The 144179-nt window shown below is 34.4% G+C and overlaps 12 protein-coding genes, 1 long non-coding RNA gene and 1 pseudogene across 16 annotated transcripts; 6 read left to right on the top strand and 8 right to left on the bottom strand.

Annotated features, from left to right (window-relative positions):
* The first annotated feature begins 649 nt into the window (after positions 1-649).
* Positions 650-4506, top strand: LOC144575404 (cyclase-like protein 2). The gene is made up of 6 exons (XM_078325542.1): positions 650-1195; positions 2963-3007; positions 3267-3339; positions 3432-3529; positions 3868-3938; positions 4228-4506. Exons 1-6 carry the CDS (start codon positions 766-768, stop codon positions 4351-4353), a joined length of 843 nt encoding a protein of 280 aa, XP_078181668.1. The 5' UTR covers positions 650-765; the 3' UTR covers positions 4354-4506.
* A 2326-nt stretch (positions 4507-6832) lies between these two features.
* On the top strand, positions 6833-9610 carry LOC144575403 (cyclase-like protein 2). The gene is made up of 6 exons (XM_078325541.1): positions 6833-7450; positions 8184-8228; positions 8484-8556; positions 8649-8746; positions 8959-9029; positions 9362-9610. Exons 1-6 carry the CDS (start codon positions 7012-7014, stop codon positions 9485-9487), a joined length of 852 nt encoding a protein of 283 aa, XP_078181667.1. The 5' UTR covers positions 6833-7011; the 3' UTR covers positions 9488-9610.
* A 9055-nt stretch (positions 9611-18665) lies between these two features.
* Positions 18666-21690, bottom strand: LOC144575402 (receptor protein kinase-like protein At4g34220). The gene is made up of 2 exons (XM_078325540.1): positions 19736-21690; positions 18666-19553 (listed from the first exon to the last, which is right to left on the bottom strand). The coding sequence occupies exons 1-2, from the start codon at positions 21489-21491 to the stop codon at positions 18853-18855; spliced, it is 2457 nt and encodes an 818-aa protein (XP_078181666.1). The 5' UTR covers positions 21492-21690; the 3' UTR covers positions 18666-18852.
* An 18922-nt stretch (positions 21691-40612) lies between these two features.
* On the top strand, positions 40613-44233 carry LOC144575821 (putative glycosyltransferase At5g03795). Its single transcript, XM_078326065.1, has 6 exons — positions 40613-40879; positions 41037-41312; positions 41758-42044; positions 43242-43474; positions 43647-43804; positions 43895-44233. The coding sequence occupies exons 1-6, from the start codon at positions 40655-40657 to the stop codon at positions 43994-43996; spliced, it is 1281 nt and encodes a 426-aa protein (XP_078182191.1). The 5' UTR covers positions 40613-40654; the 3' UTR covers positions 43997-44233.
* Positions 44234-44443: 210 nt separating this feature from the next.
* LOC144575474 (glycerophosphodiester phosphodiesterase GDPDL7-like) lies at positions 44444-58866 on the bottom strand. The gene is made up of 22 exons (XM_078325627.1): positions 58537-58866; positions 58377-58437; positions 57925-58019; positions 56316-56349; positions 52991-53284; positions 52648-52757; positions 51813-52314; positions 51349-51384; positions 50960-51241; positions 50420-50559; positions 49512-49803; positions 49127-49318; positions 48760-48920; positions 46364-46662; positions 46044-46116; positions 45822-45934; positions 45655-45739; positions 45476-45548; positions 45334-45389; positions 45181-45246; positions 44876-44941; positions 44444-44719 (listed from the first exon to the last, which is right to left on the bottom strand). The coding sequence occupies exons 1-22, from the start codon at positions 58756-58758 to the stop codon at positions 44642-44644; spliced, it is 3330 nt and encodes a 1109-aa protein (XP_078181753.1). The 5' UTR covers positions 58759-58866; the 3' UTR covers positions 44444-44641.
* Positions 49652-51084, top strand: LOC144575475 (uncharacterized). Its single transcript, XR_013518449.1, has 4 exons — positions 49652-49791; positions 49913-49973; positions 50515-50739; positions 50967-51084. It is a non-coding gene; the product is annotated as an uncharacterized LOC144575475 (long non-coding RNA).
* A 337-nt stretch (positions 58867-59203) lies between the features above and the next one.
* TIC21 (translocon at inner membrane of chloroplasts 21) lies at positions 59204-61760 on the top strand. Its single transcript, XM_078325979.1, has 4 exons — positions 59204-59565; positions 59904-60161; positions 60850-61053; positions 61403-61760. Exons 1-4 carry the CDS (start codon positions 59272-59274, stop codon positions 61514-61516), a joined length of 870 nt encoding a protein of 289 aa, XP_078182105.1. The 5' UTR covers positions 59204-59271; the 3' UTR covers positions 61517-61760.
* Positions 61761-63255: 1495 nt separating this feature from the next.
* On the bottom strand, positions 63256-69343 carry LOC144575426 (uncharacterized). Its single transcript, XM_078325568.1, has 9 exons — positions 66733-69343; positions 66337-66547; positions 66080-66227; positions 65654-65738; positions 65285-65372; positions 64805-65069; positions 64477-64519; positions 64283-64386; positions 63256-63967 (listed from the first exon to the last, which is right to left on the bottom strand). The coding sequence occupies exons 1-9, from the start codon at positions 69269-69271 to the stop codon at positions 63557-63559; spliced, it is 3894 nt and encodes a 1297-aa protein (XP_078181694.1). The 5' UTR covers positions 69272-69343; the 3' UTR covers positions 63256-63556.
* An 11519-nt stretch (positions 69344-80862) lies between these two features.
* On the bottom strand, positions 80863-81771 carry LOC144575551 (transcription factor MYB77-like). Its single transcript, XM_078325739.1, has one exon. It carries the CDS (start codon positions 81668-81670, stop codon positions 81017-81019), a length of 654 nt encoding a protein of 217 aa, XP_078181865.1. The 5' UTR covers positions 81671-81771; the 3' UTR covers positions 80863-81016.
* A 12858-nt stretch (positions 81772-94629) lies between these two features.
* LOC144575534 (gallate 1-beta-glucosyltransferase-like) lies at positions 94630-96592 on the bottom strand (annotated as a pseudogene). The gene is made up of 2 exons (XR_013518465.1): positions 96186-96592; positions 94630-95790 (listed from the first exon to the last, which is right to left on the bottom strand). The product of XR_013518465.1 is annotated as a gallate 1-beta-glucosyltransferase-like (transcript).
* Positions 96593-107285: 10693 nt separating this feature from the next.
* On the top strand, positions 107286-111453 carry LOC144575890 (Mitochondrial transcription termination factor family protein). 2 transcript variants are annotated; one of them, XM_078326141.1, is made up of 7 exons: positions 107286-107887; positions 108150-108293; positions 108368-108613; positions 108778-108888; positions 109152-109334; positions 109635-109852; positions 110677-111453. In XM_078326141.1, exons 1-7 carry the CDS (start codon positions 107345-107347, stop codon positions 111056-111058), a joined length of 1827 nt encoding a protein of 608 aa, XP_078182267.1. In that variant the 5' UTR covers positions 107286-107344; the 3' UTR covers positions 111059-111453. The 2 variants fall into 2 exon arrangements, with proteins under 2 accessions (XP_078182267.1, XP_078182268.1); XM_078326142.1 differs by having other exon boundaries at positions 107311-107887; positions 108156-108293.
* A 3426-nt stretch (positions 111454-114879) lies between these two features.
* Positions 114880-116815, bottom strand: LOC144575533 (gallate 1-beta-glucosyltransferase 84A24-like). The gene is made up of 2 exons (XM_078325713.1): positions 116405-116815; positions 114880-116069 (listed from the first exon to the last, which is right to left on the bottom strand). Exons 1-2 carry the CDS (start codon positions 116753-116755, stop codon positions 115026-115028), a joined length of 1395 nt encoding a protein of 464 aa, XP_078181839.1. The 5' UTR covers positions 116756-116815; the 3' UTR covers positions 114880-115025.
* Positions 116816-130275: 13460 nt separating this feature from the next.
* On the bottom strand, positions 130276-131200 carry SLY1 (F-box family protein). The gene has a single exon (XM_078326140.1). It carries the CDS (start codon positions 131003-131005, stop codon positions 130556-130558), a length of 450 nt encoding a protein of 149 aa, XP_078182266.1. The 5' UTR covers positions 131006-131200; the 3' UTR covers positions 130276-130555.
* Positions 131201-139927: 8727 nt separating this feature from the next.
* LOC144575731 (U11/U12 small nuclear ribonucleoprotein 25 kDa protein-like) lies at positions 139928-141943 on the bottom strand. 2 transcript variants are annotated; one of them, XR_013518511.1, is made up of 5 exons: positions 141760-141943; positions 141136-141235; positions 140769-140893; positions 140593-140675; positions 139928-140317 (listed from the first exon to the last, which is right to left on the bottom strand). XR_013518511.1 is itself a non-coding variant. In XM_078325969.1 (5 exons), exons 1-5 carry the CDS (start codon positions 141920-141922, stop codon positions 140107-140109), a joined length of 657 nt encoding a protein of 218 aa, XP_078182095.1. In that variant the 5' UTR covers positions 141923-141943; the 3' UTR covers positions 139928-140106. The 2 variants fall into 2 exon arrangements, 1 of the variants encoding a protein (XP_078182095.1); XM_078325969.1 differs by having other exon boundaries at positions 140769-140868.
* Positions 141944-144179: the final 2236 nt, after the last annotated feature.

Here is a 144179-nt window from a genome sequence, read left to right as displayed (position 1 = left end):
TCAAATATAAGTGGTCCCCCAGTTAATTAGCGGTCCCCCACATTATTAATGACTAACACACGTTTTATTTTGTCTTTTTGTGCTGGAAGTTGTGGTCCCCTCGTATAATTAATGATTGAGGGATGGATGGGGGAAATAAACTGGGGAAAATAAATCTTTATTCTAAAGAGAAAATATTATTGTGGAAAATTAAATATTACCGTGACTTGAATTAAAAAAATAATTTGGATTATATCAAACAATGAAAACACCGCTGGAACATACTCTTACTTGTGTCATATATTTTTTTTATCAAGTATAGGTTGAAGATTAAATCTTCTAACTATTAATATTTATAGAGAAATGTTCTATTGAGATTTTGAACATACATCCTTCCTCTACACAGAGAGTATTGGCTTTTGCCTCCAAATTAACCATCTGTATTTTTAGCTTTTGAATTATATATATATATATATTTGATTTGTAAAGTGTATAATAGGAAGACCTAAACCGCATATATAGGTAGGTGGTTAATTAGGTGATATGGAATTTCCTTTTAACTTGGCATCACTCAATTGGGAAGATCTTGAGCCACACAGTTTGTTTCGTTGGAAAACGTTACAACTCCTGGACCTGAGAAAATTGCAGCGGTTTTAATTAATTGCTCAAGTCCTGTCCTGTCCGGCTGCCTGTGCTGCATGTGCATCCTGGAAAACAACAGATTAAATTGATCTCATCGCAAGTACTAAAGATCGATCCACTGAAACTAAAGGCACCAAATTAAACATGGCACAACTTGTCCTTTTTCTTCTTTTTAAACTCCTCTCTCTCACTCTCACTCTCACTGCCATGGCCTCGCAATTTGTACATCCAGCATATGACGATTCTCCATTATGTGCCGTCTCAACAGATGCTGAGCTAGCATCTGACATTAGCAGTTCATCAAAACCAGTCAAGCTAGAGGAGTACGGCAATGGAAGAATCATTGACATCACTCATCCATATCGACCTGATATGCCAAATTTTAACTCAACTGATACCATTGGCATGGTGGTGTCTTTGCGTCAGTCGATGGCAAATGGATCACTTGGCAATATCTCCGAGTTGAAGATCGTTGTACATACTGGGACCCATGTCGATGCACCTGGTCACGTGTACCAAGAATACTACGAGGCAGGATTTGACGTTGATACCCTGGATTTGGAGGTTCTTAATGGTAAGATCAAATTATTGATAGCCAGGATTTTACAGTCATTTACAGAAGAATATTATTAAATTTCAATTATTCCCCATTTGCAAGTGATTAAGGCTAAGTTTCTCATAATATGAATCTATAATTTGATGAAAAATATAAATACTACTAAGAGTTCTGATGTCACAATTTTTTATCTCACAAAATGTCTTATATATTACTGTTAATATCAAACTTAGTATTTAAACAATGATTTTGTACTAGCAATTTTTTTTTAGAGAAGTGATATTTAATCAAAATAGTACAATCCTATTCAATCTGGACTCAAACTGGATGAGATAATATATTTTTAAAAAGTGAAATTAATATGAATTTAAACCAACCTAAGATGATGACTCAAAATCATGTGATGTCTATCCAAAACTGTATGATCCAATCCAACTCATACATGCAGAGTGTGGCTATAATAATAGTCTATATATCTAATTTTAAAGTTTAAATAGTCAATTCAAACTATTAAATATAATTTTATATATTTTATTTCTTTTACTATTTTTAAATAAGTAGAAAGTCATTGTTTTTGAATAATCTAAAATTTTCAAATAAAGTGATATTCTATCTATTTAAAAAATAGCTAGTAAACAAATTATAAAAATTATAAAATTTGGTCTGTAATTAAGAACTTAAAATGTGATGTGACCCAAAAATCTGAATATAACTTGAAACCGGATGATCGGAACTCCATTGAAGCCGACTCAGCTACAAGCATGAAAAACTCCTTCAAGATGAACCAAATTCGAATCCTGGCCAATTTTATCACTATAACTCAATAATTCAAAATTAACTAAATGGCTCACGACATGATATATATATATGTCCGAAATTCAATAATCTAATCGAGATGATCTGACACTTGTATGGACCTTCTCTAACAACAATGACTTGATGCAATGATACAAAATTCAATAATCTAATCCGAGACGATATGACACTCGATCAGATATATCTAATAATCCACATCTGCTTAATTTAGTGATAAAAGGTAATATTTTTCAAGTCGATGTGCCAGGGCACATGTACATATATGTACCAGGAGTATTTTGAGGGAGGTTATATATGATCTTGAAGTACTCAATGGTACATATATATATAATTAATTGCTTGTTAAGCTGCTGACTAATTTTGTCTATTCATTTACACATTCCTGATTTTTGTATTTATGATTTGTATCTGTGCCATTTGCAAGAAAGTTAAGTCTCTGAATGCTTATTATTTCTTTACTGTGACATTATATATGGTTGTCTGATTTGTTATTGCTTTAATTACTAGTACTGATTCTTATTTACAGACATTGACGGTTCCAAAAATCATAATTAATTATGCCTTGGCTTCTATTTTGCTAGTCATCTAACTACTTTTGGTTTGTGCATGTCCTGTCCTTCATAATGTTTGTAGAAATTATCCATTTGCAATCCTGACATGACAGTTTGTAACACAACATTCAACAGTATAAATCAGTACCAGTACCATACTATTGCTGGAATGGTACTGACAATGTGACATGATGCCAAAAATTGTATATAACTTGGGTATTCTAAAGTTTTTCACAGCAATTTTATAGTTGGAAATGTTACCTACCCTTATATATATTATGAAAAATCCGGTATATGCGAGATATATCATGTTCGCACTATGTCCTCAAGTTTTGCTTGTGAACTATTAATTCAGTTGTACTAATTTTCTTTGATATTCTTACCCATTCATGTTTTTCTTTCTTTTCCTTTTTGATAGGTCCTGCTTTGATAGTTGATGTCCCAAGAGACAAGAATATAACAGGTACTAATTTTACATGGTATTTCTTAATTTTAATTTGTCTTTCATTTGAAAAAAGGCACTGGGGCTTGAACCTGCAACCCCCTTTATCCTTTATGTGGGAATTTTATGCCAGCCACCTGATCTAACTGTGGTTTGTGACTTTGTTCATTGTAATGTGATGTCATTAATCATATATTTGTAATAACATTAATTTTTAGTGGAAGCCATATATAAAAGACAGTTTTATTTATATTATATCTTTGTATATTTGGTGTTGCAGCTGAAGTGATGGAATCATTACACATCCCAAGAGGAGTCCGCCGGGTGATTTTCAGAACATTAAACACTGACAGGTACAAAGGCATGCATGTTACCTGGTTAGATATATATTGTCTTAGCTAGCTAGCTAATCCACAATAAAAATTAATATTGCATATCTATTCAGGAAGCTGATGTGGAAGAGAGAAGGCGACACAAGCTTTGTTGCATTCACGACCGATGGTGCACAATGGTTGGTTGATAATACCGACATTAAACTTGTTGGTGAGTTTAATTATACTTATTTAACTGCATTGATGGATCAATTTTGACAAGTTGTTAGCATATCTATCACTCTACTGTACAGTACAATAAGAATTATGTTTTTCTTTATAAATATCATAATATAAGTTCTTTTTGTGTTTAATTTGGATTAATATATATATAGTTCCATATATAATTTCTGTGTCCGATCCCTTAATTTCTACACTGGTAGATGTTTAGATGTTATATAAGAATAAGCAAATTCCTATACATTTGCAGGATTGGATATATTTTCCTAGTCCAATAAATTCCCATACAATTAATTTCTATACTTGTGTTTAACAAAGATTTATTTGCAGGAGTGGATTACCTGTCAGTTGCAACATTTGATGATTTGATCCCCGCACATTTAGTATTTCTCAAAAGCCGGGTAAGATAACTCTGTATTACAGTCATCAATAGTTAAGAATTAACATGCTCCCTCATTTCTCAAGCATTTTTTGTACTTGTTATATATAGTGCGGCTTGTCTGAATTAACTTTCGAATCTGAATATATCTATTTTGTTACAACCATTTATCAAAACCACAAGTACATGTGCAGAACCTTATAATAATTCTGTAGAGCTGTTTATTGAGTTTATGTTGGATTAAATTCTCTTGCCTTTTAGTATCTAGTCTGATAAAGTTTGTTTGTTTGTTTGTTTGTTTTGCTTGATAGGAAATAATACTTGTAGAAGCCTTAAAGCTAGATGATGTGAAACTGGGAATATACTCTCTGCACTGTTTGCCGCTTAGATTAGTTGGTGCCGAAGGTTCTCCTGTTCGATGCATCCTTATCAAATAATTACTCTATATGTATTTGCTATGTCAGAAGAAGTATATATGACCGCAATAAGTTGTACAATAAATTGAGAATTATATTTATATAGGAACAACTACACAAGATGTAGACATTTTATAATTTATAAATGATGTCGTCAGGAACTTTGACATGCAATCTTAATTTATATAACCAACACACTGAGCATTTTAATTTGGAAGCTGATAATTGTACCATAAACAAAGTATTCGTGTGTGTTCTTCAACCTTCTAGAATATCGACGACAAAAAGATCAGGTTTTATTTCATACAGCGCAATAACAGTACCAATCTTTCTTTATTATATAGAATTTCGCTGCATGAAGAGAAAAATACTCTTTTAAACAAATTTAACAAAAGCACCGCCAAATGCAGCGAAACAATCGTATAATTTAAACATATAAAGGAAAGCGTTTAATCTGCTGTGTTCAAGTGCTTAACTTTCATTGTAAATAAGTTAAATTTTCATTTTTAAAAACAAAAACAAATCCCCGAATTTGTCCCCGAGCAAAAATTTACAGATCTAAACTGGAACCAATCCCCAAGCGCGTCCTCGAGCACGAAATTTACACCTCTAAATTTGTACTAATCCCCGAGGGCGTCCCCCAACACAAATTTTCTTCATTTGTGCAGAATGTGCCAGGAATAGTACATGTGAACATGTAAAGCATGTAAACCAATATGTACTGGCAAGCAAACAACATAAACAAAGCATTGAAAATTTGTGCATATAAATCTGTGCTTACAAACACATTTTAAAGCATATAAACATGTGTTTACAAACATTGAAAAATCTGTGTTTACAAACACATTTTAAAGCTTATTCTTCAAACACATTTTAAAGCATATAAACCTGTGTGTAAAGCAAATAAACCAATATATACTAGCAAGAAAACAACATAAACAAAGCAATGAAAATTTGTGCATATAAACATGTGTTTACAAACACATTTTAAAACATATAAACCTGTGTTTACAAACATTGAAAAATTTGTTACAAACATATAAACCTGTGTTTACAAACACATTTTAAAGTATATAAACATGTGTTTACAAAAATTAAAAAATCTGTGTTACAAACATATAAACCTGTGTTTACAAACACATTTTAAAGCTTATTCTTCAAATACATTTTAAAGCATATAAACCTGTGTTTACAAATATTAAAAAATCTTCATTTAATAGATTACTTGTTCAAAATGGAGACTGTATTTTTAGTTATTAAATATCAAAAGCTGTTAATTTGCATAATTAAAATTAGAACCAATCCCCCATTGCGTCCCCGAGCTAACTGGGTTTAAATTGTACTTTAAAGTACGTTCCAGTAAATAGTTAATTAATGATTACATGACTGTTAACAATCTGGGGGACTAATTCGGGGATTGGTGATTACAACTGTTCCTAACAAACTGTCCACGAAATTAAAACACAGTACAAAAGCATGCAAAGCTAACGTTTAAAACAATCAAATTAAAACTGCAATGCGTTAAAACTGCAATTCGTTAATTAATGGCAAATTAATAAATTACTGTTATTAGTGGACAGTTAAACCCAGTTAAACCAGTTCGGGAACGGGCTCGGGTTTGGTGGCTCGGGGTACAGGAACATTTCTCTTTTAATTTATATATTTTTATTGCATTTCTATTTATTTTTATTTGCTTTTACTTGTTTTGGTCAAGAGATAGGATACTGCACATTTTATTCGTTTATTGCAGATTTCTACTTTAAAAAAAATCCAGAATTGGAGCGTATAAAAGATCCCAAAATGGAGAGCTCAATGTAGAACCAAATAAAATAGAGAGTAGTTGCATACTTGCATTCGGCTGCTCCTGAAAATTGATTGCTAAGATTTTATTCAGTTTCTGGAATCTGCCTACCCACTCTATGAGCTATTTACCTATTTTCCAATAGAAAAAAGAAGTTTGTTAGCTATTTTCCTTTGATTAATGAATTTTTCAATCCTTCCTGACGTAGGCTACCCGCTACCCACTCTATGTGCATTTTCGTGTAGAAAAAAAGAACCAGCTGGACATTTATTTTATTTTGGAAGGTAGCTAGCATTTGACCCTCTCCTCTCCTCTCCTCTTGCAATTCATGCATCATACTGATTACTGACTAGTGACTACTGTACTGAGGCTTAATTATATATGGATAAACATTTCGGAACAGTTGAGGCCTGACGCCTGAGGCCTGAGCGGATGTGAATTCAAGGCAAGGGAGACATTATTAGGCCCCACATTTTCGTTGAAAATATCTGTTAAAATGCATATCCTCTGCATTAACTCAAAAATGAATCTTTTCAGTTAATGAATTTTAACCGTCTGATTTTAAACGGAGCCAATCCGGCTCCTGCTTATGATATAGGGGTCCTTTAATATTAGTGTAGATTTAGTTTGCACGAATCTTAAAGCAGATCGGACGGTCAGTATTCATTAACTCAAAAATTCCCTTTTGAGTTAATGCAGAGGATACGAATTCGGACTTTGTGGTGAGCAATAATATTCAACGAGAAAATTGCAGCGGTTTTAATTAATTGCTCAAGTCCTGTCCTGTCCGGCTGCCTTGGCAAACTGCAAAAACAATATATAAATTGATCTCACAAGCACTACAGATCTCCACTCAAACATATATCCAGAACCAAAATATGGCACAACTTGTCCTCTTTTTCCTTCTTCAACTCCTCCCTCTCCCTCTCCCTCTCACTGCCATGGCCTCTCAATTTGCACATCCAGCATATGACGATTCTCCGTTATGCGACGTCTCAACAGACGCTGAGCTAGCATCTGACATTATCAGTTCATCAAATTCAAAACCAGTGAAGCTAGAGGAGTATGGCAATGGAAGAATCATTGACATCACTCATGCATACCGACCTGATATGCCGGCTTTTAATTCCACTGATGATACCATTGGCATGGTGGTGTCTTTGCGTGACTCCATGGCGAATGGTGATCTTTGCAATTTCTCCGAGTTGAAGATCGGTATACATACTGGGACCCATGTCGATGCACCTGGTCACGTCTACCAAGAATACTACGAGGCAGGATTTGACGTTGATACCCTTGATTTGGATGTGCTTAATGGTAAGATCAAATTATTTATCCCTTTTCTCCTTTTCAGAGTTCTTATTCGTTCAATATATAGTTAGTACCAGAAATTAGTTCAAAACTAAGTATGTTAATGATCATTGTCTTTAAATGAATCACCCCTATATATATACCAAATCTTGCCTCTCAACTCTAATATTTGCCCAAACTCTCAACACACACTCACCATGGCAAACTTATCTTCCTTCTTTCTCTTCCTTCTCTTCCATCTGGCCGTCCTATTTGTTCGAAATTATTTATGGCCGTCCCATTTTCATATCCTCTTAAGTTTTGATCGTTAATTATTCAGTTGTACTTTCCTTCTATATTCTTACCAAATGTTTTGGCCTTCAAAAAGTTTGTACAAATTATCCGCTGGCAATCCTGACATGGAAGTTAGTAACAGAACATTAAACAGTAACAATTCTGATATCAGTACCAGTACCATACTATTGCTGGAAAGGTACTGATATGATGCCAAAATTGCATATAACTTTGATATTGCTAAGTCTTTGGCAGCATTTTTATGTATGGAAAATGATATTTACCCTTATATCCTGAAAATTCTGGTATCTGCGAGATGTATCTTTTGTTTTTAGTTATTTAAAAACATTATTTCTTGAAAAAGTTCATTTTTGCACTTATGTCCTTTTAAGATTTGATCATTAATTGCTCAGTTGGAATTTCCTTTTATATTTTTCATGTTTTTCTTTCTTTTCCTTTTTGATAGGTCCTGCTTTGCTAGTTGATGTCCCAAGAGACAAGAACATAACAGGTATTAATTTTGCATGGTATTTCTTTCTCTTTTTTATCTTTTTGAAAGAAGGAACTGGAGCCAAAAAAAAAAATTTCGTCCCACACCTTAAAGAGACCAGTCAACCCTTTCTGTCTCAATTGGGGCTTGAACCTGCAACCTCCTTTATGGGAAAATTTATCCCAACCACCTGATCTAACTGTGGTTTGTTCATTGTAATGTGTTGTCATTAATCATTTGTAAAATAAACTTCTCTCTCTATTTTTGGTGTTGCAGCTGAAGTGATGGAATCATTACACATCCCAAGAGGAGTACGCCGAGTGATTTTCAGAACATTAAACACTGACAGGTACAAGGGCATATTACCTGATTGGATATTCTTAGCTAATCAACAAAAATATAATGTAATTATCAAAATAAAAATATTGCATATCTATTCAGGAAGCTGATGTGGAAGAACAAATTTGACGCAAGTTATGTTGGATTCATGAAGGATGGTGCACAATGGTTGGTTGATAATACCGACATTAAACTTGTTGGTGAGTTTATAATTATTTAAATATTGTATTATAAGTTATTTTTGTGTTTAATTTTGGATTAATGATTCCAAAATTTCTGTGTCCAATTCCTTTTTGTACTGGTAGATGTTATAAGATGTGAATTCTTTATACATTAGCAGGATTGGATTTATTTTCGTAGTCTTGTTCCCATACAATTTCTATCCTAATGTTTAACCAATATATATTTGCAGGAGTGGATTACCTGTCAGTTGCAGCATTTGATGATTTGATCCCTGCACATTTGGTATTTCTCAAAAGCCGGGTAAGCTAACTCTGTATTACAGTCATGAATAGTTAAAAATTAAGATGTTCCCTTTTTCCAAAATCTTTGTACTTGTTCTAGTGCGGCTTGTCTGAACTTTCCAATTTGAAAATATTATTTTGTTAACTTTGTTGCGACCATTTATGAAAACCATAAGTGTGCAGAAATGCAAAATATAATGGCAACAAAAACAGTTAGATCAGAAGCTTCAAGCACCAGAATTGGACCTTATGATAATGTTGTAGAGCTGTTTATTGAGTTTATATTAGATTAAATTCTATTGCCTTTTTGTATCTGGTCTGATAAAGTTTGTTTGTTTGCTTGCTTGATAGGAAATAATACTTGTAGAAGCATTGAAGCTAGATGGTGTGAAACCGGGAATATACTATTTGAACTGCTTGCCGCTTAGATTAGTCGGTGCTGAGGGTTCTCCTATCCGATGCATCCTTACCAAATAATTATTGTACATTTGCCATATCAGAAGAAGTATATATATATGAGCGCAATATGTTGTGAAATAAAATGAGAATGTTGTGAAACAAACTACACAAGGTATAGACAGTTTCATTTGATTTGGCTTATTAATTAAATGATGTCGTCAGGAACTCTGACATGCAATTGAAAAAAGAAAATCAATCTGAGTAAATATATCAATAAGAAGAACAGAGTACCAAACGTTTGAGGCTGGAGGAACACCTCTGGATCCATGGGTTGAGCACAAACGTTTGTGTATATATTATTTTGTATGGAGATCATGTTTGACAGTTCGGATCAATTGTTTGAATTTTAAAAATAGAGATATGGATTCATATATAGTACGGGTCGATCCGTATTATTTTATTTTTTTATGTTTGGATATATTTAACTGATTGGGCATATTGAGCTTTACTTTTGGCGTTCCTGAAGAGAGATTGTAATATGGTGTTCAAACAATTGACAAGCAAGAGTGATATATGTGTACAGCTTTGGTGTTGTCCTTGTAGTTCTAGAGCTTCTAAGACGAAGAAAAGAGAGAGGTCTTTCGTCTCACTTCCTCTCCGCTATGAAGGAGAAGAAAATGCACAAGCTTCTAGATGATCAAATTATATGCGAAGATGATATGGAATTAATTAATTACACAATGAAGTAGCTGAAGAACTAGCTAGGTTGAACGAATCAGCAAATCTAATAGCATCGATCCTTGGAGGCAAGAATACCATCACCAAGATAGAGAAGTCTACTTGATTTTGAGCTAGCTACTTCATTACAAATAAGATTCAACTTAATTTATTCAGGATGTAATTAATTCTACACTAATATGCTTATATGCATGTATGGAGGTCAACAGGAGATTGCTTCTTCATAGAAAAATAACTCCTCACCTTACTCGTTATTAAAATTCATTAAAGAAAAACAAAGATTAATTGAAATGAGCTGAAGCTAGCATTAGGGGTGTTCAAACGGTCGGTTCGGTTTAAACCGAACTAAAATAATCAAACCGAACTTAAAACCGAAGTTTGAAAATCCAACCGAACCGACCGAACTAAAATAGCAAACCGAATTAAAACCGAACCATTTAAACCGATTTAAACTTTGGTTTGTTCGGTTGAACCGAACTTTCTCAAAAATCAAAACTCAATACATCTATAATACTCAATTTAAACTTTGGTTTTGATTAATGAACCAATTTAAACTTCGGTTTTGATTAATGAACCAAAATAATACTAGAAGTCTTGACCCTATCAATAAAATCGGTCGGTTCGGTTTAATCGGTTTTGAGAAATCAAAACCGAACCAAACCATTTAAACCGAACTAAGTCACAAAATCAACCGAACCAAACCAATTCAACCGAACAACCGAACCATTTAAACCGAATCTTACCGGTTCGGTTCAAAACCAAATAAACCGAACCATTTGAACACCCCTAGCTAGCATGAATGAGTTTGAGCACCGGAGAAGGACAACAAATCTGTTTATTCAAAGCATTAAAAAGGAACACAGAAAAACAAAATTAAAATAAAAGGCTGCCTTCTTAATTAATTTCATGCTCTGGAAATTGCTTAGCCTACCATGACACTATAGGCTTAATTAATTGTGTGATTGGCCGCAGAAGAGCAGTTCAACATATATAATATACCAGTTTAATTAATTCTCCCGACAATTAATTAATCAATCGTTTGGATGTATACCCAGTCAGATTAATTAGCATCAACCCCTACAAATCCAAAAGAGTTATATCTCCATTTCTCCATTCTTATATTATGTACGTAGCTGTCCTGATCCGTCAACGGCTGAGATTGAAAGATGAATTTTCAGATTAAATATCAGCCCTCCAATTATATTATTTGTCTTTTTTGATTAAATATATCTATTTTATATATAGAAGTCTAAATTTAGTTAAAAACATACTCACCACACAGACTGTTAAATAATTGTCACAATTAAAATTGAATGTATCCCTAGCGGTCCATTTCCTTATTTCTCCTTACAGCTATATTTAATTCCTGCAATTCAATTATTTCCTTATTGGGTCTGGAATTTGTCCAATGGCCTTTGGACCATATTATGTCCAAAGGTTTTCTGCTTCATTGGATTGGAATAATATTGATGATTGTGAAATGGATCTTTAGTTATTTTGGAAAGAAATATACAAATATTTTGTTCTTCTCCATTAAATAACAGAATAAAACAAATGGTACCTCCATTAACTCTTTAAATTACTAATCTTTATCATTAGCTTTTTTTTAATGCGTAAACTAATACTAGTATCGTGCCCGTGCGTTGCAACGGAAACATATTACTGGATTGAATAGAATGTGAAGAGAAAATCTAGTATTGGATTATTACTACTGCATGAGTTGCTTATTTGCATTTTTTTTTTCATTAGAAGAGTTTGCTTCTTTTCCCAACTCATTTCTTGATATACTCTATTGTACCTTCTCTAATCAAAGTAGCTAGTACATTTCTTAACAATTGAGAATTTGTCTTTGGTTTAGTGGCAAAGATACATGGTTCCTTGTGGGAGATCATGGATTCAAAACCCACAATGTTGAAAAATCTTCTGTATTAATACAAATGTATTTGAAGTATATTTGATGGCTTGACCTCCAATTCATATTTTTTTTTTTTTAAAACATTTCTCAACAATTTTGTACATGACATGAGGCTTAAATCATATGATGAAGTCTCTAGGATGTATTTGTGTATTTTTACAAATTCTCCAAAGTTCTTAGACATTCATTTCATAATAATAAATGAAACAATAATAAATGAAAAAAAAAAAAAGTATCAAATAATATGAAAATAATTCTCTCCAGATCAATAAATATATGAAACCTCCGTTGTTAATTGAAAGGTAGCAAAAAGAACAAACAAAATAGTGAAAGACATGTAACAAAACGAATTGGAAAGGTCCGTAACATAAACACAAAAAGGAGAATCATGACATAAATTGAAAAGTTGAGGCATATAACAAAACTAACTGAAAAAACCCGAAACGTAAATAAAAATAAAAAGGCAAACATGACATAGATTGAGAAGATGTTAAATTATTACTTACAAGTGTATCAATTCAGGGAAATAAGTTTTTATATAGGCAGGGAATTTTGCCATGGAGGTTGTTGAAGTTCAAAATTTCAAATCTTTGTCAAATGCAACGGATTAAGAAATTGTGAAAGCATATTAGTAGCTCTAATAAAGATTATTTCTCCTCTTCACACATAGCTCTAATAACTTTTTGTTTCTTATTTGAAGACTGAGTTGAATATTGAACATCAAACAAATGGAGGTTTCCATTACTTCTCAAGATCATATTTCTTATTAAACGCTATTTATTAACAATTTTGTTCAAAAGTAAATTAAAAAAAAATATAGAGTTAGAGAAAACAAATCAAAATTTCACTTGTGTTTTTTCTTATTCTTTTAGTAGTAATCTATGTTCAATATTATATATATATATAGAGTACGGCTAACGCGCTTCCTCTAGCATATGGGCCGAAATGCTTCCAGTGGAAATTTGAAATTTCAAAATCCAAAAAGTCGATCTGAACCATTCATCTTCTTCTCCATATTAATATCTGCTTGGAGACCAAATTTTACATTTTTCTAAAAAATTTTACTATTTATTAAGCCATTTTGAAAATCGCTGATCCAACGGTGGCTTACCAAACAGTAAAAATCAGAAGCTACCGTTAGATGTTTAATCCATATTGAAATGTGCTTGGAGACCAAATTTTATATTTTTTGGAATTTTTTTACTATTTATTAAGCATTTTTGAAAATTGCTGTTTTGCTGTGAACAGTAAAAAACAGTAAAATTTTCTGGACCATCAGATCAGCGACTTTCAAAATTGCTTAATAAATAGTAAAAAAATTCCAAAAAATGTAAAATTTGGTCCCCAAGCACATATTAATATGAAAAACAAGATGAACGGTTCGGATTAGTCGTTTGGACTTTAAATCCATGATTTATAGTGCAATGCATAAGAGGGTTCATGCATTGCAATGCACCATAGCCCATCTCTCTCTCTATATATATATATATATGTTATTTTAATTCTATATCAACCAACATAAAAGCATAAATTAATTAATTTAGAAGTTCTTGCTTTATAATTAAAGTTGATTCTTAGTTGATTGTTAAAAAATTTGACCTCTCATTCTTAATTTAATTTTTTGAACAAAGCTTAATATTAATTACATTTGTAATTTCCTAGTTATTTGTTATTTTCTATATATTTGTTTTTGTCAAAAAAAAGATATCTAGAATCAATGTTAATTGAAGTGAGACTCAATTATGAATTGATGTAATTCCATTTTCTTTATTTATTTTATCTGAATATATTGAAGAAAGATCGGATAATATTATTTTTTCTTGAGATAGAATTTCTTTAGTCTGAATGAAAATATAGCTTTCAAGAAAACTAATTCAAGACATTATGAGCAAATATTGTTGCTGTTCAGATATATTTTTTCTTTATTATAATTTGGGTTTTTAATTTTTTTTGTGCTCATCTCCATTCTTATATTATGTACGTAGCTGTCTTGCACCGTTAAGAGTTAAGACTTGCATAAATAAAGTAAAGTTTGTGAAGGGTTTTTGCCAAGACAAACAACAATTACATCGTCAATTTGATATGTGTGGGTCGTTTTTCACTCTAATGCTAACTGAACCTGATCGAATCAGACATATATTGATTCTTTTTTCCCAACTGATTTTTGTAATTTCATTGACATAATTTAATCACTAGTCCTCTTGTTGCCAAATTTTGTTCAGCAAAATTGAAGATGACAACTTTGTCTTGCGCACAAATTAAACAATGCATACCACTTGCTATTACTAAGATCAGGAGCACATTCTATTAAACCCACGCAGAAATAATTACATCGGGACAAAGCAAAAAAAAAAAGAAAAATAGTACTTGGACCAAAAATTATAATAAACCAAAACAATTAAAGAAACAAGAAAACAGAATGTTTTTTTTTGTTTACAAAAAAAAAAGGTGGTTCCAAATTTGAAAAGAAAAACGCTAAAAGCTTTTATTTTTCCGATACAAAAACCAAACAAGTTGGATTTGAGGCCCTGCATGGACCCAGTTGAGCAAAAGCCCAGGCCTATCACCCACATTTTATTTCTTTCAATTTTCTTGCTTCAACTTCCGCCATTTTTATTAATATCCAACATTACAAACAAAATAACAGAATTCCTCAAATTAGCTGGTATTCATAAAAATGCCCAAACAGGTCAACAAAATAGCCGGTTGAGAATCAATTTTTTTTAGAAAATATTATGATTTATTTATTTTTATATTGAAATATTAGAAAATAATTATATTTCTTTGAAAATAGATGGAATACAATATAATTTGATTTATTAGAAGGACTGCAACACATAACTCGGTTCAATATTTTTCAGGCTGGATTTTTTGAGGCTATAAGAAAAATTAAAATATTTCTTTGTGTTTATTGGAAAAAAAATAAAAATATTTTGATCCTTCTAGTACATTTAATTTTTAAAAGTTGTATCTATTTTGAGAATTTTTTTTTAATAACAATAATTTCGTCTGCCAAAATCAAATAAATTAATATTTTTTCTATTTAGTTAGAAAATATTATGATTTATTTATTTTATGTATTAAAATATTAGAAATATTTTTTAAATAAATGAAATATTATATAATTTGACTTATTAGAAAGGCTGCAAATAACTCGAATCAATATTTTTCAGGCCGGATTTTTTGAGCCTATAAGAAAAATTAAAATATTTCTTTGTGTGTTATTGGAAAAAAAAATAAAATGTTTTGAATCTGAGTTATTGATTCCAATTCAAAAATCACTACTAGGTAAATATAGAAAATATTGTGATTCTTCTGATATATTTAATTTCTAAAAAGTTGTATCTATTTTAAAAAATTAAAAAAAATTGTCGGACGAAATGATTGTTAATAAAAAAATGTAAAATAGATACAACTTTTATAAATATTGTTATTATTCAGTTTATAAGAAGTTGTTATTACCCTGACAGAAATTTTGAATCTGTCTCTGTATATGTTATTATTCGGTTTATAAATATTGTTCTTCGATTTATTTGAATTTATTATCGAACAATTTAGTTTAATAATAACGATACTTGGAATAGTAACGAAAATAGTGTGTCGGTATTTTGTTATTTTGATATAAAAAAAAAAAGGGGCGAATATTGAAGCTACTGAGCAGAGATCTCCAGTGAGTGCAAGAGGCGTGAAAATATTCTCTGAATCTCAGAAGAAACAAGCAGGTTCAGGTTCAGGTTCAGGTTCAGGTAGGAAGGGAACAAGACATAAGCTAAAACATCCCATGTTAGTACAATGCATATGGGATACTCGTCTCATGCTTCTCTCACCATTCATTTCTTTACTAACCTCTAATTAATTAATACTAACCTCTGATTTTAAACACATGGCAGGGAGGGGTTTGTGCATTGGATCATAAATCTAAAATTCAAAATCCAAATGACCGATCCAAACCGTTCATCTTGTTCTCCATATTAATATGTGCTTGGAGACCAAATTTTACATTTTTCTGAATTTTTTTACTATTTATTAAGTATTTTACAAAATTGTTGATCCAACGGTGGCTGCTGATTTTACTGTTTTGTTAAGCCACCATTGGATCAACAATTTTGTAAAATACTTAATAAATAGTAAAAAAAATTCAGAAAAATGTAAAATTTGGTCTCCAAGCACATATTACTATGGAGAACAAGATGAACGGTTTGGATCGGCCATTTGAATTTTGAATTTTAGATTTATGGTCCAATGCACAAACCCCTCCATGCATTGCAATGCACCATATTGAGAAGTGAATGCAGGATGAAGACTTAAAAAAAAAAATAAACTCTTCTCATAATAATATGTAAAAAAAAAAAAACTATGAATAGTTGACAATATAATTGAGTGACTCCAATTTATTGTCTTTTCGGAAACCTCACTACGCCATCGACTGCATTTAACAATAGTAGTCTACTAGTCTTAGTCTATATATAAAATCACAGCCATTTCATTAAATAAGGACTATGTAAACGTAATTTCTTTTAAATGGCTTTTATGAAATCCAAGCTGCGCCTTTCCATCACATTACTCATCCATATATATAAAATACCTTGAGTGAGTCTATGCCTCTATGGTACTATGCATAAACTAAAAAACACAATTATTTTTTTATTTTTTTATTTATGTAAAATAAAAATGAAAATGCTTCACTTACCCACGAGACTAAGTCTGATGGATCTCCTAAGTATCTCATGCATGTCTAAATTTTTCTGAAATGTTTCAGTAGATTTGACAAGGCAATTTGAGATTCAAAAGAATAAGAATAAGAATTTGTGAATCAAGATTTTGACAACTTGATATCACGATGCAAGTTGGTACTAAAATTAATTACATTAATAAATGCAGAAAGCAATGAATCCCAGTGATTTTTGACTAAATGGTACATGGCATTGGCCGGCCCCTCACAAGTTGACTTTCTTTTGTTTGCTTCTGAGCCTGACAGAAAGACACCGTAACTTGTCTGGCACAGTCACAAGTCACAAGGCTGACGCAATTAATTACGTATCTTTTCTTTTCTTTTCTTTTCTTTTCTTTTCCGCAACTATAAATAAATCCAACTGGATTCTTGACCCAAAAGGACTAAAAATTAAAACAACCTGCTGCTGGTAGCTAGCTAGGTACACTGACTAAGATCGATAATACAATTCTGAAAAGTCAACTTTTTTAGATCCTAATACATGTGTGCCATGATAATGCCATCCCTTCGTAATGCACAAATAATAGATGTGTTTCGGTTAAGAATGAAATTTTTGAAAAAGGTGTATATACCATACCATACCATACCATACCATGAGACCTGACTGGATCAGTGCCAACGCCAAATACAAACAAATAAGTGGTTTGATTTTGAATGACATCCTCTTGTATTCTAGCATGAGAACCCACTTGATGCATCATGCATGTGCACTTGCTTAAATGATCATAGCAAAAGCTGAAAACATATATAGATTTGCTATTTTGGCTCCTCCCTTGCAGAACCTCAATTGGCAACAACTATATAATTGAATTCATTTTTTATATAACTAAATACTGTGATTAGATGCGCTTCTTTGTCAGAATTTAAGAGTAGATGAGGGCTTCAAAAGAAGATCAATATTTGACAATGTCATGCTTAAAGATAAATAAATTTTTATAGTTCTTTGGATTACAAATTTACAATAGCTTGATGGATATATATTATCATTTTTCTTAAAACAAAAGTGAGTGCACAGCACTAGTCTGAGTCTCTGAGAGATACATATTCCTTTCAGACAGTACAGTACAGAAAGAAAGAAAGAAAGAACAGTACAGTTGCTGGCTTGGTGCCTAATCCAAAAGTCCTGAAATACCAACCAGCTGTAACACAATATAAAAAGCATTTCAATAGATACATGTAGGTCCCAAGTTAATGTAGTTATTAAATCATGATTAGAAACACTCCAGAAAGTAGAAACTAACCTAAATTTATAGAAGAATCTCTAGTACATGATGCAGCAAGTAGACTAGCTAGCTTTATCAAGTTTGTTAAGATGGTTTGTTGAGCTAATCCTAATCATCATGTGGGCCAATTGATTAAGATCCTCTACAATCCAGCATTCTTAAATCTCCTACCTAATTAATTTGAGATGTGAACTCTTAAATTAAGTTACTGGAAAAAAATCACAACTGATGTTCACATGCACATGCAAGTATATTGAATTAATTTTCACCTTCTGAGATCTTCAATAGAAATTTCAAAAATAGAGATTTTGGAATTATCTACTTCATGATTATTCTAATGGACCACATATAAATATAGAAATTCTACGGTGGAATGCTTAGTGAATTTTAGAGTCATAATATCCACAGGCACAAATAATTTCTACAGTCATAATATCCACCCTTTGATGGGTTGTCAACTTGTCATCCATATGTAATATATGGACAAGATAGCAAAAAAGAATCTTACATGTCAGTAGAATTTATGCATAATGGAAAATCTGATGAAGGCATTTGCTGCTTTTGCATACAGAGAAATGGTTACTTCACTGCTACATTCTTACAAAAAAATCCCAAGCAAACATTTCTCTGGAAAAAAAAAAAAACCAATTTGATGAAGATGAAGAAACTCATTATACTTCAATACACTTGACTTACTATTACAAGGAAACATAAACAAAAACACTAACCACCTACAACAACAAGCAAGTCAATACAAGGGCATCACTCAATTAGTGAAAAAAAAAAAAAACCATTAATTTTTCAAACATTTTTATCAACTTGTTACCATATCATATCAATAGTTTAAATGCGAAGTAGAAGCGCTAGTAGAACAAATCCTTTCTAGCACTTGTAACACCTCTTTCATACCGGGCCTCTTTTGTGGTGTTACAGTGCAACAACTAAATCCTAATTTAAAACAAGTCAGCAACACCTCTTCTTTCCCATCAATTCCTCCGCGCAATGCAGGGTCCACCATGCGCAAAACCCTATTTTTCTCATCATCCATGAAACCTCCATTCCATTGGCAGAGCTCCACCTCTGACAAAACCCGGCCTGCTATCAGTTCCAACAAAACCACCCCAAATGAATATACATCCCATTTTGGGTTTGGTTTGAGATTCTTCAACGATTCGGGTGCGTGATAAGGTAGTGGGGCCCCAATCAAGGATGCTGAGCCTAATCCGCTAGGGCTTGCACCCGGCATTTGCGAGAGATCAGGTAAACTGCTTGTAGAATGCATCGACCGCTTGCTACCAAATAAACGAGCAGATGAACCAGGTTTGAAACCTGTAACTGGATCTCCTACCATAAGGCGCTCCAATCCAAAATCGGCAATTAACGCATCAAAATCGGAATTGAGGAGAATGTTGCTCGGTTTTATGTTGCCATGCACACATTTCTTTTCATGTAGGTATGAGAGGCCTCTTGCAGTACCTCTCGCAATTCTTAGTCGGGTTTCCCAACTCATGTGAAATGGAGAGGATCCCAGCTTCTCTGCAGTGATAACATTCAGATTATTTTAGTCTCCTTAATTAATTTATTAAAGAAAAAAAAAAAGGTGCTGCTACTGGTACCACAGACCTAAAATTTTTTGATACCAACACAGAGACATAAACAGCTGTGTGCTAAGTCCTAAGAACTTGCACAATTGAAAAAGGATATATTTGAAAACTTACTATTGAAGGAGATGTTTGCAAGACTTCCATTAACGGCATACTCATGAATGAGTAATTTTTCATCTGCACCCCAATAAAATCCCTTAATTCTCAACAGATTTGGGTGCTTAAACTTTGCCAAGACCTTAACTTGTGCATCAAAATCTTTAAATCTCGTCACACAACTACTCTCCCCAATTCTTCTTACGGCGAGTGATGTGCCGTCAGAGAGTACCGCTTTGTACACTATACTTGAACCAGTTGCACCAAGTATATACGCTGAGGCCTTCAACAAGCCCTCCATTTCAAGCTCTGTTTCACCATCTACTGTAACTAGAGTTGCACCATCGATGAGCGACTTGCCATTAATATCTTCTGTGTCCGCCTTCTTTAGCTCGGTTTCTTCTCTGTCTGACCAGGCCGAGCTGTCTGACGACTCATCGGTCTCCTCTCCATTACTATTTTTATTCCCACAACAGAATAGTCCCTTTGTTTTACTAATTGGCAACGATTTGTCCTCGTTTACCCCTCTTTCTACTTTTGCAGCCCCAAATTCTCTATCATTGCTACTGCTTATTCTCTTCTCTTGATGTTGCTCCTGTACCTGTCCCTGTCCCTTCCTCTTCTTTATTTGATACACATAAAGGAAAATTAAAAACAAAATTGCAATTCCTGCTACATCACCCACTGCAATTGCCAGAATAGCAATGGGACGTAACCCTCGCCTCCCTGTCCCTGAGGTTTCACTACGGGTCCCCGGGTTTGTGTCTTCAGGTGCATTTTTTGGCATGACTGCAATAGCCGGTGGTGACTTGGACTCGGTACTGTTTGGTGGGTTTGAAAGAGTAGATGGTATTGTGCATGGTTTTTCAAGCAATGGTTTCCCACACAAATCTCCATTTCCAGCAAATGCATTCTCCCTTTGATTTAGGAATACTGCAGTTTGCGGTATTTCTCCCGTTAAGTTGTTGAAAGAGAGGTCAATTGTAGCATTTGCTAGAAAATTGAGCCCCAATTCAGGCGGGATTTGGCCTGTTAGCCTGTTTGAAGACAAATTCAATAGCTTCAAATTTTTTGTACCGAGATCGGCTGGAATTGAACCATTCATTAAATTGGAGCTCAGATCTAAAGATTCTAAGCTAGCAAAATCGCCACTTGGTAATTTTCCAGATAAATAATTGTTAGATAGAGAGAGAGAGGTGAGATTAGGGAGTAGTGCGATACCATCCGGTACAGTACCAATGAGGCCATTTGCAGAGAGATTTAGCACCTGGAGATCGGTTAACCGGCCAGGTACTGGTGCCGGGATCTGACCAGATATTAAATTGTCAGCAACTGAGAGGATGCGGAGCTCGGTTGCATTGAAAAAGGTGATTGGTAAGGTACCGTTTAGTGCATTTCCCGACAATTCAACGTGGCGCAGGTGCTGTATGAGGCCAAGGTCAGGTACCAGCGTCCCTGTCAACTGCAGATTTGGCAATACCAGGCTTATGACTCTTGAAATTGTAGGTGATGCTACAGTAGAGGCGGCGAAAGAGGAGGCATTATTATTTGTAGAGTTGGTACCAGTATTGGTAGTAGCGAAGCCCATGCACATGACACCGTTCCATGAACAGGGGGTGTCGTCTAAGTAGTTCCAGTCGGAGAGAGAGTTGTAGGGATCAGAGAGAACCGAGTACTTGAAGGAGAGAAGGAGTGCTCCGTCTTGGTTGAGAGCGGAGAGAGGAGAAAGAAACAGTGAGAGTAAGAGGAACAGAAAGAGTGAGAGAGGGTGCATGGTGAGAAGCAGAAGCAGAAGCAGGGGGGATTATGGGGTGAGCATGGCTGGGGAAGAAGCAAGTAAGAAGGGGATGGAATATGAAGGAAGGGAAGCAGTGGGAGAAGGTGGTAATGGTGGTAGCTAGGAGAAGTAAGAGGCCTGCTTTCTTTCTTCTTCTTTTCTTTTGGGTAAAACTAAAAGAAAGGTGACTTGACCTGACCTCCTTTTTTCTCTTCTTTGTTTGGGAAGGTTGAGAGAAGGGGAGGGAGCAGGTGACTGAATCAGCGTGAAATAATTAATGGTATGGTATGGTATAATTAATGAAGATTAGGAAAGAAAAGAAAAGAAAAGAAAAGAGAGAGGGGAGGGGAGGGGAGGCTAATGCTATATTGCTATGCTGTGAGGAGGCTAAGTAATAAGTAGCCAAGGCAAGGGTCCGGGCTTGTTTGAATGACAACAAACAAACTCTTGGGTTGTGTACAGGTACACGTTGAGGATAATAAGTTAATAACTAGCAAATAAATGAGAATAGTTGTTCCTGTTCGGATTAGTTTAGGAAATGTTATCAGAATCAGACTACACAAAAAAAAAAAAAAAAAAAAAGGAAAGGCTTAATTATTTTAAACAGAAATTCTCAAGCATGTGATGTGAGGAGAGAGGGCAGAAATGAAAATTTTAATCTTGTTCATTTGTTAAGACTTAAGAATGAATATATTTAATCAAGCAATTAATTATAAATGCAGAAGCAAAGTAGCTAGGTCCATCGAATTTGATCAACTGATTAATTCAATCATTGCCCTCACCCCCTCACACCTAATTGTTGGATCCATCAGTATATTATATATATATACAAATAGAAAAATATGTTTGGATTTGGAAAGGTATGGCCTATAACTATAAGTAACTGTAATTAAATCATATCTCTAGCTTCATTCAAAAGATATTTCTTTACTTTATTGCTGATTCCATCTTCAAATATAATTCTCCCAGTTGTTTAAACTTGCGTTTTTATTTCTTCTTTGCGATTACCATTTTGAAATTTTAATGCATAAGTTGTACTTGTAGTATAGAAAATAATGCATGGTTAGGTTCTAAAATCATACTTGGCACGTCTATTTATATTTTATAATGATCAATTTCTTATTCTATGGAAGGATGTAGGTTTATTTTTTATTAAAAAAAAAATCTAAACAATAAATAAAGCTTCTTTATACAAATAAATGGACAATTCTAATGCATATCCAGTTTTTATGGTACATTCATATATGTAAAGAATGTTATTTAAATTAAAAATAAAATTTAGATGTATTTTTAATTATTCAATATAATGTGTATTAATTTTGAATCATTTTTTTAAAATTTTGATTAGTCATTTATCATAAGTTAATTAAAACTATTGTTAAAAAATTTAAATTGTTTGATGAAAGTGTAAATGTATTTAAAATTAGTATAAATTTAAGACACATAAATTACCTTAAAAATTAGATGCGCAGAGAATTACTCTTAATTAAAGAAGTCATCTTGAGTTCTCAATTTTTATAATACACAAGAAACAGTTTTTTTTTTTTTTTTTTTTCAAAATTACTTGAATGTTGTGAAATATAATGATAAAAAAAGAGCAGTTGCTATTTATCATGCATGCATATATACTCCTAACATAGAAAAATCCAACGACTAGGCTACGTAGGAATTTAAAATTAGCAGAGGGTGCACAAGACAAGAGCACATGAATAAGAGAGCTTTTAACCTCTACCTTTCCTTTGGTTCCTTTTTATTTATTTATTTATTTATATATAATAACTTCACTTGTGAGACCGAGATGGAAGGGAACGGAACGGAACGGAGAATCTCTGTGTTAAGGCTGGAACACCAAGTTCGTAGGCCCCGTACGAGTACGACTAGACTTGTATGAAATGAAGAAATTAATTAAGTTGAATGCGGAATGAGTTAGCACTTAGCAGAAATGGAAAATGAAGTTTACTCTTGTAACAACTGTTATATTTATATTTATATGGTACGTTGTGCATGTTTTGAATGTGAATGGGGTTGAAGGAGCTGTTTTGAATGCGGTTTTTTGTATGGGAATGGGACCAGGAAAGATGTGGTAGGTAGGTCGGTAACTATAGTATGGACCATTTATATTTCATCATCACATCATTACGTGGGCAGGTCAAGCATCCAGCTTATCATTTTTTTTTGGAGGAATTAATGTTTTTCGGTCAAAAAATCTGTCCCTACGTTCATATATAAGTGCTAAATTGTGTTACTTGCTTGTGTGCTTTTTTCAAGAATCCCACATATATCACATATCACTTTCATCTTTAAATCCAATAATCATCATTTATCTTCTGCTAAAATTTCAAGTTAATTCAATAAATTTTAAAATTCGTCGTTGCAAGTTAATCCAATAAATTTTGAAATTAGACTCACTAAAGATCATAGTAAACTTAATAACACCCCACTTCTACTCGGATTATATTAATTAATTACCACGTACTCTACTTCAACAATATCGATCACTTCACCTCAATATATAGGTGAAGTAAATTTATTTTTACCTCATTAATTAGGACTAAATTAAGTATCTTTCTTATTAATTAATTGATGCAACACGCACTAACATTTAATTCAATCATAACTTGGTACTAAATGAAGGAATATATAACCAAGCATGCATTAATGCATATAATAATTCTCCTGCTTTGAAATTTTTTAAATCATTTTCAAATTGATGGTCACCTCATGCGTATTGCATTCTCTTTTTGTAAAGAAATTCTAAATTTGATATTTTGGATTTATCTAGGAAGCTAGGGGAGGCACACTAGAAATCTAATATATCTTCATAATTGTAAAGATTTTTTTTTTTTTTCAAATGTTATGCTTGTGAAAATCCTCACGTAGTCACGTTATTGCAGTCTCATGCATGGACTACGTGCATGCTATATATGCTATGTAATGTACGTATGTGCTGACCAAAAATCGAAAAAGAAAATTATACATAAATCCATTAATTGGAGGTCTATTTGGATTGGCCTCGGGATACCTTAATTAATTGCCATAGAAGTCCATTGCCTTCGCATTAAATTCTTGTGACATCTAGCCATTATATATGTGCGACATGCATTCATTTATAACTGCTGCATGTGAACCCTTCCTTGTTTGCTTCAACTTCAATCATGCATATATGCTACCACTACATTATTCTTTTTAACGGTCCGGTCCGATATTCTAACCGATCGATCGAGCTAGACACTAAAGATAAAACCACAATGAGAAGAACAGGGTTCAACTTTAACAGCCAAAGATTGAGGCTTTGAGTTGCTAGCTTAATTAATTATATCTTCTTCTTAAATTGTGAAATTGTAGGGAGGTAAAAAAATTACATCTCGAGTTCTCGACTGGATACGTACGTATATCACAACATGTTACGGTTTCATCACAGCATGACAAGTGTGAAGTGTGATGGTCACATGCCATGATTTGTATGTCCCGTACTGTGATTATTCACGTGACGTAACTATTTTTCAGCTGAAAATTGATAAGGCACGATACACGAAAGATCTTGTCACAATATGTGGTCATGCGAGTCACGTGTGATTAAGTCCGTTAGATCTTGATCAAATAGTGAATCTTGAATAAAATAATTTAAATTAATGAAAAAAATTAATTAAATGTGACCTCACGCATAAATTGGACACGTCATGATCGAGATCACCGTGTAATTTACGTGTTATGACTATTCACGTGACATACCCGTTTTTTCTAATTTGATCACTACAAATATTTTTTTTTTTTACTTAATCATGGCACATGCATATATCACGTAGACAATACGGAAGCTAAGGTCAAACTTACCGTCATATGATAGGACCATATATATATAATCATACATGTAATTTCATATGTCGATTCAAAGTAAATCTATGTGTCAGATTTACTGTGCTTCTTAATTAAGGGGTGTTTTTGAGGTCCTGATCGAGCAAAATTTCAATTAGATATCTCAATTACCTGTCATTACTGAATGTCAAGTTGTGAACTTGTAAGTTACAATTAATGGAGCTCAAATAGACTTAAATTAACTGATACTGTCTACGGACAAATTAATAAAGTTAACTTAATCTCTTTTTCTTGGATTAAGACTAATGTAAAATCATGGTCTAAATTGATTTCCTGTCTAAGCCATGCCTTTTAGTTGATCAAATAATGACTTCATAATTTTAGACAAGTTCTCATGCACTCATTATCTACATATGTTGTTTGCACTCCTGTTCGGCCGACAAATGGGAATGGGCACGGGCACGGGAATTGAACTAAAAAACACTATTCTCGTGAAAAAAAAAAATTCAGTTCAACTGAATTTTTTTTTCCTACGTGAACAGTGATTCATCCGAACATGCCCTAAAGGTAATAATATTTTATGAGGAGGGATCAAGTTACAACAATTTTTGAGTTACAACAAGCATTTTCTACATTTTCAAACTCCAAATCATCGATCCAAACCGTTAGATGTGATCTCTACAATAAAATGTACTTGGAGACCAAATTTTACATTTTTTTGAATTTTTTTACTTTTTATTAAGATGGGTACAAAATTCAATGATTTGAATTTGCCTAGTTTTTGTACCCATCTTAATAAATAGTAAAAAAATTCCAAAAAATGTAAAATTTGGTCTCCAAACACATATTAATATGGAGAACAAGATGAACGGTTCGGATCGACCGTTAGGATTTTGAAAAGTCGAATATTGAGCTATTGCACGGAGGGCCTCTATGCTACGCGTAGCACTGTAGCAAATTCCTATATATATATATATATATATATATATATAGGATTTGGCTAATATGTTATGGGTAGCTAAGAGGCCTCCCGTGCTACGGCTCAATATTCGACTTTTCAAAATCCTAACGGTCGATCCGAACCGTTCATCTTGTTCTCCATATTAATATGTGTTTGGAGACCAAATTTTACATTTTTTGGAAATTTTTTACTATTTTTTTAGATTTATTGAATATCGCTGTTTTTTATGGTCCAGATTTGTCTGAAAAACAGCGATTTTCAATAAATCTAAAAAAATAGTAAAAAATTTCCAAAAAATGTAAAATTTGGTCTCCAAGCACATATTAATATGGAGAACAAGATGAACGGTTCGGATCGACCGTTAGAATTTTGAAAAGTCAAATATTGAGCCATAGCACGGGAGGCCTCTTAGCTACCCATAGCACCGTAGCCAAGTCCTATATATATATATATATATATATAGGACAGAGATCGTGCCCCTAACTTATTTTATTAAGGACCAAAAAATTAGTACAATTAATGCGTCTAATGAAATTTGCATAAAAAGCATTGCAAATGCTAAAATAAGCTTGAGCAGACAAACAAGATATTTAAGGTTTTAAGTATTTGTCTGATCATACACAATTTCGAGGTATAATTAATATTGTTTAATAAAAAATATAAATGCTTTTAATTTACAGATAAAAAGTGCAAAAATGAAGATACAGCTATGAGTTTCCTAATTTTATTCTGAAGACAGAAGAGGAATATATGTTTTTCTGAAAATTAATTTGAATCTGTAAAATAGTGTAGATGTATGACAAGTGAACTGACAAATTATAAAAAGAAGGAAATCATGCATGTAAATTATTGAAGATGGTTTCCACTTTTTTTGATTGAGGCGTACATATATAAGCTAGTCATGCATGTATATAATGTGACATGCATCCAGCTGCCTACATGCTTTTAAAATGAAGGAAAATGACACGCTTCCTTTTTCAGCTTAAGATGGAAAGATTGCAATACACACACTAGATCGAAGCTTAATTAAAGTTAAAGGCTGAGCAAGGAAATCAATTATTACGTACGCAAGTTAATATTTTGCTCTCCTTTCTGTTGACTCCTCAATGAAAAAAAAAAAAAAAAATATTGAGTGTAGCTAGACTATATAAAAAAAATTTTAAAAAAAAGATAAAACTCAATTAAATTTTTTATAGGTATAATTAAAATTTTAAAATCATAGAAGTGGCTTAGCCACCTTTGGCTGAGCTTTAGATCCACCCTGCATAAATTTCTCTTCGCATAATTATTGATTGTTTTATCTGCTTTTTGCTAAAAATAAATAAGTTATAGGATGTGCTGCGTAATTTAGATCATGTGTCGTGTTGTATTATGACTAAATTGAAATAATAGTTGTGATGTGTTTGTCATGCTGCGACTACACATGATATGTCTAAACATGACTTGGTACATTTTCTATGTTATGTGACATTTTTTTTCATAATTTAAGTTAGTTTATTTAAGATTCATCATTCGATCAAGATCTAATAGTCCTAATAACGCGTTATCATGTGCCATGAGTAGAAATTTAACGTGACATGATGTGTCGTGCTAATTTTTCAAATGATAATCACATCACGCAAATGATCACAATATATGACACACAAATCACAGCAAGTGACCAGCACACATGCCATGACGTATCCGATCTCAGTGTGGTCGAGTGTAGGGCTGGGCAAAAAAGCTCGAACTCGTAACTCGCTCATTTACAGCTCGTTTAACTCGGCTCATTTACAGCTCAGCTCATTTACAACTCGAGTTGGCCAACTCGTTTAATAAATGAGCCGAGTTCGAGTTGGCCCCAACTCACTCATTTATAACTCGAGTTGCAAATTATTGGTCACAATAAATTCCAAAATAATCAAACCCAAATCTCTAGACTGTTATTTGTGCTTTGAGATTCGTGCAAAATATGTTTGAACTTGTGTTGTAATACTATCACTGGTTAAACGAATTATAGACGAGTTGTGAGCCAACTCGAGTTGATAACGAGCTGAGTTTGAACTTGTGTTGTAATACTATCACTGGTTAAACGAGTTATAAACGAGTTGTGAGCCAACTCGAGTTGATAACGAGCCGAGTTCGAGTTGGCTCTACAACTCGTTATTACCATCTCAACTCGAGTTGGCTCGCTCGTTTATTAAACGAGCCGAGTTCGAGTTGGGAGTAACTCGCTCAAACTCGGCTCATTTACAGCCCTAGTCGAGTGTCCTAATTAAGCTAAGTTTGTTCTGTAAACCAAATCGGAGAGATGAAGTCAGTAGGACTCGGAGGGAGCCATTTATCTATCCCAGATTCAACTTAATTTTTTCAACAATATGATTTTTTTTATCATATTTTTCAGAAAAATACAATAAAAAATATGTTTGTGTTTAATTTTGTAAATTGACTTTGATACCTCTGAATGGGCTCTGATGTATTTTTCAATGAAATCTAGAAACTAGACTCTTACACTTTAATAATAAAAAAAGGTCATGTTTAAAATAATTATGCAATTATATTTTATTCTGAATATTGTGTCCCTCTATATATATTGCATTTAATTTGTTGGCTCCATCACTGTCTGGGAAGGGCCTCAACTCTCAATTATATATGTATACAGTCCATTATATTTAATTTATATAATGAGCTAGCTTACAGGGGCGGACCCAGTGTAGTTCAGGGGGGGGCAGCTGCCCCCCCCTGGATTTTCGAAAATAGTGGAAAAAATGAGTTGATTTCGGTTTTGCCCCCCCCCTGAAAATTAGATTGCCCCTCCCTGGAACTAATAAACCAATTTTGTGACTCTCTTCTGTCTCAGCCATTTATATTTGATTTTTTTTGTTGAGTTGTGTTTGGGCGTTCTGCCATTTCTGTTTCTGTTTTAGTTTTTTGGTTGAGTTGTGTTGGAGAAGAAAGCTTCCTTTGCTTAGATAGACTTGGTGTACATATTATTAAAGAAAGATACAAAGAGGCTTTTGTGGGCCAGCTTCAATTAAAATTATATTGAAGATATGAGCTACTCAAATTTAATAAGAGCAACGGCTCTAATTGTTTCTTCTCTCTCAATTTTAGTGCTAATGGAACTATCCATTTTCACATTTTTTTGCATTTTTGTATTTGCTTTTGAATTGTTTTTCCATATTTTCTACTTCTTTTTTGTTTATTTTTTGATTCTTTATATTTCTTCTATATATAATATATTTTTAGAGATCAACATTATAGTCCTCTGTGGCTCTGTTTATGTTAAGATCTTGTTATTAATAAAATGGATGTCTTCAATTTTTACCTATTCGTGTGAAGTAATTTTTTATTTCTCTTAGGACATATATATTTATATTTAATTATTTTTCAGAAAGATATTTTGAAATTTAAAAATTAATAACTAATTTTGCTAGCAAAAGAAGTATATTATTTAAAAATGTTAATAATATTTTGGTTTGTCTCTACAATCTATTTTTTTTTTTTTGGGACGAGAACGAGATAATCCAGCAATTTCAACATAATATCTAGCATTAAAAATGTGTATATAGGTTTTAATGTGTATTATATTACTATATTATTTGAGTGTAACATTGTCTTAATTTAATTTTTTTAATTAATTTTTATTAATTTTTCATTTTTTTATAACAAAATAAGCTTCAAGCAAAAAAATTCGGATTTAAGGTTTACGGTTTACGGTATATGGTATACGGTATACGATTTGAACCCGATAAGCTATTTGAATCCGATTTCTGCCCCCCTCTAACAGAAATCCTGGATCCGCCCCTGCTAGCTTATAGCTAGCTAGAGGCGGAAGCAGAAACATATTTAACGGGGTGCAATGTCATATTAGTTGAGAAATATATTATATTTATTAATTTATTTATAAGTATGAGGATGGATTAAAATGAAGTATTATTCATAAAAGAAAATGTGAGGTCAAACTGAGTACACGTAATATATATTTTTTCTCAAAAGTAATGAAAATTTGATAGCTTACCAGTTAGTCAGTTACCAGTAATTGAATTTAAAATTAGAATAGTACTGTCAATCTGATCAAGTTAGTGACCCCATTCTCTCCCCCACAATCCACATAGATCCGGCCTGCGTCCAATTGAGATCGACTGATTCAAATCGAATCTGATACTCATATTACTAGGGACTAGGGACTGAATTCACATCCTCTGCAATATCTGATAAGGGAATCTTTTACAATTACTAGATCTGGACCGTTCTTTTTAACTTGGCACGAATCTTAAAGCCCAAAAACACAGCCCCTATTTTGGAAGGGTGTAATTGTGAAATTTTGGAAGGGTGAAGGTGAAATTTGAAGAAGACAATGGAACGCACATCATACCGCAAAATCACAAAACTCACTCGAAGTAATCATAATCTGGCCCGCAGATCTGATCATAGTGTAACATAACAGTAACAGTAACAGTAAAAGCTGGCGCAAATTTTCACAAGAAAAGGAGGTCAAACAATTCAAAGCTTAACCCGCTTTTTTTCATCTCAACAACTCTTTCTATTTATTGATTCTTCCTTTCCTTGGGCTGGCCAATTCTATGTACTTCATATATTGGTTTTTCTGTGAGCACACTATTGTATTGTCTACATTAGCTGAAGAATATGCATTATAATAAGGTTTCTGTTAAAGAAAAATATGGTGTATCAAAGTAACAGTTTCTTCAATACGGCTATAATTATCTCCTATTTGATATTTGATTCTAGCGAGATAGGTAGAAAATTACTTGATCTAAAAATATAAATTAGTTAAATGTCAAATTTACTATTTAAATTTTCAAAATGAAGATATTGATTCATAGTGCAGACTACAGACCAATCCACGCTATACATAGTACCATAGCCTCACTCTATGTGACAATTAAACATTAGTTTTTGTTGACCTAGGTAGATTTAGTTTCATTGTGTTGTATAGCCTATCAAAGCTATAATATTTATAATTTTTTCTTTACTATTGAGTATTGACAAGAATAATTAGATACAATCTTGCTTGGGTTGCTATTATATAAAAAAAAAATGACTAAAAAGTAAAACGCTCACACACTTTCTTGATTTCTTCTTATTAAAAGCATTTTTACTTTTTAGAACGAGAGTTTCACCGCAGGGTCTTGAAATTTGACAAATTATACCTTTCTTTATAGGCCGAGTGTTTTACTTTACTTATGCTTTAAAGAGGCTTTTTTCATAAAAAACATCTATTAAATTAGGAATAGGCGAATAGCTAGCTGACACGAAAGAATAACCCTTGAAAAGTACAAACTTTTGTCAGCTCATGGTTGGCAGTAAAATAATATAAGACTAAAAGAGTTTTTTTTTTTTATTTCTATGCATACATTTTCTTATTTCACGGCCTCAGTTTTTTTTATTTCTATGATAGGAACAAGCCGGCCATTTTTATTAATACCCCAAAAGAAAAAGTTAATTTTAAAAATAACCCCGCATTTTATTTTTTTTCAAAAATGACCTAACCGCCTGGCCCACGGGCGGTCTCCTAGGAGACCAAACCGCCCCCCCCCCCCCCCCCCCCCCACGGGCGGTCTCCCTGGGGACCAAACCGCCCCCCCACAGGCGGTCTGGTCATTTTTCATTTTTTTTTTTTTTTTTTAAGAGATCTTAGTATTTTGTGAAGAAAAAATTTTCTTGTTTAGAGTGTATGCCAAAAAAATTAAGACATTTGATAAATTTATGAAGTGATGTCGTAACTCTTTATAACTTTGATTTTATTTGTCAGTTAGATATCACAAGTCTAAATATAACACTAATGAAGGACTTAGCCTTTATTCAAAAATTTCCAAGCTCTGACAGCTTGTTGATTTTTTTCTCTTTTTTCGGTTTTTATAATATACATTATACATATATACATATACATATACATATATACATAAATACATATAGAGTACGGCTAACGCGCTTCCTCTAACATATGGGCCGAAATGCTTCCGGTGGAAATTTGAAATTTCAAAATCCAAAAAGTCGATCTGAACCGTTCATCTTCTTCTCCATATTAATATCTGCTTAGAGACCAAATTTTACATTTTTCTGAAATTTTTTACTATTTATTAAGCCACTTTGAAAATCGCTGATCCAATGGTTTTACTGTTTTGTTAAGCCACCGTTGGATCAGCGATTTTCAAAGTGGCTTAATAAATAGTAAAAAATTTCAGAAAAATATAAAATTTGGTCTCCAAGCAGATATTAATATGGAGAAGGAGATGAACGGTTCAGATCGACTTTTTGGATTTTGAAATTTTAAATTTCCACCGGAAGCATTTCGGCCCATATGCTAGAGGAACCGCGTTAGCCGTACTCTATACTGATGTGGTATTTACTACACAAGTAATAAATCCTAAATGGCACTCAATCCGGTTGCAAGTGTACAACCTTACCAAGTAGTATTTAAGGATCGTCTCCACAGGGACAATTCGGAATATTAAACCCTACCTAATCAATTTAATTTAGTAACAGGAAATAAAAGGAATTTGTTGTTTTTAGGATGTTTGTTTGTCGGTGATCAAACTGAATTAACTAAATTCTAAGGTCGAAATGTGGTTTTTAAGCAAGAATGAGAAATTAGGGTTTCTTAGGGTTCCTATCCACTAATGTCACGATTGATTGATTTATTAAAGTTGTTCATGTAATTATGAAGGCATAGTCGAATGTTATAGGTATAAAGTGATATCTCTATATTAATATCATCTTTAAATTAGTCTAAATGTCACCTCTCGGTACTTGGTTACACTAATCCAAAGTCACTAAGTCCTTAACTATCCTAATCGGTATAGAAAGTTATTCGTCACCTCTCGGTACTTGGTACAATTTTCTAACCTATCGGGTTAAGCCCGTATAAGACAAGCGTCGCCTCTCGGTACTTAGCCTATCAAATACCATATTCTTTATGGTCAGGACTAAATATTCAATCTCTCGATTGTAAATACCGAATCCTAGGGTTTCTTGCAATTTCGATTAAGTCATCACAATCAAATAATATAAAGAATAGATCATACCAAGGAACAAGTAAATATAATATAAAATCAACTAATTCATGACACAAGTTTCAAGCCTAACCCTAATCAACCCTAGAAATGACCTTAGCCGATCATGGCTAAAGCACAAAAGAGAATAAACAAGTAAGAGAGTTCTAAAAGAAAGAAATCAATATAACCGCTCGAAGAATTCGCTATCTTCCTCTCCTTCCTTTTGTCTCTCCTTTTTCTCCCTATTCTCCTCTGCTTTCCTCTCTTTCTAAATGTCTAAAATTCGTCCTTCAAAACAGTTGTCCTTCTTCCAGAAATAAAAACAACTAATAATAGCAAAAATATCGTTCTGGAACTGTTTATTGCGGGCCGCAATAACCTCCATTGCGGGCCGCAATAATAATACAGAAATCTGTTCTGAAAATGCTGTTCTGTCTGAGTTGGTTGCGGCCCGCAATAAATTAATTGCGGCCCGCAATAAAAGAGAAAATTCGCCAGACTTCGTGTTGTCTTGCTCCAGATAATTCGTCTTCCTCCGTTAAGCTCCAAGCACTTGATTGCCTACAAAATAAACACAACTAGGGCAGTAACTTGAACTTTTAAACATTTCTAACCTAATTAAATTCTAATTTCAACAAAACTCGGCTTAATTTACACAACAAACCCTAGGTTTCAACATATATCATTTTGGCTTATCATATACATATATACATATACACATATACACATATACACATATACATGTACACATGTACACATACATACATACATACATACATACATACATACATACATACATACATACATACATACATATATACATATACATATATACATATACATATACACATATATACATATACATATACTGATATACACATATATACATAGAGTACGGCTAACGCGCTTCCTCTGGCATATGGGCTGAAATGCTTCCGGTGGAAATTTGAAATTTCAAAATCCAAAAAGTCGATCTGAACCGTTCATCTTCTTCTCCATATTAATATCTGCTTGGAGACCAAATTTTACATTTTTCTGAAATTTTTTACTATTTATTAAGCCACTTTGAAAATCGCTGATCCAATGGTTTTACTGTTTTGTTAATCCACCGTTGGATCAGCGATTTTCTCGTCCTCTCCTTTCCGAAAAGTGCTCGTACGCCCAAATCCGACTTTCCTAGCCAAAGTTATGGATGTTTAAAGTTTTTTCGAAAGTTGAACTTTGGAAATTCATAACTAACTGTAGAAAAATCCAAATAAATTAAAATTTGTGTCAATTTTGTGTATTTTTGAATGCTCTACCTGCTGGTGCACTCATTTTTCAGTTTGGTCCCTGTATCAATCCATACTTGCTGATTTACCAGCAGTGGTCAGTCTAGGGTGCTTTATTCATGGACAGAGATCTAATTTGAGTTTGAACATATTTTAGTAGCTCTAAACTACTGTTTTAGTACCATAAAGAGTTACGACATCACTTCATAAATTTATCAAATGTCTTATTTTTTGTATATATGTATATGTATATATGTATATGTGTATATGTATATGTATATATGGGAATATGCTAGCATGCTATGCATAGCATAGAGGGCCTCCATGCAACGGCTCAATATTCGATTTTTCAAAATCCTAACGGTCGATCCGAACCGTTCATCTTATTATCCATATTAATATGTGTTTGGTTTTTCAAATTTTACATTTTTTGGAATTTTTTTACTATTTTTTTAGATTTATTGAAAATCACTGTTTTCAGCAAATCTTGACCATAACAAAAACAGCGATTTTCAATAAATCTAAAGAAATAGTAAAAAAATTCCAAAAAATGTAAAATTTGGTCCCAAACACATATTAATATGGAGAACAAGATGAACGGTTCGGATCGACCGTTATGATTTTTGAATAAAGGCTAAGTCCTTCATTAGTGTTATATTTAGACTTGTGATATCTAACTGACAAATAAAATCAAAGTTATAAAGAGTTACGACATCACTTCATAAATTTATCAAATGTCTTAATTTTTTTGGCATACACTCTAAACAAGAAAAGTTTTTCTTCACAAAATACTAAGATCTCTTATAAAAAAAAAAAAAAAATGAAAAATGACCAAACCGCCCGTGGGGGGGGGGGGGGGGGGGGGGGGGGGGGGCGGTTTGGTCCCCAGGGAGACCGCCCGTGTGGGGGGCGGTTTGGTCTCCTAGGAGACCGCCCGTGGGCCAGGCGGTTAGGTCATTTTTGAAAAAAAATAAAATGCGGGGTTATTTTTAAAATTAACTTTTTCTTTTGGGTATTAATAAAAATGGCCGGGAACAAGCAAACTTGCTGTATTTATATTTTATAGTACGCCTGGAGAATTATAAATTTGACAAAACATTCTGCATTCACCACAAACCAAAATGCCATCAAGAATTTTGAAGCTTGCAGCCGGTACGAATATTCGTAAAATACAAACGTCAGTAACTCGCCATACGAAGCGGCAACAGTGCACCCACCATAGAGAAAAAAAAATGGGACCAGAAGGACGCAGAAAAACCAGAGGAATTAACTCCGCATAATTAATTTGGTGTACAGTTTTTTCTGGACAAGTCGGGTCCAATTAAAAGTCCCTTTATTTTCTCGGGATGGCTTCTAGTTCTAGTCCCTCGAGAAAGAAAGGAGCAGCACTGCAGCAGCAATACCAGCGCAAAACCATGTGGTCTCCACACTCATATTTATGACCCCGCAATAAACAGCCAACAAAAATGCCAAAAATCAGGCTGGGCTCTCATTAATAAATCATTAAAGATTCATATTCAGATGTGAAATCAAACCTTGAAAGGGTGAACCTAATTTTATCTTTTTGCGCTGTCCTGGTCTGGTGCGCAAGTATTGCCCGGATCCGAATCGTCTGAACAGCATGGTGCAATGCAAATGCAATGCGTCAAAATTTTATTACTAAAATTAATTCATTAATTAATTCATTAATTAAGCGCGTTAAGGATACTATGTACTGCGTTGAGAATTTAAATTATGAGAGGTTCCGAGCTGTCAATGTTACTGCCATCATGATTCATGATTCATGGCAAGTCGGGCAGGGGGGGTTGGGGGTGGGGGGATATGGATTATGGACTCAAATCCGCTATAATTTTATTGAGGCCCTCTAAGGCCTATAAAAGTTGGGCTTTTGGTCCATATTGTAATATAGCCCATATAACTAAGTTGGATCCGCTTCTAAAATTTGAACAGTCTAATTAAACTACGAATCCAGTGCAGACTGCAGAGGCCGAAAACTTGTCATTAAGGTAAACTGCACGTGCAGATTCGTGTAAACTGTAAAGTAAACTAAAATAAACAAAAATAGTCGTAATTTCCATCTTCTTCTTTCCTCTTTCCTCTTTCCTCTTTCCCTCATCCGAGCGAACATTATTAATTAATTAGTACATTAGTTTAGTATAGATGTAAATTAGATAAATATATATATATTTTTGTGATTAAAAATTTAGATGGATAGATGAATCTTCCCGGTTTTTTTATTAATAGAAATAAAATAAAATAAATATTTAAAAAGAACACTACTTTAAATTTTTTGCAAAAACTAGGTAGATCGGGTCTTGTAAACCCGTCCCGCCGGACGGGTCCAATTGACCCGTCCCGGTTAATCGTCATTAACCTTAACCAACATCACGGAAAAAAAAAAAAATCCTGGACGGGTTTAATGGTCCCGTCCCGCTCCGTAAAAAAAAAAAATCCCTGGACGGGTTTAAGAATCCCGTCCCGACCCGTAAAAAAAATATATATATGGACGGTCTGCTTGAACCCGTCCCGGGTTTAAAAAAAAATTTAATTCCCCGGACGGTTTTGTTAAACCCGTCCCGTCCACTTATTAACCTCCTCCACGCAGAGAGCTCCCATTTTCAGTCCGTTTCAATCAGATAGCAATTGTCGCTCATTTTCAGTCTCCTCCACGCAGAAAGCTATAGCAGAAGACGTTCAGACAGAAACAGAAAGAAGTTGTTAATTGCAAAATCAAATTTCAAACAGGTAACTCAATTATATTTTATGCTATATCATTCAGTAATTTTTATAAAATAATTTAATTAATATTAGTTTTTATTAACGTAATAATAATAATAATAATAATAATAATATGTAATTTTTATTTAATTAATATTAGTTACGAATATATTTCAATAGGTAAATTTTGTAATGGTATCACTAAAATGTTATCAAACTTAATTTATTTTTACGTAATTATTGAACTTTATATTTGTTCAATTAAATGATTTTGTTATTTTCTGCTATGTCATTCAGTAATTTTTGTAAAATAATTTAATTAATATTAGTTTTTATTAATGTAATAATAACATGTAATTTATTCATTATTGTGTAGGTTAATTTATAAAAAAAATTAATCATGTTGATGCTGAGAATTTATTTTGGTGGTGAAATACGACACGGTCGTAAAGGAGTAGAGTATAGTATTAGTCCTCGATTCTCATTGAGTGTGACTGATGAATACGGTTGGTATGATGTGAAAGGTGAAATTTATCGCCAACTTGGATATTCTGAGAATGAGTATAACCTAAAAGCACATGCACGGGTTAATGTTGGTACAACAACCCGACGTTATTATGAGAAAATTGAAATCGTGTGCGATCAGAGTTGGAGAGGTATTTATATCCAAAGTATGTGTGCCCAAACCCAGTATACTTTTCTCGATTTATACATTGAGTTGGTTCCAATCATCGGTGAAATACAATCGCAGTTATTCGTTAATAGTATGGTGCCGGAAACAAATCCAGAACCTTGACAGACCCATTATAGTGATAACTATACGGGTCCCAGTTTCTTCGAACCCTATCAGACACAACAAACACCGAGGCAAGACCCTCGACATACCCAATATAGTGGTAACTATGCGGATCCCAGTTTCTTCGAACCCTATCCGACACAACAAACACCGATGCGAGACCTTTATCTGCATCCTTATCCCAATATGAACGAGTTGTCACCATCTGTTCAGACAGAATACAGTAATCAGAATAGCCCATGGATCGATCCACCGGAGGCAGCTGATCCTAATACTGATTTTGATGATGTGCCGCAAAGTGATGATGAAGAGGACGCTGACTCATGTGAGGATGACGCCGACTGGGATAATAAAGCTGATTCAGAAGGAGATGTCCGGAATGACACCTCAACACAATCACACCAAACACCACGCGTTCAGGCTGAACATTTTCCCATAAGTGACCGCGGTGTAAGTCACCCTGTGGCAAGCTTCAATGACACCTCAGCATTTCAACCCGCAGATGTCAACTTCTTCAGTAGGCCGAAACATGTTCATGATACACTTGCTGTAGGTAATGAGTTCTCTTCAAAAGAGGCTCTACAATTGAAAATAAATAGTTATCACATCAAAAAGAATATTGAAGTAAAAATTACGGGGAGCAATAGAACTAGCATGGTAGTCAATTGCAAGGACACCAGGTGTGCGTGACGTTTCTATGCTAAGTCTGGATTATTTTCATCTAAGTGGGAAATTAGAACAGTTTCAGGACCACATACATGCCATGCCGATGCTTCTCGTACCGATCATGCACAATTAACTGCAAAAATAGTCGCCAGTGTTATACGAGAAGATATTAGGAAAAATGTTGCCTTAACCATTAAAAGCGTTAAAGGGCTAGTCCGTAAAAAATACAAGGGAATCATTCCCAAATATAACAAGTTGTGGCGTGGTCGAGAGCTGGCAATCGCACAACTATTCGGTAGTTGGGAAAAATCTTACGACCTTCTCACTCCATTGTTGGAAACAATTAAAAAAAGACAATCCAGGAACAAAATTCGGAGTTTGCAAAGGTCGTTGTACTTAATCCCAGTCCAGATACCTCGAGGGTCCACTCCTACATCTCTGTAATCCTGTCAATGTTATACAATTTAATTAAAGTAAAATATTGTAATCCAAATAGTTATATCATTCTATAAAAAAAACAAAATTATATGATTCATGGAGTAACTTACATCATCATGGATTCGTGAGACCTTATGTTGGTCATGCGGCATCCATAATAAATTGCTAAAATTATTTGCTGACCATGCCGATTCAAAACCAAAATCATAATGTGCAGCTGCAGCATGTGAAGGGCCACCCGGATCACGACTGCTTGACATTCTGCATGCATGATATTTAAAAAAATAATAATAACAATCTAAATTTACTAACCACTAATATTATTAAATAAATTACTAAATTAAGAATAGAACCGAACCGAACTGAACTTGGCAAACCACTAATAAAAATTAAGAATATGATTAAATAAATTACTAAAATTACTAACCACTAATAAAAATTAATGACATTCTGCATGCATGATATTCGTGAAACCGAACCGAACTTGGCAAACCAAAGTTATCATTCAGTTTTTAAAATAGAACCGAACCGACCGGAATTAGCATTGCAACCAAACCGAACCAAAGTTTTATTTCGGTTTCCTCGGTTTGTTCGGTTCAAACCGAAATATATTAATTTTTTAATTAAAACAACGGATTATAAACCGGACTATTAGGAAATAAACCAGTTATTTTGGTTTTAAATTTTTTTCAAATCGAAGTTATAATTCGATTTGAAAAACCAACCGAATTGATCTAATAAACCGAAATAACCGAACCGATCCAATAAACCGAAATAACCGAACCGATCCAATAAACCGAAATAACCGAACCGATCCAATAGACTGAAATAACCGAACTAATTTGGTTCAATCCAAAACCGAACCGTTTGAACACTCCTAATGAATTTTTTTAAAATGCAATTAACAAATTAATTAAGTTTAATATAATCAATAGTTTGACAACAAATCAAATTAGAAATTAACACATTTCTATACTAATTTAATTTAATTATATTTAAAACAAACCTGAAATAATCGATGACAGAGACGGTTTGAGATGACAGAGGCGGTGCAGCAGAAAATTTTACAAAAGATCCGGATGGGTTGCGTTAGTCCGTCCCATGTGCCGATCACCAGCTGCCTACGGAGCGGAGCGGAGTCCCCAGAGAAGCAGAAGCGCGGAAGAAGGAAGGGAAAGGAAATAGAAGTGGGGGACGGGATTCTTAAACCCGTCCAAGGATTTTTTTTTTTTTTTTTTTACGGAGTGGGACGGGACCATTAAACCCGTCCAGGATTTTTTTTTTTCCATGATGTTGGTTAAGGTTAATGACGATTAACCGGGACGGGTCAATTGGACCCGTCCGGTGGGACGGGTTTACAAGACCCGATCTATCTAGTTTTCGCAAAAAATTTAAAGTAGTGTTCTTTTTAAATATATATTTTTTTATTTCTATTAATAAAAAAACCGGATGAATCTTCTTCTCTTCTTCACTCGTAACCTTATTAATTTGCAAAAATGGCGACAAGGTCGATCTTCTCTACTAATCCAGCAATGGCGCAACGAAGGATCGCAGCTCTCAAGCAATTCCTCCCCTCTCTCCCGCACTCTCTTCTAGGCCTGGCTTGCGTGGCGCTGCTTTGTCTCACCTATATCTCCCTTCGATCGCTCACCCCCTCCAATGCCTCCACTCCTTACCACTCTACCGGATCTCTCAGCTTCTCCCATGCCTCCAATTCTCAGGTACCGCTTTCCGTACTTCTTTCCTCTTCATTGCTAGGCACACGTCCAGTCGTCCAGCCCTTTACAAAAACCAAACAGTAAATGACAATTCTTCTAATTTGATCAGTATCATCAAAGCAAGCATCTTCCTTAACCACTTGCTTTCTTGTCAATTAAGGATGTTGAAGATATCAAGATGACCACCTCATCAATATACCATTATCCTGGAGTGTTCTTAAAAAACTATCAAGCAATGAAAAAAGACTTTAAGGTGTACATATATCCTGATGGAGATCCCAAAACATACTATCAAACGCCTCGAAAGTTAACTGGCAAGTATTGTAGTGAAGGCTACTTCTTCCAGAACATCAGAGAAAGCCACTTCCGTACTGATGACCCCGACAAGGCTCATCTCTTTTTCGTACCCATATCTCCGCATAAGATGCGAGGCATGGTAATTAACTGTCTTATTTTCCTTTCCTTTCCTTTCCTTTCTTTCTACAAAACATGACTGCTTCTACCGTCCGGTACCTTAGCAGGTTTTGTTGGTACAGACTACAGAGTCATGCCATGGGTGCATGTTGGTGCTGAGTCTTACAAGCAGTACTGCTTAGTACAGACTGGTGCATACCAGTACGGTTAATCTACCAATATCAGGTCCTAACTGGCATGAGACCAAAACGTTAAGCAAATTCCAACTCTTAGTACATAAAGGTCCCACCTGTACAGAGAATCTACCAAATCAAATCCTATTGAATTGAGACCAAAACATCACTATTCCAGCCCTCAAGCTAAATTTTGGCTATTGTATATTTGCATTCTAGTACCTGTTAAAACACTTTTTATCTTTTTCTCCAAGCCAGAGTAGTTTGATACAGAATTACCCTTTAGTTGTGCAGGGCACATCATATGAGAACATGACAATCATAGTACGGGATTATGTATTGGGGTTGATACAGAAATACCCCTACTGGAACCGAACTCTTGGAGCCGACCATTTCTTTGTGGCTTGCCAGGATGTGGGTGTCAGAGCCTTTGAGGGGCTGGAGATGATGGTCAAGAATTCGATTCGGGTTGTCTGTTCACCAAGTTATAATGTTGGCTATGTACCACACAAGGACGTGGCATTGCCTCAGATTCTTCAGCCGTTTGCTTTGCCAGCAGGAGGGAACGACATAGAGAACAGGTCTGGACTGATACTGACTCATTATTGGGCAATTTCTTGTGTCTTTGTTTAATCTCATGTCATTAGTACTTGACCTTAGTACACAATTAACTAAAATAACTCTTTTGTTATCAATCAAACACAGTTTTCATTTGCCATATTCTTGCATATCTCTAAATCTTTTCTTCATTCCCTCAAGCATGCTTGAGAAAGGGGATATTTCAAATTTCTGCCTTATTTTTATGCCTCCATTTGTCAATTTAAACTATGGCCCTAACAAATAGTAGTCAAAATTCCATGGGAAATACAGAAATATCTTGTGTATCAAAAAAATGGAAAAACATACATCTGGCTGCAAGGTGAGTCGTTTAGTGTTTGTTGTTTTGTGGAGATAAAGAATTAAAATTATTCCATGATAGACGTGCTTTGCTATCTGATTTTCATATTTATAAGCTCATGTCAAATGGCGAAAGGAGAAATTACCCCTAGTGAGGTCAGTAAATATCATTTTAAGAAGTTAATGAAAAGTTTACTGGTTTTGTAAACTACAAGATAATTCTACAAAATTTGGTGAGGCCATTTAATCCCATCCTCTCCCATGTGGCGTGGTGCTAAACGCATTAGTGAATGTAACTAACAAAATATTATACTCGATCATTGTACTACCACCTCTACTGTGTTTGATAAAACTATAAAAGTCATCACACTTCCAAAGTTCCGAAAATTGCATAGTTAAAAATAGCTTTCAACTTGCAAAACAATGGTAAAACACTATTAGGGGTTATAGTACATTGTGATGTGAGTGGGAGATATAAGCATGAAGAATGCCTAGATTGGGTAGGGTTATGCTCTTTTATAATTTTGGTAGAGAAATGTTGATTTTGCAGGATGCACATTGTGATTTTACATATTCCGTGGTATACATGCATTAGTATTTTACTGTATGTTAGTTTCAGCAGTTCTCCACAGCTGAGTTTGTTTTCTCACTAAGCTAAAATTCAGCTGTTATTGTCCTCGTTTCTTTTTTTTCTTGTCTTTTTTGGCTGTTTGCATGGATATATAACAATGTAACATCGCTGCTTGTGTATTTATTAGTTTTAGCAGTCCATAGTTGGGTTAGCTTGCTCATATTGTTTCTCTTCTTATTATGTTATGATAATACCCCCTATTTAGCAACAGTACACATCATTACTAAATCATTATTCATGTTTGCAACAGGACGATTCTTGCATTTTGGGCTGGCCATAGAAATTCTAAAATTAGGGTTATTTTGGCACGCGTGTGGGAGAATGACACTGAGCTTTCCATTAGCAATAATCGCATTAACCGGGCCACAGGTCCATTGGTTTATCAAAGGCGGTTCTATAACACTAAATTTTGTATCTGTCCTGGCGGCTCCCAGGTCAATAGCGCTCGTATAATGGACTCCATTCACTATGGTTGTATCCCAGGTCAGAACTTGAATTCTTTTTGTACTCTTTGGAGTTTGTCAGGTACTGTACAAGACAGGAAGCAACTTGTCAACATTGATACCTCCCATATATGGGGACAAATTTGATTTTCTTTTCGATACATTACAATAGATGGAACTTTTATTGATTTATTATTTGTTGTATTTTTCAGTGATATTATCAGACTACTACGACTTGCCATTTAATGACATCCTAGATTGGAGCAAGTTCTCCTTGATACTCAAGGAGAGAGATGTATACCAATTAAAGGACATTCTCAAATCAGTATCTCATGATCAATTCGTTGCCTTACACAACAACTTAGTTGAGGTATTACCATTACAAAAACAATGGTTTGTTGATTTTAATTCATATGTTTACCTTACAGGTTTATTATATCATCAATTTTTTTGTCATTAGGTTCAGAAGCATTTTGAGTGGCATTCACCTCCAATTCCCCATGACACATTTCATATGACCATGTATGAATTGTGGTTGAGGCACCATGTGATCAGGTATTGAAAACCTGAGCTTGCAAGACCACAGAAGTTGCTGAAACACGTGCACAATGTTGTACAAAGTTGCCGATGAGAAATATCATGCCGATGTTGTTTTTTTTTTTTTTTTTTTTACTTTTATGATAGTAGTTAGAGCTGTATAACCTGTTTGTGGATGTAAATGTTCTTTGTTTGAACTTTTCTTGTATTTATCAGAAGTTTTGAATTTTGGAGTTAGCTGTACCGGGATTAGATACTAAAACATTCACAATAGCTTGTAAACTGATCTAGCATTCACTGTTGAAGTTGGCATGTAAAAGCGCATGAAAGAATAAACCTTTGTGATTTTCTCTAACAATAAATGAACTTATGCTGCGTTAAAAATGCATAAGAGATTATATTACTAATGCCTACTTGAACCAAGTGTGATGGATCATTCTCTCATGGGCCAAAAGCAGATATGCCTCAAAAATTTGTACAAAAGTACGCATAACAGAATAATATTTGTGTTTGTTGTTGATCTTTGACTCATTGGCAAATAGCCAGAATCATTTACATCATCATTCAAAAGAAACACCACTATGCCTACATATTTTTGAGCTTGAAACTAGATCTTGCACCGAATTAGGACATCATTTATAATCTGTACATGATAAGCATATTTGCAAAATCATGAATTTTTCTGACGAAGGTAGACAAACAAGGCTGTCAAGGCTGCAACGAGGTATGGAAACGATGTCCATATTCCCTGGTACATAAAAAAAAAACAAATAAAAGGAATGTTGGTTATATTGCAGGGAAGTTCACAGAGCCAACTTGGTAACCTAAACCAATTCTAGAAAGAAATGGATTGATGTGGGACAACAAGGTTAGGTGGGGGGCATAATGAGGAGAGAGAGAGTACCACAAAAGCTGCAACACTAGCAAGTGCAACCACAGGTCGTTCCCTTAGCAAAAATCCAACTGCCAGCTGGTACAAAGTATTGAAGTTAACTAAGCATTAATCTCATTAAACAATGGCATGGTAGAAGTATGGCTTTGTTAATAAAGCAAAGGAAAAAAACATGCCCTTGGGACAATCATGACAATATCTTGAAAACAACCATGTGGAGCTTTCCCAATCGATATATGCTTGCCCCATTAAGTACTAAAAAAGGCTTGACATGATGAAAGCACTTTTCTTATACAATGATATAAAAGTTCCATCACCTGAAGAGGAAGGGTAATAAGACCACCACAGCATACTCCTGCGAAAAAACAATCTGCCGATACACCCTGCTTACAAGTACAGTTATAAATGTTGAATAAAAGTTTTTAATTCTTTAACTGAAGATTTTTCAACACGAGGAAGAGAATACTAACGCAAGCGCCAGCTAAAAATGCTGTTGGGTTCCTCGCACCAAGTGAAAATCTTTCAACTGAAAAAATAGAATGGGTAGCACTCAATACTAATAAGAATAGAGAAGTCCAATTATAGTACAAGTGAAGAATTTTGCGAACTTACTAAAACCACTTAGGTTGCCATATTTCTGCACTACACTCGTTATGCTACGCACCTTCTCCTTGCCAATTCCTAACTAAAAGGAAAGGGATGATAACAAATGAAAACATCGCAAACAAGGAACTCGATTATCTCAACAAAAAATAATAATAAATCAAATAACTTAGCAAATGACTCCTAACCTTATTGTAAATGTTCTCAGAAGCCTTGCTTTCACGGAACAACTTACCAACATAGAATGGAATCATATCACTAATACAAACTCCCCTGCATTTATGACATCTGATCCCTCAAACCAAAGATATGGCTATACTTTTCATAAGAAATATGAAAACTGAAATCAACTTACCAATAAACCCATAGAACAGTGGAAATAATAAATGGGGCATTTGCAGAGAAAGACTTAGCTAATGATTGCCAAGTTCCATCTAGAGAGAGACTCCTTGCCAATGATATGCCAACCTAAATCAATATGACAATCTAATTAAGAATACAAACATGGTATAGTCAGTATCAAGCATAAGTTGCTATGCTAAGACACAAGGTACCGGTATAGTTTTAGAGGACAGACCCAGACATTAAGAGCTTCCTCGCTAATAAAGAGCCCACTTCCCGCAGCCATAAGCAACCAAAAGTAAACCCACCTAAATTTATTACATTCAATTAGGAAAATAATGCATATGCATAGTAGAGATATTACATATCTCATATTATCGGTCATGCTGAAGGCTAAAACTGAGCTTTATTGTGGAATATGTTACAGATGTTAAAAGTATGACAAGAAACTAGCTGTTAATTTGAGTTCCTTGTATGGACAGCAGATCAGAACAGGTCAGTGCCATTCACACATTAAGGATTTATATTATTTTAATACAAATAAAGAAAATTTACCCAGGGGTCCGTTCTGGCAGTATAATTTTTTTCCCAAATAATGTAAGCGTAAACCCGACTGGAGACTCTGATGAAGCATCTAAAAATCGGGGAAAGCTCAAAGGAGACTCTGTCAAAGTACTTGGTTGCCTCATGTAAACAGATACAAGGGTGACAGTTGCTGCTACTCCTATTGCAACTGCAAGTTTGGCAAGAAAAGATGAACCAGCACTGCTGCTTTTCACCTCTAAATTGTCAAGTATTTCGGCAATCTCATCTTTTCCATCAGACGGTTCTGACTGGGACACTGACGCGTATGGCTTTGTGGTAATAGCATTGTACGTTTTCTTTTCCCTAAAATATACAAGGAATTCATAAAATATCTGAATAATGTGGAAGAATCAAGCATTTGTATCTTATCAATTTGTCAATCAAAAAAGCATGAGCTGAGATTAAAGGAATGATTAAGCATCAATTCTTAACACTCCCATAACATGAGACAGTCATATCAGGATTTCTTGCTTTAGTACCATCCTTATCAAACAATGCAAGCTTAAAATGAGAGTGGAGAAAGGTTTTATTAATTTAAGTTCTTCACACAAGATTTAGAATCTATTTTAATTTCTGATGAATCTGAGGGGATGAAATTCACACAGAGCAAAAGGTTCAACTTTTCAGGCCTACTTTTAAACGGGGGAGGGGGCGGGCAAAAGGCAAATTGGAAGTGTGAAATAGGAAAGATGTAAATTACAGAAACAGTCCTTTAGTGTTTGCCAATTTCACCCCTCCAGCTTTAGCGTCCAGTTTGGCCCCTGCTGGAAGGAACTTTCCACTTAGAAGCTTTTTTACTTTTCTTACTAATTATAATTTACCGAAATGGTTTGTTTCATGCAGCTGAGACTAGGTTTTTCCTTCTTCTTTTTTTCTGACTAATAGAATATGGCGTGGACCAAAATGCTGCAGCTGCAATGGAGCATCAAAACTTGAGGGACAAATGGGTCATAATATAATTATCTGGAATTGGAAGTGTTTGCTCACAGGAAAGTCTTTTAGCAAGACCAGTGACACATAGAGCAAATCAGATAGCTATTAAACCACTATAAATCCAGAGTTGTCCGTTCAGCTGTTCAGTATGAAAAACAGTGCAACTGGCATGCAACAGAATCACCCAATACTGATAGTTATTGCTTGGGGTGATATGTTTTGGATAATTTTGTATGACTGTTTTGGGATGACATAGAGCAAATCAGTATAACTGTTTTGGATAATTTTGTATTTATATACCTTCTTTATGCCATGATAAGTTGTCTTACACGTGTTACTCGGTGAACTCAGTTAGGCACTGAGAAAATGTGCAAAACAAATGTAGGAATAATTACCTTGCAAATCCTAAGAAATTGGAATCCACATTTGCTGCCTTAGCGCTTGAAGTAATTCTTCTTGAAAGAACCGTAAAACTAGGTAGTACGGACCTCTGATTGAGAAAGGAAGTGGTGCCCAAAGGAGTAGACTGAGCAGAGAAAATGGCCATTTAGCCTCTCCCTCTCCCTCTCCCTCTCCCTCTCCCTCTCCCTCTCCCTCTGTCAAAGGATGGAGGATTGGTGGCGAGTTTGGCAAGTGGAGAAGCAAAAGATAGCAGATGAGCGATTAGAATTTAGGAATTAGGATGGTAGAAACTAGAAACCTCGAATATTCGACCAGTCTCACTCTGAAATCTGAATCCATGCGGCGAGATCCGATCCGACTATGCCCTATGCCCTATGAAATTGTTATTATATTATGATTATTCAACCTATTTCTGTTTCTGTTCTACTTAAATACTATTCTGTGGGGTCGTCCTGTCAAAGAGCAAAGAGCAAAGAGCACCGCACCCCTATTCTATTCTATTCTATTCTATTCTATTCTATGTACGTGGGCCCCTGGTTTCGATTCCAGCTCGCAATGTCAAATTAAAACAGATTTTCATTATCTGCCAAAAGGAAATGAACAAAATTACAGGGCCACAACACTGATCAATAGATTTTTCTTATTGTAATTTCCTTTTCTTTCTTTCTTCTTTTTTTTAAAAAAAAAAAAAATGTGACCTGTTAGGCTGTTATACTCTTTCTTTACACATTGTAGCCACGCAGAAGGCAAGCTAAGGGTTAAATCCTTGATCTAAATACAAGTGTCAATAATAAACATGTTTACGAGCAAGTAACTACATAGCAGTACACACAAGGAGCCATATATACCATATACAAAAAGAATGCAAATCAAAGTATAATACAATCTCAACCCCTCAATTGAACAAATGAAAAGGCAGCCATAATCAAGCAAAGAATAACACCACCCACATTGCCCGGCTGCCCGCTCTTAGTAGATGTTGGGGTAGCTGGTGCAGGAGCCGGTGGAGACTGGTCAGCAACAACCACGACAGATGGCAGTGGTGGGTCCACCACATCAGCCGGATCAAGGATTGGTGCTGGTGCTTGGGCTGGAGGCAGAGTACCAGGACTGGCTGCTTCAAGCAGTTGACCAGGTGTAGATGGTATAGTCGTGTATGGTAAATTCGCATTAGGATTCACACATGGACTCCCTGTTTGCACATAGACCACAGTTAGTCCATAACATCGTGAAAACAATAAATAATTAAATATAAGAAAAGTGTTAAGCCGATGTTGTCCTTTTCTGTCTCCCCTCTTTTACATCGAGAAGAACAGCAAGGAATGAGGGGCAGATAGGGTAACTTCTTTGAGAAGTTGGGCGAAGCAACGGTAGCTTAAAATAAACAGTTGTACTTACTCAAGTATGTGCTTGCAGTTGAAGGGAACTCAGTAACAATCCCATCAACCTCCATAGGGTTGACATAAGTGTCAATCTCAACAATTGGATCTGAGAAGTAATCATATGGGATTGCAATGAACTCATTGCGCAGCACGTGGACAAACAAAGTCAGGTTTGCCTTTTTCACTGTCTCTGCCACGTCAGTGAACCCTGAAAAAGGTACAGAACAGCAAGTTGGCTAGGTTATTTTAGTAGTTGATTGCTTTCATAGTACCTAACCTGCAAACTTGTAAGCTCGCGCATTTCGAACCAGTCAGGCCTAAACAAGATACATATTAAGCATAACACTGGTACCAGCATATACCACTCAATGCCTGTTTGAATGAGATATCAAGAGTCGTACCAGAAAGGAAGAAGCCCACGCTTTTGGTAAAAGACTGACGGTTGATATTGACTGCATCAGCGTATTGCTTGATCTCAGTGACACTTGGCCCAGGTATGGTGCTGATTTGCTCCTTTATTATGAAAACCCGCTTGTAACTAGGGGCTTCCTTGAAAGCGGAGAGGACAGCGGTATCATCAGACTGGATGAAGACTTCTTTCTCAGTTTGTTTATCGAAGCTGGCATTTGTTAGCGCGTCAGAGACAGTTTTCACTATGTCCAGTCCCTTTTTCGAAGCCAGGTATGGTGCATTCTAAATTCAAAATAAAAATAATGTTACTTCATTAAGCCTTCCTCTATTTGCTTTTTAAAAAGCCAATTAATTCTGCATTATTATTTACCTACTGTTTTTATTTTATCAGATAAAATACCCAAAACAACCTCAGTTCTTGCTCATTAGTGAAGATAAGAAGAATCGAGAAGGTAATTTGGGCACTTCTCAATAAAAATTGGGAAGATGGACCATGACCCCATGGACTTCAGCTTGGGTCCGATGGCCATTGGAACCAAAGTGGTTCCAATGGGTTTGCTCACCATCGGATCTGTTTTAGGATTCGTGCGCACGAATTTTAAAGCATACGCAAAAGTGCGGGTGCGAATCCTAAAGCAAATCCGATGGTGAGCGAACCCATTGGAACCACTTTGGGTCCAATGGCCATCGGACCCAAGCTGTTCTCGACCCCATGAGGGTGTTTCTCTTGATGCATAGAGGATACAAGGATATTTTCAATGTTTTGCAGGGATATACAGAATATATTTCATTTCAAAGTTACATGGAATGTACAAAGATTTATCATTTTAAAATGAAATAGACAATATGGATTAACAACTTAACATATATTCCAATAAACGATAATGATGTGAAATACCTCAATATTGATCAAGATGCCAGAGACGCTACTGTTCTTGGCGAAATCAAGAAATTGAGCCAAGGTCATGAAATTTCCCTGGTTATTTGCTGCAGGATTTCTCAACAAACCAGACTTGGCTCCAGGACTCTTCATTTGAGCTGGAGAGGAATAAAAAAAAAAAACTTGAATTATACACCAACTTCAAAAAGTATGGATGGCTTGAGCCAACATCACTAAATGCTACCGTCAAGTTTGCTAGAGCAAAAAAAATCATGAAGTACATCAAAAGTCAAACTGCTATACAAGCCACTACAGCTGTATGGCAATTTGATGAAATGGTATGCTTACAAGAAGTTAAATCAGATGGCCCACATTTCATCAAATGTACAATATGGGTATACTAAGCAAAAGATGGTATATGTTTGAGAAAAAAATAGTACGCTCACAAAAAGTTAAATCAGATAAGAAACATGCAATAAAAAATGGTATATTCGATCAAAATCAAAATGGGAGTAAAATTCAATTTCTTAACTAACTCTTGTCATCATGTACACTTACGTTTCAGAGTTTGAATGTCACTCCAAGAGAGATCGAATGAGAAAACACCGGCATCTTGCTGGATCTCAGGGACAGTTGTTGAGCGGTCCATGAAAGAGGCAACAGCATTGGTGTCACCCGTTAAGTCGATGCTGTCAAGGCAGAAGGGGACACCATCTTTCGACATCTGTACAGAGCAGTCGATGACATCGGTGCCATCAGACACTGCCTGCTGGTATGCGAGGTCAGTACTTCCAGGGTAGACGCCACTCGCGCCATTATGAGATATCACCCGGGTTTTTGCTAAAATATTGACAGTTATAATGTGAGTGAGATTCATGTGGTCTCTGAATAAAAAAAGAAGTTATATTTTTATAAATAATGAGTATGATGGCAATAGTAGCTCTTACCCTGCTTACGGTTACCTTGGGTGTGTGCCAAGCAAGCTGCAAGTGGAATGATAAAACAAAGAAAATGAAAATCCGAGTCACAAATAAAAAAAATTATACTTAAGTGGGAAATTTCAAATAGACCCCTCTAAATCCAATACATCACACAGATATCCTTGCAGATTAAGAAATACTATGTATACACCACTGAAGATAGAAAATATCGCATTGCATTAAAGTATCTCCTATACACCTTCCTCACCCATTTTTCTCATAAAATATTCCTAAAGGAGGAACTATGATTACTCATTTCACTACCGAAAGACATTTACTATCTTTCAAGAAACCAGAAAGGAACATGCTTGATATTCTCCTTTTACAAAAGCATATAAGAATGTCTTATTTCCTGGGGCAAATTTAATATTTTGATTCTTTTGGAAAGGAACAGAATAAATTGTTACTATGTACTACTGAAAAGTACCCACCTATAGACTCAGAAGCAGTAATAGGGAAATCAGTAAGCACACCATCCACTGAAAAGTTTGCATTATCAACAAACTTCAAGTACTCGGCTGTTGGATCATAGCTAAAATTATAACTCATCTGTAGATCATTTCCGAATCCCCAAGCAAAAACCTCTAAACCCAGTGAATGTGCCTCATTTACCAGACTGGTACTTGACTCGAGATAGCCCCCCTTATTAACTGGCCAGATGTAATCTTTGGGTACCAATATACCACTTGCATATGCATTGACTGATTTTAGGTCCTTTAGGATGGTACTGTATGGTTGGTTTGTGGTTGGTTCAATGGAGTCTTGGGAGAGAAATTTGAGCACGAGTTTGGTCTTCTCTTTGCCTAGTTTTCCATTTATGGATTTCAAAAACCCAATTTCGGTTGAAGATATGTAGTCAGCCCGCATAATAGATGCACCCTCTATGATGTATGGCGCCACATCTAGCTTGTGCTGCTTATAAAAAGTGTTGCTCTACAAAAAGAAATTAAAATTTAAAAGACCATATTAGGGTTATAGAAAAGGCCTATTTAAACATGAACCGATTTGAACTTAAAAATAACAACATGATGAATGGAAACCCCAAGAAAATATGAAAAATATCATATGCACCCCTCACTTTTCATGCTTTAGCACAAAATGGGCACATGAGACTTTTGTCCTTTAGCAGGAGGGGTACATGATTTTATTTAATTTATAAAGGTACAATAAGGATAAGATAGTTCCAAGTTCCAATCTAGAAATGCAATTTTTGGAGGGTTATATATGTAAAGTTAGAAACTCATGGTGCGTTCATTCAAAAGTTACCTCCACATTAACCCAGAGGCCTGGGGGCTTGAGAGAGAGCAAGTCTTCAAGCATGTAAGGTGGAAAGGCTCCATCGAATATACTGGGCCGAGAAAATATATTCTGGACCACTTTTAATGCAAAAAGAAGAAAATTTATCATTAATCAAATAATATTAGAACTCATCAGAAATCTACAATATAATTGGGTCAATTAGTACCAACAAAAAAGATACATTTTCAATGGAGAAAAGCACATTGAATACAAGCAAGGTTGATAAATGGTATTTGGGACTGTAGCAAATGAAAGATAAAACATCATGATTGTAATTCAGAAAATAATATATACATATAGAGCCACTTACAGGAAACATTGATTAGCTGATCAGTGGTGAAATCATTAGAGAACCAGCCCCGTACCTGTTCGCCATTTATTGTATATGTTTTCTGGCCCTTGGGAAATATAGTTTGAATGTTCGTAGAATTATCGAGCCTCATGTCATTTTGGCACATGCCAACCCCATCTTTGGTCATTTGGAGGCTGCAATAGAGAATCACATACTTAACACTTGCACTCACAGCAAGTTCATATGCGAATTGGCTCGAATCAGGAACTAGACCAGAGAAACCACCATGTGCTACTACATGCGGTGCCTTGCCTAAACAGAAAAGAAATGAACTAATTAGAAACGTAATTTGTAATTTGTTAATCCAGCGAGGAATTAAACATGGACTATCAGAATCAATTAAATTTGAGAAAATTACCACTTAAAGTCTGCCATTGAGCCGTAGGTTTAATTGCTGCGGAAGCAGCTAAACCTACAAACCAGGAGGCAAGAAGGAGACGCAACATTGCTTCCAATTCCTAAGAGGGATCCCTGAGGTACAAAAGTAATAAAAGGAATTAATGTTTAAGAAAGGCAAGATGTCTTAGAAATCAGAATTAATTTTTGTTAAAAAGTAGCAACCTGAAAAATCCCAAATGTTTTGTGTAATGGAATCCTCTCTCTGGATAAATGTGAGAAGAAAGAGAAGAGAGAGAAGAGACAGCTTAATTTTGGCTTCCCTGGGTCTAGAAATTGAAAAGGGAGAAAACGAAAACACGGGAAGCACAGTCGTAAAAAATCTAAATTTGGAAGATTACCTGTTTTTGGAATGGTGACCTAGCTTCTCTCTCTCTCTCTCCATCGTTCTTTTCTGTAACTTCCCCGTCTGTCGCTCTGGCTCTGGCTCTGGCTCTTTCTCTCTTTCTCTCTCCAAACCAAACGGTTCCATAACTCAAAACTGAGAAACTATCTATTGACTGAGAGTGAGTGAGATGAGAGAGAGAGCAAAAACGTCCCACAAAAACGCAACACTCAAGTTTCCTCGGAAATGGTAATCGTTCGCGCGTTCCATTAAATTGGAAGGAAACATCAAACATGGACGGTCCGAGGAAATTTGAACCGTCTATCTAACGATTGAACCATCCAACGGTTCACATAGCACCTGATTTTCTTGCCTTTTATTCACGGGTCCACATTCTCTGAGGTAATGGAATAATTATGTTTATATTTGGACCGTTCAATCTGCCGTGGTGAAATGAACAGTTCCTTTAATATGCGTGCGGATTATGATCGAACGGTCCATATCTAAACAGAAATATTGTGTTAGCTTAGGTGATATGAATTCCTAGTTCCCACCGATACGTCATAGGATCGCTGTTCACTAGAGGTAGAGGCCCCCGCCTGTCATGTCATGTCCGCAATACGATTATACGACCCAGACCCTGGCCTTGGAAGGACTAGAAAAAAAAATGATTTAATTTAAACAATTGAAAAATTACGAATAGATTTGTTTATAGAGCAATAATCGCCATCAAAATATATTATGCATATTATGTCTCTATCGTGCAATACTCATAAAATCACCATCAAAATAATCCCAAGCTGTCGATTCTTCCAACACAATAATGAAAACAACTGACAATAAATCCGTAATATCGTGCAATTGATTATTGATCTAATTAAATTGAGACAAAATGAAAAAACAAAAAAAAAATTTCTTTTTCTCAGATACAAACAGAGGAGTGAGAATGTGAGATTGATTTTTTACTCTCTTAAAAAATGAGAGAGGGATCAAGTTGGAGAAGGGAATCCATACACCATACTTATTCTCCAAGAAATAAAGGATGGATTTAAACCTAGCATGGTCTGTAACAACAGAAAATGAAACGCATCCAATAAAATGCGGGGAAGTGCAGGAAAGCAAAAGAATTATTAAATAATAAATGTAATTAGCAAAGTAATCGATGATTAAGGTAATATATTTTAAGTTTAACCGTCAAATTTTCAAATGTCAACCAATGGAAATTTTAAACAAGTATATGGAAATGAAAGCCATGGCTGAAATTTCCTTAGATGCGTTCTTCTCTTACCAGTTACCAGTTCTACCTATAGCTTGTAGCCTTGTACAGAGACACCATAAAGTCATAAACACATCATACACCCTTTTTGCCGATTTTTTTTCTCTAATTGACATTACTTTACGAGCATTTATTACTAATGTCTGTACTGGCATTGCTTAAGTACCAGCAACTCACATTTTACAAAGGAAACTGCCAGAATCCAGTATATACTATTCTAGAGCGTATGATGTGTTTATGGATTCCACATTTTGTTCCGCGGAACTCTTTCGGTCTCTTTCATCCTCTCCTACAAAGGGCTCTGTACATGGGAATCTTATCAACACAAACTCAATCCAAAGTATTCTCAGATTGCAAAACATTCGGCAAAAAAATGAAACCAGATATATAGATAATAGATCTGAACTAACTGTTCACTTTTTAGAAATCCAAGGAACTAGAAACCTTACAATAGAAAGAGATCAAACCAACTTTTTAAAGTTAGTTTACATACACAAAAAGCCCCCATAAGCCATTGCAAAGCAAAGCATAGCAAATCTTAGACGGTGCTTGTAACAAAACTACATCTTATTAGAGATTTCATAATTATATGATTCTATATCCCATTGAGAGTAATTACGATCTTGCGGGGTGTAGCGTGGTCCCGATGTTCGCACAGCCATATCCCCTAGATACATTTCAAGATAAGCTAATATTATTTCTGGAACTTAAATTACTATTGGAGCTAACCCGCATAACACCATGCCCCAGTATGTACCATTTTACAATCTTATATACCTATCATCTAACACTCTTCTTTATCTAGAACGTTTTAGCAACTATTTGAGTTTGCAGATTCTTTGGTGGAAAATTGTTTACCGTCATTTCAAGCCCTTGATTATTAATACTCCAAACCAGACCAGAGCTTGCACATTTCTTTAATGATTCTTATGGAGTTTTGCAAATCAATAAGTACCTGCCAAGTGCCCATATTGAGACGACCATCTGTTATTGGAACTCTGAAGATATAAGAGAAACTGTTAATAACAAATATATGTTGAAACCAAATGTATCAGACTAAATGTGTGTGAAGAGATGTGCATACGTTAGAGCACAACCAAACATAGAAGACTTAATATGTGCTGGCATATCATCAGGTCCTGCAAAGGATTTTTCATAATTAGATTATAAAAAATGAAGGACTTAAATATATCGAAAGGCATCTACATGACTGAATGTTTGAAATTCATACTTGGTTAGAAAAATAAGTCTATAAGAAAAAATAGCCAAATAGAAAGGAGAATAACCTTCCATAGTGTGCCTCCAAGGTGCAGAACGACCCTACAAAAAATCGAAAATTTTAGACAAAACGATTAGGCCAGTACTAAATTTTGAAAATAATCTATCTGGCAATAGTATGGATGTAAGTAGTATATGTAGAAATGCTGGTATTATATGGATTTGGTGATATGCAGTTTTTCAAAACCTAAGAATATTATACTTCCATGCACCATAACTATAAATTACATACTTGTATGCATAAATCAGCATTTTAGATAGCTAGCCATAGCTGTGGTTTCTTCAGGCCTCAACTGTAAGCTACACCCCAAAGTTGCACAAACACAACTACAATTGCTACAGCGGACTGATATTGTTGCTCTAGCAAATAGCTTGTTCTCAATCTAGCTACTCGATCTCAAGTACAAAATTCAATCATTCCTGTTCCTTTCAGTCAGTAATCAGTTGAAATTATATATTTCAATTTAGCAGCAAATCAGTTGTTGGTCCCCTCTCCAAATGATGTTTATTGCAGTAGAATTAGTTGTCAATTCATATTCTAAAATTCTGCACAGTTGACAGCTTTGTAACTGAATAAACAAGCTGGGGAAAAACCAATATGTTTGAGTCTGTTTCTCGTTTTCTTAGTTTTTGTTAGTTTTGATATTTTATGCAATATTGAAATTAGTTGTCACTATGTAGGATTGTCCATGATAGCTACCACTATCTAGGTAGATTTTTTTTCTTTTTCTTTTTCCAGATTTTACTGCGACGAAGCAATAGTTGATATTTGAAACCTTATCATAAAAATAATTATAAGTTTTATTTTCACAAAATACAAAATACAAAATACAAAATAAAAAAATAGGGTAAATTACGCTGGAGGTCACTAAACTTTGTTATTTGTCACGAATTGGTCACTCAACTTTGATTTGTCCTTTTTGAGTCACTCAACTTTGTTATTTGTCCCAATCAAGTCACTCAACGTTTTCCATCCAAATTTTTAACGGAATATTTCTATTCCGTCCAAAAAATTAACGGAATATACCCATTCCATCCAAAATTTTAACGGAATTAGCATATTTCATCCAAAAAACTAACGGAATTAGCATATTCCGTTAAAAATTTGGATGGAAAACGTTAAGTGACTTGATTGGAACAAATAACAAAGTTGAGTGACTCAAAAGGGACAAATCAAAGTTGAGTGATCAATTCGTGACAAATAACAAAGTTTAGTGACCTCCAGCGAAATTTACCCAAAAAAATAATATGCGTTTGTTTTTCTAGTTCTACAAAAAATATGAATGCTCATAATTATGGGTTAAAAATAATGATCAAACGAAAAACAACAAATTTATATAATATTGGGGGCTTTATAAAATATGAATGCCCATAATTATACCTGATATTTATCCAGCTGTATCCTCAGCCCTCTCATCTTAGAAACTAATATTAAATAAATAGATACAGCAGCTGATATATCTGGAACCTATTGTATGCATATTATTGCAAGCTTCCATATGAGGTATAGGTACAAGAGCCTAATTGGTATATCAGAATAACTACAAAATCACACTATATGTATTGGTATCATGATAAGTATAAAAAGAAACAAAATTAACATATCGGTCAAATTACCTCTGGCACGATTCGATTAAGGAACGTCTCTGTGTCAGCCTGAACATCTGAGTCGTAGTTCTCATTTATTGTCAGAGAGGCACTTGTGTGTTGCACTGAAAATGTATATTAGGAAGTAATGAAATTTAGCAAAGATATTGTCCTAGAAGCAAAGCTAGCAAAATAAAATTGTTAAACTAAGCATCAGTTTTAACCAAAACAAAATTGAGTTTAAGCTCAGTGGTGGGACAAAGCCACAGCTCACAGCTCAGCCTGAATATATTGTAGATTGTGAAAATCAGTCAGTAGTGATGCTTGATTACTGAAAATTAACCATAAATTGGCCTAAATAAGATGCATAAACCTTAATTGTGCAATCAGTTCTAACCTAAGTTGGCCTAATATAAAAATATAAAAATAGGAGAGAGAAAAGTAAGGAAATTGGGTTCTGAATTCTGATCAATATCACATACAGAAAAAATGCGCTAGGCCGCACTTAAATCCCGCCAGGTCTTGCTCAATCTCCTTAAGTACCTGATCAAAAGCATCATTCAATAAGCTGAAAATCAGTTCACTGGCTAATTCTGTAATAAAAACAGAGGAAAACTGAAGTATAAACTGTAAAAAGTGTACCTTGGGGGTGACGAGGTGGCACCCACGGCGCTGGGGAGGGATAACGACAGTCTTCTGGGCCCACTTGGCAGCCATAGAGTCTGACGATTTGCTCGGCACGGCGGTGGGTGACGGTGAGTAGTGCGATTTCACACGGAGTATATTAGATTTCTTGGAGCTGGAACAAGAGACCGAGGGAACCAGCGAGAAGAGGCCCGACCCCGACCCCGACACTGCTTGCATCGCTCTCTGACTCTGTTGGAGGCCCGGTGAAATGTCGTAAAAAATGAACGGTGCGATTGCTCCAGCTGAGCCAGGTAATACTAATAAGTATACTTAATAGAGGCGAGAGATTTTTGGGCTTCAATGCCTATCAGTTTGTGGATCTCAGTGGCGCACTGAGATGTTATCATCTATCATGTATGTGGTCTACCGTCTACGGACTAGTTAATTACATTTGATAAGAAATAAAAAGTGAAAATATAGTATTTACTATTTAATAAACATGTAATTTGCAAAAGATGATAGAGATCGCAATTACAAGGCTTGAACGTAGGCCCGTTAAAAGCCCAATAAACATCCCGCCCGTGTAAAATTTCAAAGCCCTGTATCAAATTCAGCCCAAACAGATCCTCTACTGACTACTGCCATCATTCAAGCTTCGTTATAGCTTTCAGATCAGTGCACCTGCCACCTGGCCAGCGACACCGCTCAGGTCCTTTCCCTCTCTCTCAAGTCTCAACTTCCCAAAACACAATGCAGGCGTCGATGTTGCTGGCGCCGACGCGGCCATTTCTGGGCCCCGTCTCCTCCTCCTCCTCCGCCGCCGCCGCCTCGCTCTCTTCTCCCCCTCGCCGCCTCAATTGGGGACAAAATTGTAAAACTGACCCTGTATTGCGCTCGCGCCTTGCCACCACGACTGCTTCTACTTCTCTCCATCTTTCTCTCCCCGATTCTTTCATCTCACGTAATAGGAGAGTCCCAGCTGCTCCTCAGGCGGCGCCCGCCCAGCCCTTCCCTTCTGATGACGAATCTGCGAAGCTTTTACAGGTCCTGAGTTTCTCTGGTTATTCTCAATTCTCATGCATCCAAGTAGTTAGCAAGTTTTGTATCTTTCAACTATTTTAATCCTTCAATTACCGCCAAATCACCAGCAATTGCCGATATTTTATGTTTTTTTGGTGCTATGTGCCTTTGTTGTACAGCTGAACATGTGATTTAAATCCTTTGAATTTTTCAAAAAAAACACTTATTAGTAATTACCGGAATCAACAAGGACGGTGTTGATTGGCTGGATATACAAAAAGAGACCATTCAGTCAATTTATCCAACAATGATTTAGCAAGCTGTCAGCAAAATCTAATTTGATCCATTTGCATCACCACCAGGTGACAAAGAGATTAGAGAAAACAGCAAGGTACTTCAAGCGGCTTGGTACACTAGGCTTCTGGGGCCAGCTGGTGTTGACAGTTGTCTCAGCTGTAATACTATCCTTCTCAACAGTTGTAAGTGGGAAGATCACTGCACCTTTCACCTTCTACTCAACTGCTTCCAGTGTTGTGGCCGCATTCGTCTCCATTTTCTGGTCCTTTGGCTACATTCGCCTCTCTGATCGGCTCAGACGCACTGCTTCTGAGCCTGCCAAGGTGATCTATGCATTTTGGTAGTTCATTTAAATATTTCTGGAGAACTGAATCTGGCTTATATTCCAAGTATCTGTCGCTAAAAATGTTGATTTTTGGGAAATTTAGGAGCTAAATTGATGCCATTTTGGCAATTTTAAAGCACAGTTAGTTGGGCTAGACACTTTTGATTTGCTGATGGTGTCAATTGTACTCCACATTCTAGCAGCCATTACTGTGGTTTCAGAGTTGTTTGTCTTAAGCTGTCTCATCACATGTGTCTGATGAAAAGCTTATAAACATCAAAATACGAGTTTTAAGAACTAGGGAGACAGTGAGTGTTTTAAAATCCATTAATCATCGTTATGTTACTGATGAGAGAGTAGGCTCACTGTTTGTTTTCTTGCCTGGAATTTTATATACTGTGGATATCTTCTTGCTTTTATGAATGCATTGGATTTGATTATGCTCTTGACATTAGTTCATTTATATTTTTGAGGAAAAATAGGGACCATGCCCATATTAAATTGATAATTGCGGTTACAAAGGTTTGTGGCTGCATGATGAGAAAAGAAGAAAATGAGAATGCAAAAAGAAAAATAGAAAATACAAGTCTCCTATTCTTCTATTATTCTATGCAATGCTTGGTTTATGGCGCGTTCGTGTACCGTTGCAGCATCTGACATTAGTTCATTTATAACTTCTTTTACAGGCTCCACCACGTGCTGATGTGGTAAAAAGCCTGAAAAATGGGGTGGTATTGAATCTGTTAGGAATGGGCGCTGCAATTCTTGGTATGCAAGCAACAGTTGGCACTTTGGTTGCAAAGGCGCTTACAACATCAGCAGTGCCATATTATCAAGGGATATCTCCAGGCCAGAGCCCTGTCTTGGCTTTAGATGTTTTCCTGGTTCAGGTATTTCTTAACATTTTTTTTGGGAGAAGTTTTGTGTATCCTTGTTTAGATATCATCGGTTCACCCTGTAAAACACGGAAAATTTAATGTGCCCTAGATACAATATGGAAAATATCATTCATGGGCCACCTTTTGCATTTATATTACCAACCATTTATTCCTGTAGTTAATGGAAAATTAAGAGTAAACAAATATGTTACTTTGGGCAATTGACGCTGATTATATATTATTCATGCTTAAATTTATTGAGGTATGGCCAAACTCAGAGCTCCAGTTCCCTATTCGTTTCATTAAATCTAATGAGGGATCATTTTGATCTGTACTTGATAATAATCTTCTCTTATAACAGGCTTCTGCGAATACAATACTCTCACATTTTCTTGGGCTTGTCTCTTCATTAGAGCTGCTACGAGCTGTCACGCTACCTCAGCTAGAAACCATACCTCTGCCAAGAGCTGCTTGATCAGATTTGAGTTTTAACATTCTGCTCTGTATTTGAGTTTTGGAATAGAATAATATTGTTTGTAGTGAGAACAACTTTTTAGATGTTCCATGTTCTTGCTAGAGAGCATATTACTAGATGGTAATTTTTGTTCTGCAGTTCCATTTTGTAATCTACTCCTTTAAAAGGATGCTACTATGAGCTCCTTTACAATAACATGCATTATTATTATTATTTAGTATAAGATTAAGTTTCCAAAGCAACATATATACTATCGCGCATCCAAGAACTACAGGTCCTCTGCTGCACTGAACCGCGCAGCATAGCCCCTGATGAATCAGATTTCATCAACATTGTGCTTAATTGTCAATAACTATTCTACTTTCTGTAACAGTGCCTAGTATTTATATTAGTTGTCGAGCCTCTTAAACCCAACTTGCTTATAAATGATTTCTTCAGAGTTTTGTTACAGATTTCATTTCTTCAGAGTTTTGTAACAGTGCCTAGTATTTATATTACTTTCCTACATTATCTAAAACAAGGAAAGTTTTTATAAAATTAAAGGTCAAGAACAAGTAGTAAGTGCATATCTCCAGTGCATTTATTATCTTGACTGCATAATTTAATTGAACTTTTGCTATTTCAAATACATCTGCATCAAGTCGTCTGAAACTCCGAAGCGAACTAAAATATTACCCTCTTATTTCCAATTTTTTTTTATTGGAGAATAAAAATGTTCTTTTTTTTTCATTATATTAAAAAAGGTTAAAAAGTTTATTTACATCTCCTCTCGTGCCTACAGAACAATAATATATAATCAGACTGAATTCTTTTTTCCACGCTTGTCACTTGCTTTAATTAAAAGACAACATTAATATGCGACAACTACAATTAGAAATATGTGATAATCATGTGTATTTGAATGATGAATCTATGTTACATTTATTCACTTGTAAAAGTACTCGTTCAATTAGCATACTGTGTAGCATTCATCAAATAACATATCAACTATTACAAAACATTAGTTAATAATATAAATCAAAGTATCTTCCAAGTTAATATAAAAACCCTTAACTAATAACATGATAAACATTCAACTTGATTTAATATATATTAAAAAATAATTAATAATATATACTTTAAAAACAAATCGGGATTGGAAATTTGCTAATTTAATTTTAATTGATTCTTTAGGTGATTAGATAACAAATTTATGATCAAAAGCATAGTTGTGAAATAATAATTAAGAAGTATTGTTTTGTTGTTATTTAATTATATCAATAAGAATAATTATATTGATATCAAATATTTTAAAAAGAAAAATATGATTTTTCACTACTATTCTCACAATATAACCGAACAATCAATTTAGCACATTTTCATAATTATTCTCGTGCACATAAATAAGTAGGAATACCGAACATTCAATTTAGCACATTTTCATAACTATTCTCATGCACAAAAATAAGTATGGATTCCTGCAAGTGAAATTATGAGTTCCAATATCCATAGAATCTCATCCAACGTAATCCCTTGAGTCCTTGACAACAGGCCCTAAACTGATTCTCAGCTCCAAATCCTTTTTCACATACTTCTGCTACTTTGTTAGGAGGCAACAACTCTTGAAATTCCCTCATTCATTTTCTCCTTTGGGCGTCACCCTGAACAAACACTATGCAACAGTTTTACGGGATCTAAATTTTACGTCCATGTATATATCTCAAAGAACTCTTCTTACAAACACTCTTTTTATTACATAATAATACTTGGCAGCCCCTGCCAAGGATATTACATAAAAATCTTCAAGACAAAAAAGTCTCTCTCTCTCTCTCTCTCTCCACCTACATCTTTCTGCCTTGTAGCTCTCTATGAAAAATAAAAAAAAGGCAAGACAAAAAGAAGGATAAACTCTTCATCCTTGTTTTCTCCAGCCTTCCCCACCATTTGCATCAAGCAGCAATGCCACGAGTCCTGTCAACTATACAAGTAACAATAATACAACAGGGGGACATAAAATGGATAAAATCAAAAAGAGAGAAAAAGAGAAACTGAGCATGAACTCTAAGAAACTGTCAACCCAGCCCTTCTCATGATCCTAACTGGCTTGATCAGCTCATCATCCACCTCCATATCTGAGCTGTCAGGATCCGACTGTACAAACTTCATCGGCTCAAATGCATTTACATTCAAGCAAGACCTGTCTTCATCCCTTGCAGCATGCAGGCTAATGAAATCTCCAAACAGCCCATGAGAAAGTAAGTCATCGCAATTTTTCTCAGAGGTGACTGGTTGAGTAGTACCTATGCTAGATTCGAAGTAGCGGGGACGGCTGCCTGATTTTTGCAAAATGCTCACATTTTTTTTCTTGGACTTTGATTTAATTTTTGGGTGGTAAAGTTTGCACTTTGGTCCCAGGAGGCACCTGCCCTTTTCCTCAAGCTCAGGACATGTATAGCTGTGCTTCTTACGACACTGCTCGCAAACAAATAATTACTCAATCATGCTTGTCAAATAAAGCTAATCGAGAAGAAAGAAGAAAATTTTAAATTATTAACCCGGAATTCACAGGATTCAGTGATAACTTTGATCCATAATGTTATCAGACTGGCATAGTTTTGTCAGCAAGATGACAACATCATTTTTAAGTTTATTTATTTGTATAGGCCCAGATAAGCACAGCTGTGACTAACAAACAAAAACTCTGGTATGGTTTTAGCCACATTGAATACCTCTTCACTGCCAGATGTTACCCTTTTGAGTATTACAATTTAGATATGAAAATCATACCTCATCACCATCAGCACAGTACCCCCTTAGAAATCCCTCACACACAGGTGCTTTCGGATTCACATTGACATGCCTATAGGGACATGCCAAATTAGTACACAAGCCTGCCAAAGTTACCCTTGTGTGATCAATAAACCAATCAGGGAAAAGAAACTTTTAAAACTTGACAGGATAACAATACAAGAGCGCTTAACCTTGTAGGAAGTATGAACAATCTGGCATCCTTTCAGGGATTATCTGTACAAAAGTACATCAGAATATATCATCTATTTTTCCAAACTTGCAAACATTATTAATTTGGATTTTAGTTTTATTTTCTAAAGCGTAGCTAGTTCCTCTGTTTTATAGTAGTATTTTGTATTTCCTTCTTAAATCATTCCATCAGCTTAAAAATTAAGCCAAACGGAACAAAATTATTAGGGTGGCGTTATAATAGAAAATTAACTAAAGTGCATCAGATATAATAGAAAAGGGATAAAAGTAAACAAGAAAATTAATGATAAGCAAGACCCACTGTCAGACCTGATGGGTAAGTTTACAATCCGTATCTACACAAATGCCTCTGAGAAACTTGGTGCAAATAGCAATCTTTGCAGGGTCGTGAATGTAAGTGCACTTAGTTTTGGTGCACCGGCCAAACCGGGTGTAGAAAAGGCAGTATTGCTGCTTCTTTCGTTTTGCATTTCTCAATGTGTGGAGACTCCTCTGTATCTTTTCACTAGCCAGGATGCGTACCAGTTTCTTTGGATCCCGTACCAATTGGTTGCCTTTGTTGACCCGCACATATCTGGAGAAAGGGAAGCAAAGTTCATCGAGAGAATAAAGAATGGTAGAGTTTTGAAGACGCTGTCAGTGTGGAACCAAACCAGTTATGAAAGGTAAACTAGAAGTTTTTGGTTCTTCAATCAAATAGCAAGGTACAGGAATTTAATCAGAACTTTAGGTGTGCTGGATCAAACATCCCCAAACATAGTTGCTCATAGTCATAACCTAAAAACGTACCCACTGCAAGCAGATAGTCTGTTAAGATCTAGTCCTGTTCTTTTTCCGTGTCCTGTTTTATCACCTGTAGTAAACAGAGCCTTTGCACCTACAAGGCAGGTAGAATTTTATAGTCATGTTCTATTTATTCAAACATAAAACCATTTTTGTCAAATAATATCTCGGAAAGTGAATTGAATTAAAATCTACATTAGGCGAAGAAGAACCTAAAGCACACCGTAAATAGAATAAAATCCACGCAGCTTTTACTCAAGTATTCATGTGTTAATCAAAGCACAAATCCCTTCCCTCTAATACCTTATTTCTAAAATACTATTAGAATTGATAAATGAAATCAGAATGCAGAAATGATATGATAGAGGGTAATACCCTTTCTGCCCTTATTTCGGAGAGAAGCATGCTTTCTTTTCTCTCTTTTCTTTCTTTCAGCTTCTGCAACTGCCAATGTAGCTTCCTGGAAAAGTTGCATTCGGAAACAATGAAATGGGGAAGAGTATGTTCCTAACCAACTTGTAAAGAATAATTCAGCCCACCCCAGAAAAATTGTAAATGCATACCCCAATGAAATATCAAAATTAATTCCCAATAGTCTTCTTTTACATCCCAATTTTAAAAAAATAAAAAATAAAAATAAGCACAGAGAACCCCCATCTTCCCCTTGTCTTGCTTTATATGATCATGTCTTACTATCAAGGATTCTGGAATCGACAAAAGACATCTTCAAGGGTATATCCTACGTTTTTCCAAGGTAAAAAATAAGTCACGAAAATGTTTAATAAGCAATTTGTATAATACCTCACAAGCCTTTTTGGAATTATTTTCAATCGATCTAGACCATTTCAAGCTGGAACCGCCAATCGATAAAACCGCAGTTTTCCGTAGAGAGAATCCGTCTTTTGAAACTGCATATACTGTGTCTCTTCTCTTGGCCAGTACTAATTTCCTGCCAATACACAAATTTAAAATATTTGAGAACCATACCTAATATTTACAAGCAGATGTCAATGTTTGAATACATACAAAATAAATTATGCCACATGTAAAAGGTGTACCTGATAAGCGAAGAAGTGGCACTTCTATGTAACATTAATCTTTTACGGGTCGAGTTCTTCAATATTGTAGTTCGTTTCCATGGGAGAAGGGAAGGAATTGACTTGAAGAAGTTGTCTGTTGTTGCAACACGGCCATCTTTTCTTTTTGATTGCATACCAGCAAGAGTCCATACATTAGGGTAACTCGCGACCTTATTTATCCGTCTTGGAGCTAATATTTACATAAAAAATGTGAGCAAATAAGTACCTTTCAATCAAGGATGTATATGCCAGACAGAATTAGTAGTCTGCTGGAATCAGTGCATAATGGTACAAGAATAACACTTTCAGAGTGATAATTGTGAGTATCCGGAATTATTTTATACTTGTACCTTGGACTAAGCCTAGAACAAGTACCTTTGTCAATGCTTTTCTTTGTTAGGCCCGTCATTCCGCTATCTGATAAATAATGCACCAAGTCTCTGTTATCATCAGAATTTGAATTTGAGGTGGAAGTTGCATTCTCAAGTGGTATAAAACCTTTTAAATTCTGGCTATCACTTGAATGTCCATTATTCAGCACAATCTGGTTGTTTTTCTTTTTCAAATATACCATTTTGTTATTACTATTCTGAAGCCCTACTTTCTCCAAACCCTTTTGATCCTCTCCTTCTGATTCATGCACTGGAGAGGAACCAGCAATGGCCTCTCTGCTCATATCAAGAGCTTGAGGATTAGGGCTCGGACTTGGGATTCTTGGAATTGAACTCTTAGCCGGTACAGTTGTACCATTGGCTGACCTAATTAGACTATTTTTGCCCTTACGGATGTAAGAGTTTTGAAGCAGTGTGTCCCTTTTCAGAGGAGGTTTAGGCAATTGATTTGGGGTTGCCAAACCAGGGGTCAGATTATCACTGGTCTCTCGACGCCATGTCCTGTGTCTAGGATTTTGAACGGGAAATTTGGGAACTGGACTAACTGATACAGAGTTTTTATACACATGTTTTTGGGTTTCCTTCCAATTCTTCTGAATCCCTTCTTGATTAAACATAGCTCTGTCGACATTCTCTCCATTTGTAGCAGATCCAGTAAGCTCATTTCTAGTAATGGAATTCTTTGTTTGGTCTGGAATGTTGTTCTCATTTATCTCAGCAGAGATTATAACACCATTTCCTTCATTTTCAGTTTGAGGTGAACAATTGCTCTTACAGAAACTATAATCAAGACTACTCTGAGGCAAGTACTGACCTAAAACCAGGTCTGAACTACTCATTTCCAGTGATTTTAATTGTAACCAGCTGTCTAAACCCGACACAGCAACAGCATTAACTGGAGCAGGTTCCTCCTCTTTAGGTGTCTCATGCTGTGAAGTGTCGTTGCTTGGGCAGTTCTTCATTTCTTGATCTTTTTCTTCGGTAATGGAATCATTTATTTTCATTTCTTCTTTACTAGGTACGTCAACTTGCATCTGACTCTCTATTTTTTCATCTCCAATGCCATAATTCAATCTAGGAGACGTTATTTCATGACCTTCATCTATCGGAACCTCTCCCGCTTTGTTCTCTTCTTTAACACAGTCTTCACCTACAGGAGAACCTATAAAAGCAATCTCTTTTGCTTCATTTTGCCTTGTTGTCTCAAGACCTGAAGGAGCTTCATGAACTGACTCTGTGCCATTAGTATCCAAAACTTTATTGGGAGAAGTTGTTTCAACAACCTCCTCTTTAGTACAAATTTCCATATTAGAAGTACCAATCATACCATCGGGAATACTTGCATTATTTTCAAATAAAACTAAGCTCATATGTTTACTGTCGTCAATTTTAGACTCTATTTCATCTGCACTCTTCTCAGGAGAAAGCCTAGATCCATCAGCAGATTTCTTTTCCGAAAATACTTGATTTGCAATTTGCCTAACTATTTCCTCATTACACACACTAGACTCTCCCGGGACGTTAGCACCCTTTTTCTTCTTCACAATCAAGACCCGTTTAACCCTTCGTTTACCAACTGGGATGTTGTCAGATAATGTTCCTTCTGCAATTGGATCCACTGGTACAGAAGAGGACATGGTAGAATTATCGATCTTACTTTTACCTTTCTTTTTCACTATCCTTCTCCTAATGACAACCTTTTTCTTTTTCTTACCAGTTACCTCCGTACTTACCTCAGCTGCTTTTAGACCAGGACCCAAATCTTTGTCAGGTGCAACCGACTGACCTGATACCTCCGTCTCAAGTTTATTTTCCTGTGATACCTGTTGAGCACTGGCTCGGTTAGACCGATTGGATGAAGAAGGAGATGCTATTGAGGAAGGGTTTTCTTCGATGCGATTCCATACAGAAATCCTAGACTTAGCGCTTGGCTTCTGTGGAGTGCGTCGGTCCGTGTCACGAATTTCTCTCTTTTCTTTGTCATGATGCCTGTAATTGTGCCGGATATTACTCTCTTTAACAGTATTATCATAAGACGGCCTTGAATTTCTCTCTTTAACAGTATTATCATAGGACGACCTTGGATTTCTCTCTCTAGGATCGACTGAAGTACCATTCCATGTACCGGAAACCCTAGACCTCTTTCTATCTCGCTGATCTGAAGAACCTGGTAACTCGTCAACCATGCGGTGATGCTTGCGGGTTGGCGGATCCGGGTTTGAGCCTAATCCGTCAGGTCTACGGTAGAGCGTTTGGGGCGTGGGCGTTGAAGAAGAAGCGATGTGACGCGCCGATTCAGAGGGTATTGATCTGGAGGAACCGTTTAGGTAATAAAGCGGGGTGGTGCTGGGGTAGTGGGTTGGATGGGATGATTGGAATTGGGGATGCGACACGTGTGAGTGATCGACAAGATGGTAGCTTGGACGGTTTTGGTTAGACGAATCGTGGTGGTGAGGGTAGCGGAGGGAGGAGGAGGAAGCGGAGGTGAGGCGGCGGGGATCGTACGGCGGCGGTGGATCCATTAGGCTAGGGTTGGCCAAGGATGAGATGGGGAAAATGGGGAAAGGGAGGGGGAGAGAGAAAAATCGTAACAAGACTAAAAGAGTAAAAGGTACGGTGCGCGCCTGTTTGATCGTGTCGTGTCGTGTCGTGTCGTGTCGTGTCGTGTCGTGTCGTGTGGGGGCACAGCCACAGCACAATATGTGTTGGTTATATTATGCTATGCTATCACAGTCGGCTGCAACTGCAGTGCAAGTGAATGGATAATTGATAGTTAGATACTTAGATTGGATACCACATTTGTGGAAAAAAATAGTATGCCCTTCTAATACAACTTTTTTTATTTTTAGAAAACAAAAAAAATCAAATAGTAAGAATCAAACTATAACAGAGAGTTGCCTTTTTATGTCATCTAAATCAAAGAAGGAAACTATTTATTTCTTGTTTGAACACCAATAAATGGAGGTTTCCATTACCTTTTTATTTCTCTTTTCTATTATAATATTAAATGTTAATGTGTGACAATTTTATTTCAAAAATAAATAAATCAAAATATAAAGATGGAAATAACAAATAAAATTTAACTTGTGCAATTGGTTGTTTCTTATTCTTTCTACAATTAACATCTATTTAAATAGATACTTAAATAATCATGTGCTTCAATGTGTTTATAGATATGGATGAAATTAATAGAAGCAAATATTTTCAGAAAAAATAAATGTATAAGTTTAGGAACAAATTAATGTCTTGTTAGAATTTGAAAGATCAATTAGATTACAAAACAATTAAATATTTTCAACAAAAAAAATTATTCTCTTGAATAAGTGTACTACACTACAGATGTCCAGTTTTGTAAGAACCGGAGTACAACAAACAAAAATTCAAAAGTTGACGCTTTTTACAATGATCATAAAATTTTATTTATCTTTCCACATATTTATCAGTCCAGTCACTAAAACGATATTAAAGACTCTTTGGAGTTTGGACAGGAGATCGATCCAAAGGGCATCGGCATCGGACATGCTCCCAAGTCCCAACCCCTTAATATATATTTTCAAACTTTTTAACTTTACATGTTTAATTTCCGCATTTAAAATAAATGCCAAAATTGTTGAGACCCTTTATTGAAATTAGTATAAAATAATGCATAATATTATAGGGATTATATTTATATTTTGAACTCAGAAAGGAAATAAAAAAATTTAGGTTTCGTTCAGATTTTCTGTGGTGTGGAGCTGTAAATTTTTAAAGAAAAGAAAACGGAAAATTCAATTCTTTCTATGAGATCTAAATATGAATGCGCAAAAAAAAAATTCATTTCCTTCGTCTAAATAGATCTCAATTGACATACAGCCCATCTAATATTATATGTTATTTTAAAATAATTTCAATAAATAAAAAATTATGCATCTGGGTAGTCATATTTCACCAAATTAAGGTATAAGAGTTGGGCTACAATAAGTTGCGAAGCAAGAGTCTCGTTTTACTTTACTCTCATATTTTTACATTAAAAAGTTTAAATAATCAATCCAAAGAGCTTAATATAATCTACATAATGAAATGTTATAGGAGTCCAGATTTTACATTTTTTTTAAACTTTCTACTATAGTTTTAGAATTTTTTTAAATCAAAATTAAACAAAATACTCCTCTTTAAAAGAGGTAACTAAAGAGAATGGAAATTAATTGAGACTAGGGGAAAGTTTTACATGGATAGGTCTCAGTTTGATTTTGTTTTATGGTCCACAATGACAATCTATCCAAAAACAACAATTTTTCTAACCATGCAAAAAAATAGTCAAAATTTTCCAATAAATGTAAAGTTTGGTCATCAAACACATTTCAATATAAAAATTATGTTAAACTGTTTGAATCAGTTCTTAAATTTTGAAAATAAAAATATAAGAGGATGTTTATAATGCAGTAAAATGATTTTGGTTATATTAAAGCAAAATCAAACTAAATCACAATCGTTAATTTTATTTATTCAATGGTTCATATTATATAGGCTATTTAACTCTCGTAATCATATCTAGCGTTAAATTAAAGGGATCCTGATAATTATTCCCTGCACTTCCATCCCTAGCATTTATCCCTGCATTAACTTCCATAACTACCATAGGGGGCACCATAAAAGCTTCGGTACTTATTTTTTGTCTAAAGTATTAATACCTATGCACGGAAGTATTTATACCTATAAGGTGAACAATTTTTACATAAATAATTGTCTCTCTAATCAAATCTCAAACTATATGGGGAGAGCATACACGTTTTTAGAGGTTGATTTTTTTCTTCGTTCAATCTCGTCCATATTTCTGACAATCTACAAAGAATTTTGCGAATATAAAACCACGAACATCTTCTACGTAATTTTGTCTTTCAAATGAGATATATGATGACGTACTTTTTCGCTCGTTGTCACACACATATTTATACCTCGTCGTGCAAGTATTTATACATATACTTGCAAGTATTTTTTTTACATATGACACTGACTGACATATGAAAGTATTAATATCAAGTATTACAAATATTTATACCTATATACTAGAGTATTTGTATATGTATAAACAATACTTGAATAATCACCTCGTATACGTTTATCGTGATGAATATTTTTTGTCATATATTTTAGTGAGGACCATAGTACTGTTGGGTTTCGAGGAACGGTTCAAACCCATTTAATTAGCTTAAGCTGCGGAAAGAGTAAAACAAAAAATTTTACATCTAACTTAAGCTACGGATTAAATGAATCAAGAAGATTCGTTTAATCCTATTTACATATCTACTCCATAATTGATTTCCTAAAGCATTAAATCTATTTACAAATTAAATAGATTAATATAACAATTTATACCTTGATTCCAAATCTCAGTTGGAATGCAGACCGAGCGAGTAGAGCCTCACCAGGGATGGAATCGACTCGCAGTATCACACGTGTGATACCTCTATTGGTTATCCACCAGGACTAACCAGAGAGCGATTTATTTCTTCTGCCAGAAATACCGTAAACCGCGGAATTCTGCAGAAATACTATTCACCGAAAAAGGGACAATTTAAATATATTTAAGAATGCAAGTTATTCCGTTTTACTAATAAAGCAAAACATGAAATACCGCAGAATCTAAAAATATATTTTTTTTCCGAATCTCGTAATAACCGAAATCAGGGAAGAGAGGAAAAACCGATTAACGAAGTAATCAGATTAACATGTGAATTAGCAAATTTTCTCTCTACCCTCACCCCTCTATTTATAGTGTTTTGAGGAGGTTCGCAAAAGACCAAAATACCCCTCAAAACAAATCTATTTACCAAAAGCCCATGACACCTCATCCTTTAATATGTGAAAAGACCAAAATACCCCTTCCACACCCTTCCACACTCTTCTCCATGTTTCTACACCCTTAAGGTGTCATGCAAGGTGGCATAGGTGTGAAATGACCATTTTGCCCTTGGCCCATTAAGGCATGAATAGTAAAAGGCTTTGATTTTGGGCTTTGACTTTGGGCCTTTAATTTTAATTAAGGCTTTGATTATTTTCGGCTTTTAAACCCATAATTCAAATCCATAATTAACAATTAAAATTCCAAATCATATATATATAATTGTCATGTACAATTATATTTCTTTTCGGTTATTGTTCGGTAACTTTTATACAACGTAACGTGTACGTTTATAAATTAACCGTTGTTTCTGCTTGTCATTATAAATGACATTTATAATTTAATTATATCACGTATAATTAATTATAACCATCTTAATATTAATTATAATCAATTTATAATTAATCAGTAAGATTCTCCGAGTAGCTCCTATATGGTGTGACCCAATAGGATCTGTGTTATGTTGGTAAACAGAGTTAAAACTGTTTTAACTTCTGTTAGTCATGGGTGGCATCTGGCAACACATCATGACCATCCAATTACACAGATGATGCTGTACTGTACAATATCACGATCCAGTAAACAATTTACTTGTGTCAGTTCTTCTGTCTCATAGCTATCAGATCAGTTTTAAGGTAGATATGTGTCATCCTTGTTAACTGTATCTTTTCTTGATCTTGAGTAGATTATCAAATATAATTACTCTTGTAATTATACCGCATGCAGATAATCTAACTCTATCAAGGGGCCCAGTGATGCTATAGCTCGTATAGAGATACGAGGGACAAGTAGTATTCTTGGCAGACTATCAATTCCTCAGCTAAGTTATATATATGGAAATGCTACCGTTATGGCTGCTTTTTACGGACAGCGTTAGATAACACTTACTCATATATATTTCTTAGTGGGAACGATAAATACCTCATACTGTAGAACTTTGACACTGAATGAAAACATTAATGACACGAACACAATTCTATTTAATGTTTCATTCGGGGTCTGTCAAATACCATGTTCCTAGAACATGTATCTATGTGATTAAAATGACATCTCGTGTCAGGTGGTTTGTAAAACTTAACCATCTTTTAATCCACATGCTAACCTTATAGCGGTAATTAGTGTTCCTGCTAATTACCTTGGTCAGTGACCTTTTAAGAGTATATATCATCTATATTATGGAGTTTCACAATTTCAGTCATGAACTCGAAATGATCCATAAATGCAATAATACTCAAGGCATCAAAATGATATATAAATAAACATTCAATTCATGAACAAAGCTTTATGATTAATTTATCGTATTATTGACTTCTAGATTATTACAAACTAACAAGTACAACTTCTAATTTTAGAAGTGTTTAAATAATTAGTGGAGACCATAGTACAACCTCTAAATAATTATCACATTCCTTATTTAACGTGAACCCTCTAATTTTAGAAGTGTTTAAATAATTAGTGGGGACGTGGCTGCAGGGACAAGAGAGGGATAGTAGTGTGAGGATGAATATAATTATTCTAAATTAAACAAAAAAAAATCGGAAGGGTAAAATAGTACGTTTATTTCTTATTTTCTTACCCTTCGTCTACGTCTCTTGCTCATCTCCTCCGCTTCTGCTTCTACATCTCTCTCATCCTTGTCGCCTCCGCCTACATCATTGTCGAGCGCCCAAAGGACCTCATGATGCCTCTCTCCCTCTCCTGAGCATCCAGACGTGATTTCCTCTCTAAACCCAAACCCACCTTTCACCTCTCTGCATCTTTACCTCTCCACTATCCTCATGCACCACCCCTCTCTGCACCCCGCCTTGGCCAAGTCTTCGCCTCTCCTCTCTACTCGCGCGTGTGAAAAGATCTTCGCCCAGTCGCTTTCAAACGTGCCGCCAGGGGCGTACCTAGGATTTTCATCAGGGGGCAAAAAAATATCTTATCGGGTTTAAATAACTTATCGGGTTTAAACCAATTAACTAATTGGGTACTCGATAAAAAATCAATGCTTTTGACTTATATTTTCCAATACTTTGACTTATAATTTATGATGCTTTAACTTATAATTCTAATTACCAATCATAATTCAAGAAATTTATTTTGATTTTAACACTAAATTTAACCCGAATTACAAATCAAACATCCAGAGGGGGCAAAAAAAAATTCAGGGAGGGGCAAAGTCGATCAGTACAGATAGATCACCACTAAAAAAAAATTCCAGGGGGGACGGCTACCCCATTTGGTTCTATATTGGGTTCACCCCTGCATGCCTCTTTCAAACCCTCTCGTGGCGACGAAGACAGACGTCCTCTCCTCTTCAATCCTTGCATCACCTTCATGTCGTAGGTCCATAATCATGTCAATTTCATTCATTCTTTTCATTTGATTGTTAACTGGTGGTACCTCCAATTTAGCCTCTTACTGGTGTTATAATTGAGAATACCCCTGAGTTCTAAATTCTTTTCATTAATTTGTAAGTTGATGTGTTTACAGTAGAAGGCAAATGAAGAAGTGTTGCTACTCACTGAGCAACAAAGGGTTTGTATAACTCTGCTTTGTAGTACTAGTACTGGCATGGATGGCTACCTCTGTTTCTCTATACAGCTCTGTTGTAAAGTTTGCCAAAATCTCACAGTTGATTCTAAAAATAAAAAAGGAAGCAGCTAACAGTCCCTCAACTCCAATCCCCCAAAAATCCCCGGACTTTTTTAACTAATTCTGTAAACTTCAATACTAAATCATGTAAACTAATTCAACGAATTCTGTCAACATAAAATTCTCATTTCTGTGTGGTCCCCAATAACTTCCATTTTAACCTCCACTTTAACAACTTTAACTGCTTTGACTAGGACCACTTTTAGATCTTTGACCAGGACCACATCTTGAAGATTTCTAACAGTTTTTCAAAACTAATAACTAATCAGGACCACTTTAAAATTATGTAAACAGATATATGTAAAAAAAAATCGAATTTTTTTTTTCAAATCTCCTTCTAGATACTACTTTTAATTATTTTGAATTCTGTAAATCTTATCACATAACTCTGTAAATAGTTTCGTTTAATCCTGTAAACCGGTAAAAAAAATTCAAATTTTAATTTTTTCCAAATTTTATTTTATTTTTCAAATTTTATTTTTTAAAATTTGCATCTAAATGATACTTTCAATTGTTTTGAATTATGTAAACTTGATCACATAACTCTGTAGACAATTTCGTTGAATACTGTAAACCGATAAAAAAATTTGCATCCAGATGCTACTTCCAATTGTTTTGAATTCTATAAACCTTATCACATAACTCTGTAGACATTTTCATTGAATACTGCAAACTAGTAAAAAAAATTCAATTATATATTTTTTGAATTCTATAAACCTTATCACATGACTCTGTAGACAGTTTCATTGAATACTATAAACCGGTAAAAAAAATTTAATTTTTTTTTATAATTTTTTTATTTTACATCTAGATGCTAATTCTAATTATTTTGAATTCTTTAAACCTTATTACATAACATTGTAAACTATTTATTTAAACACTATAAATCTAATACATCAATTCAAGTACAAACATGTAATGTATACAAACTATAAATCATTCACTCAGCCTATACATCGGTTCTGGCATCAACCATGATTAAGCATTGTTATACTTAAGGCACCTCTAAATGAACAAAAACTGAAAATAAATTGCAATTGAAAGTAAAAGAGATGAGTTTAGAGAAATTGACACGCGGGATGATAACGGAGTTCGGAAAAACAATGGCCTACGTCTCCGGGGCGTCGCAACCTCTTTCTAGGTGCGCCTTTCTATTACCCAATATGAAAGGATTACAATTGTGAACCGTGAGCCCTTACAAAACGGGAAGTCACGGCCAACGAGAGATGAGCGCCGGCGAGCCCTTACAACCAAGGGAAGTCACACGAGCAACTCGAGAACAAGAGAAACACTCAATAGATCACTCTAACCTAATCTAACTAGAGATTACTGAAGTGGATTTGAGGTTGTTTGAGATTGATTGAGAGATATTGAAGTTTTAAGCTCAATCAACAATGGTGGAACCAAGCTCTCAGAAAATTGCCTCTTTTGAAGTTTAGGGACGGCTAGGTTAGATTTGAAAGTGATCCCTTCAGTCTATTTATAGTGGCAGCTCAAAAATGAGCTGTTTGAGCTAAAACGTTACAACGTTTTCCAGAAATGTTGGTAACGTTTTATGAAACTTCAAAAGTCCGAGAGCTGCACCAAAACGTTACACAAACATTTCAAAAACGTTACAACGTTTTAACTTATAATGCGATTTTAGGTTTACACTTTTCTGACAGCTCAGCTAACTCATCCAAAACGTTACAACGTTTATAAAACGTTACATAACGTTTTGTACTGTAAAAACTTGATCAAAATCAGGAATTTCTGAAGTTTAGAAATTAATTAAAACGTTACCAACGTTTTAAAACGTTACAGCAACGTTTTTTGACTTTTTTGACTTTTTTTGACTTTTTTTGACTTTGATCGAGTTGTTTCACAGCGTTTTCTTAAGGTATAATCGTTATAACGTTTTACAAACGTTACCAACGTTTTTATCCTGTTGAAACAACATCAAAAACACTTTACCAAGTTTAGATTTTACAATTTACATTCTTGATAAGTCTTCATAATTTCTTCAGTTCAAGTATTCCATATTGCAATTCCATTTGACTTGAACCTGCATAATTCTAAAATAGAAGAAATCGTAAAATTCAATAATTGTATGTTTTTGCAAATTAGTCAAATAGACTAAAAAGATTATTGCTAGAACAACAAGCATCTCCTTGTAATTTCCCTTGTTTCACCATAAAAAATGTATTACAAAGTGCCCACGTGAAAAACTGTATAGATTGAAAAAATCTTATAGGTGTCCTACAAAACCTCATAAGTCATAAGTACTTGGAGCTTTCGGAACTCAGATTCGACAATTACAAAGGAGGTGGAAACCCGTAAGTGGAGATCAGTGTACAGTGTAATTAAAACTGTGAGCAAATCTCCAACATTCTTCAACCGATCAACTAGGCTTTGCAACTGGGACAAGTATGGACCTGAACTGAAGTATGGAAATAATATAAAGACATGTTTATAAGGTTCAAAAAATAAATATGTTTTCATATATATTTATTTGATATGAACTAAAACTGAAATTTTAATCTATTTATTTGATTTGTCTTTTTGTTTAAAGATTGCTCTTCACAGTTGACGCGTGTTCATGATGGTCAATTATCTATAATATGAAATGAATAAAACCACATTTTTTGAGTAATTGACCTGAGGGAGCTCTTTAAATAAGAAACAAACCTCACGATTCCAAGGGCCTTTAATAAGCTCGGGATTGTGAACCTTTTGCCAGCGACGAGGGCATTGCACCTCAATTCTAACAGCGTTTGGAATACAGGGGCAGACTGGTAAAGTGCTGAAAAGTAGTAATTTTGTATTCTTAAGATATGAATTTCCAAAATAGCTAATAAAATTCGAATGATATTTGTTGCATGCCTCCATTTACCTATGCTCTTCGCTGGATCAAAAGGTCTTAAAAAATAGATTTATACCATGCAAGCTTTTTGGATGATATCGGTAGCACAAGAAAGAGGCACCAAGCCTGCTAGACCTATGGAAACCGGGCTCTGTCATAGAGGACATGTCATTAGCAGACTATCTAGTTGTGAATTGAACCCAAAACCATGCTATATACAGATTGATCAATTTGTCAAGGAAGCCAGCCAATTATAGCCAGTTAAGTTCCTATTTAGCTAATACATATTTTAGCTGAACTAACTTACCTCCAATTTAGTGTTCGTTGATCCCATTCAATTTATATCCATCTGTAACATTTCTAGAATTCAATTTAACTAAAATTATGGTCAACTTGAGTTCATTGGAATGAAGTAGGGCCAACTTGAGTCTAACATAGACAAAGTCCGGTACCGTACCTGTTTAAAAAGGTAAAGCAAGGTTATAACTTATAGCAATAATAAAATGGTGCTTGATTCAACCTTAGAAAGATCAATTATATCATTGATTAGTTGCAAAACTAGGTCGCTTGATCAAAGCATAACATCAAGTAATTGAAGCTGCTCCATATCAACATTTGTATTTGCAAGTATTTCAGCCATGCCCGCAACTCTTGTAAGTGGAGATCTTATTTCATGCGACATCGTGCTAACATCTGCTTTGCCCGCATTGTTTCCTCTATATTATTACATGAAGTTAGTAACTCGATATAGCTCAGTATATTAGTAAATCCATCAATTCATCAATTGTATCCTAATAAACTCTTTATTGTGGACTCAAACTTGATTTTACTCAAATTTGCCCAATTAACCCTCAACTCTCCAAGAAAAAAGCCAATTTAGTGTCATATTTTCCCAAATCAAGAGGTCCTGGCACAAACATCTACTAGGGTCTAGTGTGCATCTTTTCCTCTACAACTTTTGCAATAATAGCTGTGCAATTTTACAATAGTGAAATTAAGCTAAATTCAGCCCCACTAAATAATCTCTCAGTTTGAAACCAAAATCATAAAAAAAAGGGTCCTAAAAATTGGTCAAACCTGTAGTGTCACTGTACCAGATGATTACAATACAACGTTTAATAACAAATACAACAAAGAATATTTCAAAAACTGCATAAACTGGTGTATGTCCAGAAAGTCCTCCAATGAATATTCATGTATGCGTATACATATATACATATATACATATACATATATACATATATACATATATACATATACATATATACATATAGAGATGGGCTATGGTGCATTGCAATGCATGAACCCTTTTATGCATTGCACTCTAAATCATGGATTTAAAGTCCAAACGACCAATCCGAAGCGTTCATCTTGTTCTTCATATTAATATGTGCTTGGGGACCAAATTTTATATTTTTTAGAATTTTTTTACTATTTATTAAGCAATTTTGAAAGTCGCTGATTTGATGGTCCAGAAAATTTTACTGTTTTTTTACTGTTCACAACAAAACAACAATTTTCAAAAATACTTAATAAATAGTAAAAAAATTCCAAAAAATGTAAAATTTGGTCTCCAAGCACACTTCTATATGGATTAAACATCTAACTGTTCGGATCGGTCGTTTGGACTTTAAATCCGTGATTATAGTGCAATGCATAAGGGGGTTCATGCATTGCAATGCAGCATAGCCCATCTCTATACATATATACATATACATATACATACATACATATATGTAAAATGTAAAATTTGGTCTCCAAGCACATTTCAATATGGAGATCACATCTAACGATTCGGATCGGTCGTTTGGACTTTCAAAATGAAAATACGGTGTGAAGTAGAAACGCGTTTACTCCATGGAGTAGCGTATCTCATCCCATATATGTATATGTATATGTATATATAATATAATACATGTATATATATGTATATATATGTATATGTATATCATTGAGGCAATCTAACTATATTTTCTTATGTATGAATAAAATATTTTTTTTAGAATTAAGGCCAGGTCCTTAATTAGTTTTATTTTTAAACTTGTAGTATCCAACTAACAAACCAAATCAAAGTTATAAAGAGTTACGACATCACTTCATAAATATCTCAAATATCTTATTTTTTGGCATACACTATAAACAAGAAAAAAATTTCTTCACAAAATTATTTAAATCAAATACTAAGATCTCTAAAAAAAAAAAAAAGGACCTCCCGTGGGGGGTCCGCTTGTGCTCTGACCCGCCCGTGGGCCTGGCAGTCTGGTAGCATTTCTGGGCCGCCCGTGGGCCTGGAGGTCGGGGCATTTATAAAAATAAAATAAAATGGGAAGGTATTTTTAAAATTTTCTTATTTTTAGGATATTAATAAAAATGGCCGCATTTTCAGCCTTCAATTTTTTTTTTTTTTTTGCAAGTGTTACTTTTGAATTTTAAAAAGGCGCATTTGTAAAATTTATAAAAAAAGAAGGCATGTTTACATTCTTCAAATTTATTCTTTTCGCTCTTACTTTTTATCAAAAAAATCAAATAAAGATTTCTGATTTTGTTTGCTCTAAAGATTTGGGATTTTAGATTCCAGTATTTAACGGTCAAATTAGATGACCCAACGGTCGTTGACGGTCAACAAGTCAAAAATTCCAAAACGACGGAAGCGTGGAAATTCTGAAAAATGTCCACAAACTAAATTCACTAACTTGAAGACCAGATATTTAAAATTTGGAAATTTGCAAGTTTTCACTATGTTTTTAACCAACCCTCTTTTTCTGTACAAAGACGTCAATCTCCGAAATATTACCCAAAAACCACCAAATAAAAAGCTCAACAAAAGAAAAGAGAAAAAGGTTTCTAGTTCTCTTCCTTCCCTCCCCCCCCTAATTTATTCTATTTTGACGAAAAGATCCAAATTCACATTTGAAGCATCCCAAGCGTGGGTGAATCCCAGGCGTCAAAACCTCCTCTACATTCCATCTCCACCATGTAGTTCCTCACCTCTCTCCTAATCATCTCTCTCATCACCTCCACCATGTCAGAACTAACTGAAAACTGTTTCTCACACACCTCTTCCTCTTCCTCTTCCTCTTTCTTCTCTTCTCTCTCATCCACTCTCTCCCAACCCGGCAAACTCAGACTCAGCATTGTCATCGGATCCTCCTCCACCGAGCTACTGGGAGTCACATCACTCGGTTCACTCAGATCATCAGACCCGCTACAAGGGCTCTCTGCCCGTTTCACCGAACCACCACACCTCCTTTTCAGAGACGAGTTCCAATGATTCTTTATGGCATTGTCAGTGCGACCAGGAAGGAGGCGGGCAATGGCAGCCCATTTGTTGCCAAGATGGCGGTGAGCACGTAAAATGGCCTCGTCCTCCTGTGGCGTGAAGGGACGGTGCTCTACACGTGGCGAGAGCTGGTTACACCACCTTAGACGGCACGACTTGCCAGATCGACCTGGTACAGCACGGCTAATCAAAGACCAGTTCTTGGCGCCGTGCTTCTGTACCAAGTGACGAAGGAGAGCATCTTCCTCTGGACTCCAGGGCCCTTTGATCAAATCCATGGTTCAACTGTGATTTTAATTTTTAGGAGAAGAAGAATAACAGTGAAAGAGAGCGCGAGATAGAGAGAGGCGGAGGTGATTGGGTGAGTGTGGGAGACGGGGGGTATATAAAGGGCTCTTAGGAAGTTTGTTTCAGGGAATTTAATCCTTGAACCGCGCATAAATTAGTGAGCGGTGGCCCACTGACAGTGAGGGAGGAGTGGTAAACCAACATTAAATCGTGATTTTGAGGTTCCTGGGTCAGGCTCTACTATCCATGTAGACGGTTGGCTCGGTACAGCTCGCAACTGGACACGCGTCACCTGGTCGCTCTTGACTATTTGATTTAGGCAGTTTATCTCAAGTGCCCAAAAAACTGGACACTATCACCTCGCTTCGACCTTCCAATATGGGACTGGATGGGGAGGTTCCAGTGAGGATTAAATGGAGAGTGATTAAATTGATTTGTGTTCCCTTTTGGGAGAGCTTGCCAGCTCATAGAGGAGACTGGACACGGAGAGTAGGTTTTGTCGTCTAGCGATTGGATCATGTGAAAATTGCCGCTCGCTCTCCTTTCTTCCGCCTATCTCACATTACAAGCAGTTTCGTTGACGAAGCTTTTTTTTAGTTTCTATTCGAACCTTTTTGTAACCAACCTTAACATTTTCTTTATGAATCCCCGTAGCGCCTGCATTGTTCTTTTTGATATTGAATTAAACTTTGGCAACTGTCTGTAACAGTTTGGGTGAAAACGGTATGGATAATATTGGATCTATATTTGATTCGTATTTGTAAAATTAAATATAGATATATGATGATATCGGATATCTATATGGATATGAATAAAAATATAGTTTTATGTTTCAATTATATGCATGTGAATAGCAAATATATATTATAAAAATATTATGTTCACCATTATAATTGAATAAATATTATGAACTTTAGTATATTTAGTTTAAATTTTATATTATTTTAATAAATATTTGATTCAATCTGATCCACTCCGTTTTCACCCTGACTCACAGTATCACTGTAACTATATATAGAAAAATAATAAATCTGACCCGTGATACTGAAATTAGCTTCACTTTTATTTTTATATAGCAAGTACAACCCCAAGTAATTAGTAATTAGTAATTAGTAATGGGTTATTGTTTGCAAAATTGGCTTGAATTGCATCAGCCCGTACCCTCTTGTACGCATTGGTACATACAAATTTTTTTTGAATTGATATCGTTTTAGCTACAGGCTAAACGACAAAAGTGATGAGTGGCATGGAGAAGCAATGAAAGGTGGGCCAAGGAGCATGGATGCACATACAATACATAATCCCTCTCTGACTCTGAGTCTCTGATTGAGCCAGCCAGCCTGTATATGGGTCCGCCTCACTAATTCTCAGATGCTTTGAACATATCTAGAAATTCATTTGCATTTCAATTATTAATTGTGACCATGGCATACTTGTACCGTACGTGATTATTATGGCTTCATAGTTCATACACTGCTTAAAAATGTACGTGTCACATGAGAACAGAGAGAGCTAGGCTAGCTAGCTCCAGATGTAAGTAAATTAATTATTAATGTTATGGTTAATCCGTACCAAGTAGTACTGCTCCGGTTCCCACCTGGACATCTCGCTAGTGAGTTGTGGCCAGCCTGGAGACCTGGACAGTGGACACGTCATCAGAAAACACCTCGACTCATTCCATTCATTCAGAACTTCCAAGACGTGTGGTCTCAGTCTCACGCATCAAATTGTCAATAAAAGGTTTCACGATCTTTTACTTCATACAAGCCACAGAGAATCTGGAGTTCTCATCACCGACAGCAAACGGTGCCTTAAGAGTTATATAGCTCCCTCCTCACCTTCCTAGCTGCTTCCTCATCCAATTTTTTTATTCAGATAAACCTGTTCACTGTTTCTTTATTACAAATTACAATGCTTCAGACTCAGTGTATCAGAATGAGATTTTGTTATATTTAATACTTGTTTCGTATTCAATTAATTAGGATCCCCTAATGTGGCCACTGGCCAGCTTGCGCTAATGCCCGACTTTAATCCTGCTTTAACTCAGTTAGCTAGCTTCCTCGCTCCTTCCTCTACAATTGTTTATTAGCTTATATCTGCTTTTAAAATATTTTTCTCTTCTGGTGTCCAGATTTATTCCTCCTTTAAAATAGTAAGTACGGTCGGACCGTCGGATCCAGATCCATGTGGGATCTATAATTTAAGGCAGTTTGTTAGGGTCGTTAGGGAGTAAAGTCGGATTATTAAATTATATTTTATCCAAATAAAAAGAAAAAGAAAAAGAAAGCTTAGGTAGCTAGTACGCAGTGGCGTAGCTACAGACTTTATCACGGATAGGCAACTGTTTTTAATTTAATATTTTAATTATTTTCATCGGAAAACAGAATCGGTTATTTTACTATAAAATCAAAATTAGAAGCAATCAGCCGAATTAGATCGGAAATTAAAAAAAAATAAAAAATTAACGCTTACAGTAAAATTCGACCTATTTCTTTATAAAAGAATTTGACTCATTTTTTTGAAACAAAAAATAATAGTTTATCGAGGTCCCATTGTCGCCCCTTCTTCTTTTTGTTCTATTTTCAAAATAGATTGAAGAAAAACTCAAATAAGTTGCAACTCGGCAAATTTTATCAATAGTTGGTAACATCAGATAGACAAAATTCAAATTCAAATGAAATTAGTACGGGTTCGACAATATTTTTCAAAATTAAGAGGTAGGTAGTCGCCTATAGAGTGGAAAACATGTGCCGTGACCAATATATCGTGATTTTGGTCTCATGTCGTGCCGTGACTCAAATATCAAGGGGTGGTCACGGCACGCGAATAGTCACGCCATGTGAGTCACGGCATGCCCAAACATGTTTCGCGTAACTCACGTGACTATTTAATCATAATTTAAGTTAGTTTATTCAAGATTCATCATTTAATCAATGTCTAATGGTCTTAATTACACATGACTCGCGTGACTATGTGTTGTGACTTGATTTTTCACATGACGTGTCGTGTTGTGTTAAAACTTCAAAAGATAATCACGGCACGCAAATAATCAGGGCACGAGATACACAAGTCATAATACATAACTCACACACGTGCCGTGCCATTTTTCTCACTCTAACTGCCTACTCCTGGTTAGCTATGGTTCATCCACTTCTAGGAGGTATTTAAAATTTTATATCCTGATTATAAAAAAAAAAATAATAATGTAGTATCAAGTGCTTCCTTGCGCAGAATTATTAGAGAATGAGTTCGAAAAATACATGCTTATATTAATTACAATTGATAATAAAATAAATATAATTATATATCATAACAAATCATGGAAAAATCTGGTATCGGCTCCTTCAATATTTTACATTATTTTTATTTCGAGATAAAATATTAACATGAAATTTAATTAGGGCTGTGCCTCCACGATGAGGTTGTTGTCATTTAATAAAGATGTGAAAATTAATGCAACGATCAATTATACTAATTTCAATTATATTGTTGAAAAAAGTAAAATTGACAAGGGTTATTTACATGCTATCGTATATATAACAATATCAAAATACAAGCAAATATTTTATATAGTTTGTTCTGGTATCGAAAAAATTATAAAAATAAACAGTCCCAGATTTTTTTTTAGGCCAAAGCAATATAATGAGTCAATAATCAAGTAAGTACTGTTGATAAATAAAAAACAGTGCAATAATTGGCTAGATATTCTAAAGTCATGTTTAAAGAAAATAAATTGTTAGCCCCATTTAATAGTTCTATAATAATTACAGTAAATTTCGCCCTAGGTCACTAAATTTTGTTATTTGTCACGAATTGGTCACTCAAATTTAATTTGTCCCTTTTAAGTCACTCAACTTTGTTATTTGTCCCAATCGTGTCTCTCTATACTTTTCCATCCAAAATACTAACGGAATATGCTCATTTCGTTAGTATTTTGGATGAAATATGCTCATTATATTAATATTTTGGATGGAATGAGTATATTCAGTTAATATTTTTTGACGGAATAGGAATATTCCGTTAAAATTTTGGATGAAAAAATATAGAGTGACTTGATTGGAACAAATAACAAAGTTGGGTGACTAAAAAGAAACAAATCAAACTTTAGTGACTAATTCGTGACAAACAACAAAGTTTAGTGACCTCTAGCGAAATTTACCCTAATAACTATCATATCTGTTACTTTATTTTATCTCCTTATTTATTTATTGCCAAAGTTGCCTGTAGACTATTTGATCTAGGGCTGTAAACGGATCAGATAATATCCAATTTCGTCCGAATCCGGAAAAGTACTTAAATTATCCGATCCGTATCCGTATTCGAGACTATCTATATCCGTATTCGAAAAATTATAACGGATACGGTAAGACCTTTTACTATTCGTATCCGAAAAATTATAACGGATACGAATACGGTAAGACCTTTTACTATTCGTATCCGACCGTTTACACTTTAAACCATAACAAATGTGATATATGTTCTTAAATTGATTTATTAAATTGCATATTTGTAAGAATAATTTATTAAATTACACGTAGATATATATTTTGATGAACAATATAACACTATGACATAATTAGTGACGAATATTTTAATAATATAACAGATATTTTGTAACTAACAAGCTAATTATGAAAAATATATGTATTCGTCCGATATCAGATCTGTATCCATATCTATATCCGTATCCGAAAAATAATAACGGATACAGATACGGTAAGACCACTATCCGATCCGTATCCGACCGTTTACACCCCTAATTGGATCAATTTATTAAATATAAACCTCGACTGTGTTTCAAAAAAAGTAACTCGGAAATAATAATAAAAATATATTCTGGGGTTAATGGAAATAACTTATTGTCAAATATAGTCCTACCGATTTAGTCTGGTAAAGCATTAATTATAGTGCATCACAGCGGTTTTATTATTGAAAGCAGACAGTTAATGAGCTGGCAAACACTACGACACTACGTACGCATAAATATAGACAATTAGTCTGTTCAGCAATCAATATGCCTTGCATCCATGTGCTTTCACATTTCGCAGGCCAAAATCAATTCTAAATTTCTGAAATCTTCGAGAAATAACAGAGGACGTGGACTTTCATAACAGTCCGTACATGGGTACCAGTGGGACGTACCACATTCACGGTCGAAATATTTCAATTAATGCCACCCATGTGGCAACGGCCAGAGCCTAACTGCCTCCCGTAGGCCCCGGCATGCTACCCAACAAAAAAATGAGTCCTCATTCTCTGAGGTAACAGAATATTCGAGTTTAGATCAAGACCGTTAATTACAATCTGAACTAATCTGGTTCGAAGTGGAATGCACGGAGACCTTTATTATCGTACTGGAGAAGATCGGACAGTCCAGATACAAACTAAAAATTTGAGATACTTGATGGGATTTGAATTCTAAAGAAATACCCAATCTTACAAACATGCACCTCATGGGCATGCAACCAAACAAAATCTTTAATTAGCCAGCCTGGATACCGTTTTCTTCAATAATACAACTTATTATTGTAATTGTGTTTGTTTTCCTTTCATTGTGATAGCATCTGCTCTGCTGCTAATGAGATTCTTTGGCGCATAATTAACCTAAAAAAATGTTAACCGACGTAGCAAACTGCCATACCGACCTTCCTAGCTGCTTCCGATCCTTTTGTAGTTTTTTATTTTTTTTTATTTTAGATAAGCAATTAATAGCTTTGGTTTGTCTGTGCTAACATGGGATTAATTTGAGATTATTTTCAGTTGAGATATAAAATTAAAACATTACATTCCAGCGGTGCACGAAAACTTGATTTAACCTGCTATTCGCTGCTTACTAAAGAGAAATGGTTTCACTCACAAAATACGTGAATTTTAACGGTTTGAATTCGTAGTTCGAAATCATTTGATAGACTTTAGAAGATGTGCTTACCAACCCCTCTTGATGAGCACATCACACTCTAATTTTGCTCTTATACCTATGTACTTATGATACTCGTCGTCAAAAAATAAATAGTTCCTTCCGTACCAATGGACAACAATCATTAATTAATTGTTTGTTTCAATATACATTATATCATAATTTTTAAATTTTTATAAATGTTTGGTTCGAATAGGAATGAGTGTAAATTTTTTGATAGTTTAATCTAATCAGTTTTCAAATTTTTAAACCGAATCGAATCAAACTGAACAATTAAATCAGTTTTAAAAAACAAACATAACAAATGTATTTAATTGGAAAAACTGAACCGTTTAACCGAATTGTCTCGGTTATATTTAAAACCAATTAAACCGGAACTGATGAACACCCATACGGCCATACTCATTCCATCCAAACTCTTCTCATATAACAAGTTACAAATTACAATTGCTTTTCACAGTTGAATATACAAGAGATTGGTTACGTAGGCAACTACGTCACTATTAGTCAAATCAAGACTGATATAGGTAGGGGTGGCAACGAATCAAACCGAACTTACCCTAGGTTTGAGTTTAGTTTGAATTAATTTCGAACTGAACCTAGTTTGATTCGTTTCGAATCGAATTAATTGCGAACTACACATTTTTCGAATCGAATCCGAATCGAATCACGAACTAAATTATTTTTTAGCAGCCCTAGTTATACCGGTAGTTTATACATTAATTTTTTCTCGCGGGACAAAATTCACATGGCTTCCTTTTACTGGTATGAACTATAAAATGAGTGTTTTTAAGTTGAAAAATTGTTCATGAAAAAATATATCAGAGACGGCGTTCCTGGTATGAACTATGAGAGACGACCGAAGAGAGAGGAGAGACAGTCATCTAGGCCGGAGAGAGGAGTGACAGCCGGAGAGACAGCCAGTCGCCAAGAGCGTCGGCTAAATTTTCGAGCTAGAGGGACAGGTGAAGAGAGAACTAGGTTATTGAGATTTGAGAGCGAGGGAGCGTTGGCTAAGTTAAATTATGACTCTCTATCTTGGATTTTAATTTCATCATGTAAATGGACGGCCGATGTTATTATGAAATTCGAATCATAAAAGTAACCGAACTTATTTTGATCGAACCAGGCTAGGTTTGAGTTTGATTTGAATTAATTTCGAACTAAACCTAATTTGATTCGTTTCAATTCGAACCCATTTCGAATCGAATCAAACCCGAATCGAATCACGAACTACGAATTTTTCTGCTAACCCTAGATATAAGCATGGGTGGATCAGGGGTAAAAAAGTCCCTACTTCCGAATTTGAATTTTTCTTAAGCCTAATACTAACTGTCTTTGGTGCTTACCTCTGGCCCGTAAGTTTTTGAAAAGTACGGCCCAAATAGAAGAGAAAATAATGATTGCACTACGCACTACGAAAAATATAATAACCATTTACCGGATACCACGTATCACTTTAGTCCAAGCTTCCTTGGGTCCACCGTCCGCGCGGCGTTTTGGAAAGTGGGGATACGTGGGACTGTTCGGCAGCTATGACTTAGAGCTCTTTAGTATTTTAAGAAATCTTAAATTTTATTAAACAGATACTCTTTTATTAAGTTTTTATTTTTTTAAAAATTAGCTACTTTAAATATCTATTAACAATTTTATTGATAAAAATATATTTACAATTTCTTTATCAAGCTTAAAGCCGCCTCTTTAGTGCTCATTTTATTCAACTTTCTTAAGCTTGTTCAAGTTTTTAAGTCATGATTTTACTTGACTTAAATATTTTATTAAACTTAAAGCTTTCTTAAAAAAATTATTTTTTAAATTTATTACCTAACTAGTGCTTTTAGTGCAGCTTAAAATTTAAGCTTCATATGGTTGTCGAACATTACCACCATACGGTTTAAAATGCCCAGAGGACACTTAACGGTAGTGATCTTCCAAAATCCCCGCCCATCATCAAATCCCAATTTTATATTTTCATCTCCTTCAACAGAAGCTTTCCAGTTTTTTTTTTTTTTTTTTTTCATCTTTTTTTGGTAGTTGGTACAAGATAGTTACCGCAAATGATTCTCATTTTCTTTTTTATATTTTTAACAATAAATTTTATCAGTGTACGGAATTTTAGCATTTAAAGAAGTATCTATTGTCTCAATAACACAAATACATCGCAATTTGAGAAAACCATTCTGGTACATTTAGTTTTTCTCCATTATTTTTAAACGGAGAAATTATAGTTGGTGCTCCAGTAGATAAATCATGACTGACAATTAATGCTTTGATTAAAATATATATCATATATATACACACACCACGCTATGCAATTCTATAGTAAAAATCATTTATTTCATATTCTTGTTAGCATTTTGTGTCTATCGGGCCGAAATTATGAATACACCCTAGCTATTCAGGGTCAGAGAAAGTTCAATAAATTAACTAATGTGGTTCTCTTACTATATATATATAGAGAGAGAGAGAGGGGTTGACTTAGGTGAGCTACGGAGTAAAATGCGTTTGTACTTTACGTTATATTTTCATTTTAAAAATTCAAACAACCGATCCGAACCGCTCAACATGTTCTCTACATTGAAATGTACTTGGAGACTAAATTTTACATTTTTTGAAATTTTTTTACTATTTATTAAGCCACTTTAAAAATGGCTATTTTACTGTGAATAGTAAAAACAGTAAAAATTTCTAGTCCGTCCAATCAGTGATTTTTCAAAGTGGCTTAATAAATAGTAAACAAATTTCAAAAAATGTAAAATTTGGTCTCCAAGCATATCTCAATATGGAGATCGTGTTGAGCGGTTCGGATCGGTTGTTTGGATTTCCAAAATGAAAATATAGTGCCATGGAGTAAAAACTTGTTTTACTCCATGGCTCATTTTAGCCCATCACTATATATATATATATATAGGATTTGACTAATATGCTATGGGTAGCTAAGAGGCCTCCCGTGCTACGGCTCAATATTCGACTTTTCAAAATCCTAACGGTCGATCCGAACCGTTCATCTTGTTCTCCATATTAATATGTGTTTGGAGACCAAATTTTACATTTTTTGGAAATTTTTTACTATTTTTTAGATTTATTGAATATCGCTGTTTTTTATGGTCCAAATTTGTCTGAAAAATAGCGATTTTCAATAAATCTAAAAAAAATAGTAAAAAATTTCCAAAAAAATGTAAAATTTGGTCTCCAAACACATATTAATATGGAGAACAAGATGAACGGTTCGGATCGACCGTTAGGATTTTGAAAAGTCGAATATTGAGCCGTAGCACGGGAGGCCTCTTAGCTACCCATAGCATATTAGCCAAATCCTATATATATATATATATATATATATATATATATATATATATATATATATATATATATATAGAGTTAGGCTGGGGTGCTATGGATAGCATAGTGGCCTCTATGCTACGGCTCAATATTCGAGTTTTCAAAATCCAAACGGTGGATCCGAACCGTTCATCTTATTCTCCATATTAATATTTGCTTGGAGACCAAATTTTATATTTTTCTGAATTTTTTTACTATTTATTAAGTATTTTACAAAATTGTTGATCCAACGGTGGCTGCACAAAACAGTAAAACCGTTGGATTAGCGATTTTCAAAGTGACTTAATAAATAGTAAAAAAATTCAGAAAATTATAAAATTTGGTCTCCAAGCAGATATTAATATGGAGAATAAGATGAACGATTCGGATCGATCGTTTGGATTTTGAAAACTCGAATATTGAGCCGTAGCATAGAGGCCACTATGCTATCCATAGCACCCCAGCCTAACTCTCTCTCTCTCTATATATATATGGGCTATGGTGCATTGCAATGCATAGGCACCCTTGTGCATTGGACCATAAATCACCAATTCAAAGTCCAAATGACCGATCCAAACCGTTCATCTTGTTCTCCATATTAATATGTGCTTGGAGACCAAATTTTACATTTTTTGGAATTTTTTTACTATTTATTAAGCCACTTTGAAAATCGCTGATCCGGTGGTCCAGAAATTTTTACTGTTTTTACTGTTCATCCGGATTTTCAAATTTTCAGATTAAAAAAAAAAAATGTAAAATTTGGTCTCCAAGCACATATTAATATGGAGAACAAGATGAACGGCTTGGATCGGTTATTTGGACTTTGAATCGGTGATTTATGGTCCAATGCACCATAGCCCATCTCATAGATATCTCCATTCTATTGTTAAGCACGTTGGGTATCCGATCCGCCAACGGCTACGATTGAAAGTTGAAATTTCAGATTTAATCTCAGCCATTCAATTACATAATCTGTCTTTTTTGATTAAATGCATCTGAATAATGTGTAAAAGTCTAAATTTAACTAAAAATATACTTGCCACACATACCGCCACATGATGCATTACAATTAAAATTAAATAAACTCTAAAATTTAGCAATATAATATGTTTCCTTTCTTCGTCTCTAATTTAGCGATATAATTATGTTTCCTTATTTCTCTTCTATGTTTCTATAGTTACCATGAAAAATCTAGAAATATTATCAATTTTGTTTCTATACATATCAGGATATTTGATAACAAGTTATCTGGCTTTTAGCGATTTTTTTCTTTGTTTCCTTGTTTCTCGTCTTCAGATATCTACATGCATCTCTTGCATCTTTTATTTATATGAGAATACGTTGGCATATTCTTTTATTGTTGAATAATTATTTTTATTAGTCTATTTTTCATGAAAATATGTAATTTTGTATGAGATTTTTTTTCTCTTATAATATATTCCGTTGCAACGCACGGGAATGATACTAGTATATATATATATATATATATATATATAGGGTCCGGCTAATTTGCTGCCGGCAGCATTTTAGTCGGAGGTGCTGCCGCCCTTTTTTATTTTTGTGATGTCCAAACAACAAATCCAAATCATTAGATGTTTAATCTAATTATAATCTACTTGGAGACCAAATTTTACATTTTTTGGAATTTTTTTACTATTTATTAAGCTGGTTTGAAAACTGCTGATTTCAGTAAATTTCTGCAGCATTGAAATCAGCGGTTTTCAAACCAGCTTAATAAATAGTAAAAAAATTCCAAAAAATGTAAAATTTGATCTCCAAGTAGATTATAGTATAGATTAAACATATAACGATTTGGATTTATTGTTTGGACATCACAAAATAAAAAAAAAGCGGCAGCACCGCCGGCAGAAAGACTGCCGACAGCAAATTAGCCACAGCATATATTTATATAGAGGTGGGCTACGGTGAGTTGCGAAGTAAAATGCGTTTCTACTTCACGTCGTATTTTTATTTTGAAAGTCCAAACGACCGATCCGAACTGTTAGATGTTTAATCCATATTGAAATGTGCTTGGAGACCAAATTTTACATTTTTTGAATTTTTTTTACTATTTATTAAGCATTTTTGAAAATTGTTGTTTTGCTGTGAACAGTAAAAAACAGTAAAATTTTCTGGACCATCAGATCAGCGACTTTCAAAATTGCTTAATAAATAGTAAAAAAATACCAAAAAATGTAAAATTTGGGCTCCAAGCACATTTCAATATGAAGAACAAGATGAACGGTTCGGATCGACGTTTTGAACTTTAAAATCGTAAAATATGAGCATGAAGTAAAATAGTTGCTTTACTTCGCAACTCACTGTAGCCTAGCTCTCTCTCTCTCTCTCTCTCTGTATATATATATATATATTTCATGAAAAATAGACTAATAAAAATAATTATTCAACAATAAAAGACTTGGGTGCTACGGCCTCAAAAATCTATCATATAACCTTCAAACTTCGATTTAAATAGCTCAATAAATTGGTTATATAATAAACTTGTAGAATACTACTTTTTACTATTCATTATGATTTATGAAAGATGACCAAAAATGGTCTAAATTTTCTTTTATTTTCCTATTCATTTTTTATCATCTTTCATAAATCATAATAAATAGTAAAAATTAGTATTCTACAAGTTTATTATATAACCAATTTATTGAGCTATTTAAATCGAAGTTTAAAGGTAATACGATAGGTTTTTGAGGCCGTAGCACGGTATGGCCTTATGCTATCCATAGCACCCAAGCCTTATTCTCTCTCTCTCTCTCTCTCTATATATATATATAGAGTATGGCTAAATTGCTACCGGTAGCACTTCGACCTAAGTGTTTACGGGGTCATATCTTAGTATTTAATGTTCAAACAACAAATCCAAACAGTTAGATGTTCAATCTATATTAAAATGTGCTTGGAGACCAAATTTTGCATTTTTTAGAATTTGTGTACTATTTATTAAGATGGTTTGAAAATCGCTGTTTTTATTAAAATTCTGCACCATTAAAAAACATTGATTTCAAACCATCTTAATAAATAGTAAAAAAAATTCAAAAAATGTAAAATTTGGTCTCCAAGCACATTTTAATATAGATTAAACATCTAATAGTTTGAATTTGCTGTTTAAACATCAAATACGAAGATATATATGACCTTGTAAGCACTTAGGTCGAAGTGCTACCGGTAGCAATTTAGCCATACTATATATATATATATACATATCATGTCATTAATTACGAGAACGAAGCTCTCCTGCGACACAGTTCCATCAGCTTCACTTACTAGTATTTTGCAACACAAACCACTGAAACTTAGTATTTGCATATCTACTCTTGATTAAGCTCACTGTTCGCATATGCACTTTTGTATCGTAGTAATATCAAGTGGCGATAAACATTGTACAAAGAATTAATACCAATGAGTTATAAAATAAAGAAGTCAAAATACAGTCTTTTGCCTAACCAAATAATATAAATTATGACAAATTAATAAATAGTAAGGTTTCTCATAAGAAGCTACAGTTCTCTGAGATGCAAATATAACTTTGGGGTTATGTATCCAAAATTTTCTTTTCCAGGCCCAAGGTCATAGCCTCATAGGCGATAATAATTTCTCCTTTTCTCTTCTTCTTTTTTTTTCTACTCTCAGCTGCATATTTGAATAAATTTTTACCGATTCAAAATCAAAACTCAACACAGTTCCTTTTTATGATGCCAATGAACACATTTATTTTTTATTGACCATTAACTGCACTGAAGAGATTGAACAACTGCTACTAGAAATCTCAAGAAATATTTGGTGCATATCAATAATTAACACCGATTATTTGTAGGAAACAATGGCCAAATTGATTAACTAATTAAACTTGAAGAAAGCTATGAACGCCACCGGCAGCCCTCTTCATTACCTCGTCGACAAAGGCCTGAATATTGCGATCAGATGACCCACCCTTTGCCACTGCCGTATTGGCAGTCTCCTTCCATTTTGCGGCATTTTCTTTCATCCCCTTAGCACCTGACCCATCCATTACTTCCTCAATTGCCGCATGCAAAGCATTACGCTGCACCGGCGCTTTTAGTCTTACTCCCCCCATTGTGGATACGCTATGACCGGTACGCCTGCTGTTAAAGTCTCCAATACCGAGTTCCAACCGCAATGTGTCAGAAAGCAACCAGTTGAGCTGTGATTTAGCACAGTCTCTTGTGGGCTCCATCCTACCACCATGCCTCTTCCCTTGACCTCTTCAAGGAATCCTTGTGGTAAAAGTTCACGACAGTCAGGCCTTACAACCCACAAGAACGGTCGCCCATTGGTTGTTAGCGCGTGTGCCATCTCTGCCATTTCCTCTTTGGTTAAAGTAACTATGCTGCCTAAGGAGATGTAAATTACCGAATGAGGTGCTTGTGTGTCGAGCCACTCCAAGCAGTCAGTGGCTTTAATTAGGTCGCCTCGCAGGTTAGACCCAGAGTTGTCCTCCTGTTCTACAAGGGGCCCAACCGGGATGAGTTGAGCATATTTGGAAATGGCATGGATGGCTTCTGGCTCAAGCTCGGTAAAAGAATTAACGAACACCCTTGAAGCTTTATCGATATTACGAAATTGCTCAAGGATGGCCTTGGTGAGGGATTTATAGGGGCTGGAAGGGAGAAGGAAGGATGGGATCTCCTCGGGAGTCATGGTGGGGATTCCTGGGAGGCAAACTGAGATGTTGGGGTTAGTCTCTGTCGGGAACTCACCCAAACCGTGGTGGTAGTGGTAGTAGGTGGAGAAGACGGCACATGACTGGACCCAGAGCACAGCACAAGGAATGCCCATATCTGTAGCCACATCAACCGCCCACGGGATGAACGGATTGTTGACAACATATGTTACCTGAAATCTCCACAAGTTTAATTAATCAGGCTTTATATTTAGTACGTATAACAATAATATCATAGAAATAACTGTAGTGGAGCAGTTCATGTCTTCATGACTATGATTATGCTATGAAAAGTGAGTTGGCTTGAAATAATTAGTGTACGTACGTGAAACCTTTTTTTTTAAGGTAGAAAGTGAGCTTTCCTTTTTTCGTTTACCTTTTCTCTTTTTCTTTCTTGTGAATAATTATTGTACATAAACTTGTTTTTTATCAATATATTGTTGACCTAGGCCAACGTAACCTTCAAAAAAGAAAGAAAGTAGAAACAACACGATGTATAGTTTTAAGTTTTAACTAAAAAGTCAGCTAAATGTATAGTTTTATTTTTGACATGCAAGTGATTAATTACCGGTCGTCTGGCCATTGATTGTTTTCTGATCAAATCCGCAAAGGCAGCTGGACCGAGGGTATCCAGGTTGAGCATGCTCTCTTCAAGAACGTGCTTCTGGCCATTCTTATCCCAATTGAGGTTAAGGAACTCGAAACGGAGTTGGCCATTGCCGACCGGGACCCCATCATCAGCAGAGACCACATGATCAGACGAGGAGATAATTTTGTGGCCAGTGTCGGAAGTGGTGGAGAAGGTGATGAGAACGCCCTTGGCTGCGATCTGCTTCGCCAGACGGAGCAGCGGGTTGACGTGGCCTTGACCCGGGAAGGAGATCATGAGCACATGTGGCATAGGAGGCTCTGATCCCATCTTGAACTGCACGTCGTCTCTCTTTCTCGATCTTCTCCTTTGCTCGGACCTCTGCTTTCTGGTTTGAGCCTTGAGGTTTTGTTTTGTTTTATGGAGCAATTGTGTGGTCAAGGAGAAAAAGAGATGGAGATTTCGAATGTAGTGTTGGACTTGGAGCAGAGAGCCAAAGGCTTTAGACAGACAGAGGAGTCTCTTTCAATTTGTCCACGTTTGAATGAGATTAATTTGGCAGGTTAATTTATAGCTAGGGAATGGGATACACTTCTAGATTAATTTATATATAGTCACGGCACACGACTACAGGACTACAGGACTACTGGGTTATATATGATTCAACAACCACTAAATGATTTTTATCTAACAACTGGCAGAACTTAATTATTTCCAAAAAAATTAAAATAAATAGTGTGTTTAGGGTTTAGGGTTTAGTTGTAGCCTCTACCAAGATTAATTCTCGGAAAAAGAAACATGTAGAGATAGTGATAGTGATAGTGATAGTGATACATGCATTTGGATTATAACAACGGAAGCGAATCGATGGAGACTCTTTATATTCAGTGATCGAGTCACACAATACAAACTCCTAGTCGTCAATGGTGGTGCATTAATTAATTATCTCTAACGTAACACCACTCTCAATTCGTTTAACAAATTAAAAACGTACAGCTAGCCCACTTTCTGAATTTTAGTTGCTTAATTCCACTCTCCAATTATTGATGAACCATGCATGTGGAGCTATTATGAATGGGTTCATATTTTCTAAACGTTAACAAATCCAAATTCCAAATAGCTAGCTAGGCAGGCACAGGAGAATTAGAAAGAGGAAGAAGGGTTAACGTTAGACACTTAGACTGGACTGGAGAGCTCCGTACGTATTTTCTTTTGTGAGAGGGCGGGCAACGCTGTGTAATTTCTTTTTCTTTAATTACGTATATATATGTCAACTGAAATGTCCATTTTAATTAGCATTGATTCAAGGACTACTTTGTATTTTATTATATTTGAATACTTATATAATTCATGTAAATTGAGTATATATTAATAGAGTGAGGGTTTGAGGCTATGGTACTGTGCATAATGCATCTTAGTCTGCATGCGCTATAGACTCAAATTTTTGTTTTAGAAGTCTTAATAGAAAATATTTTTGTTTTAATTTTTTTTAGAAGTCTGTGCTATAGACTCAAAATTTTTGTTTTAATTAAATAGAAAATATTTAGATTCTTCTATTTTTCTAAATTCTAAAAAAAAATTTTCTGACAATTCTCTAACAAAAAGTTTCGGTGAAAAACTTTTTCTCACATTTTTTTTTGTTTTTTCAAAAATAGAAGATTCCAAATATTTTATGTATTTATCTAGAATTAACTTTTGTACTAAGATCGATAACTCGATCATATTCAAAACATTTATATTTTTTCCAATAACACATATAGAAATATTTTAATTTTCTTACAACTGCAAAAAATCCAGCTTGAAAAATGTTGATCCGGATTATTTGTTGCAGTATTTCTAATAAATCAAATCAAATTATATAGTATTTCATCTATTTTTAAAGAAATATATAAAATATTTCTAATATTTTATATACAAAAAATAAATAAATTATAACATTTTCTCTTGAATAAAAACTTAAAACTGGAAATTTATTTCCCGATTTTGGAATTCCAAACCAAAATTGAAAATTTTGGAATTTCAAAACCGGAGAATAAATCTGTGGTCTGCGATTTGAACAGTTTTCGAAATCTTGTCAAATAGAGTGTTGATTTTGAAATTTACTATTTTTTTTGGGAGGAGGGTTCCAATGCCTCATTTTTTTCATACCTCATCATACCTCATATTTTATATTTTCGTTTTCAAAGTACAAATTATCGATCCGAACTGTTCAACAAAATATTTATACTAAAATATGCATGGAGATGAAATTTTATATTTTTTGGAATTTTTTTGCTATTTTTTAAGATAGGTACAAAATCATTGTTTTTGAACCGTTCAAAAAACAGTGATTTTCTACCCATCTTAAAAAATAGTAAAAAAATTTCAAAAATTATAAAATTTCATCCCTAACCATATTTTAGTATGGATATTATGTTGAACGGTTCGGATCGACAATTTAGACTTTGAATATGAAGAAAATGAAGATATAAAATATGAGGTATAAAAAAAATGAGGCATTGGAACCTCCTCTTTGTTTGGATATTAATATAAATTTAATTCAGAGATACGCAAATATTTACTTGAATTAACGCTGTCAACTTGGTCCCAATTCTCGACGTCCTTCGAGATCCGCAAAAGTTTATTTTAATTAGCGCTGTCAACTATAGACTGACTATCAATTTAATTAAGAGTATCATGATCAATGTAGCATTGTACGTAGCTAGTGACGAATTCGAATCGCTGCTATATTAATTAATATCACAATAATATTTCGAAGCCCGAGTGATAAAAGGTACTAATCGGAACTGTAATGTATAAAATCTGTGTCAGGAGATCGGATCTGATCTGCATGCATGTATAAAAGAAAATAAAATTAAAAAAAAAAACATTTTTTGAGAGAACACGTCTTAAACGAGAGCCAGCACGTCAGCTCTAATACTAATTAATCCGGACAGGCGCGCGGGGCCTTCCCTTCTCAAACTAAAAATCGCAAAAACAACATTAAATTGCGAGGTTGACAAAGTTGAATTGCGACGAGGTAAGCTATCTCATTCTGCTTAGATTCAAATTGCTCAGTATATATAAGTTTGCACAAATTTTAAAGTGAACTCTCCGGTATTTCAAATAGCTAGGTTCCAAATTCTTATGACTCTGGCTGTGACTCTCTCTGTATCGATCCTTGGCCCCTGCTACCGTAGGAATTAATATGCAGTCGACAAAGTATGATCCGAGTTTTTTAAAAATATCCAAATTTATTAATATTTTATTATAAATAATCAGACGTTTGCCAAAATTATATTTTATCCAAACCGTAAGGAAATCTTACGGTTTGAATTAAAAATCCAAACTGTAAATAATCCTTACGGTTTGAATTTTTAATCCAAACTGTAAGATTTTCTTACGGTTTGAACTCATCTCTTTAATCCCAACGGACCCCTGATCTCTCTCTGTCTGTTTCGCCTCTCTGCCAGAAAAGAGAAGAAAATGAAAAAAAAGGAGCGCGCCGCCCCTCCGCCCCTCCGCCTAAGGCCCGTCCCCCTCTTCACCGCCGGTGGTTCGACCTCGCCGCCACCCTCTCCTGCTGCAACACTTCCCTCTCTCTTGCGGAGAAGTAGAAAAAGGGGCTGAGGGAGGATCCGGTGCTTTGTGGCATGCATACTTGATTCAACCGTTTTTGAAGGTAATTGAAATTATTTTCGTAACTCTCTACTGATTATAAAATGTTAGATTACCAATTTTGCATACTCGAGGCTAATGTGAAGCAAAATCAAGACAATTTGAAGTTTCATTTCAAAATTGATGCATCATAGAGTTTTGATTTCACAACTGATGGGTTCTTTGAGCCTTGATTGGGGGTTAATTTAGCTCAAACTTTCACAATTGGGGTCGTGCATAGCTTACCAAACCGTTAATATTTCAGATGGTATGAAACTATTTATGCCTGCCTAAGGTTACATGGACCTAAAATGTTATCTAGTACTCTAATAATTTACAAATTTAAAGAGGATGATGGTTGTGCTAGAATTAGGCCTTACTGGAATGGCAAGATCACGGAAGTGCTAGAATTAGGCCTTATCTGATTTTGAGTATTTAGTTGAAATCGCTAGAAAATATGACCTTTCTCATTTGATTATTTAGTTGAAATTTTAGTGAAATGGTGACCGATCTTTCCAACTAAGTTGAGCTCTATATTTCTAATTTGGTGGTTCTTTTGTTACTAGTAATTCAAATAATTCTAGCGATGCTCAAATTAAGAGGTTAGTTCTTTTAGTTCTTTTGTTATCAGCGAATATTATCGAATTTGAGAAAACCCATAGTACATGGGCATCTGTACTATGATAGCACAAGCACATCAGGTAATGCACTGGAATTGAGCAACCCATTGTAACTCTTGAGACCAAATTTTACATTTTTCTGAATTTTTTTACTATTTATTAAGTATTTTATAAAATTGTTGATTCAACGGTGGCTTAACAAAACAGTAAAATCAGCAGCCACCGTTGGATCAACAATTTTGTAAAATACTTAATAAATAGTAAAAAAATTCAGAAAAATGTAAAATTTGGTCTCCAAGCACATATTAATATGGAGAACAAGATGAACGGTTTGGATCGGTCATTTGGATTTTGAATTTTAGATTTATGGTCCAATGCATAAACCCCTCCATGCATTGCAATGCACCATAGCCCATCTCTCTCTCTCTCTCTCTCTCTCTCTCTCTATATATATATAGAGGTTGGCTAAGATCAAAGTGGTAGTTCCTGAGTTTTGGTGCTACCAATTCGTTTTTTAATTTTTAAAGTTCAAAACATCGATCCGAACCGTTCAAGTTGTTCTCCATATTAAATTGTGCTTGGAGACCAAATTTTACATTTTTCTAAATTTTTTTACTATTTATTAAGCCACTTTGAAAATCGCTCATCCAACGGTGGATCAGCTGTTTTCAAAGTGACTTAATAAATAGTAAAAAAATTCAGAAAAATGTAAAAATTGGTCTCCAAGCACAATTTAATATAGATTAAACATCTAACGGTTTGAATCGGCTATTTGAACTTTGAAACTAGAGATATGAGCACAAATTAAAACACCTACTTTAATTTGCAAAGCATGGTAGCTTTACTCATATATATATATATATATATATATATATATATATATATATATATAAAATCTTGTCCATTTTTATCTCAACTTTATTTTCCTTTTTTTTTTTGCGACCGAGGAACGTTCTAACGTTCGAATCTGTATATGTTCTATAAAAGTATAGGTATCGGTAATTGTACAAGGTTATAAAACCATGTATAGATTGTGCCATTTTTTTCGCAAAAACATTCAAATATGGATTTTTTAAGTTAAAATCGAGTATGAAAACACTAATTATACACGATTTTGATTAAAAAAATGTGTATAATTTATATTTTAAAAAAAAAGTTATACCCCAGATCTGAATTCAAATTAAACATTAAATTTACCAATATAAAGAACATTTAAAATTGCATTACACAAATTGTTACACGAACAACATTTTAACTAAAAAAAAAAATACAACAAAAAAACACCCTAAATCCGAGACTTTATACATTTACATGAACAATGCTTAAAAAAAAATATGATAAAGCAAATACAAAATTGAAATTAAAAAGAAAAAACTTAATTTGAAACTTCAACTCAAGTTTTGACTCTTCTCTTTGGTTTTTTTTGTCCTGTAAAATGCAATTATGCATTTAGGGATAATGATTGAAGATCTTCCATGAGCTTTCTGAATTGGGGTGGATCGCTGGAATTAGACATTGGAGCAAAAGGTTACGTCCGTTTGAAGTTTCTTCGTCTCCGATCGCTTTCTCGGTAACGATATCACATCCTTTGCCTTATCCCTCATTCTACCTCGTCTATTTAGAAAAGATGCCTCATATAAATACATGTACAAGGAAGAGATGCTTTAAAAAAGAAGAAGATAAAAATGCCTTAAAAAAGATAGATGGAAATGGATTATAACATAAAGGCACAAATCGATGACATAAAATTTTGTGTTTATTTCAACACACATATCATACAATAAAACAACGTATCATTACAAGCAGAATTTTTTCCAAAAATCTTATGCAGCATTCATACATTGTCGGTAGAAAGAAGACTGTATGATTACAAGTCGGATTCTTTTTGAACTTTTTGGTCATGCATTCATACACGTTTGATATAAAGAAGCCGTGTACAATTATTGGAGCTCATTCATACACGGTTAATAGAAATAGAACCATACACAATTGTTTTCAATCATACATGTTTTTTTAATAAAGAATTGTGTATGAATGTTGGAGCACACTTATACACAATTTTTATATTAAAAACAATTGTGTATAAATGTTCTAGCTCATTTTCAGACGCATGCCTTCTTGCTTTACACACAAATTTAATAGATCTTCCATCCGTGTATAATGTACCGTATATAATTAGTGTTTTTGTAGTAGTGAGAAAGAATATAGCATCTTTATATTCATTTTTTTTCTCGGTCGTACTGTTACGTTAAGGAACTTTAACAATTAAATTATGAATGTTTTAAAGACAAGAGTTGACAACCGTGCTAACGAAATAGAAATTTAAATTTTAAATTATGCTTCTCTAAATAAGTACGTCAAATGTGAATCGAAACCGCGTTGGAATTTCGAGAATTTGAGACTTTATAGGCTCAGTGCGTCCGCACTGGTGGTGAGTGCGGGTGCCTGACCCGCACTGGCCTCTGTTTGCCTTGGATTGTTTTATGAATTTCTCCTCAGTGCGTCCGCACTGGTGTGAGTGCGGATGGGTGACCCGCACTGATTCCAATTTCTCTTTTCCTCTAATTCTGATCAAGTCCTGAGTGCGGGTGACCGACCCGCACTGAAATTGAGTGCGTCCGCATTATGCTCAGACATTTCCCTTGTTCAGTTCCGTTTTCATAAAAAATTGACTAAGTACTGAGTGCGTCCGCACTGGGGTATTCTTTTATGTGTTTTCCAAGCTGTCGAAATTCTGCCAAGTGTTGAGTGCGGGTGATTGACCCGCACTGAAAATGAGTGCGTCCGCACTCGTGTATATTTCTGTGTATTTTCAACTGCTGAAAATCTGTTCCAAGTGCTGAATGCGGGTGGCCGACCCGCACTGAATTGAGTGTGTCCACACCCAGGGTATCTTTCCATAAAAGCCCAAAATTTCTTTCTTTTCTCTCTCTTCCCCTGCGCCCCTTTCCACATTTCTTGGTGATTTTCGCCAAGAGAGAAGAAAAAGTGTGAGAGAGCTTTCTTTCCCTCTCAAACCCCCGATTGTTGCGAGAAATCAAAGTTGGAACCGAGCAAGTGGCCGTAGATCTCTCCTAGCTCTTCTATTCGGTATTTCTTTCTCTTTTCGTTTCTCTCTAAAATCTTGGATTTCTCGATTTCTTGGGTTTTCATTTTAAACCCGAGATTTGTATTCGAATTGCTTGTAGACTAGCTCCTTGAGCTTCTTTGACCATTTATTTGCCGATTCCTTCCCGATTTCAGCTCGATTTCGGATTTCGATTTTTAGGGTTTTCATGCCAAAACTGAAATTGGGCATAATCGTGAATTGATTTGTTTAATCCAACCGATTAGACTTGTAATCGGTAGGGTTGCCTCTTGATCTTGAATTGCTATAACGTTTAACGGCTAATTTGAGGTTTTGACCAAATTAGGGTTAACCACTCGGTAAATCGAATTGTTACGGGAACCAAAATAGTGAACCGGTAAATGAAGTGTTACCAAAGTGAAATTAGATATGGCAGAGGACCTAGATGTAAATGTGTGAGATTTTTAGTAAGAAAAGAGGAATCAAAAGAATCGGTACCAAAGCATAGGAATTGGTTAAGGAATATATAAGCCCTAATACAACTCGAGTAAACTCCTCGATCATGAACCAAGGTTAAACCTAGTATACGTGTAATATAGGTGTAGGCTCGTTCGAGCAAGACTTCGCGGGGCAATTAGAGACATATGATCCTTAATTAAGCGGTACGCACGTCGTAATCAGGTGCGGGATTCTTGGACTTGTTTGATACTTTATTTTTAGAAATTAAACTGTGTATTCGTTTGTCATGTTGAATATCATTGATTGCATCATTGAATTGTGTAAAGCATTTGCATAGCCCAATCAAATTAAACTCGAATTGATGTGACTTGAGTGATTTGAACGCTGGTATGGTTGTAGGTTGTGTCGATCTATTATGATCTGATTTTGATTGAAAGTCACCACGAACTATGTATGTGAATAGATTTACGAAGTTAAGCACTTGGATCCAATGAATTTGCAAAGTCAGGCTGTATGCTGACTTTGATTCCCAGGATCCTTCTGGCGCATTAGGTGAACGGCCCTCAATGTTTTCCAGTACCGGTTAGGACGAGGGAGGGTGATTATGTTATGATGTGTGAATTGAAATCGTGGGTGACATGTGTAACGTCTGTGGCTCGGTGGCATTCTCCTACGTGTTAATGCATTTGGACGGTCAATTGAATATTACGAATACTGGAATGATTCCAAAGAGGATTTTCTTTATATGACTTGAACCAGACCTTAGGAAACGGTTAAGCCAAGCGATTACAGATGGGTGTCAGATAAAGGGTCCAGCTCGGTGGAACATCTGTAGGTGTCAGTAACCCTACAGACGAGGGTTTGATAAAGGGTCCAGCTCGAAAGAACATCTGTAGTTGCTACAAGCCCTAATGAATCGAGTTAAGCCAAATATGTGTTGTGTTTGAAATTCATCTTGGAAATTCTGTTAACTGTGATTCAGTTTGATTAATTGTTGTCGAGCATTGACATTATGTTATTTATGAATATATATCTGTTTGAATTGTGATGGTTTGGGTTTCATTTTTTAATATGGAGTCTGATTGCAAGTCCAATAATCTAACTGTGGCAAATTTCGCACTGAGAATTTATTCTCACCCGCACCCTTCGGGTTATTTTACAGGTACGGGTGCGACTGATTCCGGAGAGGCACGCGAGCAGTAGGCCTTAGTAGTTTACCATCACATGACCCTAGTTATGTTTTGTTGTATAGTTTTAGGGTAGGCCTCATGGTTGGTATCCGGATGAGATACTTTTGTTGTATTATATTCTGACCAGACTGTGTACTCTGATTTTATTTAGAAACTTGCTTTATATTGCTTGTTGTTTGGATTAAATTGTTAATTGCCTTGTAAGCATACACGACGTTGTATGCTTACGACGGGGGACTGTTACGACCCGTGGCTGCGAGGTGTGACACGTACGCTAGTGTTCTTAATTTGTTAATAATATTAGATATATTTGAGAACTAATTTTTAGTCTAAATAGCAAATATAATGTTCTCTATGTAGAATGTCGCATTTTTAAAATTGAAATAGAAAATTTTCTTATAAATAATAATAATTTTAATGATTTGACTTTAGCCTTTACTAAAAAAAATATTAGATATATTTGATATCATAATCTACAATAGAATAAATTTAGGTCGCAAATCTGAAAGGATTTAATAGATTAGATGCTTGTGGGTTGTGGCAGGTAACAGAGTCCATGTTTTTAACATTTGGACTAATCTAACAATAATAAATTTCTCGATCGGTACAAAGATTTAAATAATCTGATTAGAAAATAAAAGGCCGTAGAAATCACATGCGCTGCTATGTAGTGGAATGCGCAACCTATTGTTTAATTGTACTGAATTATCAATTATATATACATCCATTTGCTCTTTCAAAATCTATATATCAATTCAAAATGAACAGTGAATTACGCGAACTTCCAAGTTAAAAACCGAAATTATTTTATCTACCATCTTAATATTTCGAAATTTTACATGATACGATTTTTGAAAAATTCCAATGTTATTAGGCACACAAACAATGCCTGTCTAGAGTTCTAAGACGGCACACGGACAATGTGTGGTGTGCTGTCCCAAGCTCTGCGTGACGAGCTTATTTATTTATTTATTTATTTATTTTTAATTTAAAATGGTCATGTTATTATTACTTCATTTTGTTTCATGTAGTTTGTTTTAATATTTTTTTTGTTAATATGAGTCGCTAATTAGTAGGAAAATAATTATCGAAAAATTATAATAAACAAGAAATAAAAAAAAAATAGATATAACTAATGACAATAAGTAGAAACTAAAATGCCTAGTGCCTAGAAAATAAAGTTTTTAAGATGATAAGTAACTAACAACTATCTCGACTCTGGAGCTTAGAGTGTACGAAATCCTGGGACGCCGCTCCCTCCTAACTCCTAAGTCCTAACCACCTCTCCTCTCCTCTTGTGCTGTGCACGGAATCGAAAATATGCTCCAACTCTGTCCCTACTCCCTACTCCCCAGATCGAAAATATGCTCGTGCTGTCAACTTCTCTTCTGATATGATTCACAGATTAGAATTAGATCCTTCAAATTGCTAACGCGCGTTAGGTTTTGGGCCTCCGTCAAATTCGTATCAAAATGGGCCAACTTGACCTCTTATTTTCCCTTTTATATCTTTCTCTCCGCCGTAAGCTCTTCAACTCTACTCCCAACCTTTCAAGTTTTAATACATAAAACTACTCAATAATAATATAATAATTTCAAATTTTCATGATTAATTTGTGAAAAATAATAAAAGTAAATAATGACTTGTTGTTCATGCTATGACGGTGTTAGTGTGTAGTATAACTTCCAGTTGAAGTTGAACAAAAATAATTTTGGTGTCTTTAAATCTGTTGTTATTCTATTGGAATAATAGGAATATGTTATTCTGATCTGAAGCGTTAAATTTTTTTCATGTGTAATCTCAATGAAAAGGTTTTTTCCTGTACAAATTTCTACGAAGATCAATGGTTAAGATGGGAATAGCAGGTTCTTTCGGATGATGAGTGCGTGTCCCCTTAGGTACCTGGAGGGGTGCAATAATCAACGGACGGACAGCCCAGGTAAAGTGTGAATTCTTTGAATGATAGTTCGCTTTGTGATTTGTGCGAGGTACCGCACTGGATCTGAATCCAACCGACAGCCCTACCTTTGGTCGCTGACCCCTCTGGGCTCTGGCGCTCTCTAAAGTAAAGTCTAAACCCTCCTCCCTGTCTCACCTCTTTATCCAAAACCTCCCAAAAACACACACACACACACACACGAGTTTAGTAGCACTATCCTACCCGCCATGGCCATTCGTCTCCTCCACCAAGCCCCAACACTAACCCTATCTTTAACTCTTCTCTCTCCATCTAATCACCACCGTTCCAAATTCCTCCATCTCTTCTCTCTACACAACACTCCAATCCCTCCTCTGTCTTACAAATTTAAACCCCATAATATCCTCCCTGTTCAATGCTTTTCCCTCAACGGAGAACTACGCAACGAAGCACACGAAGCCATAGTCTCTTTACTTATAGAACACGGCGCTTCTGAGGAAGATGCCATTTTCATTGCTTCAAATTCCCCAAACTACCTACAAATGATTCTAGATAGCGTCCATGAATTGGATGAATTGGGGCTCTGGGACTCTTGGAATAACGGTCTGTTCAAACAAGAAGGAATTGAGATTAGCGGGTTAGGATTTGGGAAGAAGGTTTATTACATGGCTAAGTGTAAAGGGGATAAAGGAATTTTACCTTTTCTCGAGAGCCTCGGTGTCAAATTATCCTCAGCTAAGGTCATTGTTTCATATCTCCAGTCAGATACTCTACCAAATCTTCTAAATAAGGTAATCACTCTCTTCTCATTTTAGTTATAATATTTCCATTATTATTTTTCCCTTCTTCTACATTACATGTAATATTAAAAGGGGAAATGCTTTTAGGTTTAGTATACCATAAATCAGGGCTGTATCAGGGCTGACTGGTATATATATGATCAGGTTTACTAATCGGATACGTGATTTAAATTTCAATCATTGAAATAACTATATTAGTGTAGTGTAGTGTAGTGTTTGTGCCTTTGTGGCATGGCTAACTAATTACATGTAGGTCCAGTTTCTTAAGGAGGGATTATTTTGTGGTGATACTGACACTTACAAGAAATATACTGGAAGGAATGCAAAACGGATGATGGTAAATTTGTCGATACAAGCTGATGAAGACATCCAGAGCACTCTCTCTTTTTTTCAGAAGGTACCACCGTACAATTTTGAAGAAGCTTTCATTGTCATTCATTATCTATCTGATCCCCTCATTTTTGTTTTTAGATGGATGCAAGGCATGGTGGCTTGGAAATATTGGGGTGTGGAAGGGTCTCATTTCCCCTTTTAATAGAATCATTTCCAAGGTTGCTTCTTTGCTCAGTAGAGAATCATCTCCAACACCTATTTGAGCTTCTTGCATCGATAGGCGTACCTAGGGATGATGTAGCCTCCATTCTTCTCTGTTTTCCTCCTGCTTTTTTTTATGACGTCCAGAAAACTATCAAGCTCAGAATAAGTGCACTAGAGAAGGTAATTCCGTAATTGACATCCCAATTATATTTTGGAGTACCAAAGTAGCCCTTCTTGTAAACAGTACCAACATGTTTAAGATCTTGACCAAAGAAGAAAAAGATCTTAATATGAACTTGACTGATACTTTTTGAGTTAACTAAATCTATTCTTTCTCTAGATAGGTGTGGGATAAGAAGGAGATTCCAAGAATGCTCGTTAAATACCCATGGATCCTTTCTGCATGCATTCTTGCCAATTATAACCAGATTCTCAGATTCTTCTTCAAATTAAAGGTACCGAGTTTGGGCTAAGATGGGTACCAACTTAGCCAGATATTTTTAGCACCTTACCCTCCGCCATTATGTTCGGTTACATTATCCAGGATTTATTTGGATTTAGCTTAGTTGATCTATAGGAGTTTAATTGAGGTTAAAGCGTATTATGGACATGACTTACTCTAGCCACAGAAAGTTGGTCAGTCAAATATTGATTTCTGTGACATCATTATAACTTATCCATATGTTTAGTTATGCATCAAGAAAATTTTATCTTCTAGGTGCCAAAGAGGGATGTCGACGCCGCAATTCAAAGTTGGCCCCACATATTGGGTTTGTCATTGCAAAGACTGAATAGGGCACTTGATTGCTTCAGTGAGTTATCAGTTAGTAAACAAAGGTTGGTGCCAGTTATCACAAAAAGCCCGCAACTTCTACTCAGAAAGCCTAGTGAATTTTCTGAGGTTAGCAACCAATTTTTGCCTCTCCTACATTTTCAAACTGTTACTATTGCTACTTTTATTTTCATGAAATAAATGTGTTTGTTTATGTTGTTAATTGTAACCAGTTGCTAAAACAAACTTCTGTGGATATTGTTTCACAATTAAGACAAAGAAAGAAATTATCAACTACCCACATAAACTCCTTCACATAGATGCTTGAACAATTGATATGTACATTTGTATAGAAGTGGAACTTCATTTTGATGTACATTATTCTTCATCATTTTACTCTCTTTTTGCTTTTTTTGTTCAATCTACAAGGTGGTATTATTTTTGGAGGAATTGGAGTTTGACCATCCAACAATAGGGAAAACTCTATGCCGATATCCAAAAATTTTTGCAGCCAGTGTTGAAAACACTCTCAGGAGAAAGATCAAGTTTTTGATTGATTTTGGATTTTCAAATGAGCACATGCCTCGAATCGTCAGAAAATATCCTGAGCTGCTTGTGTTAGACCCAGATAAAACACTACATCCAAGGTATACTCATCTCAACAACTAGTATCCCAAATATTGGTAGTGCACAAGTCGGGTCCTATAATGAATGGTACATGCTAGCTGGAGTTGGTACCAAGAGTGTAAATGTTTTGCTATTATGTGTATTACTAGTTTGACTTACTACAGTGCTTTTCTTTGTAGCCCAAAATTTGTAAGCAAGTTCATGCCTCGATTCATAATATATGTTGATTTATTTAGCCTCCAGCAGGCCTCCACTGTTTGGTGTGATCTATTGATCAAGCCACATTTGCCCCGATTTTTCTATCTAGCTTTCCCTTATAGGCTAGGTTCCATTAATTTATTTCATTTGCTACAACCCCGATTTTTCTATCTAGCTTTCCCTTATTGGTCAGGTTCCATTAATTTATTTCCTTTGCTACAACCCCGAATTTTCTATCTAGCTTTCCCTATAGGCTAGGTTCCACTAATTTATTTCAATTGGGTTTAAAGAGCTGTTAGTTTCTCATAGTAATCTCCTTATCGAAGATCAGCTTTTTTTAATATTAGATTAGAAACCCAGGTCATAATTTATTATTCCTGTTAAAACCCAAACTAACTGTGGCTGCAATTAAGTTTTAATGAAGACGGAATGTTTCACCATTTGACCTCAGTTTACCCATTTACCCTTTCAAAGTTGAGTAGTCTAATTCAATTACATTATTGACCCAGTGAACTTTGGAAAGTGCCCAATAAGCCTCAATAGTGGCTGCAATTAAGGGTCAAATTGAAGCAATATTGTAGTATTTGTGTTGCAGAAATCTTTCGCACATAAATAAGCTTCCCTTTTGTTTTTTACCATTATTCAGGCTGAAATATTTAATCTCAATTGGGATACCTAAGTGGAAGGTCTGTTCAATGGTACACCGATTCTCTCCTCTTCTTGGCTATAGCATAGAAAATGTCATAAAGCCGAAACTTAAGTTTCTCTTGAACACCATGAGAAAGCCACTAAGGGAAATTGTGATTTATCCTAGATACTTCAGCTACTCCCTGGAGAAGAAGATAAAACCAAGATATTTCATACTGAAGCAAAGAAATGCAGAGTGTAATTTGGAGAAAATGCTGTACAAAAGTGATGATGACTTTGCTGAAGAGTTTATGAGCTTTGACAGGTTGCTTCTGGTGCCGAACAAAATAGATAGTGGGGAGAGAGGAAGGGGGGAGTACTTTGAAAATGAGATAAATTGATGAAATGCCACCACCAGAGCATTCAAGTCAGAGGCATTCAGGTCAGTGCCTACTAAAACAAAACAAAAGGAAGGATGGTAGTATCATTTCATTGTCCCATAAGGTACTGACAGAAAAGTTGAGTTGCCGTGTCACATACATCTTTGTCGGAGAGAAGCATGCTCAGCATTTCCAGATTGCAACACTCTGTCACTCTCTCTATCCTCAATTTTGGCAGTTGCTATTCTTATACTAGTCCAAGTATTGTGGTAAAATGCCTTGGAAGGCTGTCCAAGTGTGTTCCCTCCTAGCACGAGAGAAATTTATATCAGGTATTAAATTCCATTATGTAATTTAATATAAATTACATTAGTTAGCCTTAATTAGTCTGACACCATTAATGAAAACGCTGTTACATTTTTTGCGAAATTTTGTAATGTTGGGACGTGAATTGTGCCTCATTTTATCTAAAGATATTATATAGAAAATTGCGGTAAATTAATAACATAAGAGCACATACATTGTTACAACTGATAAAATTTACGAAAATGATGAACATGCATAAGCTAGAAATACGAATTATTGCATAATGTCAAATTCTTCCTTTTCATAACTGATGTTATCTACAGCAATTTTATATTTAATAGAACGAATATATGGATGTAAAGCAGTATATAATGAAGAGCGCAAAAGTTTAATCAATTGTTGGAACAACTTGGATATTAGTAATGTCATCTCTTGTACGTGCAAATACTAGCAATAAATTCTTCAAATTAGGATTTTTTTTTCGTGCATCTTCGGAAAGAGAAGTATTGATTGAAGAAAACAATTTAAATTTTGAAATAAGATTTATATAAAAGATCCTGCATTCATCACATTTTGGGGATGCATAAATATCTTTTAAATGCTAAAAATATATATTTTTAAAAGTAACCAATAAGTCACGGAAAATTTCTTCAAAAAAAAAAATATATACAAAACACTTGTACTATTTAATTTTTTTTTTACACCTTAAACAAATCAAACACAATCTTAAATGTGGCGAGAAGCAAGAAAATATATGAATCATCCAATCATAATAAATAATGATATAAAATATGATCACATGATGAAGAACGGGGATGTTATTTAGAATTTAATAACATTAGAACAAATATGCCATGTCAAGTTAGAAATGAGATTGTTTATAAAATTCTGAGCACTTCATGACACAAATCACACAAAAGAATGAAACAAACTATCAAATTCTGATATGATTTAGTGAAATTTGTTGGATTTTTTTTGTGAGAAATTGGCTCCAAAATTAGTGATTTGATCACAAGTTACATACGCAGAACTGGGGAGAATTGGTCTAATGGCTAAGAATCCACCGATTTTTTAAAAAATACCCAAAATAATAAATATTTTATTTAATATTTGCGCCCCGAAATTATTATTATTATTATTATTATTTTTATTTTTTTATAGAGTTTGGAGAAAAAAAATCCATGGTTTGGTATATGTATAATATGTATAATATATATATCTATAATATAATATATGTATATGTATATGTATATGTATAATATATATATATCTATAATATAATATATGTATATGTATATGTATATGTATATGTATATGTATATGTATATGTATATGTATATATGATATAATATATGTATATCTATATATAATATAATATAATATATGTATATGTATATGTATATATAATATAATATATGTATAATATAATATATGTATAATACAATATATGTGTATATAATATAATATATGTATATGTATATATAATATATGTAATATATATTATACATATATTATATTATATATACATATACATATATTGAGTGTGGCTAATTTGCTACCGGAAGCACTTCGACCGAGGTGCTTCCGGGGTTATATTAGCATATGTGATGTTCAAACAACAAATCCAAACCGTTAGATGTTTAATCTATATTAAAATCTACTTGGGGACTAAATTTTACATTTTTTGGAATTTTTTTACTATTTATTAAAATGGTTTGAAAATCACTGTTTTTTATGGTGCAGAATTTTAATAAAAACAGCGATTTTCAAACCATCTTAATAAATAGTAAACAAATTTCAAAAAATGTAAAATTTAGTCCCCAAGTAGATTTTAATATGGATTAAATATCTAACGGTTTGGATTTGTTGTTTGAACATCACATATGCTAATATAGCCCCGGAAGCACCTCGGTCAAAGTGCTTCTGATAGCAAATTAGCCACACTCTACATATATTATACATATACATATATTATATTATAGATATATATATTATACATATTATACATATACCAAACCATGGATTTTTTTCTCCAAACTCTAAAAAAAAAAAAATAAAAAAAAAAATAATCCGGGCCGCAGAAAAAATCTGCGCTCGGGATAAAAAATTCTAAAAAAAAAAAAAAAAAAATTTCGGGGCGCAAATATTTTCTGCGCTCCGGAATAAAAATTCCGGAGAGCAGAAAAAATCTGCGATCTGGGCATTTTTAAAATTTCCCTCAAAACTTGGTCATTTTAAATAAAATATTTATTATTTTGGGTATTTTTAAAAAAATCGGAGAATCCAAGTCTTGAGCTGTTTAAATAGGCCTATTAATTTCCCTTTTATCAAGCCCAGTGCAGAAAGTACATAATACATGCTAAATTCATGAAAGCAGAAACACATGCATTTAAATTAAATTAAATTATAAACACTTTTAGTTGTGTTATTTATTTAGACAATTGGGATAGACAACCATCATTAATTAATACTAGTAAGGTGCCCACGTGTTCTTGTGAGGTATTAACTTTAACTTTAATTATTTTATTGTGAAATTTTGTTTTCGGTTCCTTCAAGATTTGGCAAAAATAACTTTGGTTCCTTTCGAATTACCTAAAGGAACTGACATTTTTATTTCGATTCCTTCTATGAGATAAAAATCTCAAGCCAATCTATCTATTACTTTATATTATTTTTAAATAAATTTTGTAAGTAAAAAAAATCTGCAAACTATCAGTACTGGCCCTCAGATAATCAAAGTCAAATTTGTCTTGTGATATTTTGTAATTAAGCTGCAAATTTGTCAACTGAATTACGCAGAAATTAGGGATTATATATCTTGCAAAAGAGCAAAAGGGAAAAAAATGTGGAAGGGTCATTTAAGCTCAAAACAGTTTGAACGTTGATGAGATATAAGGAATTGAATGATGAGTGGGGTTTTAGTAACATTTTTACTTTTCTTTCATATTTTGAATGAAATTATTATTTTTCTCCTATATATATCTGGTCTTCTCTCTTTACATACTAAATAAAAGAAGTGCAATGCTGATGAATTTTGACAAACAATAAGGAGGATTTTATAAAAAGGAAAGTGTTGAGCACTGCTCTTTTAATCTCATTCAATCCAAATTAAACTTTCCCCAAAGTGGATGAATATATGCTTATTAATTACAAGTTACATGCAATTCCTTTCACAGTTCAATATCAGGAGGTTGGTTAATTACCTAGGCAACTACGTCGACGTCGCTATTAGTTAAATCAAGACCGATATATATAAAGTTGGATTAAATAATGTGGTTAGTGGTTGTCTCTGTCTCTTAATTACAAGAACTAAGCTTTCCTGCGACACAGTTTCATTGAAATTAATTAACATTTCCATCAGCTTCACTACTCACTGGTATTTTGCATTTGCACCACAAACCCCTGAAACTTCGTATTGACAATTGCTGATAGACAATGTACAAAGAAGGGGAAATTTCACGTATACCCTTCAAAAACTGCAAAATTACGTATTCCCCCCTCCAAATTCTAAAATAACGTATTTACCCTTCTAAACTCGATTTAAATTTATTTTCTCCAGAATTCAAATATTTCGTTATTATAAATAATTCACACCGATTATATATATATATATATTTGTATGAAACAATGGCCAAATTAATATATTAACTTGAAGAAATGAAGCTATATATATATATATATATCATCGATTGCCATCGGCAGCCCTGTTCATTACTTCATCTACAAAGGCCTGAATATTGAGGTCAGACGACCCACCCCTCGCCACTGCCGTCTTCGCAGCCTCCTTCCATTTTGCGGCATGTTCTTTTATTGCATCGCCATCTGACCCATCCATTACTGCCTCAATTGCTCTATGTAAAGCATTACGCTCCACCGGACTTTTTAGTCTCACTCCTACCTTATAAATGTCGATCAAGAACTTGGCGTCCGTTACTTGATCCCCCCATTGTGGATAAGCTATGACCGGAACTCCAGCTGTTAAAGTCTCCAACACTGAGTTCCAACCGCAATGTGTCAGAAAGCAACCTGTTGAGCTGTGATTTAGCACACTGTCTTGTGGGCTCCATCCTACCACCATGCCTCTTTCCTTCACCTCTTCAAGGAACCCTTGTGGCAAAAGTTCGTGACAGTCAGGCCTTACAACCCATAAGAACGGCCGCCCATTGGTTGTTAGCTCGTGTGCCATCTCCGCCATTTCCTCTTTGGTAAAAGTAACTATGCTGCCTAAAGAAATGTAAATTACCGAATGAGGTGCTTGCTTGTCGAGCCACTCCAAGCAGTCAGTCGCTTTAATTAGGTCGCCTCGTAGGTTAGACCCGGAGTTGTCCTCAGGTTCTACTAGGGGTCCAACCGGGATGAGTTGAGCATATTTGGCAATGGCATCGATGGCTTCTGGTTCAAGCTCGGTAAAAGAATTAACAAAAACCCGAGAAGCTTTATCGATATTGCGAAATTGCTCGAGGATTGCCTTGGTGAGGGATTTAAAGGGGTTGGAAGGAAGAAGGAAGGATGGGATCTCCTCAGGAGTCATAATCGGGATTCCTGGGAGGCAAACTGAGATGTCGGGGTTAGACTCCGTTGGGAACTCACTCAAGCCGTGGTGGTAGTGGTAGTAGGTGGAGAACACGGCACATGACTGGACCCATAAAACCGCACAAGGGATGCCCATGTCGGTAGCCACATCGACCGCCCACGGGACGAATGGATTGTTCACAACATATGTTACCTGTAATCTCCACAAGTTTAGTAAATTAGTATATCATATATAATAGAAAATTAGAAATAAGTGTAGTGGAGCATGCATTTCATGACCGTATAAGTATAATTATGCTGTGAAAAGCGGGTTATTGGCTTAAAATAATTAGTGTGAAAGAGTTGAGGACCATATATATATAGCAGCTTCTTCGAAGGTAGAAAGTAGCTAGAAACGCTGTCTTAAGTAGAAAAAAAAGAGACCAGTACGAGAAATCGGTATAATTTAAACTTTCTCATGTTATAGAAAAAAAAAAAAAAAAAGTTAAGCTAGCTAAAGGTATAGTTTAGACTTTGACTTGTGATTACCGGTCGTCCGGCCATGGATTGTTTTCTGATCAAATCGGCAAAGGCAGCTGGACCGACGGTCTCCAGGTGGAGCATGCTCTCGTTGAGATCAGGTTTGTGGTCATTACTAGTGTTCCAATTCGTGTCAAGGAACTCAAAACGGAGTCGGCCGCTGCCGACTGGGACCCCCTCATCAGCAGAGACCACATCAGATGAGGAGATAATTTGGTGGCCGGTGTCGGAGGTGGTGGTGAACGTGATGAGAACACCCTTGGCTGCCATCCGCTTCGCCAGACGGAGCAGTGGGTTGACATGGCCTTGACCCGGGAATGAGATCATGAGCACATGTGGCACAGGAGGCTCTGATCCCATGTCTCTTTCTCTGTTCCTTTGCTTGGACCTCCGGTTAGTTTGAGGGTGTGTTTTACTTTTACGGAGCAATTGTGTGGGTAAGGAGAAAAAGGGTGTTGGGTTAGAGACACAAAGTCTCTCTTTCAATTCAATTTCTGTATGTTTTAATAAGATTAATTTGGCAGGTTTATAGGGATAGATATATAGTCAAAATTCAACCGGTAGGTAGGCCCCTACTGCTGTGCTGCGAACTGGTTGGTTGTATTTTAAGTGGATACTTCCATTTTTCGGAACTGGCGAGGTTTAGTTTAATTTGTTGGATTATTTTATGAGAAAATGTTCTTGTTCACTGGCTTTTGGCCACCATCTGTCCACAGCATCTTATCCAACTCTCGTTCAACTGTCGGTCTCCGCTATTTAAACACCCGATATCTCTTTCTCTCTTTCCGATCTCTCTTTCTCTCTTCTTTCTCTCTTTCCGATCTCTCTTTCTCTCTTCCCGATCTCTCTTTCTCTCTTCTTTCTCTCTTCTTTCTCTCTTTCTGATCTCTCTTTCTCTCACAGAAACAAAAGTTCCGATCTCTCTTTCTCTCTTCTTTCTCTCTTTCTGATCTCTCTTTGTTACGATTTTGTGAAATGTTACGATTTTCTGATCTCTCTTTCTCTCTTTCTGATCTCTTCTTTCTCTCTTTCTGATCTTTCTTCTTTCTCTCTTCTGATCTCTCTTTCTAATCTCTCTTTCTCTCTTCTTTCTGAAATGTTACGATTTTGCTATTTTCCAGTTTAGATTTGCAATTTTGATATTTTTAAAAATGTGAAGTACATTTTTTGTAGGATTTGTTATTTAAGTTACAGCATTGAATGATGAATTTTACAGTATTGGTGCATATTGAAAGTTTCTGGATGTTTGAAAATTTGAATGACATTTTTTATAAGATTTGTTATTTAAGTTACAGCATCGAATAATGAATTTTACAGGATTGGTGCAAGTGAAATAACACTTTTTCTTTATGTTTGAAAATTGTTATTAGATTATTTTACATAAGTTACAGTTTTGAATTAGGAATTTTACTGGATTTACATTCTCTGATTCATTTTTCCTTTGCAATGTCGATTTTAATTGAGATTACTAACTCGATCTCATTTTTTATACATGATCACAATGGAACCTTCAATCGTGGAGCGCAATCGAATAGAAGTTGTTTTTGTTGAAGAGCACGACAAAATTTAAATCTAGTAAGTTTTCTGTTGAATTTGTTGTTTTCGTTATATGCAGTAACAGATCTAGCATTTCAAATGAAATCTGGATGAAAGAGATGATAGAGAGACGATATGGAGTATTGATCTGTTAATTTTACTGTATTGCCCCGTTAATTTTACAGTATTCATCTTGTCATTTTACAGTATTCATCTTGTGAAAATCTGGAGGAAATAGATGATAGAGAGGCGATATGGAGTATTAATCTGTTAATTTTACAGTATTGCCTTGTTAATTTTACAGTATTCATCATGTCATTTTACAGCATTCATATTGTGGAAATCTGAAAGAAAGAGATGATTTGTTAATTTGACAGTATTTATCTTGTAATTTTATAGTATTCATCTTGTAATTTTACAGTATTCATCTTGTGAAAATCTGGAGGAAAGAGAAGATAGAGACGCTTTTTACTCATCCGAATAATGAACACAAGAGGTTTCTAATGTAAAAGTTATTTGTCCATAGTTTTTGTTGTTGCTATTATACTATTCTGAATGTTGCGGTGAATATGTTTATCTTGTGTTGAACAGATGTTGTTTGTGGTGAACATATGTTGTTTTATGGTGAACAGATTTTTTGTATGATGATGGATGTATGTATAGATTTAGCAATTTTAGAGTATACATGGTATTATTTTATGGTTTATATTTTGCAATTTTACAGTATACATGATTCTTTGTAGGTTGTAGTGTAAACTGAAATGTAGCATTTATTACATTTTATCTTACAGTTTAGATGGTATTATTTTATGGTTTAGTTTTAGAAATTTTACACTATACAAGATTCAATTGAAAATTTATAGTATTATGTGAAAATTTTATAGTATACAAGATTCAATTGAAAATTTACAGTATTATTTGAAAATTTTACAGTATGCAATATTCAATTGAAAATTCTACTGTATACAAGTTTTAATTTTTACAGTATACAAGATTCAATTGAAAATTCTACTGTATACAAGATTCAATTTTTACAGTTCTGCTGATTCAATTTTACAGTATACAAGATTCAATTGTAAATTTTACTGTGTAGAAGATTCAATTTTACTGTATACAAGATTCAATTTTACAGTATACAAGATTCAATTTTACAGTATACAAGATTTAATTTTACAGTATACAAGATTTAATTTTATAGTATACAAGATTCAACCCAGTGCGGACGCTCATAACTGCTAATAACTGCTAATAACTAACTCTAACTGTCAATAACTTCTTATAACTGTAATTTCTGAAAGTACAGTTTGAAAGTACATTTATTTTGTCCTGTTGTGCAAGTTGTAATCTTTTTCTAACTATCATGGGACCACTTCAAATAGTGCTGGATGTTTTGTGATTAACTGATATATTTTATGTGATATATTGTATAATTATACAGCATGTAGAAGTAATTTTACAGTATTCGCGCAAGTCAAAGCTGTGGACAAATGGTGGACAAAAGGCTGTGGACAATTAGACGCTTCCCCCATATTTCATTGATTATTCTATTGGTAATGCTTATGTATTTGATTTATTATTTTTCCTCTCCGAATATCATGCTAATGGTTTTCTATCTCACCCACTTCTTATTTCTAACGGTGGAGTTTGATTATGAACTAAAACTAAGGACGTCTAACTTGATTATTTTAACTTTAGGTCAACCAAAATTATTTATGTTTGATTGATGTTAAAAATTATACCTTGATTTAAATTATTCCTTTTTGCTAAGAATTTGATAGTTTAAGGCATAATTTGATATTACAAATTATTTTGTTTTACAAAATTTGTAATATCATTATAAAACTATTCTTTGTATTATTTTTTCATTTTGATTGAAAGAAATTATACCAGAAAATGAGTTGTGTACAAACTAATTCTATATCTAAGAAAAGCACATTGTATTTAGTAAATCTTGTTTAATTAAACTTATATTTATAAAATTTTATTTTGTTAAAAATATGTTGAGTTGCTTAAAAAAAATTTATTTGTCATACAATTTCGAAAAATATTTTATTTAATTATTTTCTATATTACATATTTTGTTAATTTAGAAAGTTATGTCATTTAAAAAAATTTCTATAGTAAGTTCTTTTATGCTAAAATAAAAATAAAAATAATTGCTTATTTTACCTTCTTTAAAAAGTAATTGAAAATAATAAAAATAATGAAAAGTTAGATCTCATACTCTAATAAAATTACACAACATAGAGAGATGACCTAGTTTAGGTCAATTTAGGCTAGTCTAAATATTGGTTTATTTCATCTTAGTCCAGCTCACTTAAATCACGTTTGGTGGCGTAAGTGAGGTCATTATGTTTGGTTGTGGGCTAAACAGTGGAATAAAGGTTTTAGGCTTAACTTATTCCACCAAACATGATTTAATTGAGCCGGACTAAGATGAAATAAACCGATCTTTTGGTCGGACAAAATTGGCCTAAACTAAACCACCCCTTTAGGTAGTTTAATTTTAATTGAGTATGAGGCCTAACTTTTCATTATTTTTATTATTTTTAATTACTTTTTAAGATATAAAATAAGCAATTTTATTTTTCATTTACGTATAAGGAAACTCATAACTTTATCAATTATAGAATCAATATTTTTTTAAATGGCATAACTTTCTAAATCAACAAAATATGCAATCTAAAAAATAATTAAATAAAATATTTTTTAAATTGTACTACAAAATAATAAAAAATTTGTTCATCAGCCTAACACATTTTTGACAAATAAATTAGTACACATATAACTTTAATTAAATAAGATTCATTAAATACAATGTGCTTCTCTAAGATATAGAATTAATTTATATATAACTCTACAATTTCTTTCAATCAAAATGAAAAGAAAAAAAATACAAAGAATAATTTTGTTATTGTGATTACAAATTTTGTATGACAAAATAATTCGTAATATTAAATCATACCTTAAGCCATTAAATTCTTATCAAACAAGGAATAATTTAAGTCAAGGTATAACTTTAGATATCAATCAAACATGAATAATTTAGATCGACCTAAGTTGGAATAACCAAGTTAGGAACTTTAGTCCACAATTTAAAGCTCTTATTTCACTATTTAATCCACAATCAAACATGACCAACAATATCAGTTAATTATTTTGAGTTTAATCTATGTAATAACGATATATGTAATCAGTTTATAAGCTTGGTTGTCACGTACGATTAACACATATTAAATTCTAGCTATTACAGCTCTTGACTGCTGGTTTATGATCAGATAAATAAAAATAAAATAAAAAATTTGCTCGTGATTTCTAATTAATCCAAAGCATACGACATATAATATGATAAATTGAGTCTAGCCCGACCATTATCTGGTAGCTAGCTAGATACAAATACAATACAGTTTTTTTATTTAAGTTTATTTTTTTTGAGGAAAAAATACAGTACAGTTGGAGATGTGAGGACTGAAGGGGGGCATCATATCATATCATATCATACGAGGAATGAGGTCCCTAGCTAGCTGATTCTGAGCAAATTGGCATTACATCATTAAATGTTGTTAATTTATTAACTAGCCATGTGGATTGATTATTTAACTTCATCGCAACTGTAAGCCGAATTAATTAGTTTAAGATTAACTACGATCTAAATAATTAATTAATTCTAAACTAAATTCTTAAGCCATTGATCTTTAATTTACCATTAATTTGCCCATTTTAGCCTTGGTTTCAATGACTATATATATTTATTTTTTTAAATCAATCAATAAATTTTAGTTAGAGTAAAGCTCAAAAAACAGTTGAGGAGTTTAAGAACAGCCTAACTCGATCTACTCGTATATCCTCTCTTTTTATTATATATATAATATATAATATATATTTCTTCATTCATGGTTGTGGACTTGTGGTCGTGGACCGGCCTTTGCTAATATTTTTATAGTTTTTTCCATTATTAAATAAGTGTCAGGCAGACAATAATTTTTAAATTTATTCTAAGAGTTAGCATTCACTTTTGGGTAGCGTCGTCGTTACGTAGCGATGGATAAAGAGTTCTGATCACGCCTACGGGCTTTTCCATCAAAAAAAAAAAGAGTTCTGATCGAATCTGTGCTTCTCTTTCCTAAATCAAACTAATCACTTCCTTCTAGAAGCTCCGTTTATCATGCGAACTGTTGTACTGTGTTTTGTTTTTAGTCTTGCGACTTTGCTGATGTAGCAATATGGATTAATTTTTAGAATTGATAATTTTGTAATCACTAATATTTGTAAAATCTGATGTAACACTTTCAGATATATTGCTAATATATATTTTTTCGAATAAAGTTTGGAAGTAAAATCAGAAATTATTTATCTGTAAAAAGAGATGAGCTACGGTGAGCCATGGAGTAAAACACATTTGTACTCCACGTCGTATTTTCATTTTGAAAGTCCAAACGACCGATTCGAACAGTTAGATGTGCTATCCATATTGAAATGTGCTTGGAGACCAAATTTTACATTTTTTGAAATTTATTTACTATTTATTAAGCAATTTTGAAAAATGCTGTTCTGATGTGAACTGTAAAAACAGTAAAAATTTCTGGAGATCATGTTGAGCGGTTCGGATCGGTCATTTGAATTTTCAAAATAAAAATATAGTGTCATGGAGCACCAACTCATTTCATTTTACTTCATGGAGTAGCATAGCTCATTTCCTGTAAAAATTATTAAATTCAGACGTGCGAAAAAAAAAGTGTCTTGTTTTCAATAAATATAAAAAGATCTGATTTATTGAGACAGATCTAAAAATATGGATCGGTCTCAATAGTTCCGATACACACACACATATGAGATAAACTACCATGCTTTGCAAATTAAAGTGAGTGTTTTAATTTTCAGAAAAACACTAATTTTGAACAATTCTAAAAGAATAGTACAAAATTTCTAAAAAAAAATATAAAATTTGGTCTACAAGCACATTTTAATATGAATAACAAGTTGAGAAGTTCGGATTAACTATTTGAACTTTGGAACTAGAGTAAGGCTATCATGTTTTGCAAATTAAAGTGGATGTTTTAATTTGTGCTCATATCTCTAGTTTCAAAGTTCAAAACGTCAATCCGAACCGTTCAAGTTGATATCCATATTAAATTGTGCTTGGAGACCAAATTTTATATTTTTTTGGAAAATTTTTACTATTTTTTAGAATTTGTTGAAAAACACTGATTTTGAAAAATTCTAAAAAAATATAAAATTTGGAATCCAAGCACAATTTAATATGGATATCAACTTGAACAGTTCGGATTGACATTTTGTACTTTAAAACTAGAGATATGAGCTCAAATTAAAACACTCACTTTAATTTGCAGAGCATGGTAACCTTACTCTATATATATGAGTAAGGCTACCATACAATGCAATGCACACCGGATTCAAATTTCAAATGACCGATTCAAATTATTTATCTTGTTCTCCATATTAATATGTGTTTGGAGACCAAATTTTACATTTTTTGAAAAAAAATTACTATTTATTAAGACACTTTAAAAATCACTGATCCGCCTTTTGATTTTACTGTTACCGTTGCAATGCAATCCAATGTGTTATGTGTTATGACTATATATTCACGTAACTTAATTACGTTGCAGTTTCCAAATGATGGTCCAAGCATTGCAATGCATTTGAGCTGAATGATAATATATTCTGAAGATTTTGTTGGTTTAAGAAGGTGAAAATTAGCCTTAATTTAGTAGGTAGCCAAACTAATTAAGTTCAAGTGGATGAAAAAAATACATATATATATAATTAGGGGTGTAAACAGAGGCACGGAGCGGAGAGGGCGAGATGTCTATATATATATATATATATAAAAGAGGAGGGTTCAAATACACTCAAATTTTTGTGCACCCAAATGCATCCTATTATTTTTCTCCGTTTTCAATGTCCGAATAGTCAATCCGAACTGTTAGATGCAATATATATATTAAGATGTGCTTGGAGACCAAATTTTATATTTTTTGAATTTTTTTACTATTTATTAAGCCACTTTGAAAATCGCTGATCCAATGGTCCAGAAAATGCAAAATCAGCGATTTTCAAAGTGACTTAATAAATAGTAAAAAAATTTCAAAAAATGTAAAATTTGGTCTCCAAGCACATCTTAATATATAGATCGCATCTAACGGTTCGGATTGACTATTCAGACTTTGAAAACGGAAAAAAAGAATTTGAAAGATAGAGTGCATTTGGGTGCACAAAAATTTGAGTGCATTTGAACCCTCCTCGGTATAAAAACATACGTTTCAACTCTTATGTAGATAACAAATGCATGTGAGACTATATATATATTAATTCTCTGGCATAATATTCGGATTAATATTAATTAATTGTCACCGACTCACTGCCGCTGGCACTGCTTTTTATTTAAATTTGCGGTTGGCATGAATTAATCGAGCCCATGACATAAACATAAACATAAACATAAACGTAAACGTTCAGCATCAAAGCAAATGGTCATTAATTAATTGTACTACTACTTTTTAAAATTATATCTGCCGAATCAACAGATTACTTGTGCAGGTTTAACCTGAAGGATCAAATTAATACACTTTAATTGGTCTCTCAAGTTGAAACCAATGTGCTGGTTCTGTAGGTATAACCTATCAAATTAAATTCAAATAATTAAATATAAATTTACACGAAACTTAAAGTGGGCCTCTCTATATTTTAAATACACCTGAAATTCTGGCTGGTTCTGTTATTTATTTGTTCTGAATTTCTGACTTAAAACAATGCAAAAGTGGACCTTATGAATTAGTTTTGGTGACCACCAGTCCAGTCCCCACATGCACTTAGGGTATCAATGCCACCGTTTTATTTGTTTATCTGATGTGTATCGTATTTGATAAAATAAATATAAGTAAGATTTTTTTTCGTAAATTTATCGGGTATAAATAAATATTTCTTTTTCGTTTTCTAAGCAAGTAAGAATATGGGTATAGCTTATTTCGTACCTGTTATCTAATATCAAAACGTTTGCACCACAACTTCTGTGCAACCAAATCATTTTTAGATTTTTAAAGTCCAAATGATCGATCCAAACCGTTAGATGTGATTTCTATATTAAAATGTGCTTGGAGACCAAATTTTGTATTTTTTGAAATTCTTGTACTATTTTAATTAAATAACTTTGAAAATCACTGATTTAGCAGTGACTTAATCAGACAGTAAAATCAGAAGGCAACTTTTGTAGTATGAATTTATATCTCCGTTTTTAAAATTTATGCTACAAGTACCATAATCTCAGTCGTTTAATATTTAAGGGCCTGTTCGGCCGACAAATGGGCACGGGCACGGGCACGGGAATTGAACTGAAAAACATTGTTCCTGTGGGAAAAAAAAAATCAGTTGAATTTTTTTTCCCACGTGAACAGTGATTCGTCAGAACAGGTCCTAAGTATGTGAAAGAATAATATATTGAAATTAATTTATTTTAAAATTGTTCTCTTTCATGTGGTATGTTTGTACAATTTTGTTCAAACAACTTATTGTATTCATCCTAAGAAACAAACATGCCATCCGGTTAACAGAATTCTGACAACTCAGTTTGCTCAATCGGATACATACAATATATGCACAAAAGCCCCTGCCGACAAAAAAAAAATCAATAAAATATTATAAAATATACGGTGCAAGTCAACCACAACACGTCCTTTATATAGATCAAACAGACAAATATCCCAGAATTAAATATTTATATGCTAAGCAAATTCTTCAAACAAGCTACGTACACTGGCCTACAACGTAATTCAAAATCAAAGTGAGACTTCTCAAGGTAGACATTTACGGTGCATTAATTTTGAATATTCTTATGTACGCTTAATTAATATATGCCTTATTCCGAGATTGCTTTATATATCTTTAAAAGTGATTGGTGCTCTATTTTTTGTTTTTTTGTTTTTGCGTCGTTCTCATTTTGTCAACTGCCTCGAAGCCTGCCTCCAATTAAATCTTTGTTGATAATATATGTAGATTATTTTATTTGACAAGTAAAATTTGATGCGCCACTTGAACAATTAATAAGGAAGTACAAACAAAGAGTAATGAATTGACAAGTAAAAAGATTCTTATATAAAGTAGTATATACTATTTATATGTGTGGCCGAAGCCGAACAGGTCCAAACGTGGCTCGTATGAATAAATATCAATTTGCTTGGCATACGTATCGGCGATCTTTCCAGAAAATGGGTAAGACGAACAAAGAGACAAAAATAAGTAAAAAGATCAATAGGGATTAGGGATTAGGGATTAGGGGAGGAGGACAAAACAAATTTCAAATTTTACATGGTCCACGCCACGGTCTGCTCATTTTTTTGCATTAAAAATTAATATGATATCATGATATCCATATGACCTAAAATTGTGCTGTGGCTGTGCGGTTGGAAGCAAACCCAGGATCGAGAAACCTTGCAACTGGGGTTTTCTGTCGACCATGTTAATTATTTGTCTATTTCGCAATGACTGAAGCAATGACGCACTCAATTTTGCCCTCTTACGCCCGTTACGGGGTTTTCTTCTTTTTCTCTTCTTGAAACAAACGTTGCCTTCTAGATTTCCAGACGAATTATGTAAGATAAAGGGTGGGTAGGTAGGTACTCTTAGTCTTATCACATGTTTTCTTGTGGATTCTACGCTTTTTGCTATTTTTATTCTTTTATTGTGTTGTTAGTTGTTAGTTGTTACCTACACTACATATTTATTTATGTATTTTGTCTTGTTTGTTTGATACATACTTTACTTTAGATGCCACTAAGCGGCTAGAGATCATTTGTGATTTTTCATCTGAATTGACATGTTCAAAACATCTCTCTCCATTGACAAATGACAATACAATTTGTGATTCATAATTGAAAGAGAGAGAAGGTAGCATCTCTGTCATACACTGTGCACAGATCACAAATGTTCTACAATAGAATGAGAATCAATAAATTGAGGTTGCAGATGAGATACCTCTGGCAGGAAACATCGTCACAGAGATTAAAATAATCTGATTAGAATGAAAGTCATCAGAATCAGTTGTGGAATGCGGCAACCGAATTATCAAATATATAACCATCCCAACGCCTCTTTAAAAATCTATACTTGAAGTCAAATTGAATAGTCTGAATTACGCCACTGTTGAGGTATCCCAAGCCCAACAGATACAGATACAGATACAGACTCAGCTGTTTCTTAGAATTAAAGGACAACAAAGTTTCTACTTCCAAGTAGGATGTGCGCTTTCAGTTACAAGAGCGAAGCAATACATAAAAGTAAAACTTGTGTTTTTTATTTGTCGATCAAGGTGAATTGTTATGAATTAATGGGTTATAATGTTTGGCATGTAGTAATTGAAGTGAAAGTTAAGAGTTAATGTACCTGCTGAGTTAGTACGAGTTGTTGGGAACACTGCAACTGATCAGTTACTGTGGCGTCAGATTCCCGATGACCTCTATTTAATGTGCCGCTCTTTGACTGTGAATTGATTGCAAATGATGCACTGCTTAATTAATTAATTAATTAATTTATTTTTAATTTAAGTTGGTGTTTGAACTTTGAACAATGTTCTGGAGGAGAGAAAAATAAACAAACCCATCACTCAAGTCAAGTGTATTTCAGCTTTTGTCTCATTAAATAATGATGGTGTTTTAGATGCTATGTACTGGGTCTGGGTCTCAAGGGAATAACAGGAACGTCATCCCAATCCCAACTGTTCGTTCAAATTTTTCAATGGTGGTATTGGTATAGCAGGGGTAGGTGGTAGGAAACTTTTTCATACGCAAATCTCAACAAAGAGTAGACTAACAATTGGAATCGGACAGATTTATTTCCGGGTGGCCTACCCAAACTCAAATCTCTCTATCTAGTCTAGTCTCTAGTGTTCACAGTCCATTTTTTGAGACGGAAATTAATTTTAGCCTGTCTCGAGACTAGGCCTAGCCCAATAATTTAACTCAACTCACAAAATTAGTTTAATAGTTCGCCCCGTGCTTCTCGCGTTTTGCAACACAAAACTATTTTCCTCTGATGATGTTTGCTGAGTCATGCTCCCAAGATGGTTTTCAAAGTATAATTCTTAGCTCAATTAAGTTTGGGTAGTTTGCATATAACAAAATTCATATTGCAGCTCAAAAAATAAATATTAATATTGGGGCTTAAATTATATATGTTTTCCAATTCTCTTTCATTTTGTATTTTCTCCTCCACTCCACATGCTGCCAACTTATCATTGCGACTTCAATCTAAATGTCACTATTGCTGCTATATGTTGGTTGATAATTAGAAAATTAAATGAAATACAATTACATAAATATATTTAATCTTGCATCATTATTAGTGGATTGATTTTACCCCAGTCGGGTATACCCGCCCGTACCCGCCGCCCAGGGTACCCGTGCCCGAGCTCGGGTATGGGTCGGGTACTCGGGTGCGCGGGTACGGGCAAAAACCGGACCGGACCCGTTATTTTGGACCAATACCCGACCGTACCCTACCCGAGTTTACCCGTACCCGACTATCCGAGTACCCGTATACCCGACCACTGTTCATCCCATTTCAAAATTCAAAAAATCTGATTTTTCCCCCCCAAACCAACAAAAAAAACCAGAAAAAAAAAAAAAAACCAACAAAAAAACAAAAACAAAAAAACCAGAAAAAAAAACAGCAAAAAAAAAAAAAAAAAAAAAAAAAACCGTACCCGCCCTACCCGTACCCGCCTTACCCGTCAAGGGTACACGGGTAAGGGTATAGGACGGGTAGGGTATGGGTTTTGAAAATTATACCCGCCATACCCGTACCCGAATACCCTTGTACCCGAGTATACCCGTACCCGAGACGTACCCGTACCCGAGACGGGTATACCCGGGGTACCCGTACCCGCCCGAGTTGCAAACCATTCATTATGCATTGCCACTGTATTAACTGTCCCTACTTCCCTAGTCCCTGCCACTCCCACTGCTACTAATGCTGTTGCTGCTTCAGTGCTTCTCCATCCTACTATACAAGTCAAGCGAGGCGGAAATGAAGAGCATTTTGGTTTGAATAGGAGAGTTTAAATTAGTGAGGTATTAAGGTTTGGAGATTTGAGGTTTTGAGTAGAAGAAACACCAAATCCATGTCAGAGCCAGAGATGTGTTTTGTGACAAGGGGAAGGGGAAGGGAAAGAGATGTAGGAAATGGTTCTCATGACATTTGAAACTAGAGCCAACTTCTTTGGAACTGAGTTGCTTACTTGCTTATTTCTGGTTTGATTCAACGCCTGGGATCAGATTGCCAAGGTTGTCGCAGCTGTTCACTGTCAAGTAATCAGCAGATTAAATCTTTCACTGAGCAAAGCTTTCCACTCAAGGTTAGTAACTCCCCGTTACCAAACTGCTTCTGCAGTTCTGCTACCCAATCGGTAGCTCAAAAAGCTTAAGCAGATAAAGCAACATGGTGTCAGTGTTGTACGTTCCAAGTAAAACAACCCCACCCTCATCACCCAAACTGCACTCCTCACATGTGGAAGTGTCTGTTAGTGTTGTGCATTCTAAATAAAAACAACCCCCCACAAGGCCACAACTGTTAGTGTTGTGCATTCTAAATAAAAACAACCCCCCACAAGGCCACAACACATGTGGATGTGGCAAGATCAAATTTAGGGCCTCTAGCATTCATACCATGCCAATTACCAATTGATCTAATACAAGCTGAAAATGTAGGTAGTCATGTTTTTTAATATACTCTCCAGCCTTTATTTTTTAGATGAAATGTAATTTTTTAAAAGAGAGGTCAAGTAGCTATGATTGTGTATAAAAACACCTAGCATGCTGTCAAGTTTTCTTCTCTAATTTCATTCAAAGTATGAAGAAGATATTCAGTTCAAATTGAGTTTCATTTCATGACTTCAAATATATAACAGGATATCTAAACTTTATATTGATATCCTCTAGTTTTCTCAAAACCCATCGCCAACTCCATGAGAAATTATTACTACAGTAAAAAGAATTTTGCAAACAGTTTTCTAGAATTTGAGTCAAGTAGTGTGTAAACCCATGTAGAAAGTAGAGTAAAAAGAAAGCAAGATGTGTGAAATAGTCCCAATGTATATATTACTAATTTTCTTTTAAATCTGTTTTGAACGCATGGGGAAATAACACTCTTTAATGACAAACAGAGTAACAAATATTTGTTTCTTTTATTATAAAAGAGGTGTAATCTTTCCTCAAAATACTCTAATGCATCAGCCTTATTAGCAGAACATATGAAAAGTCTGTTTTATGTGCAAAATTTATACACATTACAATCTTCATACTTATATTATATGCCATTTCAAAGAGGAAGAATCGTGTCTGGGAAACTATATTCAAACCATCATTGAAACAAAATGAGAATTATACAGTAACAGCGCTAAAAATATGTAGAGAGGAAAAAAACAAAAAAGAAGAAGAAGAAGATGAATCTCTAGATGATTTAACTTGAAAATACACAGCTAATTAAACCATACACGACCACCACAAATACTGTACCAAACTCAAATTAAAGATATTAAAACCCAAACTAATACCATATTGCATAAAAAACAACCATAGTAATAGAAAATAATTACCAGTACCAGTATGAACCTCAAATTCGTCGACCAGGTGGCAGCTTCCCCATAGACCCACCCATCATCCCAGAAAAAAACCCCACCGACAGCATCGACAGCGACATCTGCAGTTCATCCCGGCTCCACCTCCTCCGTGAAGCGCCAGATCTCGACGGAACAGTCGGCGCCAGATAAGAAATATACAACTTACGAAACCCTCCCAGCGCGAGCACAACCGATCGGAGCTGGCCAGGGGCACAGCCGAGCGCCGCCCAGTGGCGGAGGCAGACGGATTCCCAGATCCTCTCGTCCTGCGCCAGGCGCCGCCACCGGGAGCTGACGCACGCGGCGGAGCCAAGAGTACGTTCGTCGGCGCGGCGGAGCACCTCGTAGAGGAGATCCTCAGTTAGATCCGGTACAGGAGAGGCGGGTTCTTCAGTTTTGATCTTCTTGCTGGAGGCAGAGTCTGGTGAGACGGCGCGTTTCATGGCGACTGGTGAGGGCTTCTGAGCTCAACCTGAGCTGAGCTGCAACGTTGCTTCTCTTTATCTAAAATATATATATTTCTGTTGGGAAAATCAATCAATCAATGAGTTCGGATCTGAATTGTTTGGAGTTTCTCGGTTAATTGCGCCTTTGGATAACATCCACCACCACAATGGGTCTGTTGTTGTCGTCTTGTTGCTCAAACAATTTTTCTTTATTTTCTTTTTTCTTTTTTAGCAAGAAGCCAAGAACCAATTCTTTCTTTACGAGGTGACGAGGTCGCCTTTTTACATTGGCCAATGGCCAATTGCTTGTCGGCCCCTTTTGGACTGTTAAGCAACACGGGATTAATCTTTCTTAAGATTGAATCCGTTTTTTTTTTTTTTTTGAACCGTTTAATTTCTTTAATACAGATTAGGATTATCTTTTTAGTCTTTCTTGTCCGGATCTTAATTTTTTGTCCAGACTTTAATACATCTATATTTTTTCCTTTAGTCTCCTTAATTTTTACTCACGAATTAAAACAACCGAATATTAATTCCTTAAGATCTTAATTCTTCATTCTTAATATCTTATTGCCGAACGAATCCATTGTTCTTTCACATTGGAGGAAATTAAACATACTGTTTTTTCTTGCAATTCCAATAAAGCTCCTCGACTTGATGGTATTTCTTTTCTTTTTTATTAATTTTTTTGGGATTTGGTACAATCTTATATTTTCAAACTATTTCAGGCTTTTTATGATAGGGCCCTTGATATCTCTAAATTGAATTTAGCATCTATTTGTTTAATCCCTAAGAAAGATGATGCTGCTACTATTAAGAATTATGGATCCCCTTATTGATGACTCACGTGCAGCTTTTGTTAAATGAAGGTTGATTGGCGATAACATTGTTTGTGCTCATGAAATTTTACACCAAGTCAGACATACTAAATAAAAGGGTATCTTACTTAAGTTAGATTTTGAAAAGGCATTTGATAAGATAAATTGGGAATTTTTGTTAGAAGTATTACATGCTAGGGGTTTTGGCTCATTGTTCATTAATTGGATTCATGATATCCTTCGAGGTGGTAGAACTTGTGTTACCTTTAATGGAGAACAAGGTGCTTATTTCTTATGTAAGCAAGGTCTTAGACAAGGATATCTTATTTCTCTTCTTTTATTTGATTTAGTAGCTGATTCGTTAAACAAAATTCTTAGTAGAGCACAAAATAGTGGTTTAATATCTGGTTTAGGTTCCTTCAATAATACGGAAAAGGTGTTGAATCTGCACTTTGCGGATGACACTCTTTTATTCTTAGAAGCTGATTCTATTCAATTAGAACACTTAAAGTACCTATTGTTAGGCTTTGAAATTATCTCTAGTCTTAAGATTAACTTTGATAAAAAGTGAATTGGTTGCTTTAAATATTAATGATACTCTTACTACTTCTTTAGCTAGCCAATTATGATGTAAATTGACAACTCTACCCATTACATATTTAGGTGTCCCTCTTCATTGGAAGAGATTACATATTTCAGATTGGTCCCCTTTAGTAACTAAAATTAATTCAAAGTTACAAACTTGGAAATGTTCTTTACTATCGTTAGGAGGGAGAGTAACTCTACTTAATTCGGTTATTTCTTCAATACCACTCTATTGGCTATCTTTATATCACATACCTGTTACAGTTAGATTACAAATAGATAGAATTAGAAAGAAATTTTTATGGTCTGGGGGGTCAGGTACTGCTGGTAGGAAGAAGTATCACCTTATTAAATGGTCCAATGTTTGTTTACCTAAAGATCAAGGTGGTTTAGGGATACTGGATTTGTATTACATGAATATTGCCTTTTTAGCTAAGTGGTACTTTCGTTTTAAAGATCCCACTATCACTGGTAAATGGAAAAGTATTTTAATTACTAAATATGGTGCCACTGGTTTGCATATTCCTAGTTGTTCTTCTTTTTGGTCGGGAGTGTTATCTCACTTACAAATTTAGGTAATGGTAGGGCTACCTTTTTTGGGTTAGATAGACGGTTAGGTGACTATACCTTGTACTGCGTTTACCTTAATCTCTTTAGAATTGCTTCTAACCAAAAGCTTTTAGTTTCTAATGTTTTCTCTCACTCTAATCTTGATATTCGTTTTACTAGACAACTAACAGGCATTTTTTTAACAAAATGGATCCATCTCTCTAACTCTTTAGTTTATAGCAATTTATTTACTGATCCAACCTCTTCCGATAAAATTTATTGGCAATGAACTAATTCTGGTTTATTCACTATTCACTCTCTTTATTTGTGGTTGTCCTTTACTGGTATTTTAAATAAATTGTATTCTACTTTATGGCATTCAAAAATTCCACTAAAAATAAAAAAATTATTTGGTTGCTTAGATAAGATAAAGTACTAACTAAATGTAACTTAGCTAAAAAGGGATGGTAGGGTAGTGTTAATTGTCATTTTTGTGGTGAACCCGAGACCGTTGACCATTTTTTTGTGACGTGCCCTTATATTTCTTTGCTTTGGTCATAGATAGAGAATTACAATAACTTTCATTACAATTGTCGTACTATTTTTGACTTGTGGCTTTTTGATAACTGGATTCCTTTAAGGGTCTGATCGGAACAAAGAGCTGATGGAGTTCAATTGATTTCAGTTCAATAGACATGATTTTCAATTGAACTTTGTTGATCGGTATCAAAATGCTTAAGAATTGAATTCTTCTCTAATTATTGATTGGAAAGTACACATAATAAAAAAAGAAATGATTTCATTTAAGTAAAAATTACTCTTGTGCCCTTAAAGTATATAATTAAACATCAACCATTTTTTTTTTTTTTGCTTCCTTCACACCCGTAGGCAATTTCCATTCAACAAGAAAAAAATGAGTATTACATCATCTATTGTTTGAAAATTGGAAAAGTGTGTGCAATGTAATTGATACCCTCCCTTCTAATTGTGCTAGCAAGATGATCTACCAACTTATTGTGGCATCTAAAATAAATGTGAACAAAATATTTATCCATTTTGTTTAATGACCCTCCAAGGTGTTGTGAACAAAATATTTCCCCATTTTGTTTAATGCCCGCCTAATAACCTGTGATGGGATTTGCACACACTTATTACTTCCTTCGCCAAGGACCAAGGTGTTGTTGTCAGTGTAGAATATTCACAGGAGTAGCCCCTTCTCCTTCGCATAACTGACAGCATCCAGCAGTGCTAACACTTCAACTTAGTTTTGGTATTTTCTCAAACTAAATAAGTTTCTTCTAACTTAATGCTATGAAGTGCTCAAGTGCATAATCATAAATAGTGTACCACTTCTATAACAATTGTTAGAATAATTAACTGATGCTTATAGCACACGAAAGAAACATTTAAATAATGATACAGCTTCTTATGATATGAAAGGAACGTTTAGCACATATCACTTGACAATCAAACTCTTGAAATTTCCAAACAGATTTACCAGAATCAGCTGTTTTGCACTGCTACCAGTTAGTAAGTATAGCACCCATAATTAAATAGAGGTAAATAGCACTGGTACGGTGCATTTTAGTTGGTACCAGTGAAAGAGAGGAGTGATGTGGGTGAAAACAATAAATTGGGTTTAAATCCATTTTGTGCTGCATTAACAAACTTTTATCAAAAGTATCTCTTAACTACTATGGCTTCAATCAATTACCCTTTTCTCAATCGAGAATCCAATAAACTAAAATCAGATTATATAATCACAAACAAAAAAAATACTAAAAATAATATAATCACAAACTGATATATATAACGACAACCAATAAAGTTTCCACCTGTGTCTGAGGAGTTGAGCGGGAATTAACAGCATGCAACAGAGCTGCTTAGTGCTAGGGTCTGATTGGAAGAGGAGAGATCGAAGGGCAATTTGGGAATGTGAACTCTTACCAAACTGGCACCAAATGAACTCTCGCCGAATCCCATCAATTTTCGCGAGATTTTCTTTGAGCCAAATATTCCATCCAAATCGCATCGAATGAAATGAACTTCCGTCGCTGTGTGCGTTCCGATCGCGGGATTATAAAATTCGTCAATTCCATTTCTCGTTTTAAAGAGAAAGAAGGGGTTCCGATCAGACCCTAAATGATTCATTACTTGTTGAATTAGTTTGTGCTGCCACTTTATGGTTGGTGTGGCTTACCAGAAATATGATCTGTTTTCAACACGTACTAGTCTCTAATGTTAGTTCTGTAGGTTCCGCTATTATAGCTTTAACTTCTTTATCGGTGTAAGGCGAGACTTGATGATTCATACTTTAAATTAACTCTCATTTTACCTATGGATATAACTTATTTGAATCAGGCATGTCTTCTGATAATACTCTCGGATACAAGCACTCAGGAAAAGGAAAGCTCCATGGGGGATTCAGACGATGACGTTTTTCTTGGTTTAGAGGGGTCGGCCCTCGCTAACTATTTGCGTGATAGGGCCGAGTATGGCTATTGATGGTCTCCTCAATGATTCTCCTAATGACGTTTTCTAGTTCTATGAGTGTTGTAATTCGAAGTGATACGCATTAATTGTTTTAGTTGACTTAGCTGTTATTGGTTGTATTTTTATGGAACAATTCACCTAGAATGATCCGAATTCTTATGGAACAATTCGGATCTAAACAAAATTTGGGTTACTTTGTAGAACCGGGCCCGTTGAGGACAAACTAACAATAAGAAACTTCCAAGTTAGAAGTTTAGAGGCTGTAAATATATGGGCCTTTTGGGCTTGATCCATCAGATGAATCCTAATTTAGCCCATTGATAGCTTTCCATTGCATAATTCCATTACATTTGAGGTGTATAATTTTCATTTGTGTCTATGTAGGCCTGAAAAATATAAAAGAATAGGTTTGAACTCAAGTAACGCAGTCAAAGAGAGAGAGCTAAATTATTCTCGTGTCGTGTAATGTCATCCTCATATTAATATATGGTCAGGTCAAGGAACTTTTTAACTAACTTGTAAAAGTCTAAAGTCTCCTACGGAAGAATTGTACTCGGGAAAAGTAAATGAAAGAAAATTACAACCATTGATTAATATTAATAAGAAATTAACACCTCTTCGTCTTCGTCTTCGTCTTCGTCTTCGTTTAATATAAAATATAATATATATAGTGAAGCTATTCATTAGCGTCTTTTTGAACACCTTTCTTTTTTTGCAACAAGTCAAGGTAAGCAGGTCGACCTGGCCGTCGTCAACTCAACTGCCTTTTGGTACAAACTACCAAGTACGTTCCCATCACGCTACACTACACAAATTATATTGGTGCACAATTTTTCTAAAATTCTCTGTAAAAATTGAATAATTCATACGGACCTCGTGCTTGTACTGCATCTGCAACTCTGCAAGTGAAATATATATGAACCTAGCTAGCTACGCCTACACCTACACCTACACCTACCAATAAATTAATATAAAGAATGAAATGACTTTTTTAGGCATCACACTCACAAGACAAAAGGATGTTTGTGTACGTACCTGTTATTTCTCACTCAGAATTTCATCAGTAACTAGTCTAAAAATATCTATCTGAATCATTAATTAATTAATTAATTAGTAACTGAATCTACAAGTTAGTAATTGACCAGCACAAGAAATTAAGTTTTGTTCAAAATGGGTGGCATTTGTTATGTTGATAACTTAAGGCGTCTACGATACACTACACACTTAATTCCTATATAAAAAAAAGCAACCAAAGTCAAAGAGTTAGAAATTCTGTCCTAAAACAGCTCAAATAAAAATGGCTAATAAATTAATGCACAAAGAGTTATTTTTCCAATACTTGTCTTGACTTAACACTTGAATTAATTTATATTTTAAGGAGTGAGAAATTAATGTTATTTCTTGACCTTTGATAAGTAATACAGTCAAACAGTTGAACATTAATTAATTATTATGTACCGAGTGCTTAACCAATTAAGTACCTTTTTAATTCATACATCACCGTCTCACCGATCGATCGAGGAGAGTTAGGTTTCCTTTCCGGGTTCTACCACCATGCATGTCCTCTGCAATATATTTAATTCCCTCCGTTAATTTTACTTTTACTCTTACTTTATTTGCATAAGGATGGAAATCAATTGCAGAATTTTGGAATTGTATTGAGAACAGAGTATATGAAATCACACCACCAACCTCCGCGTCTGATTTGTCAAGTTTTCCTCCTTAATTTCTCTCACACATTCAAACACTGGGAAGCCACCTTTAATTTCAAATAGTTTGAAATGAAATGTTTTCTTCTTCTTCTTCTTCTTCTTCTTAATATATACTTCCACAGTTGACAGTTCAATACACACACAGTTTTATAAGAACTAGATTCAGCTAACGCCAACCTCTCCATCTGCATCGATCTAGTTCATTTCATATATTTTTCCAATGGAGTCTCAAAGGTGTAAATTATGCTTCCTGTTACTATCTCTCATGCTCATGCTTATACTCTCTTGCTATGCTACAACTGTTGAAGGCTCAAGATTGCTGAAAGAAAAGGATCAACATTTTTCCATTTCTTGGCTATTAGCAATTGCAAAAGCGGGACCAAGCCCCCGGGGTGCAGGGCATTGATGGGATTGCTAGTATTGATCGAAGAGGTCTTCTATGAAAAATCAAATCTGTCAATATTATTTCCTTTTTTTTTTTGTTGTTGCAAGTTTTTTGAGGCTTTGGAGATGGATTTTGTAGTTGTAGTTATATATAATGTTAGAAAGATACTTTTAAATAGAATTAAAAGCAAAGAAAAGTTTGCAATTTTTTAATGAAATGATAAATGAATGAATACTTTTTCATTTCTTCTCAATAGCCTTTCTCCTTCCTCTTCTATTTTTTTTTGGGTTATAGTTTATATCGATCTTATATTGAATGTGAGTAGCTAATTAAGCTTGCATATATATACTCTAGCTAGCAGATATTCCTCAAATGCTGATTATAAATTGTAGATATGAATTTACTTTTGCAATGATTTGGGAAGAGAAGTGTTTGGATGCCACTACTTTTCAAAGCCAATTAATAGAAATATGAAGTTCACATGGTAAATTTGAAACATTAATCTTGTTATTTAATGTGAAATATATGTCGGCGCATAAACTGTTTTACCACCAGTACTTAGCTAGATATAACTCAACAAGATTAAAAGGCCGATATAAACAATTAAAACAAATTAATTATAATAAACAATTTTTTGTACAATCCTATTGCTGCTTGATTTTGTACAAAACAAATTTGTGTAAATCATTTTATTGCACTTATCATTCATGCACAAATGTAGATCAACTGTTAGAATTAACGATTTAGGTTTGAATTTTTAAATATCAATATGGTGATCAAGGGCGGATCTGCACTTAGTCTAGGGAGTGCTAAGTCACCCCATAATTTTGAAGTTTTTAGTTGCGTAGGTTGAAATTTAATGAAATTTTTATATATTTTAACCCCATTCATAAAATGTTAGATTTGTCTGTAGTCTAAAACTTTATTTTGTGATTAAGAGGTCTTGGATTCCACAAATAAATAACTAAGTTTCAGGCCCCCCCTACAAAAAAAAAAAAAAAAACCTAAATTTTTGTAGTTACGTATAGCGATTTAAACTTGTAAAATTTCTTGCACGACAATCCCTCTTATTAGCGTTATAAAGTATATATTTGTCTAAATTAGTTCAATCATTTAATAAAAAAAAGTTGCTATAGCAATTTACTAATTTTTCAGAATTTATTGGAAGTAATAACTTAAAATTCGAGCTTCCCTTTTACTTGAATGGACGAATACTACTTTAATTTAACAATAAGCCTTTTTGTGAAAGGGAATCTAATATTTGGACATACAAGGCAACTGTTGATTCCTTCCTTCCTTTAAATTAATTCCAAATCCAATAATTTGATCAATCTTTGCGACTAATTATAAAATCCTTGGCTCTACCTATACACCAATATTTGATGTTTGTACTTTGTAAGGCACAAAATCATTATATCCTACAATTAATTTGATGGCTGCATTATATTTATTATTTAATGCATCTTTAAACTTTCTCAAATATAACGCATTTTTTTTATTAAATTTTTTTGCGGTAAACTGCAACTTATATATGATTATTCCGTTCCTTCTCTTACACTAGATCTTACATCACTTTTAATTAGAAATTAAACTCCAAATAATGATGAAATTAATTAAAGAATTGCAAGAAAGGAAAAAAAATGGCAATCTTTTGAAATTGAAGGTTAAACTAGAGGATTAGGGAAAATACATGATTTGCAAATTAATTAATCCAGAAATATAGGCTGATTTTGACAAGACAATAGAAGAGTGAGAACAGAGCAAGAATCACTCAGAACATGCAAAGGATAACATCCATATAAAATATGAACCCTTTTTTGATGGGGAAAAAACTTGTAATTTTTTTTAAAATTCAGGTGTGTTAGTTGTTAATTAGTTGTAATGGTGACTATTTTTATAAACAGAGGGAGAGAGGAGACAATCAGTGAAGGGCTCAGATGTGGAGAATTGATGGGCCGTAGTCTTCTGGGCCTATTTTAATTTTAAAATAGTAGACTATAAGTTTGAGAAATATAATATTTTGCAGCCTGATTATTATTTTTTTTTTCTGTTGTTTTCTTTTTACATCCAATGAAATTCCACAGTGGTCCAGCAAAAGTATACATACACACATTTAGAGATTGAGAATTAGGTCGGTAGAGCTACTATATTAGTTTTTGTAGGTTCTTACTTGCACCCAATTTAAATTAGGTTCTTAATTGCGTGCAACTGCTGCTGCTCCATAAATGCGTGTGCAAGGATTCCATCTGCCCCTTTCCAACTTCCAAGTTCCAAGTTCCAAGTTAATGAGATTAATTCATGGCTATAGCAGAAAGTACTTAGGAAAAACACTCAACCAAATTACATGGAAAACACACACACACAGAGATCTGGACTCTACTGTATTAAGACTCAAATGTAAATTATATCAACCATTTCAACTACAATTAACCTACCTAGTCTATCATTAAACATCAAACTCCTCAGCACTCAAAATACATACAAGATATAGTGGTTAAGAAAAAAAATATCTCAAAGACCATATTATCAAAACACAAAAAAAAAAAAAATGCATAGTTATTCGTCAGGGCCCTTTAATTTGGAGTAGGAAAACCATCCCCTGGGAAAAATGCAAAATTTAATTCGGGCATCCTCAGATATTATATCTGCAGAGGCAGTTCTGTAAATATTGATATCACCACAACTGCTGGATTTCTTAATAAGCCCGGTAGGATTAGAGCATTTTTCAATCTCATCTTCACTTGGCATATCTGATGATGGCCATGACCTTCATTTGTGAAATAAATGTAAATGAAAAAGTAATCGAGTGAAATTAATTACATGATTTTGCATCTATTATGCTGATCCTTCGTTCCAAGTCTAATTGATTTTTTTTATTCAACGTTTCAATAATATGGGTTATACATGTGTTCAGGTTCCAATAAAAAAAATCCAATTCAAACTAGTACTGTACCAATTTAAAATTATTCTTGTAAAGCTGGTCACGGTGACAATTTACTCACTGATACACATAATTCTTGTTACAATTATTGAGAGCTTTACCTTGGCAATTCAACTATATTACGATCTTTAGATTTTCTCTTCCTCGATTCCTTTTCCATCGAGAGATGTTGGACAAAACAAAGCTACAGAAATGAAAAGACATTTATTTTAGACTCAGAATGAACAATATTTAAAAAAAAAAAAAAATCACAGGTCTTTCTAATGTTCTCTCTTACCTGATCACCATCTTTAATCCCAAGGGAACGAAGGGTTGCCTTGTCATTAGTTAGTTTCTGATTTCTGAAGCATAAGCAGAAGTGGCTCCATACATGTGACCTACCCACAAATTGTAATACTTATTCTGTTTCAGAAAATGAAATGAAATATAAAACTGGAATGTGCTCTATTTATAACAGACGGAGCTGTAATAAATAAAGCGTATGAATTCTCAATTTATAACAGATTGAGTTGTAAAAATTGACAAACAAAGTGGCATATGACTTGCAGTATATCTCACTCTAGTAACGAAATTAAAATCAATAAAAATTTGAGTACAGAATAGAAAATAGGAAGCAGTTATCTGTGCAAATTTTAAAAAATTACCAGGAAATGCTAGTTCCTTGATCCTTCAAAAGGGAATAAAACAATTGCTCAATCGAAGCTTTCAATTCCCGAATTGTTGCACTTCTCTCGACTTGTACATCTACAACAACATAATAATTGCTAAATAAATCTAGAAAAATCAAACAAAACGTAATAGATGATGAGATCAGAGCAAAATACAGGAGAGAAGCACAATCTGTTCAAAATTTACAAGAAAAATTAAAAAGAGAAAATTAGACATTTAACCAACAATCTTAACCCAGATATAAGTTTGAAGTTATTTTTTCAAAATGGAAATTGAAAGAGGAGAAGTAACCATAATTTCCCAAATGAAAAGTACATAATTGCAGTTCAAAATATATATAATAGTCCCTTCTAATTAAACCAGATAACAGGAATTATATAATAATAATACTGTATCTTCTGTTTTCTTTCTGAAATCCGCCTATATGAAACTGAGATATTATAATTCCACAAAAGAAGCAAATATATTCTCAATTATGTTCCCCGCAATGGAAAATCACCTCAAATCTCGTATTTCTCTTTATCATTCGCTAAACCCGCTCTACAAGAGAAAACACCTTTAAATGGGAAACAAAAAATAAAGTATAAGGATGCAATCACCGAATGTGGAATTGTCGAGCTTAAGGATAGAAAGGTTGATGAGGGTTTGCGAGGGGAGAAGTTGATAAGAGAAACTACTGCTCCGGCGGTGGTGGCCCGGTTGTACATTCCCTCCGGCGAAGGAAGTTGTCTCTTCCTCACCGGTGGCGTCCGTAATCAGCATCCGCTCTCTCCACCACCTCCCTTGGGTAGTTGGGTCTAAGTCTAAACCGCATCCGCTTAATTTCCTCTTTTCTCTTTTAAGAAATCGCGTTTTCTATTTTCTCTCTTTTTCTTGTGCTGTTCTTTTTTGGAGAGTTGTATCAATGTTGTCTGTTGTCTGTTTGGCGTTTCTCTCTCGGTCCAATTTTAGAATATTGTAAACAGTACGAAGGCGACCGTTGGATCTTGATCAAAGTGCAAATAAGAAGGGAGTTGTCAGTTGCTGTATTCGAATTTCCGATTGATTACTTTACTTGCGGGGTGAACAGCAGGTGTCGATTCGCGTGTCCAGTCCATTTCGAAAAGGTGGAAGGTCTATCTATCTACTATCTAGACATCTAGTGAGATTACTGTTTTCTTTAATCTAACGGTCAATATAATTACTGGAGATTTATTTACCCAACTTCCGAAATTGAAACAGGGAATTACAATTTACAGCCTCTGCCGCTCTGGGATTCATTTCACTAAGGTAACAAAACATTTTTATTTAGATCCACACCGTCTGATCATAATTCGCACAAATATTAAAGAGTCATGCGCATTCCACTTAATTCGAACCAGATTGATCCGAGTTCTCATCGGACGGCCAGGATCTAAACAGAAATATTATGTTACCTCAGAGGATAAGGGACCATCGCTCTGGACAGCGAAGACCGTTTGTTTGTTTGTTTGTTTCTTTTTTTTATTAATTAATAAGACCGTTTGTTGAGTAAGCTTTTATTATTAGAAACGAAGGGTCCAATTCCGATAGCATTCAAATCAAATTCGTCAAAATTTATACATTTTCTTTTAATTTACATAATGAATTACAATTTTTAATATTTATTTTATATGAATCTCGATCCGAATCAAATAACTAAGCTTCAACAAAAATATATATTAAAAAAATTATAAATTTTATAATTTTTGTTTCTAAAAATTTTAAAAGTAGAGGCATAATCTGAACTTAAAAATATGCTACATATACATCCCACCTTTAAATAAGACCTATATAATGCAATTTATTTTTACATGTGATTCGTAGCCTTGAATCTTTTGAGTTAATGCATCTGGATCGTCCGATTTTTAAAATTTGTGCGAACTAAATCTACACTAATATTAACGAATTCTTAAATAATAGGTTGTGATCAGATTGACTCTATTTAAAATCAGACGGTCGAGATGCGTTAACTCAAAAGATGCTCTTTTGAGATAATGCAGACAATGCGGAGTCATCCACGCTTTAAACTCGTGTCTCATTTATGTAAAATTTTCAATCATTTGCATGCAATTTCTTACGATTGTAATTACCTAATTAATTAATTGCATGAAATAAGAAGATATTTTGCAAGAACTACAAAGATGCGAGTAATATATATGTAATATGGAGTGATTTTTGCACTTAGGCTCCCTATCTTTTTAGATATATTGTTTTTTCTGAAATTAAAAAAAGTATTAACCCTCTAGAATATTGCTATAAAATTTTCCAATATTTAAAATAAAGATAAATATAGAGAAGTTGAAGACATATCTTAATGACAATTACAAAAGAATTTGTTGCTATGGCATACTATAATTTATTAATGAGTAGGGTTAAAAAATAAAATGTATCACTGGTTTTGTACTACAATTAATCAACCTCTCCATCACCATCTTTGTTTTCAAAGTACGAATAGTATTGAACCTCTCCACATTCTTATCTCTGTTATTTTTTTTAGATAGGTACAAAATTAATATTTTCAGATAATTTTGGGCAATCCAAAATAGTGATTTTGTACGCATCTAAACAAATAGTAAAAAAGTTTAAAAACAATATAAAATTTGGTGTCCAAACACATTTTAATATGGAGATCATGTTAGCGGTTCGGAACAAATGTTCGGACTTTGAAAACAAAGATAAGAATGTGGAGCATGATTGAAGTACAAAATCAATATTGCATTTTAACCACACTCTTTATTAATTTAAATTTAAAGTATGCATTTTTTTTTTGACATAAACTGTCTGTCTGAAGATTTGTTCAAGTAATGAAAACAAAATCAAAATTATAGAATATATGTATTATATAGCACTCGAATACTTTAATTAAAGCAGCTAGCATAACTTTTATATTATTTGATAAATAGGCAAACATTTTTTATATTCAACAAATTTATATGGGCGCGTCAAATGATAGAATTTACATTTATTATTTTAATTAATTTAAAATTTTGGACATCTGTTACGAATTGTGAAATGTCAA

Source organism: Carex rostrata, chromosome 24 (genome assembly GCF_964058835.1).
Source record: "Carex rostrata chromosome 24, lpCarRost1.2, whole genome shotgun sequence".
Lineage (NCBI taxonomy): Eukaryota > Viridiplantae > Streptophyta > Magnoliopsida > Poales > Cyperaceae > Carex > Carex rostrata.
Note: the sequence above shows the minus strand (reverse complement) of the source record. Positions and strands in the feature narration are given on the sequence as shown.

Coding starts and splice junctions, on each gene's coding strand:
- LOC144575404 (XM_078325542.1), top strand. CDS start 766: ATGGCACAACTTGTCCTTTTTCTTCTTTTTAAACTCCTCTCTCTCACT. Junction 1,196..2,962: donor GGATTTGGAGGTTCTTAATG/GTAAGATCAAAT, acceptor CCTTTTTGATAG/GTCCTGCTTTGATAGTTGAT. Junction 3,530..3,867: donor TACCGACATTAAACTTGTTG/GTGAGTTTAATT, acceptor ATTTATTTGCAG/GAGTGGATTACCTGTCAGTT.
- LOC144575403 (XM_078325541.1), top strand. CDS start 7,012: ATGGCACAACTTGTCCTCTTTTTCCTTCTTCAACTCCTCCCTCTCCCT. Junction 8,747..8,958: donor TACCGACATTAAACTTGTTG/GTGAGTTTATAA, acceptor ATATATTTGCAG/GAGTGGATTACCTGTCAGTT. Junction 9,030..9,361: donor TGGTATTTCTCAAAAGCCGG/GTAAGCTAACTC, acceptor CTTGCTTGATAG/GAAATAATACTTGTAGAAGC.
- LOC144575402 (XM_078325540.1), bottom strand. CDS start 21,491: ATGCACCCTCTCTCACTCTTTCTGTTCCTCTTACTCTCACTGTTTCTT. Junction 19,554..19,735: donor TGCAAACATCTCCTTCAATA/GTAAGTTTTCAA, acceptor TTATCACTGCAG/AGAAGCTGGGATCCTCTCCA.
- LOC144575821 (XM_078326065.1), top strand. CDS start 40,655: ATGGCGACAAGGTCGATCTTCTCTACTAATCCAGCAATGGCGCAACGA. Junction 43,475..43,646: donor TCACTATGGTTGTATCCCAG/GTCAGAACTTGA, acceptor TGTATTTTTCAG/TGATATTATCAGACTACTAC. Junction 43,805..43,894: donor TACACAACAACTTAGTTGAG/GTATTACCATTA, acceptor TTTTGTCATTAG/GTTCAGAAGCATTTTGAGTG.
- LOC144575474 (XM_078325627.1), bottom strand. CDS start 58,758: ATGCAAGCAGTGTCGGGGTCGGGGTCGGGCCTCTTCTCGCTGGTTCCC. Junction 56,350..57,924: donor TTAATCGAATCGTGCCAGAG/GTAATTTGACCG, acceptor GATTTTTTGTAG/GGTCGTTCTGCACCTTGGAG. Junction 45,935..46,043: donor AGGAAGCTCTTAATGTCTGG/GTCTGTCCTCTA, acceptor ATATTGATTTAG/GTTGGCATATCATTGGCAAG.
- TIC21 (XM_078325979.1), top strand. CDS start 59,272: ATGCAGGCGTCGATGTTGCTGGCGCCGACGCGGCCATTTCTGGGCCCC. Junction 59,566..59,903: donor AATCTGCGAAGCTTTTACAG/GTCCTGAGTTTC, acceptor CATCACCACCAG/GTGACAAAGAGATTAGAGAA. Junction 60,162..60,849: donor CTGCTTCTGAGCCTGCCAAG/GTGATCTATGCA, acceptor CTTCTTTTACAG/GCTCCACCACGTGCTGATGT.
- LOC144575426 (XM_078325568.1), bottom strand. CDS start 69,271: ATGGATCCACCGCCGCCGTACGATCCCCGCCGCCTCACCTCCGCTTCC. Junction 65,070..65,284: donor AGACTATCTGCTTGCAGTGG/GTACGTTTTTAG, acceptor CCCTTTCTCCAG/ATATGTGCGGGTCAACAAAG. Junction 64,387..64,476: donor TTGTTCATACTTCCTACAAG/GTTAAGCGCTCT, acceptor TAACTTTGGCAG/GCTTGTGTACTAATTTGGCA.
- LOC144575551 (XM_078325739.1), bottom strand. CDS start 81,670: ATGGATTTGATCAAAGGGCCCTGGAGTCCAGAGGAAGATGCTCTCCTT.
- LOC144575890 (XM_078326141.1), top strand. CDS start 107,345: ATGGCCATTCGTCTCCTCCACCAAGCCCCAACACTAACCCTATCTTTA. Junction 107,888..108,149: donor TACCAAATCTTCTAAATAAG/GTAATCACTCTC, acceptor AATTACATGTAG/GTCCAGTTTCTTAAGGAGGG. Junction 109,853..110,676: donor GATAAAACACTACATCCAAG/GTATACTCATCT, acceptor ACCATTATTCAG/GCTGAAATATTTAATCTCAA.
- LOC144575533 (XM_078325713.1), bottom strand. CDS start 116,755: ATGGGATCAGAGCCTCCTGTGCCACATGTGCTCATGATCTCATTCCCG. Junction 116,070..116,404: donor AATCCATGGCCGGACGACCG/GTAATCACAAGT, acceptor TGGAGATTACAG/GTAACATATGTTGTGAACAA.
- SLY1 (XM_078326140.1), bottom strand. CDS start 131,005: ATGAAACGCGCCGTCTCACCAGACTCTGCCTCCAGCAAGAAGATCAAA.
- LOC144575731 (XM_078325969.1), bottom strand. CDS start 141,922: ATGCTGATTACGGACGCCACCGGTGAGGAAGAGACAACTTCCTTCGCC. Junction 141,236..141,759: donor GCTCGACAATTCCACATTCG/GTGATTGCATCC, acceptor ATGTTGTTGTAG/ATGTACAAGTCGAGAGAAGT. Junction 140,318..140,592: donor AATATAGTTGAATTGCCAAG/GTAAAGCTCTCA, acceptor TCACAAATGAAG/GTCATGGCCATCATCAGATA.